The 144,179-nt window shown below is 39.4% G+C and overlaps 1 protein-coding gene across 1 annotated transcript; it reads right to left on the minus strand.

The window, feature by feature from the left end:
* Window positions 1-7,279: 7,279 nt before the first annotated feature.
* On the minus strand, window positions 7,280-94,728 carry PREP (prolyl endopeptidase). Its single transcript, XM_062488704.1, has 15 exons — window positions 94,595-94,728; window positions 93,242-93,316; window positions 86,907-87,040; window positions 84,207-84,337; window positions 80,504-80,713; window positions 79,134-79,255; window positions 70,382-70,487; window positions 54,390-54,581; window positions 45,656-45,853; window positions 41,946-42,049; window positions 22,267-22,403; window positions 16,485-16,579; window positions 13,375-13,506; window positions 8,948-9,104; window positions 7,280-8,157 (listed from the first exon to the last, which is right to left on the minus strand). The coding sequence occupies exons 1-15, from the start codon at window positions 94,637-94,639 to the stop codon at window positions 7,863-7,865; spliced, it is 2,133 nt and encodes a 710-aa protein (XP_062344688.1). The 5' UTR covers window positions 94,640-94,728; the 3' UTR covers window positions 7,280-7,862.
* Window positions 94,729-144,179: the final 49,451 nt, after the last annotated feature.

Below are 144,179 nucleotides of genomic sequence, written 5' to 3' on the forward strand. Positions count from 1 at the left end.
AACCCCAAGGAAAGGTCTCTCTGCATATGCATGTGTGTGTAAGCCTGCAGCTTGTTCACTTTGCCATAAGCTTTGTAGACATTCTCACACAGTGAAGCTCCAGGTAATTCAGAGTAGACAGTTAAAAAGCAAGAAGGTTGAAGAGTGAAAAATGATCAGGCATAATGTGATTAGGAAAGATGAGAAAACCTTTTGGAGCTCGAAGGTAAAGAAAACTAGGTATTCCTCTAATGTGCAAAATAATGTAGAGAGAATTGGATAGGTGAGAATGACAAAGCTGTTGCTGTAAGATATGGGCTCAGAGTCAATAGGAGGACCTATGTCAGATAGGCTTTAGGTTTTTAAGTCTAAAGCTGTCATTCAGAAAACCCTATCAATTCACTGCTTCCCTCCACAAATAATCTCTCATGCAGGTCAGATACCTCTCTTGGTAGCTGGAAGTCTCTGCTGTGCCTGACCTGAGCAGGACTTCTCCTCTACACTGAATGACAGGGCAGGCTTAATTTCCTGCCAGCTTCATGCTTTAAAGGACAGGACAGTTGAAACAAATGAGCCAGTGGTAGAATTTTGGTAAGCCCTGTGGAAACTGGGGCTCCCCAGCTTTCCTTGCTTTGGCTGCTCTTGCTGGTCTAAGGGGTCTCCTTGCTTGTGGCATCTCCCTTATCTAACAGGTCTGCGTGTGTCCTGGGTTGACAAGCCAGGGAGATTCTGTTGCAGGGAGGAAGACCCCTGGGAAGCTGGCTTCTAAGCTAAACTGGTATTTTCATCAAAATCTGCGCTGGAGATAAAAATTACATGTTCTCCCAAAAGGTTTGCACAGCCTTCGAGGGCTTGACAAAAGAGTAATTAGCTTCCTTACATGTCTGCTGTCATCCTCAGTGGTGGAGAAGACCCACAAATGAGATGAGCAGGCTAATAAACTTGGGAAAAAATAGCTTTGAGTGCAGATGTTTAAAGGAAGAGAAAGGTAGCCTCTGTAATTTGGCAGCATTCAGGCCCTCTGCTGAGGCTGGGCAGGTGGTCCTAGAGACCTCAAATTTTAAATTTATTTCCCAAATTCCTATCTAAGCGCATTTTTCTCCAAGAAAAGCCAAGACCCAGGTCACAGAATCAAGCACCCATAATTACTTACTGGAAAAGACCTCTAACCTTTGACCAATCACCACCTTGTCAACTACACCATAGCATTGAGTCCAGCTGTTTCTTGAATACCTCCAGGGATGGTGACTCCAACACTCCCCTGGGCAGTCCGTTCCAATTCTTAACAACCATTTCTGTGAAGAAACTCTTTCTGATGTCCAGTTTGAACCTCCCCCAGCACAGCTTGAGCAACAACCTCTGAATTTTACCATTCAGGAAAGGCATCTCCCACTAATTGGATCCTAACAGGGAGTAAGTATCAAAAAGAATGAAAGCAATCCAAAATTTGTAATGAAATGTTCTCAGTAACTGTCTAACTCATTAGCTGGAAGCTAATTTTGTAAATTTGGTACCCCTCCTCCTCATTTGACTTCCTCTGGCAATTGCAATGGCCCTGGAAGGCTCTACCAGGCAGGAATAATGGGCAGCAGGCCCATGGCAGCAAATTATTTAATGACTGGGTTGTTGTGCGAGTGACTGTCATCTGTGAGAGGAGGATGTTTTCCAGTTTGTCCTTGGCAGCTGAAGCTTTGCTGAAGGATAGCCACATTGCAAAGACAGGGAATTTCAAGAACTGCTTTTGCTTTTAGGCATTTTGAGTGATGTGTGTTATTACAAAGTTCAGATTTGGCTCTGTGCTTCCTTGAAGTTCAAGGAGGACTGAGCATCTCTAATTAGAAAAGTAATCCCTTTAATTTCAAAATACAGCTGGAGGCTTGTTTACATATAGTCAGTCATAGAGGTTTCTCAAGATCTTCTATTTATAGGCAGTGATCATCTGGAGTTATTTCACTTTTTTACTGTAATGTGAAGTTTTTCTAGTTCAGTTTGGAAAAAAACCAGCTTTGGGCTGATCTAACTGTGGCCTTTCAGTATCCTACAGGTAGGAAGCCTACAAGAAAGATGGAGAGAGACTTTTTACAAGGGCATGTAGTGACAGGACAAGGGGGAATGGCTTCAAACTGAAAGAGGGCAGGTTTAGATTAGATATTAGGAATAAACTTCACTATGAGGATGGTGAGGCACTGGAAGAGGTTGCCCAGAGAAACTGTGGATGCCCCATTCTTTAAGTGTTCAAGACCATGTTGGATGAGGCCCTGAGCACCCAGGTCTAGTGAAAGGTGTCCCTGTTCAGAGCAGGGTAGTTGGAACTAGATGATCTTTAAGGTCCCTTCCATCAAAACCATTCTATGATTCTACCTGTGTCTACCCAGTAAAACACAGAATGAAAGGTAAGCTATTCAGGAACTGAAGCTTGGGTCTCCTATCAAGGGTCTTGCGTCTACAGCTTTATACCACTTATGATGAAAACATGATTTTAATGCTGAGAAGCTTTAAACTAAACCAAAAAGCAGTTTCAGCAGCAGAATGTTAATTATGAACACTAAATATATGAAGTAGGAAGTATTTAACAGCTTGGCCCAGCTACTAAAAGAAGTATCTGCACATATCTACATCACAAAGCTTGTTCTACTACAGCAGAGCTTCCTCTAAAACAGCAGTACTACCAGAAAACCACAAAACCAACAACAAAAAAATCAACAAAAAAATTTTGTTGAGAAATGATAGTTACATTTGAAACAATCAGGACACAGTAAGTATTGTTTATCTGCAACTGTTATTCTTCCAAAGGATTCTGAAGACTGAAATGCCCAAGCTCTTTATTGAGTTTCTTCCTCACGAAGGAAACAACAGTCCAAGTCACAGCATTTTGTCACTTGCTGTCACAGTGACATGCTCTCGTTGAACACCAGAAATGGCCTAAAAGAATAAATCAGCATGGATAATAATTTTTCACCAGCTAAGTACTCCCCCAACTTCAAAAAAATTGCATTAACTGGTGTAAAACTAACTAATTAATAATCTCCTCTGTTACTTAGTATGTTCATGGTTGTTCAGTAACTGCTAGGTGGCAATGCAAACTTTTTTTTCTGCTGCTCTTGTCTTCTGACACTTTCCATGTCCCACAGCAGAATGTATTTGATGGCATCACTGAAATGCAATGTACCTTCACGTTAATCAGTTCTTCTGCTGAGGACATGTCAGAGGTTAAATACAGCTCTTCACAGGGAAAGAAAAGCAGCATAAAAATCATGGTGTTAAGAACTAAATGAAATGACCACCTCCTACTAGTTCAGGTGCTACTACTGAACTTCTGCTTTTCTGATTATTTCCCCAGTACTTTTAAGAGTGAGGCTAAGATAAAAATTACAGACATTTCGGGCCTAGTAATGCCCTGTATAGGTTATAGAGAAGTATCAAAATTAATGCTTAGTTAGCACTACCAGACACCTACCTAGTATACATCTTGCTTAAAACACCATGTGTCCCCCCACCTTAGGGGCTTCTAGAATAGCAGTTCCTTTCTTTTTGCACACAGAAGGCCCGAGAGTCACTGAAAGCAGGGCACAAGCACAAATTACAGTTTTCTGAGCAGCATGTGGCCAGCTGGTAATGTCACATTTGCAGGGATGTCATTCATGCACTGACTCCAGCTGTCATATGCTGCATCTGCTGTGGGAGCTGGAAATGTTTAGTGAAGTCACCACACACTGACTCTTGCTACTCAAGACTTTCAGCATTAAACTTCCACTGCAATGGGTAAGGGTATGAGCATCAAGTTTGTTCCTTTGCCTCTCTTCCTCCTGGTAACAAGGCAGAGGGATGTCTACAGAAAAGAGATTCTCACTAATAGGTTATTGCTTAGCTTTGGTTTTAAATGTTGAATTTTCAGTTATTTTTATGGCAAATTAGGAGAAACAGTCAAATCACAGTCCTCCTAGTCCAGAATTTAATTTAATTTCGGTGCCAGTAGCTAGTTCAGCGTCCACTGAGGGACTCCGTCACTAGCATTGCTCTGCCGTGGATAAACTGAAGACATGAGCTTATTCAGAATTTTCTATTCATGGATAACGTTATCTTGAGGACACACTACAGTTGTCTTCAGGGACATGAGACCTGGAAGGCTACCCCACATCATTCGTCTGGAAGAGAAGGCTAAAAAAGCCTGAGAAATACTATTTTTTTTTCCCCTCCTGGCATGCCACATCTGAAGACAGAAGTAATTAGAACAAGGAAAAATGGACAAAATTGCCAAACCTGGCTGTTACAACCAGTAGGACCTATCCATATTCTGAGAGGTCGGGATAAAGAGACAATCACACAAAAGTGGTCTACTAAAGATTTTTGAAGTAGAAGAGCTTGGCAGAAAATTTTGTGGTTGTTTATTAGCCAGGCTTCCAAATCCCTCTCTTGGCCTCCCCTTAAATCCTGCTCAGCTTGGAATACCCCTTTCACAGGAGGGACTGTCAGGAAGTCTATAAACAGATCTTTAGGCAATTGTGAGGGGCAACCTCAGGCTAAAAATAAATAAATGACCTGGTAACATTGATCTTTGAAAGCTGCTGCTTGCTGTATTGAATCCAAAAGTACTGCTGCTCATGTTTCTGCCTTTCTACAGACAGATGGCAAAGTAGAGCTCTAGGTGCCAGGGACAGGTATCTATCTCCAAACTCTGTCTTGAGCACCCTTTATTCTTACACACCCACAGGCAGGCTGCTCTCTTCCATCCCTAGACCATGGAGTGCAGCTTCCAGCTGAAATCAGTACATACATACTCTATCTATCTATCTATCTATCGATCTATCATCTTTCTATCTATCTCTATATCTCTATCTTTTTTGCAGCTACCAAAATGTAAATTAACTCCAAGGTAAAGGAATTAAAATCTCTCTCTGTAAAGAATATGAAGACTCTCAGCTTTTAAAAATACTTCTGACCTTTTTCACATAAATCAACTCTAATGCAAATGTACACTCATGGGAGGAAAGACAACTATGATATCTTACATCAGTTGTGAAGACTATTAGGAGAAATATGTGAAAAGTTCATTTACTTCCACATAAAACCAGATTTTTCTTCACGTAACATAAGCCTTTTACAGGGCTTTGTTTTGGGGGTTGGATCTTGGCACAAAACATCCGTATCTGTTTTTCTAAGGTGGTTTTGAAAAAGCAGATAGGTGGGAGGTTACCTTGCCCAGCTTGTGAATTTTGCTTCACATACTGGAAACAGGCACCACAGAACACAAGAGTATCTTCATAAAATAGCATTTCCACTATAGAGAAAATAACCTTGAAACTAGACTAACAGAAATTTCATTATTTTTTATACAGCAGGAATAGTTTGGCTCCAGGTCTATTAAATCAAAACCCCACAGGTTTAAATCCCTGTAAGTCACTATATGAGAAGAGCGTTACTCACTCAGACTTAATTACAGATTCCAGTTGAAGTATGACTCTGTCTGCCTCAAAAGCCACAACTCAGGTAAGAGGACAGCTTTGCAACATCATTTTTTGGCACCTGAATTCTGAACGTGGCACATCTGACTAAGATCAAACAAACGTTGACGTGATGACCCTGTTACAGAAACGCAACACCTTCCCGATACTGACACCAGCATTCCACAAGGGATACTTTGGAACACTCACTTTGTGAGTGGTGTCTCCAGCAAGCAGCTCCACCTTCAGTATTCCTGATTGCCATTCAGAGAAATGCTTGTTTCCGAACTCCCCAGATTATGGGTCATCTGTCAAGACACTGACTCCCTCAGGGAACTCAGCTTCAACAGAAGGGATCAGAAGGAAAATGAGTTACTTTTAACCTGTGCCAGAAGTTTTGTGCTTGAGCAATTGGAGAGCAAGGAAAAGCATTTTTAGGAACAGACCTCGTGATGACTAAGGTGGCTGTACCCAAGCATTGGCAATTCAATGCTCCAACACAGTTCAGCTCTATTTCTCAAATGTCTGAGGACCATGTTTCCATACACCCTATCCTGCAATGCTCTGTATCAGAGGTGAAGCTCTGCCCTCCTGGTAGTAACTATAAATTCAGTACAAGGTTACATGCCACAACTATGAATATTTCAAATGGAGATGGTACAGCCTTATGTGCTTTGTTTCTGCCATGCAGGGAAGCTTTTGAAAATTTCTAGACGATCAAAGAAAGCAGTTCATACACCTCTGGGAAAAGGGCAGTGCTGAACCTGCACCCTGTTCTCACAGTCTGGAAGGATAAAACATCAACCCTCCTTCAACTCCCTAATCTGATTGTTTAATTCAATGCTGTGATCAGAGTGCAAAAGTCTACAGAGTATCTTGTAAACAACTATAATGCTCCTGGATCCCAAATAAACCCCAGATAACATACAGGTTTTAGGTGTGGTATTTCATATGAAAGCAGAAATAATTTTTTATTTTCTCCTAAAATCAAATTAGCTATACATAATAAGGGTCTGGAGAGGATGATCTTTCCTGGACTCTAGAGAGAACCAAAAGAAGTCCAGATCATAAGGGAAACAGAGTGGTACAAATTTATTTTTATTTTTGCTGCTCTTTAGAGCAATGTCCTCTCTTTTAAATAGAATTCCTTCCTCTTGCTGCACCAAGACATTGTTTGTTTAGAGATAAAACTCCTGAGCCCAGAGTTAAAATACAGTCCTTAGGGTCTAAGTATGAATGTAATGACAAGCACAATTCTAGAAGATTATATCAGTTCATCCAAAAAGGAGAAACAGTGATGTTTTCTGGAGGGGCAACAAGACCAGTAATGGTTGATAGAATACTTTTTTTCTCTGCAAAATCAAACTCTAATTGCTGCAGTGCACCAGAGATTAAACATAGGCAAATACTCACATCTACTTCATAGCTCTACAGCCTAGATGGGAAAAATGGCAGTTCAAACACTGTGCCTCTGTTAAATCACAGGGGAGTCTGTCTATGAACTCTTGCTCTTTTGCAGCCAAAACTAGGTTATATATGCACGTTCAGATTTTGCCTTGTTAGAGAACATCCCATCAGAAGCATCAGAAAAATCTGAACCTGAATAATCTGGACAAAACTGTAGCTTTGTCTTGCAGTGGGTTTTTTGTTTTGCTTTAGCTTATATTTTGTTCATTTATTTTAATTAGTGCCTGGTTTACTCTTTTGAAACAGTAAAATAAATAAATTCACATGGGTGGAGAGTATCTGTAAAGCTTGACTGAGATTACAGTAAGAATCTAAGATTTCTTCAAGTTTTTCAACCTTAAGCATTCTCTTACTGTACAGAAATAAAAGGCAGAGGAGAAAACTGGTGACATTTTGAAGTCTCTTTGGAAGGAAAGAACAATTTAGCAACATCATTATTATAGACTGGAATACGTTTATGAACAGAATGTAATATAAGCTTTTTAATAATATTTGACATAACTGGATTACTGTCTCTTCAGTTTTTTAATGGTTATCACTCAACACCTTCAATTTACATTCTTAAATAAATTACTGTGTAAATAAAATATGCTTGGAGTTCTTGTATGTGAACAGTACTTACATTTAATTACAAATGATCTGGATATGTTTATAGGTGAAATACATTAAAATTGTTTACAGGAAATAAGCTCAACTAGCACTAATTTTAAAATCTAAATTTTCACAACAGTACTGAGAGTAGCTCAGCTATTTTTCTGAACATGCTTTTCAAAATGGAATTTGGAATGCAGTAGAAAAAAAATCAAAGAAATGCCAAAAAGAGGGAAGCACAGAAGATAAAACTCCATAGCAGGTTGGATCAATAAAATATTAAACTGCAGTTCTTAAATGTAAGTACTACACCAAGTAGTAGTGTGGCTGTTCTTAAATGTTAAAGCCCTTGTTTTCTAAAGGAGACAGTAATAAGCACTTTGCCTATTCAATCCATTCAAGATTTAGACATCGTGCTATAAAAGCAAACATATCTGACACTTCTTCTATAACTTTAGCAGTTGGTTTTCCTGCTCCATGCCCAGCCTTGGTGTCAACATGGATGAGAAGTGGATTGGTTTGTTTACTGCTTCGGCCCACGATGTACTGCAGGGTAGCAATGAACTTCAGTGAATGCAGAGGGACCACACGGTCATCGTGGTCTGCTGTGAGCAGCAGTGTGGAGGGATACTGGATGCCATCTTCTTCTGGTAGTTTGACATTGTGAAGTGGAGAGTACCTGAGAAAAACACACAAATGTTTCCGTATCTTTTTCCTCAAGACACAACAAGAAGGTCCTTTCCTACTGGAACCATCACAGTGGCATTTGTCAGCACTCAGAATAGAACAGTTCTCAGTTAACATTAATCAGAATTGCACTAATGGCAACTGACACGCAGTAGTGGCCACAGATCTCTAGCTCTGAAATGTAAAGCAAGGATATTTCTTTATTTTCAAGAGAGATGTGTATGTACATCTCAAAGCAATGTCCAAAATGTCAGGAGTAGCCAGCAGGGAAACTGCAGCTAAACCTGTCAAATCCATAGCAGGATCCATCTTGCTGGAAACAGGGAAATTGAGAATCTCAACAGAAGCTAAGAAATTAATTAAGATCACATTATGGTCTAGTGCAATTCAATTCCTACAAATAAATCCCATCCACACTGTATAATACAATTCACAATGGTAACTATCTCTCCCTCATGATAAAAAATACAACTTATTGAGTGGTCCACTTGAGAAGATTCTGTTGTAATAGCCTAAAAGAGTCATTATTCAGAAAGAAAAACTTACAAACTATTAAAAACTGCTAGGAGAACCAATTCTTTGAAAATAGGACCACCTGATTCAACAGAGCTTTGAAGACAGTCTTTGATTCAAAACTGACTTGTCAGGAGATGCTGAACCCCCCAAATTCAGTGTGGGAAAGGATGAAGTAATCATTAGAATAGATACTGATCATGACAACCAGAAACTGTTGAGCAGACTACACGCTTTAACGACCAGAGAAAGTATTGAAAGGCACTTACTTGCACAGCCATTCAAACTGCTCTTTACAGTCAGAGCAGCCATAGTCAGTGGTCCAAGCATGGCCGATGGTGTACTTGTGGAATTTGAGCATGTCCATCACTCCCACTTGGGCAATAGCACAACCAAACAGGTCAGGGCGCTGATTAGCACAGGCAGCTTCAGCAGGAAAACAATTCTGTTAGTATTCAGATCTCAAAGAATTAAGAGTTCAACAGTAAAAGTTTCACTACCAAGTTGTACTGGGAATAGGCTCTCAGTGAATATCAAGTCAAACAGACTTTCAAGAAAAACTCTAACTCTGAAAGATGGTAAGTTCAAAAGAACTTAAGAGCCATTTCTGTGCTGTTCAGACACCAAACATGTCGTTCTATGAAAACTGCCTTTCAAACCACCAAATTGGGTCCGAAGAAGAAATAAACTTTTATAGCATGTGAGATTTTGAGCTACTGAACTGAAGAGATCTTAACCATTTGCTGTATAAACTTTTAATATTAGTCTCAAAAAAGAAAAGGGCATTAAGGATCAAAAGGCCTCCATTCACTGATGAAAGTTGTCTTCCATAATTACTATGTAAACCCATAAGAAAAGAATTTTGATAAAAGCAGACTTACTAAATCAGTGGAACAACCTCAAATTAACAAAGTGAATTGCTGCTGTATTTTCTTTTCTTACGATTTTTATCTCCCTACAACTGCAAGGGACAATTTCTTTAAGAATAATGCTTGCCTTGTGTATTTTAAAAACTGCAATAGGCCCATCAAACTCAGTGTTCAATGTATTAGAGTGGCAACTGGGAGATCTCGCCTGTAAATTATTAACTGATGAACTGTTATTTCAGTTTTCTCGGAGTTGGAGTTATCTCCAGCCATCCTATAAAAAAGCCATCAAAACACATATCCTCTGTAAATACAACTGTTTTCTCTCTTAATATTTATTCATCCAGTGTTCATCATATCCTGTAGCAGTAAGTTCTTCAATTCCAATTCCTGTTTCTTGATTTAAACCTTTTCCCTTGTGTTTTTACAAATTCCTCTGCCATTTTTTTAATTTTAAGAAATAAGAGCACTGAAATTTTCACATAACTACTACAATGTATCCCAGAATTCCTTAATTAATTCAGAACTATTCACTGTGCATCCACATGTAGGTATAATCTTTCCCAAATTCTTATCTCCTTATATTTGTTCATTATGAAAATGGATGGATCATCGCCACTCTTTGCCTCCTGCTAACCATGATGTTGCTATGACTTTGCTTCCAGCTGAGCAAGGACTTTCTTTCACAGGCTTATGTGAGGAAGCTTTTGAAAATCCAAGAATAGCTCCTCACCTAGATCACTGTTACAAGCCCCATATGTAGCACAACTCCTTCAGATACCTCTAATACATTTGAAAGCTGCAACTTCAGCCTGCAGAATTCTTTTTTTTATGTCAGTTATTATTTATATTGGGTTCAACTAGCTTGCCCATTAGAGAAGTCAGATTTACTCATCTGCAGCTTGTGGATCACCATGAACCATTTAAAACTTGGCATTATATTTGCCCCCTTCTGTTCCTCAGATATTCAGGCTTAGTAGCCTGCAATTTCATATCAGAGTTCACTTAGGATCCTACATATGCACCATCTGGTCCTGGCAACACACAACTTTTCATTGGACTGATTCATTCCAAAACCTCTCCTGCTGATACTTCTACTGGAGCCAGCTCCCCAGAATATTCCCCATGAAGACAGACTGGTGCAGGGAACCCTTCCTCCCCACCCACTCCTCAGGAGGGAACACAATACAAACAGACCATTTAGTTGTTCTCCTTTGCCATTATTTTTATTTAATGCTCCTTTTACATCTCACTAACCTGCAAGTCCCACAGATCGTCTGGCCAGCTTCCTGCCTCTGATGTGCATAGAAAAATGTCATTGCTAATCTTAATATTGGAAGCAATTTGCTCATCAGTGTCCTGTGGTCTGTCTGTCCCTGCCAAGAGTTTACACTATACCCTATTTTCTTCATTTAAACATGATTTTTACTTTCTGAAAAATACAATTTTACTTCTGGTCATCTCTGATATGTAACTATGTTAACTCTTCCTTATTTATGAGTCATTTCCATAAGGTATATATAGAGCCTCAAAGAGATGCTATGTAAAAGAGCTTTAGGTTTAAACGGAAGCTTTTGATCAAGTCCCTCCCCTTCAGTTATTTTCTTTTATGAACATAACTTGTATTGTGGTAGGAACAAAAACCAAAACAACTACCATAACATTTTATTTTACTACTCTTTATTTCAGAGTGTCTCTTGAAGGACTGTCTATTGCTCAGGATTTTGGAAGAAATTGCTCCTTGCTAGTTCTTTAAGTAGTCACTTCAGTAAGAAATCACCTATGGAGACACTCATCCATGCACACTGCACCTTTTTAATTAGCTGCAATACTTAATTATATGCATTAATAAAGTGTAATCTGGAACAACAATTTATTTATGAATTTTATTCCTCTATACGTAACTTTGAGCTTTAAAACTCAGTACGAAAATAAGCCTTCAAAATGTCGGAACTGGTTTTGTCAAGGCAAACATCAGAGGTCAAACACTGCATTTGCAGGAAGGTTTTCAGCTCACAGCTGTGCTGTTCTGCTCAGCTTGGGGATCACACTGCAGGACAAGGAAGTCTTGTTTTGTGGTTGAATGAGGCAAGACGAGCTCAGGGCTCTGAACTCCTCAGAGTCACCTCCTGTTAGTCTGACTGAAAGGAAACAATAATTTGGAAGACTGACAATACTCTTCCTTGTCAGCTTTTTCTTCAATAAATAAGAATGAAGAAAATCTGGCAATGGGTCCTTGAACCTACAGGATTACTTATGATCTCTAATGTTGCATCAACAACTACTGCAAGATTTATTCTTGCTTTGATAAAAAAGACCTTACAAGAATTTCCTGAATTCACCTAATTCTACTCAGTCAAGGAAAATCCCTATCTGGTTCATCAAGAAAGCATGGAAATCCTGCTTGACTGTAATCTACCAGTAAATTCAAAGGAAGGATTCTAGCAAGATTTTTTTAGAGCACAGAAGTCTAGATTCCTAACACCTGTCTCCTACCAGAATTATTTCCTGCAGTTGTCACTTGCTTCCCCTTATTGACACAAGGAGCCTAGCTGAATAGCTCAGCCAGTAAACCAGGGGTTTTTATTTATTACTGAAGCTAGGTAGGATGAACCTCATCCTGACTAAAGGTGAAGTCCACAGAACAATAAAACAGTATTTTGAGAAGCTATGTAATATATTCAAAGTTTAACTGCATTTCCAACTATATATTTAGGCTCACACAGAATTCACTTGTGCAATGCTTGCATTCCCAAATGGAGTACAAAACCTTTAATCCATTATCATATTCATCCATTTCTATTTTCAATGCACAAACACCCTCTGCCACGTGTTACTGAGAAGCATATAAGCAAAAAACAAAATACGACTTTATAAGTACTTATTACTTGATCTTTAAAACAATTGCTTTTTAAAAATAACAATGCAGGTCTAGCCAATATGGCTTAGACCAAAGATCTGTATAATTCCAAATCCTGCTTCTTATGCTGAATGCTAGTTCACTGAAAAACAGAATAAAATCAATAGTCAGTATACAACAGCAGATAAATACAGGAAGAAGAGCAAGCAGAATGGGCCTAGTAAAACTACTTGTTTTTTATAACTCCACGGTTTATGAACTTGAGGTGCCTTTTTTACCCCCTTCTCACATAAGTAGCTCAAATCTATCACACTGTCACCTTTCATGCTGCTTAAAAAAAGGCAAACAGACCCTGATACAATTACTTTGTGTCTCCTTTTCCTTTCAAAATTGCACCAAAAAAATCACCTTCTTTTTTCTTCCGTTACTTTCAGACACTTTCAGATAGAGATCTTATCAGAAATCTGTTTTGTAGCTCTTAAGACTGCTCAGAATACCAGATCTTTCTGTGACGAGACTTCTGTTTAAGTAAAGGCTATTAATTTCCTTGAATTTAAAGCAGTGAATTTTGAGTGAACAAGATGAATTTTAACAGGCCACACAGTTTCCCAATGCTGTATAAATAGTTCAGTAGTTATTTTGTAATGGTTAACCTTGAGAAAGGGAAAAAAAAACAAACCAACAAACCACATTTTCTAAGCCATTCTTACTTTCTGTGTGATTCTACCACAGGGTTAGCTCCTACCACACAAGGCTGTGTGGCTTTTAACAGTCAGTCTTTGCCAGAGACTGCAGAATTCCAATGTCCCATGCAAACAGCAAATAAAATACTACTGTACATATTTAACACCTGGTACACATGAATGCATTGACATTCTGGCAACTTTTGACATGCAGATCTCATCAGTTTTTGTCTGGGTACTTTAATAAGCCCAGCACCAAATCTGGGAAATAAACAAGCAGTTCTTACCAACTAAGAGGCCCCCATTTGAGCCTCCATTAATAGTCAACTTCTTGGGGGATGTGTAGCCTTCCTTGATGAGGTACTTGGCAGCATACTGAAAGTCATCAAAACAATTTTGTTTGTTGGCCAAGATACCACCTAGCATGGAAACAAAACAAATCAGTTGATACCATAAAATCCTTTTGATACCATCTCTTCAGAAAAATATGTGTGCAAAAATACCCGGGAACAATTCCAATTTCATGAACATTTTAATAATTGATGCAGCTCAGAAAAACAGCAAAAATGAAAGATTCTGTCAACACAGAGAGGCTATATATAAGATGGTTCTGTCAATAACTGATGCTTTCAGAAACTCTGAATAATACATACCTGTACTGCGGAGTGAGTGCCAGGCAATGTTCCCAAGCATTGAAAGGGAAGCTAAAAGCTTTGCACAGCAAAATATATACAAAATGACCACATACAATGCACTTGAGGTTTGAGCTAATGGGATTTTAACATCATTAAACTCAGTGACAGTTTCCTAAGGTAATAAAGATTCAGCTTATAAAGTAAGCTGTATAAAATAAGCACTTCTAATTTCCTGGATATATAATATGTAGCTGGAAATTTACTTTTTTTTTTCTATTAGTTGTTTTCAAACCAGATGATATAAAGCTATGGTGAAAAAGGGACTTCAGAGTTGCATCTTACTTTGAAATTTTATTAATTAACTTTCAATATGGAAATGCTAGATATAGTGCTATCATGTTGAATGAAATTCCAGATGTCATCACATGTATAAGGGAATAAATAATGACAGAAAATGCTGGTTTGGATGACATCATTAATAAGACTTCCAAGTCTCAAAAAAACCCATTTTCGAAAGGTGGGATAGGGAAGGAAAAGGATGATTTTCCCTACAGTCTTATAATTATTTCAGAAGAAGAGTTTAAGCTTAGAGAACTCATAGTCGTCTAAATCAAAGTTGGCAAGAGACTAAAGCTAGATCCTCCTCAAAGGTTATCCTACCTAAAGACCATGGCAATCTTAGCCAATTAATTAAATGCTAGTAAGAAATGGGAACTAAGAAGAAAATCCTTGCATTCCTGTAGCAAAGGCAGTGGCCCAGCAGGCAAACAGGGCTTAAAGGATGCAGAAATGGCAGTCCAGTTTCTTCTCTTTTAAAAGCTGGATGTTTATTCCAAGCTGATTGCCTCATGTTCTGCCTATGGTCCAGGAACCTCCAGGACAATTAATTTTACCATAAATTGAGATGAGCTACAATCTGGAGATGTCTCTTTGTCTCCATTCTCCATCAAGTGATCCTAGACAACCAGTTTACAATGGTTGCTTTGTTTCTATGCCACAGAAGTTCAGCAAGATAAATCTGACATTTAGTCATAAACATTTTGTAGAATTGAAACCAGTACACTTTTAAGTTTTTGTCTTTTTTAAAAAAAACAAACACACACCGTTCTTGTATTAACAGGATCATTGAAGAGAGACATACTGTGACAACAAAAAAAGTCTTCCAAGTACGTGGCAAAAAAGGAGAAATAAATCTTAACACTTGCTCAAAACACCAGGCTGGTGTAAGGTCAGAATCCTATTTATAAAATTAAACCTAAGTGAAAAAACCTTCTGTAATTGCTTCTGGAATTAAAAAAGAACAGATATTTTATTTCAAACTGCAATAAAAGGCTTGGGTCAAAATCAAGCAGGAAATAGGTGGATCATAGAAGCATTATCATGTTAAGATTAAAAAAAATATTAAAATATACTACAAATCAATCTGCAAATTAAAATTAATGAATGACACTTCATCTTTAGCAATAATATCCTGTATCTGCAAGTACATTTCTATTCTTCTATTTATGAAACTATTACATAATTAACTCAATTGTGAGGAAATGACCCAGACAAATAGTTACTGCAGATGAAATAGTAAAATCAAGAAGCAATGATCTGGAAGTACCGTTTTGTCTGATAAAAAGATATTATGGATTACTGCCATGGCAAATTCCTAGAACATAAGCACCACTGTTTTGGAATATTTGCCTTGCTGACAACATTCCCATCCAACTATGCACTAGATTCTTGGAATATGAGTAAAGCATCACCATTACATAAGGGCAGGTATGCTCCTGAGATAAGAATGGCTTTTTCAAGCTTTTTCCCCTGGTGGAGGTATGCAGACAGTTGTCAACATCAAGGCAAGTAGACAAAGACAATTAAATGATTCAGACAAGAACTTAATGGAAAAAACATGGACAGAAATACATCAAAAGTGTTAAAAAAAGGAGAAAGGAGATTGACAGAGCTTTTCAGTGTTTGACTGAGTTTGTGCCAGCTTAAAAAAAACTAGAAGGTCAAATGGTTACCTACAAGGTGGATCCCCCAAGAGTGTGGAGGGGATGATAGGAATGCACTTCTGGAGCTGATGATTTCCATATGAACATTTAGGGTGGAAAAGACCTTTAAGATCATCAAGTTCAACTGTTAACTCAGCACTGCTATGTCCCTAAGACAGACTTATGTGTCTTTTAAATACCTCCAGGGATGGCGACTCAACCACTTCCCTGGGCAGCCTACTCCAGTGCTTGACAACCCTTCTGGTGAAGACATTTTTCCAGTCACATTCATCAAATATTAAAAAAAAAAAGTCTATTCATAAATGATGCAAAAATAATATAGAAAAGTTACACTCTGAACTCAAGAGTTCAGATTTCACACCTTCTGTAAAGTTCTGCTTTTTGCAAGCCAGGTCTCTTGCAAAAGACAGACATCTTTTGTAAGATCAATTCAAGATAAATAAGCTTCATTTTCTAGTGTTTAAATCCAGGGAATTTGATCTTGCTTAAAAAACCACAATGATTTTCTTGGAAAATACTGTCTTCGTACAAAACTGTTTTTAAGTAGGCTGCAAAAATGGAAACAATCTAATGAAAACAATCAGATTAACAATGGGCAACATACAGATCTAATACCTAAGTAAGTAAAAAGATCTACTTTTTTTGCAGAATAAGTAAAATGCAAAAGGAGATGTGAGCATGGAAGAGGGAGTGAAAAGAAAATATTGCAATTTTCATTGGTAAGCCTGCAGTTTTTTTCCTGTGCTCTGACTGACTTACCTTTGTGCCAGGTCTCTCCATATTCACCCCCACCCCTGATGTTGGCCACTGCTAGAACACCTCCCAGGTGTCGCACAAAAATAAGTCTTGACACACTGAAAAAGCACACAGATAAGAGGATTATTTTTATTTTCCAATTTTTATACACCTACCACTTCTGAAAAAATACTTTGAGGGAAAGATCTCTCCAAAAATCAATGATGAAATTGTGAATTAACTCCCTCTTGATGGCAAATCTGAGTAGTTAGGATTTTTTCAATGGTTATCCATGGAAATGAAACTCCCAGCAGCTTTAGGAAAGGAAGGAACCAGTGCTGGTCCTCCCTTAGTTCTGCTCTTTGGAGGAGAGAGGCCAGTGGTTTCACCTAACAGATGACCACTCAGAATGTGTCACCATCTACAAAAATTATCTTCAAAGCCATTAGTCTGCAGACTTGAGTTATGCAGTACCACTGGACCTGCATAGCTTTCTGAATTGCTCCTTCATCTGTTTCCTCCTCTACTTCTTCAGAGAGGAAAGGATGATTTAGCCCAAAGGAAGAAATCGAAGAATTAACACTTAAGATCAGCACTTGATCTTTATTTATGAGCTGGTATTTTCAACTTAACTTCCACTTAATATACCTCTTTTGGACCTTTGCAATACTGTGTTTGCAAAAGAAAAAAAAATTTAAAAAAAAATCTGTATCTACCATTCTTTTTGTGCCATGGTCAGCAGTCAAGTCAGCAGCTGGCCAATCTCAATCTTATTCATTTTCCTATCACACTGCTAAATACAAAACAAATAGTATAACATAAAAGTACAAGTTCTGCCTCCCCTACTATCTCCTGAACCTGTCTGCTAGCATATTTTTAAATGCCAAATTGCAATAGTGTCAAAGATATTGCTATCTTATTTTTTCAAATGGACTGAAGTAATTAAAATTATATTTAACAATTAAAAAATGTTAATTGTTGATCTGTTGAGGCACTAGCTTAACACAGCAGAAGCTGCAGAAGGCAAACCACACATATGCTAAGGAAATAAGTAAAATATTAAAATTTAATCTCAACAAGTATTTTTTCCCCCTCTGGATGGTTTAAAATTCCTATTTACTTGAATTCTTTGCTTACCCAGAAACCATGGTCTGCAGAAAAGAAATTTGTTCAACAAGGGCAAGCATTTGGTCTTTTTACCTTTAAGTCCCTCTACTGCTTATCAGAAATGGCTTGAAAAAATGGTAGTCCTATCCTGTGTCTCGTGTAGTATTTAGTGTGACATACTACAGTATGTAGGATGTAGTATGACAACAGGGGAAGTTTTCATTCCTCCCAAAGCAATTACCTAAATACTGGAACATGTTCTTAAGAGTATATATCAAAAAGTAAGGAAATGAAAAGCACAAGCATTACTGGTAAGAGATTTCTGCATTTTTATAACCATCAAAGGAAAACCTTCCACCTAGGCTGGTTATCCAGCCCATCAGATTGCTCAAGAGGCATGATTATCTCAGCTTCTGTAGAATTGGTTCTTAAGACCATCACTGTGAAATGCATTTTCCTTAGACTGCTGTGACATGCTGATGAAATGCAGGATTGATATTCTATAAGAACACTGTGCAAAGGTCAGAGGGCATTACTCTGTCAAACTCCAGGACTCCTAATTTCAACAGGTTGCTACACAGCTAATGTGGAGTAACCTGACAGTAGGTTGCCTCATGAGTCTGTAGCCTCTTAATTTTTGGTATGCAGAATCACAAAACCTCCCAAAATATTCTGCACTTCTTTTCCCTGCCTGCCTCAACTTTGGACCTCTTGGTTCGAAGTTACTTGATTTCCTAATAATCAGAAGTAGCAAGTAAGAATTACAGGTAAGGTAAGAGCCTGCTTCCCAAACATACTGCCTGAGAACACTTAAAAAAATAAAATATTCCACAACAGAGTCCATCCTCTTCCATCTGCTGAAAGAGACTGTGCCCATCTGAAGGATCATGGGGAGTCAGGATCCTAACTTGACCAATACTTTCTCTAAGCTTTTCTGTTGAACTTTACTTTTAAGTTCAATGAACCAGGTTTTTTAAGTATACAATCCAAACTTATTACTTTTTTAAAAAATGAAAATTTCAAGTAATCAGACAACACAAAGCTCAAGTTTCACACACAACCCTACTACTGCCTCCTGTGTTTTTCCAAGTGGATTCTTGCTTTCAGATTTGATTTCATGCCAGCTTGGTGTATGAGTCACAGCAAACTGCCCAGTCAACCTGCACAGCTATGAAATGTCTCATTCTGCCAAAAAAAATCTGGCTCCTTGCTCTTCCTAACAGTCTCTGTAGCCTTTTGCTCATTATCCCTGTTCTTCCTTCTCTCCTGGAAGCAAGATAAAGGAAAGGGCAACAGGGTCAGGACGGAATCAGCGGAGGGATCAGAAGATGCCTCCCGCCCTCTAGAGCTCCTTCCATACCCTCTCATCACTCTTAAGGAGCGTAACACAAAAAATTAATAAATCAGATACTGTTCTTTGCAGTAGAGAACAATGTGAACAGCTGTGCTTCACAGAGCAAGAACACTTCCCCAGAATTACTCATCTGCTGCAGTTATTGGAGTTAACAGAAAAATGCAGGCTAGTGCACAGGTGATGGGGAAGAAGTCCTGAGCCACTGGACTTGGTTTCCTTTTCAGCTTTTGTGGGGCTGAAGAGAGTGGTAAGAGAATAAGCAAAAGGAGTAATCCTCTCTGCACTGAGGGCTGCACTGTTGCCTGACCTTTTTCCAGGCTCACAATCTCTCTTCCCTGCACCACCTCTTTTGCTTAAACTCTGGGAACAACCTGTCAGTGAAATGCAATTTCACAGTCTGCTGCACAAGCAGCTGTATTCCAGGATGAGTTAGAAATTGCTTCCCCTGTACCCACGCAGTCAAACACAAAACAGTGAAGGGAAACATGTTGGTTCCTACAGTGTAGTTAGACAAATCTGAGGCATTAGTGGTGGGTTTGTGATGGCATTTCCCCAGCAGCTCTGCCAAGCCACTGGTATCAGTTCCATCAGCCTTCACTTGCACTTGCTAAGTGGGCTGTATAATTAATGACAGTGCTCTAGCAAGCACCATCTCAAAATGCCACCAAATGCAGCTCTCCAGTCCAGAGAAGCATATGAAAGATGCATGCTTGCATTAAAAAATAAACCACTACTGTAACTGACTTAATGACTTTGGCCTATCATTCTTGCAGTTATTCCTGGATCCTGTAACCTCTTGGTTTGTTTCTACTGCTTTTAGTGAAAAAGATTTTTTTCATTTGTGATGTGAAGAGGAACACTGGTTTGTGAATTAAGCAGAAATAAGCTCCCCAAACCAGACAGCTGGCTCACACTAATGGCTGTGAAATACCAGTAAGAAAATACTGTACTGGCTGGAAGACATACAGAAGAGTACTGAACCACTAGAAAGGAGAAGATGGAGTGCTTTGTGGAAAGTTGTAAGAGCCTTAAATTTAAATTAAAAAGCCCAGGAATATTTAGCCAGGATTTTTTTGTTTGTTTCTTTAAAGGTAAGCTGGCTACTACTTGGTTACATTTCCATGGCTACATCTCAGCTTAGGATCAGGTGAGTGATGTGGCAAGCCTCAGCCTTGGCCATCCTGCGGCTGCTTTCTAGCACTCATGCCTGTGGTCATTAAAATAACCAAAGCAAAGCAAATCAAAGCAAACAAACAAAAAAAACCCCAACGACCAAATCCTGGTGTTGGGCTGTGGATGGAACAGAACTTGGACTTGGGAACTCTTTGTGGAGTATTGCAGTATATTGTAACAGGAATTAAATAAAACATTAGAGGAATCTGTCAGGTAACGGGTGAACTGCATATCCTGCTTCTCTGGCATAAATTCCCTCTTACAATTTCCTTCCCCTGATTCTGCCTGCCTACTTTTAGAACACATTCCCCCACCAAGTACTCAACTCTCAAGTTATTAGTCATAAATATGTATTTGAAGGCTTTGGCTTTTCATTTTCTTCTTTTTTTCTTTTAGAAGGACTAAGCTGAGAAATCATATCTTGATATTACTGGGTGAGAGTAAGGAGGGAGGTGTGGCCAATCATGTTTTATTTACACTGTCAGTGGGATAATATATTTTGATCTGGAGGTCACTGATAGTTCTCTGTGCATTTACTTTTAAGGGACTGTTACAGATCCATATTCTTAATTTATGAACTGTATAATGAAGGTTTCATAGGGCCCAGGAAAATACAGGTCACTGCTCCTACCTCCCATCTTCCTCTCTTCTAAATGTCAGCTGCACCCTCTTGCTGCTGTTTGCTGGACTCCTACGAGAATTAATTTTTAGCTTGCCAAAATGGCAGAAAACCACCCACTCCATTTTGCTGGGACAGTTTTCTGTCATTCTTGTGAGGTAAATCAGCTTAGCAAAGGCTCCAGCAAGCACCAGGGCCAATGGATGGGAGGTGGAAGTAGGCACTGTGAAATACCTTCTCCTTTTGCCAGCAACCGGCTCTTGTCAGCTCTGCAGTATGTGAAATTTTACCTTAAAACAACAGATATGTAATATTTATTTTATATTCTTTAAAAATGAAAACATGGTAAGTTTTATCACAGTTTTCAGCATCTACAATAAACTGCAATAAATCAGTGGTTGAACATAAGTAAAAAGGATTTTTAAAACTATGCTAGTTATATAATAGTGTCTATCAAGAACCACAGGAAATTAAAAGTGCAGCTTTCTGAGACATTAAAAGCTTAAAAATAATCACAGAGCACAAGATGGGAGGTCCATTGTTAGACAAGGTACTGGCTAAAAAGCATAAGAAACTGTAAATGCTATTTAGAAATACAGTCAAAGCAAACAAGAAAGGCAAGCACTACAAAGGATTTCTTGAAATGTGCTAACTCTAAACCAAGACTGGTAGCACCTAACTTAATATGATTGTTTCATAATAGATTATTTTTCTATGGTGAGCTGCTCTTTTGATTGCTGAAAAACTGTTCTCTATTCAGCCCTTTCCATTTCTGTTTTCCTCTGCCTCACCTAGATGCATTTCTTAGGTATTCAAGCACTGCCTCTTGGCAAGTCTATTCAAATTGCCTTGCTTGAGAAGTAAGCCTTTTTTTTTAAAGAGAACATCTATGCAATAGAGCTTATGCCTTTTGAGAGATAAAACTCCTGTTCTGAACACGGCATTTTTAGTTTATAATGTGTTGCTTTGCATTTGTGAAGACAGTATCATTTGCATCTCAAGACACAATCCTCTTTCCTGATCATATGGGACACAAAAGGATTTTGTTTCTGATATAATCTCAAAAGTATAATATGAAAATGCAGACACATTTTAATTATTTACATTAATTTAGCCAAACACTTGATTTTCTATAATATTTTGACATAGGTAATTTTTTTTAACTTGGAAAAGAAGAAAGATTCCTATGTTATTAGTTCAGCAAAGGGCTCAAATATTTTCTTAATATATATGTCCATGTTTTTCTTTAGAACTCAGTGACAGAGCAAGAAGAGGTTAAGGTGCAGTCCTAATGGCAGGGTGACTGTTGTAAACCTCAGGAAAGCACAGTACTTCTCTACTCTGACATAATTTCTTCTGTGAGCCTGGATAAAACCCTGGAATTCAGAACTAACAAAGCAGAAAACTGATGCCTGGGCAGCCCTTATGGCCCCCATTTCACTTCTTAGGAGCCTGAAATGCATCCTGTCAGATTCATGGTCCACCCTGCCCTCAGTCTGTGACTGCTGTTAATACCAGATACTTCAGAAGAAGGTGTGAATCGCCCTGCTTACCTGTAGCTCGGTGTAATTGATATGTTGAAGCCTCCATATCCATACAAAAAGGCAGGATGAGAACCATCTAATTTAATTCCTTTCTTGTGAATAATAAACATTGGGATCTTAGTGCCATCTTTGCTAGGGTAGAAAACCTAAGACAAGAGAAAAAGAAATGTGAAACCCTCTTAGTGTTGTAACTCTTCACAAGTGCTGTTAACAAGAATCAGAGGCAACCATTTCTACGGTATCTGATGGGTAAAACTTTCCCAGCAACTTGCAGCAATTGCCCAGGTCAGGTTCAGTAAGGAGCACGACCCACTCGGCTGCTTGGAAAATGTATCAAAATGAGACAATCCAAAGGGTATGATGGTATCATCTTTAGGTATCTTAGCCATCAATTCTATACACAAGAGGGTTTAAGAAAATGTTACAAAAAGAATACAGTTTCTGTAAGGGAATACTGTGAAAACACAAGGGCTGCATGGTCTATGACATGTGAAAGGAGCAAAGACAGAGCTGGCACAGAGAAGAGAGAGAACTAAAAGCAGATTTCCTGTACAGATGAATTCACCAAGGCAAGTTTGTATCCAGCAAAAGTGGATTAAGCATTGCCCAGTCTTTCAGGTTGTCTCAGGGACACTTCAACCTTGTCAGGGTGGTAACACAAGCCATGACAGAAACTTTTGTTGTGCTTTGGTGCACTTTCAGACATTACCAAGCAACTAGAACCAGGAGACCCAAACTTGCAGAACCCCCAGTCCATCAAGATGACTGAGCTGCCCACTGGCTTTCTTCCAGAAAGGAAACCAGCTCCCAAAACACCAAGTATCCACATAGCACATGCCTTCAGAGGTCTATTGCTGCCACAGCACTGTGTGAAGTTAAAAGCTGAACTCCAGGTACACAAACATACACTATAATTGCTTAACACAGTTCCCACATCTTCTTGTTTTGATGTATGTCTCTGCCTGCATACTCTAATTTGGGATCCGCTGTGTCATATTCTGCCAGTCAAGCAAAACACATGGCTGTGAATACAGTTTACTGCTTGTCCTAAAATTTTGGCTGATTCCTTTTCATTGCCTTGCTTTAACATCGTTGCAGCTTCTACTGTAATTAGAACAAAAATACAGTAAATGAAGAATGATGCATTCTTACCATTTAGTCCCACATTCACAATCTCTGCTTTTAAAGGAAATAGTCCTACCGTGCTTTGTAAAGCACATGATCAACAGGTTCTATTTTTACAACACACAAACTTCATCAGTAATATGAACCTATGCATTTATTCTGAGCATTGCCTGTAATGTGAAACATGTAAATCTACGTGGCATGCTGAAAACAAAGTAATCACATTTTAGTTTAATCATTGCTAAGGAAATGTGAGAAATTTCAAATGAAATCACATCTACCTCCCAATGCTTTACCAAAACCTCTAGACAAATTACAGATAAAAATTCAGTATTTCATAGTGCCCAGCAGATGGAAAAAAATGCACAAAACCAAAAGGTTTTTACACAGATGAAATCACTGTTTCCAACTGCTGCCATAACTGCATCTTAACTGACAAAGTGCTTGTCAGAACGGTAGAGTATAAAGGATTTTAAACAGTTACTTGAACACTATAAACAAATAAAATAACTGATGAAAAGGAGAATTGCTGAAGCTGATGATGAGGAGTTCGAGAGACTCTTCCCTATAACACCATCCATTAATTCCAGCTGTTGCTGGTAATTCTCAGGAAGCAAGCACCTGGCCTTTCTGCATTTCCAAAAACTTACTGCCATTGGCCAGTCCCTTCCTGATGATTAAAGTATGCCACTAATTTTACTGCTGGTTCCTGAATGAGGACTTTATCTTTTACATAACAACTCCCTGAAAACCGCCTTCTGTAGGGCTTTTATTGTCATCAGTTAAGATAAAATAACATACCATTAAATGAAGTCTCAACAGAAAAAAAGGATGTATGTCAAGCTGACATTTGTAATTTAAGGGTTTTCACTCTTATCCTTGCTAAAATAATTATTACCTCTTCCTCCAAGATGAACACACGAGGAGGGGGGGTGGAAATCAATTCAGTGAGACACTAAGATATGTGACACTGTTTAAGCTTCTCCAAATAGACTATTTTCAACAACTGATTCAATCTCACCTTTAAATTAGCTGTTATCTCTGAAGCAAGTCCAAGGTTTATGCATGTAACCAATAAAGGGACATGCTTCTATCTCAAAGATTAAGGTAAACTACTAAGGGCAAGCCATAAAAAGGATTTCCTAAGATGGTGTTTCATGCCTAACTTTAGATGCTGTCAGCTTTTGCACTCATAAAAGGGTACTACCTTTTCCTGCTTTATCACACATAGGAGATCCACTTGTGCCAGTCATATTATATTACTCATCTGTTCATATATTTTCCAATAAGGTCTTAAGTCACTAAAGTCAGCATATATAGGAGGACAACTTAGGAAAATTAATTTGAAGTGAAAAGGATGGAGCAAAACACTTCAGAAATATTATTATAAATGCTGAAACTCACCATTCAAGGAGAGAATTGCTAAAAATAAGTATCTCCAGCCTTTAGGAATGCAACAGCAATGTTGTGTGGCTGACAGGGCACTCCTGCTGTGTGCAACCCTTGGTGCTATTCTAGGACCACAGTGCTGGAGCAGTAAGAGCAGCCCTGGAATAGTTGTAGCTATTAGTCTCACACTAATGTCCCTGTGTCACATGGCAGTGGGGTCTCAGGGCCAGAATCACTTTCAGTTCAGATGGCAGAGCCTGAAGCATACATTTATAGCCTCTAGTCCACTTATTGTAATGGAAGGAGAAAGCAACACTGTTTGCACAGTTACTCATTGCTACATATTACATGAAAATTAAGCTACATAAGCCAAACAGCCAAATCATTCTTCTTTAGCACATACATACAGATTTACAGAGTAGTGTGTTACTTTCTTTGGCTTTTTAAACATAGCATTTCAAAGCAATTTACATTCCCTTTTCACCAGAAAAAGTTAATGGATGCTTACATCAAAGACAGTTTACAGAGTAAATTTTACAAGCAAATGAAATTAATAGTTCTGTGATCTGGCTTGTAAATTTACTTAGTGTTTAAGCAAGATAAAAAAGTTCGATACGTTCATTCCTGGGGAGGTCTTTGTCCTCCTAATTACCATCTGCTTTAAATGTGAAGTATTTATGTTAGATGAATCTTCACTTAGGGAAAAGGGGAACTATCAGCTGGCATTGTAGACACAGACCTAAATTCAGAAAGGCCCTATATTTATCCAACTCTCCCTCTCCAATGACAAGAAGCATCCTCTCCATCTCAAGTCACAAGGATGCAAAACTAAGCATTTTAGAAAACCAAAAAGTTTGAAAAACAGAGGCTGTAGATGAGGTTTTTCTTCCATATATCTGCAGAGATAACATAGCCACACGATTGATGCTTACACAAAGAACTAAAAGCTTTGGCAATCATTCAATATGCACTTCCCTTGTGAGTAAATATGAAATAAGTATTTTTGAATATTAAATAAAGTGACACCATCATCCTAATAACTAATTAAATAAATAAAAGTAATCTATCTGCATACTCACATTGTGCCACATAACTAAAAATACCTAAAATTACTGACATTGAATAGAGACTTCAATTTTTAAAAATTAAAAACCTCAGCAACTTCTGACTATTTAGTTTCACTTTTTCTCCCTTCCAGAACTATTTTATCTGTTTATATAATGGAGAGATTAAAACATGTATGTAATTATAATTGTTCGGGTAAGAAAAGTGCACCTGAAATCACCTTACTTTTACAAAACCTAAAATCCTTCTAAACAAAACCCAATCCCAAACATTTACACATTTAAAATTAACCTTCCAAGGTAACATTCAACACAGATTTTGAAATACTGCTGTAAAACACAAATCCAAAATAATCTTGTCCATATGGGTCTAATGTATATATTTTCTGAACTGTGAATGTTCAGAAATCTTTTATCATTTGCCTGAATTGCTCATTAATGGCAAAGCATTAAAATCCAGTTAAAAAGTGATTAGTCTGTCATGTCAGAAAGAGTTATTTCCTGTAGATAAAACATGAATTTTATACATGAGAAGAAACTTTGATTTCTGAGACTTAAAAACACCCCCTAAGTTACAGCAGGCTAATTATTCCTAGGAAGCCAGTGGTTATTCTAATAATATCTCTCCCCAACTCTCTTTCAAGATTAGGTACTACATACCAGAAATAGCAATTGTTTTCATGTCTATGTGTGCTTGATCAAAACCAGGTAAGAACTACACTTGTCATTAGAGTGACATCCACTGTAGGAAATGCCAAAAAATTTTACAAAGAGCTACTAAAATGGCATATAAATCAAGCTGGAATGCTCCTTATTAAAAATTATTGTTCGATAATTTAGGTTTATTAGCACCACAACAATGCCTTTAAAATAATTTATTCCAATGTCTCCTATATAGTTTTTCTGAGATAATTCCTTTTTATTTGAAACAAACACAGGATTTAGCAGTTTTGTGAAATTTAGCAATTTTTTTTTGCTTCTAGGGAAGAGCATCTTACACATTGCTGCAGTCACCACAAAGTTACACACAGCATTGCTCAGTCCCAGCAACCCCCAGCTCAGAGGCTACAGGGAATGACTACTTCAGGTTTTACTTTTTGGAACTGAGTTTCAAACATCCAGCTGCACATAAAGTATTTTCCTTGTTACATGAAGACTTCTTATCACATTTACACCAACATTTGCGTTTCAATATTTGGGGAGGAAAAGTACAGGGAATTCATAGTCAATCACAGAACATTGCACACATTTTGCCAAATGTCACAAATGCTTTGTTAATGTTCACTGTTTTAAAAATCCCACACCAATATCTTTGAAAGGTGACTGGAACAATAAACTTAAAGGAATAGCCCCTAGAGCAAGTCTTCTTTCACAGATGGTGGCATCCAGGTTTTCAAACCTATGTTTAGGTATAGAGATAGCAGTGCCTGAGGCTGAACAATGCCACACAGCAGCATCTCCCACTGACAAGTCCTAACACTCTTCAGGTGCTTCAGGAAGGCAAGCCACAAAGACCTTGCCCTCACACCAGCAAGCCTTTAATTCTGCAGCACTGGCAGGAAGGGAGAAATCCTCCCTTAAGATGCCAGGGCAGAAAACTCACGGATTCAAACAGTGAATCACGTGCTGCCTTCCATACCATCTGTCCATAACCCATTTCATCCCATCTTTCATCACCTCTGACCCTACAAAACAGACACTAGTCTGGGGTTAAAAGACTATAGCACATCACAAGCAAAACTCCCTATTTATTTGCAGCAGTGACATGAACCCAAGAATAGATCTGCAGTGGCCCCATAGGCAGCTCTGGTAGCCAGCCAATGGCCACACATAAGAGCAGCTCTTACTAAACACCAGTTTTTGTATTCTTATATAGAGCATGAATCAGAAGTCAGGGAGAAGAAAAACAAAACAGAGTACTGTTTTCACTACAGAGCAAATCCACAGGATCTGAGGTTTCCTTTCTTCAGAGGGGAATCCTTATCAATCTTCTTTAAGTCTCTTAAATTAGCTTCAAAGCAATTCTGTGTGGGTTGCAAAGCTTGCTTAACACAGAGCTGGAGAGGGGCCAAAGTAACACAGTACTTTAAAAATTCATGCAGGTAAAACCCAGAAAGAAGGACACCCACCACAGACATTTGCAAAATCACTATGAAAATAATCAAGGAACCACTCAGAATAAATTGTTTCACCACCCACCCACCCACGGGCACAAAAAGCAGACTCATGCTGACAGAAGCAAAGTGCCAGGAGATGGTCTTTTAGAAGAAATGTCTCCTTGCTACTAGGTTCAGCTGCCTAACCGCAGGGAGGTATCTCACAGGGTGGTGGGAGGATCTAGAGGAAGACAAGAGAAAAATACAGGTGAAAGATGAAAAATCCTGCAAGACAGGCATGGCAGAAATGGCTTTTTAAATCGCTCTTCTCTAGATAAGTTAAAAGGTATCATCCCCCTTACATAAAGCCTTAGTGAGATCCACACACCCTCTACTTCTGCAACCAGAGGCTTCTTGCCTCTTCTGTTATCCTTTTCACCTTTCAATGTGATCTCAGAGCTGCCTGCAGCAGAATAATTAGAATCTGCCAAATACAGTTACTCCTTTTCTTTCATCAAATTGCCTCGAAGATGACTTAGTGTACAGTTTAGAGGCAGACAGATATGAGACAGATACATATACCTGTGCATTTAAATATACACTGTAGTCACGTTAAACAGAAAAATATCCCAGGGACCTTTGTAAATTAGTCTCTTTTCTGAATTACCTCTGTGTTTATGCATTCAGGAAATGTACTACTGTGAAGCAGTATAGCATGAGACAAGCAAAGGGATGTCTTGATGGAAGTAGCACATCATTATGAATAAATTCATAACAGCTGCTGGCTAGTCTAGTTTCTTCCATTAAATCAAGCTTTTCTTCACTGAGTAAACTGCTCTGACAAGAGACAACTCACTGCAGTAGTGTGTAGGCATTAGAAAATAAACACTACTCATTTTTACCATGCTGGAAATCAGTTCAAATTGTAATGAGAAACGCTCTTAAGAACAAAAATGTAGAGGCAACTTACCACGGGGTAAGCAAGAGGGAGAACTTACTTTTTCCAAGCTACTTCACAATAACCATTCTTATTTATGGTTTTATGATGTGGTAGATGCACACACCTAATCTGACATACTGAGAGAGATACATTCACTCAAACTAGCTAGTAATTAGCTAACTAACATTCACTAGTAACTAGCTAATTTACCTTTCCTGTTTTTAACTCTGTCTTGCTTCAAAATTGCTTGATCATCTCAACATAGCCTTACTGTTGAGTGTTTACAAGATTCAGGAAAATAACACAATTACTGTTGGATTTTCTTGCTAATGCAGGGGCATCTACACAGTTCAGAGTGCTCAAATTTCACCTGTAAACTCATACCCAAAAATTCTTGCAGAGAAAATTCAATCTTGACAATGGGGATGTCAAGTGTCAGCTTGTGTCAAAGCCTCAAGAGGATGCATGCATTTGCTTACATGGCCAAGAAACTTTGTTCATAAGTTTCAAAGCCAGGCAATTTCAGAGAACTCTGCTCTCTCTTCCTTAAAGAATCATACAATATTTATAGATGTCAAGTTGGCTACTCAAAATCAGAAGCACTATAAATCACTAAACACCTACAAAAATTCTGCCTGTGGCTAGTAAAATATTAAAAATTCATCCATGCTTTTTGGTTTGAGAGATTTTTCTATACCAGACAGTGCAGGTTTCAAAATCAGTTCCAAATCACTTTCCTGTGAATATTATTTTCCTAAAATAAACAGGTCATTAAAAATATTGTTAAGAAGTTCCATATGCATTCTTTCACTCAAATTATTGCTACACATAATTTACTTTCTATGATGAATTTGAATTTAAAGTTACTCATTTGTGCCCCTACATGATTAAAAAAACCCACCAAAATGGTAGCAGAAGGGGAAAAAAATCCCTTGACAATGGTCAAGGAAAAACTAAATTCCTGTAAAATATCTTGGGTGCTATCTTAGAAAAAATAATTCTAAGGTTCAGATGCTATTGATTTCAGCAGTTTACTGTGGAGACAGTACTATTGTTTTCAGATTTGTAGTAGTGATTTGTACAGTGGAGAAAAATCACTCAGAGAGTAGCAAGTAACAGAAGAGAAGTATGAATTTTCATTCATTCTTGTAACAATGCTTAGGGAAAAAAATATTCCAAATCCAATATAAACAACCAAGCAAAAATTTCAACTGATGGTGCAGTTTCCAGACAGATGTCCAAACCAAGACTTTGAAGGGACTTCACACCAGGAACATCAAGGAGTGTGCTGAGGCACCTTTGTAATACTCTTGGAACAGGGCAGAGAAAAATGAGTTACAAAAGAGGAACTTTGTGTTTTAAAGCCCTAAGAGTAAAGACAGTTTGCAGAAATCTTTCCTTAGGCAAAACATGAACAAGGCAGCAAAAGCCAATAAACTTGTATCAGACATTACGTAATCTACAACTAATAATCAACTCTCAATAAATGAACAGATCAAATTTCTAATGATGCCAGATCAACCAGAACAAGTGCTATTCATTCAAAAACCACCAGTAAGAAGAAAGAAAAAGTCAGGGATGTCCTTATGGTAAAGTAGGACTCCCTGATTTCAGGCATTATGCTTTGAAGCTTTTCTGCACTCAGACTAGTTTTAGCTGATAGCAGGGATCTCTGTACACTGGTACTTTCAAAAATAATTGACAAATTGGATGAGAAGCAAGCAGGTCAGGGAGCTGTCAGGGAGAATTTATGTAGCAATTTTTCCCTGTCTATGAGAATAGTAGCTGGAACTAAGGAAATAATCTCTTTATATCATTCATCTACACAGCTGAAACACTAGCTACTGTGAATAATAATAGCTCTTTGAGGCTTCCCTTGTCCCATAAATCTCCTGGGAGATGACTCAAGGACAGAGGAGAAATAATTAATCTAAGGAAAGATAATATTTTATCAGTACCTCTGAACAGTGTTGATAAAATCAACTGCTAAATGAAGATGCAAACTAGATTGCCATTAACAAAATTGCACACTGATGAATTTGTGCTGCATCATAAGCAGACAAAAGCCCAGAGAAAATTAGTGACTGAAATGTTTCTGGGTAGAAAGTGAACTGAAAAAGAACTATCTTCCTTTCTTTTCCTTAAAAAAAAAAGTTCTTTCAGAATGCCCCTAGATTTTGTGATTTTTAAGTTTTTACTACTTCAATTCTTATACTGAGGACAAATATGAGAAGTCTGCAAATGATTCCACTCATGTGTTCCACTTACACAAGTTCACAACTTTGCAGCTCTGGATACTTATCAAAGCACTTGATGTTTAACTCGTCTTTTCAGCAGTGAATCCAATTTAAGAACAAAACAACCCACGATGTCTGTTGACAAAGCTATTGACTAAGCTTTTTAAGATCTGCCTTACTGTTAATAGTACAATTTTTTTCCTGTGTTTGGTATAAATGGAGACTATGCCCTTCAAAGTGGCCACCAACACCAGCGTATTACTAAGAGGTGTGATAAGAGAGGTCCTCCCAAATATCCTCATTACTATTTAGCAAAAATTATTTTCTCAGTAAAACCTGGACTGGTCATAGCTACTATATGATCATCTGGGTCAATATACGTCCTTTTCTAAGGGAATCATGTTCACAGTGAATGCTAGAGTTGTAATTTTGGGTTACAAGATTTGCTGTAACTTGCTTCCTTTCCCTTTCAACAGCAGAATCTGCTCTAAGTAGTGGCCATACAGACTCAATAATTTTGCAGAGGTTTTCATCTTACATATGTCTGTACATGATCTCACCAACATCTGAAATTGTTGTTTTCCACTCTCAGCTCTATTAATCTGCTTTCCACCACGATGATGAATGGTAGTTAACATCAACAAAAAACCCTAAGCCACCAAGCAGTTTTGGCCCTCGATGAGAACAAGTATAATTTTACTGGGCTGCAGGGATTATGTGTGAATATATATAAAGAGTTTATCTGCATTTTTACCAGCTCTAATTTGGTTTCATCTCCTTCAGCTAATGGTTAGCTATGATCATTAATCTTCCAAATGTAATTTATTTCTCTGTTCTGCTTCAAGCTGCGGTTGGTAAGGGCCCTGTGATGGTCTGCATTTCCATGCTGTTCAGCACACTGTTGAATTTGGTCCATGATTATGACTCTCAAGTCCTGCAAAAACCAAGTAAATAAAGGAGCAACAACCTTCTAATTTGTTCTCTTAGCACTGCCCTACCTCCTTAAACCTCTTTGTAACAGTAGCATGCCAAGCCTAATAAATAACTGCTTAAACTAGTTATGAGCTTGTGTGTGCCTGGAGGCCTGCAACTGTGAAACACTAACATCCCAGCTTCTGCTAGAGCTAGGGCTATTCTGAAAAAACTCCAGTTTTCCAGTTGCCTACAGGGACACTATTCAGGTTGAGAGATGCACACACTGTAAAGTATTTAAATGGGAGTATGGAGCTGTGGTGAAGCTTAATTGCTAACAGGAAACACTGAGACACTGCATAAAAGAGAGGACAAGGGACTGCTTTTTGGAAGGGGTTACAAAGAGAAGGCAAAACTACCTGAAATAGTAAAATGCAATCCAACAAGGCCAGAAATACAATATACTATATAACCTGACAGATGCAATATCACATAGAGAATAGTGAACAACTCACTAGAATGTTACTTAAAGTAATATCCTGGAGTTGTACACATGCCAAACTGAACCTGGACAACGAATTGTTAGGGAAAAGGCAAAAAACCTACATGAGGACATATAAACCAAAGTCTCACCCACAAGGTGTTATGAAGTAACCCCTCCTGTTGCACTGACATTTGCAAAGCCTCAGCTGGAGCACTGTGTTCAGCTGAAACCATGGCACACCGTATGCTGAGCACCTAGAGAGAGTCCAGGAGGAAGACACAGAGTGATAGGAGGCCAGGAAAGATAATCCACTAGAGAAACTGAACAGAATTAAGACCTTTTTTGTTTGTTTTGATTTTTTTTAGTCTAAAGGAAAAATAAAATTGAGGGACACACAGTGTCAGTCTTTAAACATGCAGAAGTTGGCTGTAACTAGAAGAGAACCAATTGCCTTCCACGGCAGTGACAGATATAAAGCAAAGCATTTCAAACTCCGGAAGGGAATTCAGGTGAGACCTTTAGGTGGTTGCACCCCTATTCCCTGCAAGACCAGGAAGAGTAAATTCAGTGACAATCTGGGAAGATTGCCTAGGGACCAGGCAGGAATGGAAGAGGCAGAAGTGACCTGCCGTAGTGCCCACGACAGGCAAGTCATGCCCATGTCACCACCATGTTCAAACACACTCAGTCACAGCAGTTTCTTCCTTTTCCCAGTCTTTTTGGTCCTTGCTTATTACAGCAGCTCTACTACAGGTTTTTCTGTTCACAGCTCCAGCTGCCTGTTGGGCAGTAGAAGCAGGTTCCTCTCTTCTTGCAGGGAAAGCCAGTAGCCTACGTCCCGGGACTCCAATGGATTAGATGAACTTTTTTTTATATCGATTGTATATGATTTCAAGAAGAGAAGTTTCAAAAGCAGAACTGGAAAAGACAGGCTCTAAAACTGAACAAGTGACTCCATTCTCACTGCCTTTTGGCTTTCATAAAACCATGACTGAGAAATGTAAAGGCCATCCAGGGAGTTTACATATATAATAAAATCTACAGGAACAACTGGTGAGAACAGAGATCTGTTCAAAAATCTACCACTTGCATTATGGATCTGTACTAGTTAAACTTGAGAAAATGGTTTAAAAATTTAAGTATTAAACTTTTACATGTTAAAACCAAAGAAAACATTTTTTTAAACTTACCCATATCTAGCACAGAACTGAAAAATACAACCAGAAAGGTCCGGTTTTCTTGGTGGCCTAGTTATGGCAGTCAATGTATCTCTCCTTGCTAGGTCAGTGGCTCGAATGCTGGTCCATGCCACTGATAACTGACAACTGTAATCATTTAACAATCTTTTGCCAGCTGTGTGAACAAAACTCGTGACTGTGGTCCCAGAGCAATCTGTCCTCAGTCCAGCATTACCACCACAATTAAACTCCACCCCCAACCCCCCGGCCAGGCTCCATGAGGAAAAATGATGGGTGGGCAGAGGGATAGAAATATTCCTGTTCTGCAGAGGAGCACTCATTCTGAACAATGCTGGTATGCCAAAGTCTGACATTTATCCTCTTAGTGAGAAAAGGGGCAGCTATCACTTTTTTCTTTCAGTAGAGGACTATGCTGAAATTTCCCATTTTTATGACTACTTAGTTTAAGCAAGAATTAAACAGCTATAATGAAGCTTTAGAGCATTTTTTTTTTGTGGAACCATTCTGTGTTTGACCCTACACCATGGATGGTATTAGTCATTCAATCTGCACTATACAAGACACACAAACACCATAATGATCAAAAGACTGTGCACTGTCAACCTTTATTACTATCAGATGTATCAAGAGGGGGGCTTTTTATTGATGCTGAAGTTCTCTGAACTATTTGTGTTAAGATTTTAATAACAGTCTTGATTAGGTTTTCCATCCACATCCTCAACTCTGAGGATCAGCAAGCCACTGCCACTAGAACAGCAAACTATATCCCCAGAGCAACACCTCATCAATGTGAAGCCATGGACAAATTTCATTCTGAATGTTTCTGTTCCTGTACAATGAAGTTAATAATATTCATTACCTTTGAGAAATAACACTGATAAGCCTATATAAATGGGAGAAGAAAAGTTGGAAGTAGATTCCCAATGAGGAACATTAAATAGGATTCTTACCTTGTGAGTAAGAGAGTTAATTAAAATAGCAATGTGTTCATGCTTAATTACTGGAGGTGAGTTCAATCAGAGGAGTGAATATGAAAGTTGGAGGAAAAATAGAAGGGAAGAAATTCTTCAGTGACTTGTATAGAAAGAAGACAAATCCCAAGTATTTTTACTACAACATTATAATTTTAATATTTCTGTATCAGCAAAGAATCTACCTACTGAGGTTCCTGAAGATTTCAACGCACGTGCTCATTTAAGTGTCTGAGTGAATGACTTTTTAAATCTTTTTGATGGCAAAAGGTATTTTCCCATTTACTGTAAAAATCAAAATAATTTTTTATTTGCAATCAACGTGATTTAAGACACTTGAGGCAATTCTTTAAGCTCCACTACAATTGCTTAAGCTCTTGTTTAAAACTCCTGAGTGCAAAAAGGAATTCACTACACTACGTTTAATGGTTACAGGTCTGTTTCAGTCCATACTACTTTGCCTTGTGCTTTAAGGAATTCTGAGAAAGAAATAGAACGTGGAATGCAGTTTGGGATTAAGTAAGCCAACTAGCATCTCTGTTCACTAGAAAAGTGGAAAACTAACCACTGCAAGTTCAAACAAAATTTCTACTGAATAAGGTGTAAGAATAGTATTTCATAATAAACTTTAGTTAAGCTACTAAGCAATCACTTCTCTTGTAGGCTTGAAACAAATGAACTTTTTTATAAAGTCTAAGGTGTGACGGTTCTACAGATGCTTCCATTGTAAGAAGCTCTCTAACTCCCTGCAAACTCGGCAGAAAAATAAACAATTTACTATTAAAAGCTTGGAACTACTGAATCACAAAGCCTATATGACAATACAAATGAACACAGAGGGTATTTTTAAAATAGTCTAGTATTATTCCTTGCATTGTGTGGTCAGTAGTGTGCTAATTCTTCCTAAGAGCAATCTTGCACTACCCTCCATCCCAAACCACATTTCCATTGTTCTGCATTCTGCTGAACAAAAGCACCCAAGTTCCTAAACTATGCATCAATCCCCAGTGGTATGTAAGAAGGGGATAGAGCAAATCCTAGCATTTAGACATTAAAATAGGATTTGAATTGCACTGGTGAGGAAAGCAATGCAAAGTCAATCACTTCATCCTCTTATTTGGAATAGAGAGATGTGGTTCCTACTCCAGATACCTGCACTGGATGGGGCTACTTAAATTATAATGGCTGTAGAGCCAACTGCTATTCTGCTACTTCAGCATATGGATTTCAAAGTTCAAGAGCATCTAAGGACATCACAGGAAATCCATCTCTTGATACACCGTGTAGACATAAAGTCCTTGATTCTGACAATTTCCTCCCTTAAAAAGAAGTGTAATGTAGCTGCAAATATTTAATATATTTAATATACAATCTCTCGACTTTCAAGAACTACAAGGGCCTTTAAACTAGAGTGCTACATTTTCAGTTAGTATTTCTTCACTGACCGCCAATTAGAAGAGGTAATGGCAGACTAATGTGGTGTTTGTAACAACCACAAGCCAAGGGTCTAAGATACTACATGCACACAGGCAAACTGCCAGTACTGTCACAGTTGTCACTGTGATTTTGTTGATGCCCTCCAGAGCGAGACTGGAGCCTTGGTGCCAAAACACTAGATGAGATCAGAGCCAAAGAGAGATCTACTTACCTCCTTCCTGGGAACTCTGAAAAGAAGTGGCTCAAAGCTTATTTCCCCCCTGCAAGACAGCAGGTATCTGCCATACTGCAGCAAGCACTAGAACTGTGGTGTTTGTCACATTCCTTCTTCCCTCAGTATTTCACAGAACGTGCTTAGTTGGAAGGGACCCATAAGAATCATTGACTCCAACTCCTGGCCCTGCACAGGACCACCCCCAAGAGTCACACCATGTGCCTGAAAGTATTGTCCAAACGCTTCTTGAACTCATTTTCTTCCTTACTGCAATACAAAACCTCAAGGAAACAAAAATAATAAAATAGAAACAAACAACAATAAGCAACTTGCTTTCCCAAAGCATTAATTCTATCCTCCCATCCCATGAGATCAAGGCAGAATTCAAACCCCAAATACTGTAAGAAGAAAGAAAGTCCAACTCTTCAAAAATCACAACTCTTTTTGGTTGTGATGAATTTTAAGGAGAGGTATGAAAATGATGCCAAAATTACTTACTTCTCTGTCGAAAAGGGGAAAATGATTTATCTTTGCTCAGAATCAGTTGAAAGCACATGCCTTTAGTTCTCTGGTATGCAAGTGCAGCAGATAGATTCAAAGTTACTGAACTTTTCTCCAAATTACAATGATCTAGTCATCTAGAAAATCACACTCAAGAATTTTGGTCAATGGGGCTGGCATTTGGGCTGGCACTGTGTAACACCTTCATCAGTAAAACAGACAGTGGGATTAAGAGTGTCCTCAGCAAGTTTGCTGACACCAGGCTGTGCAGTGCCGTGGACATGCTGGAGGGAAAGAATGCCAACTAGAGGGACCTTGGCAGGCTTGAGAGGGGGAACTGTGAAATTCATGAAGTTCAACAAGGCCAAGCGCAAACTCCTGCACTTGGATTGAGACAATCCGAAGCACAAATACAGGCTAGGAAATGGACTAAGAGCAGCTCTGAGGAGAAATACTTGGGGGTGTTTCTTGACCAGACACTCAATGTGTCCCAGCAATGTGCACTCACAGCTCAGAAAGCCAACTGTGTCCAGGGCTGCATCCAAAGAAGCACGGTCAGCAGTTCACCATTCTGGTGAGGCCCCACCTGGAGCACTCTATCCAGATCTGGGGTGCCCAACCTATGCGGGACACTGACCTGTCAGAATAGGCCCAGAGAGGACACACAAAGATGATTAGAGGGCTGGAACACCCCCTCCTATGAAGACAGGCTGAGAAAGTTGGGGTTGTTCAGCCTGGAGAAGGCTCTTTGGTAGCTCAGTTGTGGCCTTTCAGTACCTAAGAGGGGCCTATAAAAGAGCAGGAGAGGAACTTTTCGTAAGGGCATATTACAAAAGAACAAAAGGAAATATGTTTAAACTGCAGGAGGGAAGGTCTAGATGAGAGATTATGCACAAACTGTTTGCTGTGACAGTGGTGAGGCACTGGAACATGTTACCCAGAGAAGATGTGGATGCACGATCGTTAGAAGTGTTCAAGACCAGGATGGGTGGAAGTGAGCAACCTGGTCTAGTGCCAGATGTCTCTGCCCATGGCAGCAGGGCTGGAGCTAGACGATCTTTGAAATCCCTTCTAACTCAAACCATTCTTTGATTCTATGACATATCTGTGGGTACAGGGAGAAGAACAACGTTAAGACCATCTCTATAACCACACTGAAAAAAACAGCGATAATTATAGTATCAGCACTTGCATTCCTTAGTGGGTTGAGCTTACTACAGTTTTCAGAATGACACCGCTTTCCTCTGTTATTTTTATATTAATGAGGGAACCTAATGCTCATGGAATGATACCACTGGCAACAGCAAGATCCAGGAATAGCATGGGCAGGTGCTGTGCACAAGTTTCTCTGCCAATCAATCTCAAGACTGACTCATCTTCTCTCAGTGTTGTATTTTCCTGAAGCAGAGATTAATCACTGTGCCAAACTGTATGGTGTAAAGTTCTGCTTGGAATGAGAATGACTGTAGACAAATTTTCCCTATCAATACCTCCTAACTTGAAATCAGTACTGTAAGGGCTTGGTGATGGGAATGAAAGACTGAGCAAGAAAATAATAAAATTCTCATGAAAATTACTTCACCTGCAAAAGTAGTGTCTGTAAAAGAAAGGTGGAAATTCATTCCAGCCCAAAGTGAAATATCTTTTTCAAGACCTGTGCTTCTTCCATCTGTGCTGCAATATCTAAACAGCAGCTGTTTTTTTAATCAAACTAAGTTGTAAAACCAAGTTGTGTTATGAATTTCACCTTCTGCAAGAGCTAATCCAAAGTGCATCTGTCAATAGCAACATCTATTTTTGGTTCATCTCAAAGTATTTTAAGTACCGGATAGTATTCAAAGAATGGTAAAAGGAGCCAATCAGCATTTTTATTGCTGCAATTTTAACACTTAAAAGCCTACATATCAGCCTAAAAGTAGGTGAGCTGTGAGCCACACCAGAAGACTGTTTATCCATGATTAAGTGTCACTGTGAGGTGCCAACATGGAGAGGCATATAAGAACACAGTTGGCAACTTTACAGAGATAAAATAAAGGCTTCTTATTTAAAGCAACAGTTGAGTTATTAACACAGTAAATATCTTAGGACAAGTGCTGTTTTTAAGTTCCTGTAAAAGTGTTTTTTCCTTCTGTAAAGCCCACCCCAGGCTATTTCCTGAAAAAGTCTGTCATTGTGATATATGGAAGTATGCAGGGAAGCAAAACCAAATTTCAAGAAGTGCTTGGCAGAGGAAGAGTAATTAATGCAACTTAATATATCATTTAACAAAAGAAGCCAGGATAAATTTATGATGTGTGGCAAGCATTTTAAACAGTCTGACTTTTTCTTGAAGGTCACAGAACCTTTCATGGTAAGAGCATAAGCACAAGCCACAGCCCAATAAATTAGACTATGTACTTGCAGGGTGTCACATGGAGCCAATAACTTACAAACATGCTCTCACCCTGGTGCAAGTCAGGTATGCTGAAGCAGTCGTCCCTTTAGTGAAAATTTGCTAATTTGTTCCTAGTTTGGGCTGTCAAAGTGTAGTATCTTAACCTTAGATAAAAAAAGCAGTGGCTCTACCAAAAATTTTCTTAATGTAGTAAACTTTATCACTAGTCAACCCTTGCACTTTACAACATATACCAAATACTGTAGATTGGATTTGAAAGACCAAAACACAGGCACTGTGGCAATTTTCCAATTGCCATTAATTCAGGTTTCTTATACACATGACACCTTACATTTCAGTTCAAATCTTGACCCAGTTATATTCAAAGACTGTTAAAGAACAACTCATTACAGTTTCATATAGGCTACACATCAAAGCTGGGAACATTGCCAGTATTAGTAGGTATTTCTTCAGGTATATGAGAATAAATAAAGAACCTTGGCAGGAGACCTGCCTTTCATTAAGGACATGGATTAGGACAGTCAGCAACATTATCCTTTACTACTTAGTAATTCTGATGGAAATTAAAATCATTAAACAGATTCTGTAACATTGTTCGTTCTCCTATAATAATCGGGGTTTGCCTACTTCCAGCATATTTCTTGCATTCTTAATTTTGATTTTTTTCACAATTCCCTGCAATGTTGCCTGTGTTTTGAAATGGTTATGTATTCATCTAGGTTGACAGCCTTTTATATGCTGCTTTGATACCCTTCCTTCCCCTTTCCATCCTCGGAGAAGAAGCACCATCAAGGCTCTAAGTGGAACCACACAAATGGAAACAAAGACTGGAGCCCATCTGACCTATGCAGCATTGACAGGCTCAGGTACTACAAACTTGAGCAGGCATTCCCCACCTTGGCCTTGACAAACACCCTTTTTCACAGCTCAGCTGAGGTTTCTCCATGGATCTGAATGTTAAGATATCAAAAACTAATTTCCAACAGGTTGTCATACTAAGATCATTTGTTGGTATAAGGCAAAACTGGATGACCGGTGAAACAAGAGTGCTCTTCATAAGCACTGATCCCAGTGTAACTACACAGGTCACATTTCCTCGGAGCTGGAACTGAGCAGGAGCCAAGTAAGGAGAAAACCAGAAACAGTGATACTGACTTCCGACACATTACAGCCTAGCAGTGAATCTGTGCCACTGCTCTACAAAGTGAAGGCTTCCAAAGGCATAGCAACAGCATGCTTCCTCCTTGAAATTATTTGTATTACTGTTCTAATTTACCTTAATTTAGCATGTAATTGATGTAAGTGTAAAACGAGATTTTATTTTCCAGACACATATTTTATAAAATTTGATTTACTAGAAAAATACATTATTTCTAATTTACAGCAATCTCTTCTATACCCTTTTTAATTACATGGCTATTTGCGTTTCATTATTATCCTTCTGGTGTTGATGGCACCATTACAATTGTACCAAGTTCTTTCCTAAAGCGAATGCAGTTTTCTTTTTCTTATCCAGCTCACTCTGCCCTAAAGTTACCCTGATGAAGTCCCTTAATGAATTTGAGTGAAGCAGCAAAAATGCATTCTCTGTGAGAACATTTTCAGCAAATTGTTCTCTACCACACTCCTTTTTCTGTCTGAAGATGCAGAGACAAACAGATGGGGCTGTTTACAACCACCTCATGTACACATACTACTGTCTTTACACTTTTAGAGAATGTGCCTTGTGCATGTGTCAGAGACAAAATTAAAAATAAGATATTAAGAGAAGTATCTAAGCTCTTTTTGAAGACTCCATGCTGTCATATGGCTTCATGTTGCTTACCTTCTCCACAATTTTACTTTTTTGTAGGCTAAGCTTATTTAATTTCTACTTTTGACACTAGATTTTGTTATGCCTTTGTCTACAGAAAGAAAAAGCCTCTCTTCCATTCTTACTCTTAGTCAGAAGATGAAGAAATCCTACATATAAAAAAAATTAATCCACCCTCCAATATTTATTCTAGAAATTGCAGTCTTAAATATGCTAAGCATCCCAATATAATGACTGTTTTTCTAGACCCCTAATGATTTTGGTTGCGTCACCATCCCTGGATGTTTTTAAAAGACAAGTAGATGGGCACTTAGTGACATGCTTAGTGATGGACTTGGCAACATTAGGTTTATGGTGGGATTTGCTCTTAAAAGGTCTTTTTCAACCTAAATGATTCTACGATTTCAACAGATTTCTGTGAACTCTCTCTAGAAGTTGCATACCTGTCTTACAAGTCCTGACCAGGGTGCAGCATTTTATCAGGGTTGTACCAAAGCTGTGTTTAGTGGAAAGATCACTTACTGCTTAACATATCTTTTATATAATCTTTTTAGTTGCAATACTTGTTATGAGATCAAAACAGTTATCTATGAAGAATCCTGCATTTTCCTGAACCTGTTCCATATAATCTGTAGCTTACACTGTTTTCCACTGCAGCAATTTCTCTTAACTTTATAAACCTTAAGTTTAGCAAATTCTTATGCACCTTCACTATGTGTAATAGACACCTTCAAAGGATTCTCCAGGCTACTGCATTGAGATACTTGTCTGAGCCTTTAGAGCACCTACAATACTATTTCAGTTCAAAACCAAAGCATGGTTCTAAAGTTTCCTCACCAATAGCTAAGTCCAATTGTCTTGAGCTCTTGCACAGGTGATTAGAGCAAGACAGCAGGGTTCATGTTTATTACCTGAATTGTTTGGTAAACCGAAGGATCAAATCCTTTAACAGTCACTTCTCGGAAAACTCTTGGCTCCAGTTCCTCTTTGGTCAGATCACAGTGATATATAATACCTAAAATATAGAATGCAGTGCAAGCTTGTCAGCTTAGTATATATCTATCATTAAAAAGATGCCAGTTTAAGCACTGTGATGGAGTCATTAATGGTAAAGGTAACTCAGCAGGGTGAACAATAGTAGTTCTGGACATATTTTTTAACTTATTACACAATTTAACACTTACATACATGCATTTCATCTAGGGAGGGTGCAAAGGCTTTCTGTGCAGAAAGAGTAATTCTCACCATTCACACAAAGCCACGGGGCTTAAGCAAAATAGGGGGGAAAAACTGTTTACATAAAGGACTTTAGAAAAGACTTACTGAGAACAATAATTTTGAAAGAAAGAAATGTAAAGTCAAATTTAAAACACCCCCTTTTAGATCCACCAGACTGAGAATAAATATATCAAGAATTTCACTCAGGTCAACAATTTTCTCCTTATGACAAAATATATGAAATTAAAATTCAAATGGTCCAGATAACAGAAAGAGCTAAAAATCCACTTGAAATTGTGGCAGACTAGCACAGGTTACCTATGGAACGGAACAACATCTGGTCTTGAGTAATTTCTTTTACATCCTGATCCTGCATCTTTGAAGACAACCTCACTTGAGCTGTACATATGATTTCCAAAGGATTGTGCACACGAGAAAATTTATGTCTATAAATAGCTTATAACTTCTAGGTTGCAATAGAGGCCAAATCACAGGGAATGCAGCTATCTAGACACTACACAGATGTGTAATTAGCCAAGAATAATTTTCTATTTAAACTATAAAATGTATTTCCTGTCATTCAACCCTAATAACATTTGAGTATGTGTCATACAATGTGAGTATCGTGTTTGCACAGTGGTTAACATACCAAAAAAACCCTAATATTCATGCCTGCACTACACGTGATAAATAAACTAATTTGAGTGTGAATTATTCTTTGTTGTTCTCCTTTACAACAAGCTGATCTCTGCAAAATTTGGAAAATATATTAGGTAAAAGAACACTAAAATGTATGGCAGCATGTATCCCAGCATTTTATGGGGATCCTCAGTGTAATGAAAGTTAACAGAAGTGGACAGGACTTGACTGAAATGCTGCTCTGTTGTGTATATTATAGATACATTCAGAAAATACAAGTGATTACTACAGAGGTTATAACTATAAAAATTTATACTGACTAAAACATGAAATAATGTTTTAGGAAACTTATCTGATACGTGGGGAACTGCCTCTTTAAGGTAGTTTTACAGACTTGAAAATCAGGAAGATAAGAGATTGGTAAAGAATGCAGTTGTAAACTAACATTTCTAGCAATTGATAAAGCCTTTTTCCACAACAGTGAATTAACAGGGGACTAAAAGTAGGACTACCCTAGTCTGCTGGGATTTATTTTTGTTTACCACAAAATGACTAGCAAGCCTAATCAGTCTGATAGGTGCAAACTAGCATTAAGGCAACTTTTCCCATAAAGATCAGGATCCAGAAAATGATGTGGAAGCACAGTGTAAAGCCCTCCAGGAAGCAAGAGCAGAGCAGCTGTTTGACACACAGGCAGCTGCCCGAGCCAGGTAACATACTGGCAAACACTGCACACAGAGCAGGCAGAATTGCCACATCTTAGCAAACCACATGATGAAGAATAAGCACAGTCACAGACTGTATTTCCAGAGCAAATCAACCTAATGTTACAGTAACATGCAATTCAACCCTTGCTACTGCATCTCTTGTTCTGTTGCATTTTTAGTGTCATAGCAGTTAGTATAAAAAACCTTTGTAATATTTTTAACTGTTTTTCTGGGTCCTAAATAAATGCAAAATGCCAGAATGGTCACCTAAGCATCTGACTAGAGTGGACAGCAGTGATAACCATATTTTTCAGGGAATAACAAAAAATATTTTATGGTGTCAACACATACGGGTTTAGAACTGCTTTATTCATTATTTCATATATATATTTATTATTACTTTTGTTGTAGGTATTAAATATGAGTATATTAATTTATTTCTCATTAGAAAAAAATAGTCCAACTTAATACAGGTGCAAATTCTATTGATTTCCAGTAGTAAAGTAGGAATATCTAGGTTAACCAAGGATCAGCCCTATACTTTTTGTATGATTATTCCACTGATGAGGTGAATGCAGGCTGCACACAAACTAAAAAGGATCCATAAACCTACCTAAAAATTACCCCTTTGGTCTGCTTTCCCCATTCTTTCCTTATCCTCATACAGTCTACCTACATTTACTACCTTCCCTTTTTCTTCTGGATTCCAGGTCACTCTGCCCCAGTTAACAGAGCTGTGCTACAGTAAATTGTTTGTAGATGCTAAGCAAATGAATGAAAAGGAGAAAAATAATCTGCCTAAGCAACCAGCAGGCAGTGAGAGCAGCTATTGCTGGCCAGCTGGAAAGCCACAGGCTAAAACAGATCCGGGCTCTTCCCCTACATGTTTTTGTCAGCTGCACAGATTCTACTGGCTCAGCTGAGACACATGGTGCAGGCCAGTAAAACTGGCAACTTCTGGCCCACTGTGTGGGCAAGTGAACCATGAACCATCAAGTTGCACAAAGTTAGAGATAAATGCAAGGGTGTCCTCAAGCTACGCTCCAGCTGCAATGGCTGCAACGATCTCAATGTTTTTTAAGAGAGGAACTGAAAATATATCATATTTCTGTTTATGTAAACAGCAAAATAATAGGCAATCCCTCACACTTATCTGCTACCACTGAAAGCTAATTCTGATAATTTGACATAATCCTTTCTAGCAAAACCAGCAAACTTAGCTAAAGCATTTTAAAGTCATTTTGCAATGTAACATTGCTGTGCTCTAACTGAAACAAACAAAATCATAGGTCAGATGTTATAGGAACATTTTTAATGCCCTTATGATACAAAATCTTGGAAGATGATAAAGATCCTAAAGCCTATCTGCCTCTTCATATTTGAATCCTGTCTTGTATAAGTAGTGATGGACTGGGTCGTAAAGAAGTAGCAAATAAAAGAATGAAGAGTAAATATATTTTCTTGTCATACAGTAGATTGACAGTAGAAACTCCCTTCCTATACAAAATCCTAGAATATGTACTGTTTTGCCACACCTGTATTATGTAATGATTTGGTCAGCTCCAGCTTTGTAGGACTGTACAAAGAAAATTCCTACAGTGATCCAGCAACACCAATTAAGGAGAGATAGTAAGGATGCTCAAATATGGTTATGCATAAATTAATCATAAAATTGTCAGAGAACAATTTCTGTGACTTTTATTAATGTTATTTAAAATTGTGATTTAAAAAATCATATAAAACACATTAACAATGATCTTTTACTGAGTTTTTCACCTTCTATCTTGCTGAATGAAGCAAGAACTGTGAGAATGCTGTAATTTTATCTCCAGTACAACTCAGTCTTGGAGTCTTAATGCAGGTGTCTCAAATACTAGTAGGCACATTATTTAGGCTTGATGGATCAAAGACTCATACATTTTTATGTGCACAATCACTGCTAACATGGGTGGAAGCAGTTTTATACCAATATACCAAATAACTACTAAACTACAGAAAATGAGAAAGACAATGTTCTCAGGAAAAGGAACAATAACATGAGACAAAAAAAATCTTACCTGGAGATAAAAAGGAAGTAAACTGGTAGAATATTTCAGTGTCCTTCTTTTGGCCACTATATCCCACAATACTACCAACTTCTAGAGGAAAAGTCTTGAGATGTGCACCCGTGGCTAGGTCATGAAGCTGCAGGATATTCTTCACATCATGCAGGTAGCACAAAACCAGGAAATTGGACCTCACACAAGCAACCCATTCTGCACAGCATGGAAAAGAAAAGCAGAGCTACGGTAAATACAATTAAAAACGCAAGAAAGAAAACAATCAGACATACTCTGATCCTAAAATTCTTTAGCATACCTAAATGCATGCAGCAAAATTTCTGACATGCACTGCCTTTAACTCCTAAATCTTTGTAAATGAACCCAAAATAAAATCTGACATTCTCTGGAAATGCATTAACCATGCTGCTTAAAGTTAATGTATGCAGACAGAGGAATAAAGTATTGCTTAATCAATATATTTATGCATTTGGGATATTTATAGATCAATACTGCTCTTAAATATCACATATTTCAATGCATAAACCAAGCAAAACATTTATCTTTTGCCAGCAATAGTTATGGAAGTCATGAAAATCAAAATCATCATTATGATTGATATTCAAACTAAACTCATAAGGAAAAAAGATGTGATCCCATATTGCACACTGAGGTAGAGAACCTAGACATTACTATTTGTCTTGGTTCTATTGCTGAAGTAATCAGGAGACTATTCTTGTAAGCACACAAGGGTGTAAGAAAAGGGCTATTCTGGGGTCATATTCTTATCATGCCATTTAAAAAAGCCCCACATGCTTATTCAAGATGCTGGTGTTGCTAAACAGCATTCTTGAGACTGTAAAGTAATAGGAGCAGGATGCAACACAGTGAACTCAATCCAGCAAAAGGATCCAAGAACAAATCCCTCTGCAGAGGTTCAATTGCCTTTATGTCTCTCCTGGCAGCCCTAGTTCTAGGCCCACCCTGCCTGTGTAGCTGTGCAGGAATGAGGGCTTCTGCTCCACAGAACTTTTCCCATCCTGAGTTTGTTCCTTGGAATAATTACTAGATATATGTGAACTTTTACTTCATGGCATGCTAATTTTTCAACTGGACTTTAGAAAATTAAAACCAATTAAAATAAAATATCTGGGCTGCAATTTCTAAAAATCTCACATCAATCTCCATCTCTAAAGCCTGTAAAGTGCACAAACCCTTTGGAGCTCCAGTTCACCCATGATATATCATGTAATGTATTTTCTCTTGTGCCATTGGCTTTAGATCTCTAGTGACAAGTCTATTTATTTATTCTTACAGAGAGGAGACAGATTAAAACATCTTAATCTTTCTCAGTATTTCTGTCATTTAAGAAATTACTTTGCAACAGAAGTATTTTAACTTCTCATTAATTCACAAATTGAATAGAAGCAAGACAAAATACAAGCAAAGTTAAAAATTAAAGAGAGTATATTGAAGGAAGAGGTAATGTGGGACATTTTCATTTGTTTGTAAGACTAGGTGAGGTGGTGATTCTTATTCTTATTCCTATGTATTCCAACTACATATCCACAACTGCTTCTTTGACAACTCAGACTGGAAATCTAAATCACAGGAAAAATACCAATGTTGGACAATGTCTTTTTATTATCTGCTGGAAGCAAAGAATGAGGAGATGGAACCAAATGAGCAAGAAATCTGAGGTAGGACTGACAGGGGTACACTGTAATGCCAAGGTAGCACTGTGAGATGGAGAGTTTAATGTGACAACACTGGAGGAAAAAATATCAGAACGTAAGCATATAAAATTGATGGAATTTGTTTTACGCCATTTTATGTTAGTCACATCTTAACAGCCCTTTCCAGCTTCCTCAAAGTCCTAGAAAACCAAATAATTTGAATTCAGAGTTATAAAGAAAACAATCTTATAAAAGCGTCTTTGCATATTTGGGTTCCAGTTCTGAGGTGTATGATGTGCCCTTTCCATTAAGGGTAACAAGTCTTTTTGAGTTGAAGGTCAAAATTTGTTATTCTGGAAGCATCCCATATGCTTTCATATTGAGTTCAGGTCTGTCATGATCCCCTAGAGCTCAAAGATGTTCAAATCCTTTTAGCTTGTTTCTGAAGGACCAGTGAAATGCAATACTTGTCTTTCTAGACATACGAAGTCACGTTTCATAAATACCTAAATAAAGCTTTACTACTCCCCTCTTCCCAAACACACCCATCCATCTTTTTTTTTTACCCTCAAACTTTCCAATTCCCTCATGAGCTTCTAGTCTAAATGTGGCAATTTTCTAACCAAAGCCCTAGAGAACACTGACTGAAATTTCAGCCATGACCTGAAATAATAAGGTACAGCATAACATAACACTATTTATAAATTAGTAGTTCATGTGTAATTTTAGCTCTAGGGTGACAAAATTTCTTAAAGGAGGTTGGAGGACATAATAAACTTTGTGAGTTAATAGTTCTATTCAACTATGCATTTTGAAATACAGAATCACTTTTGGCTGTATACACAAGAAGAATATGTAATAATTTAAACTATTTTTAACATTGTCACTCCACAGATTTTCCAACATTTTTACGTTAATAAACATGAGATATGAATTGGAAAGTTAGCATCCCAACAATAACACACCTTTTTTGCATGCAGAATTATTGCCTCTGCAATGAGTATGAGATCCCATTAACTCCACTGGTATTCTCAGCAACATCTATAATTAAAATGTCCAGTTTTACTCTCAAAATTTCTTGAAAAAAGTTTCACAAAATGGATTATAAACACTCTCAGAGCAGCCTCAGATGTGTATTATATATAGCTTTTTCTCAACAAAAAAAATTAAGGGATTTTTATTTTAAAATTACATTGTGGTGATGCTTTAATTCCTTACTAATTATTTGATTAAACACTTCAGTTTAATAATTTTTTTCATTAAGAGCTGATGTACATTATTACTTTGACTTATATATTTATAAAGAGGTATTACACTTTTTATTAAAAAGATTCAACTGCTCAGGAGTAAGGCTGCTGGCTTAGGTGGGGATTTCTCCTACTAAGGAACTTGCCTAGGAAGCAGCAATATCAACTCTCCATCACCTCTTTGGTTTACAAATTAGATGCTCTCAGGTGAAGATAACAGATGAGAAGCCAATGCAAAATGTTTTTAAAACATTCCACGAGATTTAGGAACACAGCTTCTGTGTACAGTACCTGTAATATAATTGGTTTTGGTGCATTGCTAACTGCCTCCAAAACTTACAGTGATGGTAGCTACAAAGAAATGCAAAAATCAAAATAGAGCAAAACATTGAAGCAGACTTGAAAGACCAGAAAAAAAAGAAGACACCAAGAACCATCACTTACATATATACACAGCAAGGTAAAACAATGCTGAATTATTAACAAGAACTATTTTTTGACTGCAAGCTTTAAGATGAGTTTCTGTTATTCCCATGCTCAGCACTGAGAACCACAGATACTGTTAGGTGTGTTGCATTAGCAGCCAACCTTTTGGTTTTGCTCATGCATTGCAGGATGCATCCTGCATGCCTCTGTATTTCCTAGAAATTTTTTAGACTGCATGATTTCAAATCTCCTGTCTAAGCCTGACACCATTGCAGTAGGCACCCTTTAGAGACAGATGGGGAGAAGAAATAAGCACCTTTAGAGTGAACCAGTGAACCAGCTGAACCATTTATTTTGGATACCCTGTTCTGAGATACTGTGAATTGCTTGCTGAGCAGTTTCACTCACACAAGTAGTGCTTTTAAAAAAGCTGACTATCCAAAACCTCTTCAGTGTATAGGTCAATTATTTTCAGTTAATACCAATGAACAGAGCAGTTACTCTCCTGGTTACAGCTAAATTTACCAACCTACCTACTTTCAACATCCATCAGGCACAGGATTTGTATTACTACACAGTAAACACTAAGAGGTTGCCTTCTCCAACCTGAGCATCTTGCTTCAGGCATCAGAGAGATGAACACACTTGGGAGGCAGTCCTAACAACTGAAAGCAGGTGTGAAGAACTATGCTTGGTACTGGTCAGTTTTCTCTGAAGAGTACAGTGACCACTTTGGTGACTACAATAGGTTACACACAATTCTTCGATAGCTAAAAATTTGGGCTAGAGAAGATACATTTCTTAACAAGGTCTAGAAAACTGAGCTCAACCATGTCCAGAACTTCTAGTTCAACCCTGCAGAAATTCATACTCTGCTACTTTCCAAAAACTCTTCTTATTTTGACAGCTGTCATTAGTCACAAAGTCACTAACTTGGCACCTTCAATGTTGCTATGAGCAACTTTTTGAAATAGTTTCAGGAGGAAAAAAGGGTTGAATCCTCACACTAGAGATCTGTGCCACTAACCTTAATGATGTAAAACAGTTTTGACCTTTCCTTTCTGCAGTAGTAACTACAGCATGTTGAGTGTCTGAATGTACAAACATGCTTTGACAGATGCAGGCTGAAATGATGATGGAGAACACACCATGCTAGAAGAGCCAAGAAATCACAGAGCTTCAGCAGGAATTGCTGAGTTACTTGATGTACGCTGTGCTTATGCGTCCACTCAACGCATGTATTGTTGAGTGAGAATAATTAATGTATTTCAATGTACAGACAAAGCTGCAGCTGCAAGACAGACCTGGAAGGTCATGGTGGCTTTTTGGTCATCACAGACAGTGACCATAAACTTCAGTGTCTCTGCAGATGAACAGGTACCAATGCTGATCTCAATTAGAATGACCTGTAACCACCACTCAAGGCTACTTACAAGTAGACCTGCAGGTAAAGCATGAGCAATTTACAGAATAAAACATGAATAATTCTGAAACGTGTCAGTAAATGTGGACAAGCCCTCACAATATACAGCATATATCTGCTCACTGAGACCCTCTCCTCAGTGGCAGCCTGCCATGTTAAAGTTAATGGGAAAGCTTTATCCAGTTTCAACAAGTTAAGGATTTGGTGTTCCTTCCAGACTTTTCCTTCTGGCTTCACTGCAGCGCCAAAACACCAATTTCAACTGCTGTAACTCCCTCCCCATCTCCTAAGCATTTATGAATTAATTAGTAGGTTAAAGGTACAAAGAAAAACAGTACAAAGTAGTACTGTTTTCCACTTGGGAACTGAAGCTGAGGGAAGGGAAGCATTTTACATGCACTGAATTTAGGCGTGCAGACATGTACAAGGTACAGGGAGCATTGCCAGCTTTGCCTCTGCTTGTTAAATGGCCAACTGAGATTCAAGGCACTGTTTAAGATCCTCTCATCATCTACAACATATTCAGGAATATGTCTTATTTCTCAGCCCTCCTTACTCAGGAGACCTATTCTGCTTTTCATTGCCGCAAGAGAAGGGCGAGATACTAACTGCTGCTCTCCAGCTGCCCTGCCCTACCAGTACTGAGCACTTTGGGAGTAGTGGGAGATGTCACAGCTCTCCAAAAGAAACATTTAACCTTCTAAACCCAGTAGGTTTATCCTGTGCCTTAGAACTCAGGGCTGCAGGTCTGCTGTGGTCAGTCTGCATTTATGGTTTCATAGCTGCCTTTCAATTCAGCACGCTTCTTGCAGCTATGTGGTCATTTAAAGCACAAGCTCCATGTCAGATGTTAAACTCTCTTGTGGTTTTATTTCAGACTCCCTGAAAATTAAATCTAACACTTTATAAACAAACACCAAAGGGAAGGAAATGAGATCACACTACAAAATGCCCTGAGGCACCCTCTTCAATTTCATTTTAAAATAGCTGTCATTTATTCCTTCCCCTCAGCACACAGAGTAGAGATCTACATTTACCTCATCTCTGTGTAAAATCCCTGCTGACAGCTGTAAAATGAAGTGTACCACCTCACTGAGGGAAATGCTTGATTTTTCCCTTTATTTCCCAAATTATCTCATTTATAAATAGTTCTTGAAAAAGAAAGGGTCAAAGCCAATAGAAAAGTCTATCTTAAACAATATGTTGAGGAAACCCAATGACATTCATACCACCCCATAGGCACGTGTGTTTATTTCTTGGTTAGATTGTATTAGCTCTAGCACCTTTGTAAGAATACAATGATACTTTGTGGAACACCGCTTCATTCCAGTGATGGACAGTGGAAGAGATTCTTAATTCTCTATTCTGAATTTATTATTTGCAAATAAATCTATTTCTGTAACTGCAGCTTTTATGAAATTCAATCTAAGTTAAGACACAGAAACAAGCAGGCTATGGCTTTCAGGCAGGTCACACCAGAGCAGGATCCATATATCCCAATAAAATACGTTTGTGACCTAGGGTATCACTAACTGTAATGCTTATAAAGAAATATTAATGCAGCTAAATCACATCATTTTAAAGTCACTCCCACACATAAGTAAAATTGGACAAGTAGCAATACCCATTTACCCTCTGAATCACTGCTGTCTTAGCTTTGGCAGAGGAAGCCTCATTACAGTCATCTTTTTATCACACAAATCAAATTCACTTGACTAAAAAGTTTTAAAGAATGAATTATTAACTGTCATTGCCATAATTTCATCTTCCTTAACAAAACTGGAACTACTAAAAAAGCCTAACATGGAGACTGGCTTGCTTGCTGATTATGTGAAGCAAAGGAGTGAGTTTTTTTATTTATTCAGGGCTACAACTTCCTGAACATGATAAAACTCCAGTATCTTGGTGCTAAGGATACAACACTAATCTGCAAGTGTCTGCAACAAATAAGCAACTGAACAGTTTAAATTTACTTCACTGTAAGATCTACTATAGATTAAGAGCTACTTAAAACTTATCTTCTTATGGAGACTCTTTCATTTCTTAGTTTAATCCAATTTCTTTACATACTGCTCTAAAAAGCTAAACAGAGAAGTAGAAATATGATTGCCTGTTCTGTCTGCACGTTCAACTACAGTGAAATATTAATGACACACAACATATTCCTGAAAGTCACCCTGATGGTTTTATATGACAGATTATGTTTGCTTTCAAATGTTTGTAAGAGCTGAATGCCTGTTGGGTTTACATTCTAAAGGCCAGTGTCCTCAGCAAACCCATTCATCTGAGCTTTCACCTTTTTTAGTGCAGTTCTTGTTAAGTCTGTACTGTCAAGGCTGTCACGTATAAGCCATTAAATGAATGTTGCATGCATTATTTTTTTTTTTTTTTGCTTGTGCATGAACATGAACTCATTATGAGTTTTCTTTTAGAATGAAATCAAAATGGAGTTGACCTAAATACCACAGTGTAGGGAAGAGCAGATCTGGCACTTATCTTACTGGAAAGGAATAGATAATCAGTGCTTACAGAGCCACTGGTCAAAGCTCCTCTGGCCGCCTAGAACACCTTCCAGGTAAATTCACACATTTCACATCAGTTACACGCTTCTGTCCCATTCTGTTTATACATTCACCATGTCCAAGTCAATTCTTCAATTTGGTCCTACTTTATAAACTGCTGTTCCGTGTGACCTAAGCATAGCTTAACACACTGTGAATTTGCACACAACCACAATTAGGACTTGGAAGCAATTTTTCACTTACATCTATTATCAATTCTCTGCTTCAGACTTGAAACATACTTCATTTAAGATGCAGGTTGCTCCTGATTCAGTTCCCAATCTTAAGAAAAGATTTATGCCTCACCAAGCTCTAATTTGCTACATTTCTATTCACTAAAATTCTCTCAAAATTCTAGACCCCAGTTATTTGCAGCATCACTACAATTCTGAGTATGTTCAGAACCAACATTTATGTCACACTGGGGACATCTAGGCTGTGGCAGGAATCACACAAGACATATTGTGAACTGCAGACAGAAACAAAGAATTTTTAAGTGACAAAAAAAGCTTTAACATGACATTGAAATGGTAGTAAAATAGGTTTGTCTCAGTGAGGAAAGATAGAAGTTACTGTATATGCACATACCAAATCATATATACAAAGAGAATTCTACTCGTTCTATAAGGCAGCTCTCCACTGGAAAAGTAGCAAGCGTGAAGGAATTTGTATAAAAATTGATTAATAAAAAATTCAGGGTATTTTTTGAAAAACTAATTATGCTAGTCAGATAAACCGTAATTGTACCTTGTAGTGTATGGAGAGCAAACTACATAAATGTACACCAGCTCAGAGGAGGTTCTTCTGTATTATCTGAAACTAATTCTAAGCTTTCATATAACTTTCTGCAAAATGATGGGATAAAAAAAACACCTTTATTTTAATTATACCAAAACCAAAGATTTATGTTTTGAACTTGCTTCTGTACCTTAATAATTCCATGACCTTACACTTTCCTGAGGCTTTCTTTTCAAGTATTGTTTACTCCTCTTATTCCAGAAGAAATCCTGTCTCAAATTCTGACCAATTCTGTTCAAAGCATGCTGTAGTACTGCCAGATTTGCTCTTTCCCTTCCTTCTGCTTATGAAGTCCCTCTTGTTGTAATCCCTGAACTGTCAAGTAAACATTTATTTCACTGACATGAAGCAGGAAAATACCTTCCCCTCATTTCCTACAAACAGAATTAAAACAAGGACAGATGAAGCAACTTCACTAGGGCCACACAGGACGTTGGAGAGAGAGAAAAAGATATTCTGAATCGCATGTATCTCAGCAAGTCTTCTAATTGCAAATCATAAACAAAGTTTATACATAGAAAAAAGCAATGAAGTCTGTAAAAGACCATTCAACAGACTAATTATTGAATTAATTTGGAAAAAGCAGAACCTAAAGTCTTTAACTTGACATGACACTCTTACCTAGAACATCTTTTTCATGTTCAGGGATGAGAACTTTCCATTTGGATTCGTCTGGATCACTGAAGTCAATGTTGATTAACCGATAATTAGGAGAATGGCCATTTGTCTTGAAAGTGAACACTGTTCCTTCATTGGTGACATACTCGTACTCGGCCTCAAAGTTATCTATCAGCTTCACCCATTGAAGAATTCCTGCAAGATCAAACATAGAATGTCAATTCCTCAAACAAAACCTTTCAATACCTGAGGGCAAGGCCTTCCTGACAATTGCTGTAGGCTCTTTCTTGAACATTGGTGGTGACCAGAGGTAGTACAGCTGTGGAAAGGGCAAAATGTCTACCAGGTATTAAGAGCTTCCAAAGAAAGCTCCAGATCAATAGGCTGCAGTGGAAAAATGCCAGTTCACAGACATGTTAACAGGACTGGTTTGGAGGAATTTCCAGCAAAATAGTGACTGACTTAAGGCTGGTGTTTCACCAGCTTTCCTAAGGGGCTTCTGGAGAGCTCAGATGTTTGCCACAGCAATGCTTCTACCACAGTGGCTACTGTGAAGCCAGAGCTGCCGAACACATCAGGTTCTCATCAAGGCAGTTCACAAGTGCCCCCTTCTACACACTTAGAATGAAGGGCTGCAGCTGACTTGAAAGACTGCACTAAGCTTTCAAGTGCAATTTTAACAGCTTTTCTAAAATTACTATTTAATTATAGAGAAATGTTTGGGGATTTTAGTTCCTGTAAAAAATTTTACTTGGAATGGAAAGTTTTCCATTCTCCTTAAAAGTCCAGAACCTCCTGCAGAATAGAAATGATGCTATTGGAACGAGTACAATAAACTTCAACATGAGGAATTTCCCTTTCACCTCAGAAACAACATTCTTGAACTGCTGTTCTGCAGAAATTTGTCACTACCAAAGGACAACTACAGTTAGCAAAAACATCCGGGTTTCTGAAGAATGAAATTGCATTTTGCCTATCAAACTCCTAGAATACTACACTTAGTATAAGAAGTTGACTTCTCTCAAAAATTAATTGCCCCAGTTTCAGATGGTGGTACAGAGTGAGTAGTATTGACTCAACCTGAAGGTGGGATTTTAAGAGTCCACTGCTTTTCATTCACAAGTTCCTGTTTTGAAATAGGTCGAGAGGCTAGTAGAAAGAAAAAGCAGCAAGACTAGATAAGATATGTGATATACTAGTTATATCTACAACCCAACCGGTCATCCAAACTTACCATTGCAAGCATCATACATTAGCTATGCGGAAAAATCAAAATACTTACTGATATGGGAAACTAAAGCTGTTACATCTTAAAGTAACACTTAGTGCACTGCCTACCCCTTTCCTAAAACTACAGGTTGGGTCCTTGCTTTTAAGTATAAACAACTAAACTGTTCATAAATCTATTTGTGAAACTCTATAATGCTATGTTTGTATCAATAATAAAAAAAAGTCAGATTATTTTATAATGTTAAAAGCTGAGCAGAATAATACAAGTAGATCATAGCCAAACTCTAATTACTGTAAATTTTTTAAAAAAAAGAATAATTGAGGAAGCAGTGAGATGACTAAGGTGATTTTAAACCCATTAGATGTAATAACAGAACATAGTCAGGCCTGGTACATTCAAAAAGTTTGTATCTCAATTGCCATTCTGGTTTAAAGAAAATTTTCCTGTCTCTTCATGCAAAGTGATTAAATTCTACTTTCTACTATTTCTACTTTCTAAATTCTACTAAATACAAACTTTCCAGACAATCTAGTCAACTTAGTATCCTGAGTGAATACACCACTCCTTAAATTTTGATTTTTCCTGAGATTCAAAGTTTTGCCCTTCTCAAGAGAGTGCATGTTGAAGAAAAATCCTGCAAAATCACTCCAGCTGCTGTGAGTTCCACAGAAAAAACATGCTTTGATGCCCAGTAAAAGCAAAGCAAATCCAGCCTACAGTGAACCCTGATAAACACCAGTGAAAACCATTTCAAGATCCCAAGTCACATGCACAGGCACTTTAAAAAATAAAAACCTTAACTGCAGAGTAACACCATAACAATACTGGTATCTGACAGAATGAAACCATCATACTGAGGTGCAAGACTTCATAAAAAAGAAATTGCCAGACTGTTGAAAAGCCCCACTTTTTAAATGGTAAATGTGCATAATAGTTGTAGTCTCCATGAGTGCAACAGAACTTGGATTCCATGAAGAAAAAGGACAATAATGTGACACTAGGGATTTACATTGCTTCCTTGAAACTCATTCATCCACTCCTAAATGAGAATATCACAACAAAAGAGAGAGGGTTGATGCTCTGCAGGGGCACACTTAATTGTTTACAAAAACAAGAGCATCCATCGTATTAAAGTGGCTTTTATGTAGTCCTCAGAAGACAAATATTGTGGATGAATTACCTCTAAATCAATGTCTTACTGAAGTGGTTAAATACACCAACATCTAATCCAGGATCAGAGGCAGTAATGAGGGAACTACAGGTAGCCCTTACATCAGACACATCCTTGCTGCAGTTCTCCAGTGAGAGGAACAAATTCTTTGCAATGACACAGACATCAGCCATAAGAGGATACTTCTTTATGGCTGGTTGCAGGTGACCTAGCTGTGGCTGTGACTGACAGGTGTATTCCAGCATTATTTCAGATCCTCCCACTTAGCCTTCCCCTTTGGGCTAGAAATAACAACCTGATAACAAACACAGGCAGTTCACTGGGCACTAATATGGAAGTGATGGGGACAGACACCATTTCTCCCCAGGTCATGCCAGTGAGGAAGGGACAGGCCCATACAGCTCACTAGCATGGAACTGCCCCTATGTCAAGTACTCCAGCCTTGCCTCTCAGTAACGAAAAGAACAGTATGTCTGTAAGTTATGACTTCAAAATGTACTTGAAAATCAAGGTGAAGGATGGACATTCAGTTCTTCATAAAAAGGAATAAAAAGAGTTGGAGAACTGGATCTTGATAAGACATTTACAGGTTTAACCAGCAGCCATCTGAGAACATGTGTCTTTGAAAAGAATCACTGAAAAGTGGCATTTGTAGTCTAAGGCTACTCTTAACACCTGAAAAGCTGAAGACTTCAGTTTAGTCCACATAAGCATACAATGAGACAGATTTATCACATACAGGAAAAGCGTGACAGCCTCCTATATACTGCTGCTATACTCTAATCCTTTCCCCTGCCAGTCTTTCTATTAAAATACATTGCTGAAGAGATACAGATGGTTTTGCCTATATGTTTTATACCAACCAATTATTCATTACATAACAGCATTACAATAGAAACTGCAGGTAGAATTCAGTGGACAATAAAGTCATGCCACACACCAGAAAATCACAATCCTACAGAACTAGGCTTCTGCAAAAGACAAAAGCAACATTCAGTGTACAGACAGAATTTTTAGACAAAGTTTTTGGATCCACAGAAGATCAAAAGAGAAATTGTTTCAGTAAGCATCACAGAACAAGCCCTCAATCTTGTACTGGCCTCTGAACACAGTAAAATATTCCAGGGTGTGCTGAGAGCTCTGGGTGATGAAACAGGTCTGTAACTGAGTGATGACAACTACAAGAGAAGGAAAAACTAATCTGAACAAATTGATAAGAGCATGAATTATCACAGCATCTTGTTACCAATCCTCTTTAGACAGAAAGGACAGAATGGCTGAAAGTCACTGTTAATCACTTCACAAAATGTTCTTAATACTTCCATATTTCATGTTTCATGGAGAGGCCAAACAATCAATTAATGGCAAATAACCTCATGTCTGTGCCAACTGGAGAGACAAGGTTTAATGGTAGGGTTATCTGACTCTGGGAAAAAAAAGTTCTCAGAAGGCAAATACTTGCATTTGGCTTTTTTTCATGTGCTCTAACAGTCAGAATTATCAAGTGAAGATATAAATGTCCATCTCCATAAATTCAATTCTGTCTTGTCATTTTTTGTAAGACAGCTTTTCTAGAAATGGGGCAATGCTGAGAAAGTTCAGAAAATGAACCAGGAGGCTTGGTTCATAACAATAGAACAGGTTTTCTAACCCACAGAATGATGCCACATTTTATTACAGTACACACATTAAGTAAATAAAGTTCTACCCAAGGAAAGATCATGATTTTTTAACTCTGATTTTTATAGAATCACAGAATGATTCAGCTTGGAAGGGATCTTATAAGGCATCTAGCTCCAACTACCCTGTCATGGATAGGGTCATGTTCCACTAGACCAGGTGCTCAAAGCCCTGTCCAGACCAGATTTGAATACCTGCAGGAATGGGGCATCCACAGCCTCTCTCTAGGCAATCTCTTATGGTGTTTCACAGTACTAATCCACACTAGGTTTTACATTCAATTGAAGGCAGATAATCTCATGGTACACAGCATACATCAGATTGGAAGAGAATGTTTCAGGACCCCTATGGCAAGTTCATAACATATTCTGGGAACTGAATGGCAGAGTTCTTCACTCAGACATCTACTTCCACATCAGAATTTAATTTCTTTTTGAATCATGCAATACTCAGCTTGCTCTCAAGCCCCTGGTCTGAGCAAGGTAGATAGCGAAAATAACTCAGGGGGTCTTCCCTCTTGTTTCTTCAAAGACACAAATATTTAACTGTCTCACTCTGGTCTCCAAAATCAAGACAGATTTTCAAACAATTTGGACTCTCTTTAAAAGCAAGATCTTTCTACGACCTGGGACCTGACTTCAATTATAAACATCTGAGTGAGGAAATACTGTAAAGAAGATGTTAAGATGTTCCTGAAAGGAATACAACTTTTGTATTTGTATTGAGAGGGTACCACTCATTTGGCAGATGATAGATGACAGCTACTCAATGATCATGGAAAGCTAATGTATTTGCCAGCTAAAATATAAATAAATGGAAGGAAGCAATATTCATTCCTTTGAGTTAAAAAGTTCAGACGTGTCAAGATATATTCAAAGATTAATCCAGAAGAAAGAAATCAAGCACTTTTATGAACAGACATTTCTCAATCAGTTCCAAGGCTCCAATTTTACTTCCACTGGGATAATCACTCAAAAGATAGGAGAATATATATGATTCATTCTGAGAGTTATAGCTCATGCCCTTGGACAGCATAAAAAAAGCAGGCATCAAAGGTAATCTCTCTCCCTCACATTACACTTTCTCAAATATAAACAGATAAAAGCACATATACCTCATCTAAAAAATAACTTAATTATGAATACTATTTACCCTGATGGTGTCCAAAGTCAGCCTGAATAAGGCTTTGAGTAACCTGGTCTAATGGGAGGTGCCCCTGCCAATGGCAGGTAGGGTTGGGACTGGATGGTCTTTAAAATCCATTCCAACCCCTCAACATTCTATGATTCTGTGATTTATAAATGTAATGTCCAGTCAGACAGTAGCAGCCTGACGTCCTTGCTCAAATTAACAGCAAGCTATTTAATTTCATAGAATTTCTTGCATTTGAAAGGATCTTTAAAGGTCATCTTTACCAATCCCCTTGTAATGAGCAGAGACATCTTCAACTAGATCCAACTTGCTCAAAGCCCCATTCCACCTGAATTTAAATGTTTTCAGGAATGGGACATCCATCACCTCCCTGGGCAACCTGTTCAAATGTTTATACACATTTATTGTAAAAATCTTCTTTCTTCTATCTAAACCAAACCTACTCTTTTTTTAGTTTAAAACCATTACTGTTTTTTGTATGGCAACAGGCCCTGCTAAAAAGTTTGTCCTCCCCACCCTTCTTACAGACTCCCTTGAAGTTGCAAGGCAGCAGCAAGGTCTCCCTAAAGCCTTCTCTTCTCCAGGTTGAACAAGCACAGCTCTTTCAGCCTTTCCTCATAGGAGAGGTCCTCCATTCTTCTGAGCTTCATCATGGTCCTCCTCTGGACCTACTCCAACAGGTCAGTGTGCTCTCTGTGCTGGGGTCCCCAGAGCTGGATGCAATGTTCCAGATGGGTTTTCATGAGAGCATGGCAGAGGCACAGAATCCCCTCCCTCATCCTGCTGGCCATGCTGCTTTGGATGCAGTCCAGGATACAATTGGCTATATGGGCTGCGAGTGCTCATTGCTAGGTCATGTCCAGCCTCTCATCCACCAATACCAAATCCTGCTCAGACCCAGCAGGGCTGCTCTCAATCCCTTCATCCTGCAGCTTGCATTAATAAAGGGAGTTACCCCAACACAGGTGCAGCACCTTGCATTTGACCCTATGGAACTTCATGAGGTTCCCATGGGTCCATTCCTTGGGCTTGTCTAGGTCTATCTATATGGTATCCTGTCCTTCAAGTGTGAAGCACCACTCAGCTTGGTGATGTCTGCAGACTTGCTGAAGGTGCACTCCATCCCCTTGTCTATACAGCACCACTCCCAGTACGGGACCCCAGAGTACATATGGTCCCACTGGACCATAGACATTTGTCACCCATGTCCATTGGGACACTGAGCCATTGACCACTACCCTCTGGATGTGATCATCCACCAATACCTCATTCCCCAGCAATCTGCCCATCAAATTCATCTGTCTCCAATTTAGAGAGAGGGATACTGTGGGGGATCACGTCAAAGGCCTTACAGAAAATCAAACAGATGACACACTTTAGTGCCTTATTTGTCACTAATTTTATTTATTTTTAGTGCTAATAATTTGCCTCCAAAAATAGTATGTATATATACTTATATTTATGTATAATAAATAAATTTTTAAAATACAGTGAAAGCAAAAATTTTTGAAATTGACATTTAAGGGATATGAAACATTATTCTTAAACACTGTTGTTTATCCTTCCACATATTTTTCAAGACAATATTTTTTTCTCCCTATTTGTTAGGATACAATGGCCTTGTTTTGACATTAATTTTTGAAAATTTTCTTTAAAAGTTACTTCAATCACAGAAATGTTTTACAAAACATGGAAGAGTATTCTTCCTCTCACCACATTCCACTATATAGTTGATGTCTACGCCTCACTGTCTCTTGTTCATCTGCATTACAAAGGCTTTGATACACTATTCCAGGCTACACAGTACATACTGACTCATCCTTTTAATGTTACTGTATATAGCACTGTTCATTGCTTATTTATTTATTTATTAAAAGAGCCTGATAAATTGAAAGCTAAACTAAAACACAAAAGGCCAAACAATCCTATTTTCAACACTGAAGTGGACAAACATTACCCTTTTCCACCTGCCCTCAAGTCACATACATGCCTTTTTAATGTGGGGGAAAAAACAACAGCACTCTAAACAAAGAAACAAAATTAAAAATAAAACAACAACAAAAACCTTCTGACTGATAGCCTTGCTCTTAAATTCTTTCTTGAAACCCTTCCCTGACAGTCCAGTAAAAAGCAGTTCCAGCTGACAATGACTAAGCAACCAGCAAGATGTGAACTTCTGTGTTTACTCCATTTTTATCACAACTTTTCAAGCCAGTGGTTCTCAAGTATTTTTCACTAGCTACTATTCCCCTCTATATGTCTTCCCACCACTTCACTGTTCCCACCAGACACAAACCACCAACCTCCAAGGCAGACCAGTACCCAAGCATAAGACCCCCTATCACTGCTCTCTCTCCATTAAGCTCCTGTACCTCCTATTTAAAACAAACATGCATTTAGCCTCTCTTCCAGTCCAGCAGCTCAGGGGTGTTTTCCAATTAGCCAACCCTCTCAGCTTTTTGCATTCCAGAAATCACTGCATCCTTTCATTGAGGCTATGTTTCTACACACGCAAAGGCTGTAAGAAGAGCCACCTCTTCTGCCCCCCATGCTGGTTTAGACCCCTTCTTTTTTTCTTCTGCTCTCATGCTTCAGGTCCCCCAGGAAGAACTGCAAAGTGGGGCTCTGTCAAGAGCTCTGAGTCAGTAACTCGTTAAACAGTTCTATAGTCTTCACAAGAGGATCCTGATTTTTTCATTAGGTCTCCTAGCTGCTATCACAATACAAAATAAAGAAAATGGGCAATATTAAGGACAACTTCAACAAGACCAATAGGCCATGTCATGCTGGTCTAAGTTCATAGCCAAGGGTGATCAAAAAGTTTTCATTTATTTCTTGCTGTGCACCAACAGATTGGTGCTAAATTCCTTCTTCACAGCACCAAATCACATTCAAAACAAGAAACAGTCAAGTCAAGGTCAAAAACAAGTCAAGGCTGAAAATCTAATCAAAAAAGAAACAATCTCATTTCTCAAGAAAAGGAAAAAAACCAAAATTATTACCAAGCACAGAAGCATGAAGCGGCATGCTACATAAAAAAAACCCCACTGTTTTTGTGGTTTGGTTGATTTTTTTTTTTTGGTGGTGTTTGGTTTTTTTTCATTGGCTGGGTTTTTTTGGTTTTGGGGTTGCTTTGGAAAGGTGTACAACAAGGTTTGTGAATAAATAATTGCTTAATTACTGTGTACCCAGCTGTTTGGCTACTATGAGGCATTTTCAGGTATACCAAGAACAGTTAAGCAAAGTAATTAATGAGAAAAATTTTCTTGTTTGAATGGTTCAACAAATAAGCAAACCTGAGTGCTGCCTGTCTTGTGGAAGACAAGCCTGATAAAACAGCTACCAAAAATTGTAACTTACAGAAGATACTGGGTAAATATGTGTTTTTAAAATAAATAGCATTAGATCACTTTTAAATGTTTGTAACAGGAGCCAAGAGTTGAAAAGCCTACTAGCATCTCAGCAAGCTAAGTAGGGAAATCTGGAGTATTAAATGAGGGAATAACCTTCTGGTCATGAACCCACAGTGCTGTCCTTCTTGACCCAACAGGCATTGCACTTCTGCTACTGATTCATAAAGCAAAGTTACATCTTTTCAGTTGCTGACAGAGTGATCAAATCTGGACAAGAATCCCATACTTTTGTCCTTGATCTTTCAAAACCTCACCCCACAAGGAACTAAAGAGGCAAGCACAAAGGGAAGAGCTCCCATATCCACAGTTACTTGAAACAGTACAGCAAGGGAGTTATCCCAAAATCTTAAAGAGCAATCAGCTGTCTTCTCCCAGTGGGGTCTTCTCACCACATTGTCTTGCCGAAATACTGTGAATTATGACCACAGGTCTGGAGAAATGGAGTATTTGTAGAACACTGTTATGAGATAAAAATCTTTTAAAACGTGTGTTTGGCTAAGCTGTAAGCATAAAATTCTAATTGGTAAACCTGGCCATTTCTAACACAGTTTTGTCACAAAAACTATACCATAAACTGGATTAATCTGGTGAGATTCACAAGAGGCCTATGGTAGTAGGGGAGGAAGGAAAACAGTATCTCCCCAAATCTCTTACTTTTTCAGACTAATTTAAAATCCCCATTAAAATGAAGCTACTGCATATTCGTCATAGGTTACTTACCACAGTGATTTTCTGTTCTTAAAAGGAGCATTCTTGGCACAAGTAGCTCACAATGGCCTGCTTAAAAACCTAGCAAACAACCTGAACATTTGAAAAGGAAAATAGTCTGTATACAGTAGAAACCCTGTGAAGGGGGAAAGGAAAGCATGAAGAACATTTTAGCTATTCTGGGAGGCAGAAAAGATGCTCAGATGCTCCCTATACTGTTCATGGAAAGAAACAGAAACACTGCTGTGTACATTATCTCCTGAGGAAAACAATCTGACAAGGAATATCACAGGAGACTGCACTGCAAATTTGATTAATCTACAGCTGTTGACAAAAATATCATGACATATAGTAAAGGGGGAAGATCTATCAACACACCTAAGTTTTCAGATATAGAAATCGACAAGTTAAATCCCCTTAAGTCTCCTGAACATTTAGAAGTTGTTTATTCTCGTTTATTAGATGAGATCTCCATTCAGAGACTAAGATGATTTTCCACTCAACACAGAGCAAGTTAACATCCACTGAATCACATCTTGAGAAATACACAAGGAATCAATGAATGCACAGAACACAACTTCCTTCAGTACAACAGAACTAATATAATATTCTCTCTTCCAGAGAGTCTTTGATGACACCATTATCACCTCACTTTATACAAAAAGAAGCAGCAACTCATGCTGTGCAGGAAGGTAATGAAATGCATCAACTCAAGATTATTAAAGCAATAACTACATGGCAAATATTGGACAAACCATGTTTCATAAAAAGATAACTTGTGAGAAAGTTAAACCAGAGGTTTTCTCTTCATCAAATTTACTTTAGACTGTTAGCAACATCATTCTGTTCCATTTCTTGATGATTCTTGTGGAACAATCTGGATCTTCCCTTTCAGTGTCTCAGGTTGAAAAGGTGCAAATTTACTTTTTTATTTGTATTGTCTAGACAGACAGCAAAAATGGGACAAGCATGTAATTGAGCATAAATATGGAAGAAGTTCACAATTTAATAAGGCAAAAAATGGTTTTATAGCTTTGTTTTTTCAACTGGATGAGCCTATCTGGTTGGATTAATCTTTTCAAAACAGCCACAAACTGTTAAATTTAATTTAAAAAGGAAATATTTTCTTGCTATAAAAACATGCCATATATAAGTAAGAGTTAAAATGGAAGATTACATGTTCCTTTCACCTACTGGGGAAAGAATTATCTGAGCTCCTGTAAGCTTGTTATGGGCTATATTGCGTTGCTTGATAATTCCCACAGTAGCTGACTCATCCCTGAATTCACAGCCATCTTCCAAGTTCTATCAGGCAGATATTTATTAAGCATTTTCTATTTCCACACATGAAACATACTGTTTAATTTTGCACTCCTGCTTTTTCTTTCTTTTCCCAAGATGGATACCCCCTTTTCACTCCGCTTCCCCACTCTACCTCGCAAATTTAAGCAAAATAATTCAACCAGCTACTGTGCTCTTTGAGGGAAAAGGCCTTTTTGTCTCTCAGATAAAATGAAATTGATTCTGAGCAAGAAGGTCTCCTAACATATAGGTAAAAATATTTTTTTTAAATTGTGCTACGTTTCTAACCGACAGTAAGTTAGAAACAAAATCCACAAATGAGCTAGCCAACCTTAATTCTAACAACACTTAAGTACAACATATTTACTATTTCTAAACTATGACTTTACAATACAAATAAATTCAGAAGTATGAGAAATTCGTTGACACCAGACTTGAAATATTTTATGAGTACATAATTTCATATGCCCAGCTGTGTGCTGAAGTAGACTAGTACAGCTACATCAAAGAAGTCCCCAGAAATAAAAATAATGAAAAACTTTATAGTTTTAGTCTAATAAAATCTATACATGAAAGAAAAGACTTAACTTTTATGCGATCATATGAAATCTGTCACATACCAACCTCTATATATCCAGTGGAATACTGCCAGATTGCATGAAGTTTTCAAAATCTTAAGTCCTCAGTGAAATGAGAAAAATTATAAAAACAATCACTATTTCTAAATAAGCTGTACATACTATCAAAGGGATACAAACTATGAATCGTTTAATGAAAACACAAATGGCTTTCACTGGATCCAAGGGCGTCAACCTGGAAACCACAATACTGCTATTCAGTACAAGAAGAGCTAGTAACAGGTAACTAGCCTATAAAATGCCTATGACAGGAATAGCTTATTACCATGATGCCTTCATAGCTGAGGGTAGTCCTAGCCTTTGTTCTGCTCCATCCACATAAGAGAAATCAGGTCTGCCTATTCATTCTTGCTGCTACAGCCAGGATACTGCTGCAGAATGACAGAGTCAGTACACTGAGCACAGGAACTTCTACAACCATAGTGTGACTTTAGTCCATAAATATACACACGTGTATCTTGACCTGATGCTCAAACAGGACTTAAATTCTGATGTATCTCAAAGAAATAAAACAGTATAAAGGACACTTCTGTAACTTCCTTCCTAAAGGACAGGTTCAAACACGGGAAATGATATAAGGAACATGAATGTAAGAGGCCTATTACAGAAGGAAGAAAAAAAAAGGGGGGACAGAACAACCCAAGTATAAAATTGCTACAAGATTGTTTGTAATACCAGTTGTGTCCCTTCAGTTCTGAGATACATTCCATATGTTAGGTCCTTTCCCTTGATTACTAGCTCTTTTACGTTTTTTTCTCTTCATTACAAAACCATAGTCCTGTCTCTTGACAGAAGCTTTCCTTGGACAATCAATTTCAACAATTCAGGAAGTAGTTTAGTCAATATCACTTTAATAAGGTGTTAAAACATAAGTAACTAAGAATTCAATGGTCATTTTCAGTTTTCCGTTGCAAATTTAGACTTATTTGCACTTCTGTCTTCAGCAAGCATCTCCAGGATGCAAAACCATTTTGACTGAATAATCAGTGCCTCTCCAATGTTATTTCATTTCTTTATGGTGACAACATTGAAGTTTCACTGTCAAATCACTCTGTCCTTTAAACAGCATCTATATCAGACGTGTTATCTGCTAGACCCTAGGCTACCTATACTATCATCCATTTTCTTTCATTTCTCAATTTCCTTCATTCCCTCTTTGCCAGTCAGTTCAATTTCTGAAATAACTAATATTCACTCAAATAGTCCTGCAACTAGTTCTCTTTTTTTGTTCTGACAGGTTCTTAACAAATATCTGTGTCTTAATCAGATCATTTTCTCTCTCCCCTCAACTTGGTACTTTTTTTCAGATTTCCTGCTTTAACTTTTTCAAGTTGCTTTCGGTTTTGTGTTATTTATCTTTTATTTTTCTCCCTTTAATCTTAGAAGCATGGGAGCTACAAGCCATGGACACCTTTTGCAATCAGGACAGGGGTCCAAATCTTTCCAGAGAGATACTTGTATTTCACATGGACTCAATCATCCTGAGGGAGCACAGGAGAGCAGGAGCCTCAGCTAATGGTCTAAACAGGTACACACAATCTCTCATCACACGTATAGTCTGGAGGGGATTCTCAGTTTTCCTCCAACACAGAATTTGGAAGCAAGCAGAGTCCTTCCTTACAGCATAAGGTAAGAAAATTCATTAATCATCTCATCCACTTTGGATTTCAAAGCAGACAATGATGTAACAGCTGTTTGATGAACATGTGGCTTAGAGTAATTTAGCCTTTTTATCACATACCCAACTGAGCCAATAGCCCGTTCAAAGAAAGGGGTTTACAAATTTAAAACCAAACAGAGTTACTCCACTTGGCCACAGTATCAGTCCTTTAAATCATATACTTCCCTATCAGCCAATATTACTTGCCTATGATATTCCAGGCCATTTTCCCAGTTATAGCTATTAGACTTTATTTCAACTCTGAGAACACACTTATCTAACACACTATGAATTGATCTATGACTCACAGTTGGCACTTCTGGGAAAAATCAGAATAGAAAACAGGTTGTTTAAGGAGCTCTACAGAAATGTAACTGTGCTTATAACTGTTCCTTCTAATCCACAGATGGGTTCTTAAAACTTTATCATCTCAGGTCACCACAACCTCCCCCTGATGACAAAGCCCTGCTGAACACAATAATGAACCAACTAAACAGATGTACAGAAGAGTGCTTCATAAAAATCCTCTTAAGTGAGTACAACACAGAGACAGAGTCTTGTATGCAACAAAGAGACACAAGCCTCTGAACACTGGAAATAGTGGAACCTAGGGGCATATGGGTTTGTATAGTCATTTGACATTCCAACTCAAATTAAGATGCAGCATAAACAGCATGTCATCCAAGAATTCACACAGGAGAGAGCTGTTATGAATACTGAAGTTGGAAGACAAATCTTCATTGACTTTCATATCTCTGAAAACCCACAGGGGAGAGAACTTTGACTGAAAGTGGCTCAAGTTCTAAGATGATAAAAATTTCTTCCAAAGCCTTCTCCACATCTCACGTATCCACAAGGGTCCCATCTGAGTGAGTCTTCAAGGTATAAGAAGATGAAGTTTATGCCATGAGCTTATGTTCTCACCTCTGCCTGGCCAACTGAGCTCCCACACATTCTTGTGAGAGTTTGGACCACTGGGACTCTTGCTTTTTCATTACCACTGATTTCATTTGGGAGCCAACGCTTCCAACAGCAAGTGGGATTAAGCATCTCTTATTTCCATAGAAAGCAGGCTGCAAATAAGGAACAGGAGACATTCATCCATACACATCCAAGAGAAAAACAATGATTCAGCAGCAATTCTAGGTTACCCCATTCTGTACTATTGTTGCGCTATTGTCCACTGGATTAAGAAAGGCAAAAGGATCACTGCAGGTTAGAGAACCCAGTAAGCAGAGCTTTAAACCAGAAAAAAATTCAGGAGAAAGCAATTCCTTAACAAGTAAGAAGATGTGGATGGGGTAGGCAAGCCAAGAGCCTGGGTGGTAAGAATGAAAGAGACACAGCAATCCACAAAACAGAGCTGAAGTGGAGTCTCTCAAAGCATGTAAGGAGGGAAGTGCCTGCAGTACAGCCTCATGGAGAAAGCTCTCAAACCTGTAGTGAGGAATCAGCACATTTGGGTGCCTGCCTCTACACTGATGTACACAACATGGAAAAAAAAGGAGGAAGAGGTAGAAGTCTGTGTACAGTTTCTGGAGTATGACCTCATTGGGATAATGGAGACTTGGTGGGAGGGTCACAGGACTGCCATGCTACCATGGATACATCAAGGTTGTTTAGTAAGAACAGGCTGGCAAGATGAGGGGGTGAGCTGTCTTTTATGCGAAAGATCATCTGGAATTTGTGAAGTTCTGCCTTGGAACAGTTCAGGAGATGGTCAATAGCTTGTAAATTAATATTAACAGGCAGACCAGCATGGGTCCTACTATAGTGGTATATACTACATGCTACAGAGCACATAGTAGTAGTCCACAGTATGTAGTAGTTAGCACATGCTGTGGACTGCCAAATTAGTAAGAAGTGGATGATGCCTTCTACAGACAACTGAAAGAAGACTTGTTCACAGGCCATACTCCTTACAGTAGGAATTCTAGCCACTGTGATGTCTTCTGTGTGGAAGGACAATGTAATCTAGGGCTCAAGCAATCTAGAACTCCACAATGCCTTGATCATAACTGCCCAAGGTGATCATGAAACCAAAGAAAGAAAGGTGCCCTGCCTGACTCGGTACGTAAAAATAATGGAAGAACTGGGTGTACATATGAAGTTGCTAGCAGCCTTGGCTGAAGTTTGGTTGTAGACAAGTCAGTAGTAGTGTCCCCTCTTTAGCCTGAAATATTCTGTTAATAAACAAGAGAACAAGTTTATTGAGATCCAATATTCAACAAAGAGCAACTGCAGTATTTATTCTGCTTCTGAAGTTTATGGAGAGAGTAGCTGCAAGAATCAAAAAAGCTAAGTTGTGTTCTACGCAAAACACGTATTGAGGAATACCTTTCAACAATCCAATACTCTGGAAACACAAAACTATCAATCAGTAAACCAGCTAACTATGCCAACCATTAACAACAGCGTAAAGTATGGTGTAAAGTGCCATACTTTCAGCTCATACCATCGAGGCTACAAAGCCTAATACACAAAAGCAAAAGGCTACTCCAACTAGAAAGCAAGGAAGGACCACTTCATGAAAGGGCATTTGAAATATGACCTGATACTGTAACAACTGTGGTGCTACCAAATAACACTGGAGGATTTTTATTTCCTAGTACTATACACAGAAAAAAATGTTATCCATAAGCCAGTCACTTTTTTGGAAAAAAGTGCTATCAATGCTTGAAGGAGACATGTGAAATAGTGAAAATACGAAAAAAAATGTTTAAACACAGAACAGTACTAGTTGTGTAGAATGAAATGGAGCATACACTGGTATGGCTGCTTATACTATACCAACTTTTCCTTGTGACCTTTTAAACAAATTACAGAATGAAGAATAGGGTTTTTCATCTGCTGATACATAACAAAAAATGGAATGCTAGCAGTGCTTATTTTATCTCATTTCTGCATTAAGGTGGTTAAGCAATACATGTATTTGGAAAAATATATATATATATTTAAACATTTTTTTAAAATTCAAACATACGGTATTACAAATCTCATACTGCCTTAAAAGGAAGCAAACCTACAAAGCAGCACATACCTGATATACCCTGAGACTCTTTCTGTAGATCACAGTACCACAGTCTGTTCACTGGATCACAGCCTTCTCTGATAGACAGCAAGACATATCGACCATCATCTGACACCTGTAAGAAGGTACAGAAAAACCAAAGACATTTCAACCTCTGCAAAAAAGAAGCCCAGCTTGAAAACCGAGTTCACACATGCAGAAAAATCTAGTGCTGCTGTTCAATGAACATTACAAGATACAAACACATTATAAATTATCTGATGATGCTTCTTGGTTTGTGTTGGCATGTGCATGTACACACACAACAGAATTTCTGAAATGGCATCTGCTAGTACAGAAAGTCATCAGTTAATCCTCCTTGCTACTCAGGCTTAGAAAACATACTACATTTCTTGACAATGCTTTTGAAAGTGAAAGTCCAACCAGGAAAAGCAGAAAGTAACAAGAAGTCATAAATTTTAAGTCTCCCTCTCCTGAATGAATTGTTTTGAGCATATTCCAAAATTACCAAATGTTGATGTTTTATTAACAGAGTTGATAGAGAAGGCTGTTTACTGTCCACATTCTTTTACAACCATATCTAATGGAAATTTAAACCCAAAGTCACAAAATACGAATCTGGGTTCTGGAAATTTTCCACTCGGCACTATACACAGCTTCAAAACAATTCTTATATTGTAATTACTTCTTAGATGTATTTCAGTTTATATTTCCAACATTCATTATGCAAAATATCTGTAGAATAAGTTGTGCAAAAAAAAAAATCAGAATAATAAGGTTCTAATTATACTGCTTTTCCAACAGATCCACAATTTTAAAGACACAAGAAAAGGACCTAGTAGAACAGAAACGAATTTCAGTGTATGAAAGTTAACAAAAACAACTCAACAACCAAACACTCCTTGAAGCAAAAACAATCCCCAACTGAGTGTTTCCAAATCACAGTTTTACAGGCATTTTGTTAAGAGCTAATTATATCACAAAAGAAGTCCATACAGCCAAAAGGTCACAAGACAAACAGAAAAGAATACCTAAGATTCCTACTGTAGCCAAAAACCACTCCATTATACGGAACAGCAAAGACATCTTTAACAGGGCAGCCTGCAAAACTGAGATATTCTGCCTTCTCCTTTCAAGAAACAAATATAACCAGAAATGAAAACCAAGATTAGGTGATCTTTCTTGAAAGGCATCTTCAGTGTTTTCGGTAAGAAATAATTTCAGGTGTAAATTTTAATTAAGAAAATGATTGCAATATGCTGCTTAAACATCCGTCCATACTTATTAAGGTACCAAGTTCCTTTCACCTCCTCACCAACTGAAAAAGCGTAACAAGTAATTTTAAGTTGTATATGAAAACAGATTTCAGTTAAGATTACTGCACACAAAACTTTTAGTCACAGTCAGAACCCACATAAATTTACTCTTTCATTCTGTGAGTAAAACAGTTAAGAGAAGTCTAATAACTTTACCCAAGAAAGAACAGAGATGTGCAAATTTCTGATGTTATTGCAAGGGTAATTCAGAATCTCTGATGACAGCAAATCTGAGTACATCTAATTTTTCCTTCCATATTCCCAGCTGGACTACTTAAGAGTTGACAGCAGTTTATGTTAAATTTGAAGTAAGAACTCCCAAAGCATCTTGCTGGTGGGATACCAATTATATGTGTCTCTATCACTAAAGCTATTCTTATACCAGTGAGTTCTACAACCCAAAGGAATTTGACAGAAACAGGACAAGACAGTTGACTACAGCATGCTAAAAGGTTCAGATATAAAGGTTCTGTTATACTGCAGATTTAGACGTCCACATTGCAAAGTTACAGTCTGATGAGCCATCTTAGCAGCAGCATCCACTTAGGCAGTCTCCACCTCTAGCTCTTCTTACTGCTATAAGAACTTGCTTGTGTTTGTGTAAGTACATTCCCCACATCATGCCAGTACAAGCATCCACCATTTATGAAGTAAACCAGTTTAGGGAACAGATCCAATTGAAAAAATGGCATGTTAAACAAAACAAAAAACCAAAACAACAACAACCAAAAAACCAACAAATAAAATAAAACAATAATAATAATAATAAAAACAAAACAAACAAACAAAAAAAACCCCAAAACAACAACAACAACAAATTTAAACCTTCAAGACACAGAAAATAAGGAAGAATCCAGAGGAAAAAAAATACCCAAATAATCCAGGAGGGGAAGGAGAAAGAAAAAGGAAAACTACTTAAACAATCCACAATTAAAAACAGAAGAATAAAAGAAGCCCCTCTGCCAGATTAGTATTTGAATCAGTTCGCTGTTTAGTTGCAGAAATGGCCAAGCTAACACACAGCACCAAACAGCTGCAAACATGAGTAACAGGGGCAGAGACTGCTCAAGGCAGCTCAGATTGCAGCACTGATGAATGTGTAATCACAGCCCAAAAGGCACTGACCCTACACTGCAAACAGACAAGAGTTTGGGTTTCAGGATGGCAAAAGGAAATAGGACTTACCAACTATTATTTGGATGATTATTATACCACTACATCATTTTCATGAGCTGAGCTGCAATCCCTGCTCTTGGCTCACAAATTTATGAATTGAAATTTCATACTAGTACCTCACCCAAATCTCAAAATGCATTCATGGCTCAGCATAAGGGGGACAGCTGCAATGTCAGACCTGGTTTCCCACATTTAAGATGAAAAGGAAACAAATCTCAAGAATTTCTGAGAGAGATCTGGAATGCCAGTCAGTGTACATTTCTATCATTAAAATAATTACTACCATTTCAAACAACACCCACTGGTAAAAGGTAAGCAGGCTATAAAGTAATTGCACCTCTTAAAACAATATTTAGTATCTGTCAAAACAGGACAAAAGAAATCCTGTAGCCTTTCAACTGGGGCTTTTAAAAACGTCCAGTATAACAATGATTTTACTCCCATAACAGAGCACTAATCCTTAACTCAGCACTAGTAAAGGAAGGATTATTTCAAAGAGCTGATATTGGTATATATCTTTTAGTTTCACTTCTACTGCCTTCAGTCAGTTGACAATTTTGAGTTTGTTAGATCTACTCTTTCTTAAATATTTGTTGTGACCATCATTACATCATACAAATGTACACAACAGTATCACTAAGTCAGCTGAAATCCTAAGTGCTATTTTCATTTAGTCTTTCAAGCATCAGAACCTTTTAATCCTCCTTTATAGTAGAGTTTTGGTTTACAGTGGAACGTTTTCTCTGGGTTGTTTTTTTGCCTAGTGATTTCGTTTCAATGTTACCTGTTCTCTCCATTTTGATGAACTGTAAACAATGCTAAGTCAGACATTAAGAGAAGCAGATGTTTACCTGTAAGTTCAATATATCAATGAACACCAAAATAAGAAAAATTATTTGAAGTCTAAGTAGTAAAAAGAATCTTCTAACCACTCAAATCTCATCTTTTGTTACCAAATACAACTAATTCATCATACAAGTCATATAAGGAACAGCAAAGGGTTATGAGGCTTTATAGCAAAAACTGTGAAATATTTTGACTAGCAGCAGCAGATTTCAGACCAAAAATTCATACAGAATTGAACAAACAACAACAAAAAAGAACAAACACAAGAAAGCTGTTGGGTTTTTAGACCTCCTGGCTTTATATATCACTCAACTAAAATGTCAACATGAGAGATATTAGAGTGCTCTACTTTCAAGTCATGTGCATACCTACAGTGAATATTAAGTTCTGTGAACTCTACCTGGACAGTTACCACTGCCAGATTCAGGCTAAGGAAGAGCTCTCTATATGTAGTTCACAAACTGGGGCCCTTGGAGTACGTCGTATTATGTTAAGGCAACCATATATACACATCATTGCTTTATGGATAATAAAATAGAATTTTTACTACCTTTATCCTTTTTTATCAAGGTAGAAAAAACTAATCACTGCTTAATTTGTTTCTGTGTAACAAGGTACTAAAAATAAAATAAACAAAATTCAGTTATTAGATCCTATGCCTGTGTTGAGAAAAAGATAACTCTCTTCTTAACTGCAGACATTAACACCACGGTAATCTACAACCTGATCTGCATCTGCAGTTATTCACAAACCACCGCTCTTCATGCACTAGTGCCCTTTGGATATGAAACTGAGCAATTGCCATTGCTATCTAATGCATTTCCAATGAAGCACAGCAAATGAATCATGCACAAAAAAAAAATTTAAAAATCAAAGTTCAGAAAAATCACAGACAGAATCAAAGCTTTCCAAAAGAGCTAAAAGGTCAAATTACCAACTGTAATATATCCAGCCATGAAAGATCAGATCATACAGAAAAAGAAAGATATGTGGCAATAAAGATGCAACCACACAACGCATGGCATTAATAACTAGGAACTAAAAACTCACTGCATCAATAAGCTGGATTTTAACACTGCTACAATTTTCACTATATGCTATGGATGTAACATCTTAAAACCACCTAGAGTGATTACTGAATAGATTTTTTCAAAAATACTTATTTAAGGATGTACCCAGTCACCACAATAAAAAGAGATTCATGACAGCAGCTACTTCCTTAACTTTAGATATATGCTGCACAAAGACTTTTAGATAACGCCACTGACCCCAAATATGACTCCACCAAGAAGAATTTACATGCAAGAAACCCTTCATTTCCTGCAGAAATTAGCTCTTTTGTTATTTATGAGTATTTTTGAGCTTTCAATCGGATGAACAAAGGAAAATATTAAGCACAAAAATCCACAAATCACGTGGGTTCTACAGAAATAAAATTATTGAAACAATTTTGCTGTAAAATTTGCTGAAATGTTTGGCAAGTAAAGAGCAATTACACTGTCAGAACAGCCTCAAGTGTTCTACTATCACAGATGTGCACACGTGCCTGTGATGCAAAGATCTGCCTGCATGATGACAAAGAATCCCCACAATAGTCTCCTAGCATTTCAAATTCCTCTTTTATTATCTCACTTCTTATTGGAAAAATCCAAGCTATGTTCTTTCCCTTTTGTAAAAGGTTGTGGGTTTTTTTATTGAGGGTTGTGGGGTGTGGTACTGGTTTGTTATTTTTTTAATGAAGGGAACATAAAGCTCTTCTGATACTATCGTTGCAGTGGTGCCAGAAAGTCACTGAAGCTTGCAAATAGCTCCTATCACATTTTATGTTCTCACAGTCTTTTGAGACACTGAGGACTGGGGCACGAACTCCCTCTCACAAAGCAACCTCTTGGGACTGTCTGCACAATCCAAGACACCTGAAGCTGGTACTCTCAGGCTGTAAAGGTGGTGTTTTGTTTTCTGTTTGCAGAGTACTGGTTTCAGAATCAACCAGATTTCAGAAGCCCCAATAATGGGCGATCACAGGAACGTATAATTTCAGGATGAGGTGCAACAGAACTCCCTTCCTACATTCTAAGGTGCAGGTCTGACACACTTTACGCAGGACATGGGCACGGTTATATGCAAACAACATTCTGATGTCTCCTATCCAACCTCTCCCCAGGTTAGAAAACTTGCTCTTCTGGGCATTAATTCAAATCCCTTATTCTAGCTGGGTTTTTATTCTTGGATTTTAGAAACAATGTGCTGGTATAAAGAGCACTTCTATTCTGACCATTATCATTTAGAGCCTCGGCTAACTTTGGGGTTGGAAGGAGCCCTACCAAAGCCAGAGAACGGGGATTTTGACCCTAGATCATCGTGCTTATGACTATTACAATTCCAACAGAACACCAGGCAGCCTTATTCCAAAGAGAAACACAGCAATATGTACACATATATTTACATGCATTCTCTTTTCTAAGTCTAGCACAGAATAAAATCAGTAGCCTTCTGGGATGACAAACATCACACACAATTTTTACTGTGGCTTTCAGCTTTCTGAGCAATGAAAGCACTAAAGCATCTGGAAGATGGCCATGTAAGAGATTATCAGCTCCCACAGTCCCATGTGCAGCCATGATTACCTGCCTCTTTCTTAACAGTAAAATTCTCTGGGCCTACTGCCAGGGCTGTAGGAAGATATTCATACCAGGCTTCTATTCAAGATTCATCCTTCACTAAGACAGTGTGAGGCTTTAGAAAAATTCCCACAGCCCTGTTTTACACAGCAGTGTCTCACTTGAGTGAACTGATAATGTTTTCAGCCCTTCCCCTCCATGCTGCTCACTCTTCCCCTGTGGATGCATCTACATTGCTGCTCTGAAAACATTACAGCCAGCACACATCTGGCACAGAGACTTACTCCTCTGTGCTCTGAATTGCATGTGAAAGATCACGTCCCTGGTACAGAACCACTGATGTTAACTGACAGCTCTTAATATAAAATCAAGAATTTAAAAAAAAAAAAATTGTCAATTCAGAGACAGTGTACAGTCTTTGTTAGAAAACATGAACAATTGTACTTATTTTACTCCTGGCAGAATTGGCATAGAAGGGTTCCCCTCACCCACTCCTTTCTGTTCTGTTTACTCTCCTGCTGATACCACAGGGACTTCTCGCACTACCAACTGGGAAAGACTGTTATATAACTTATTGTTTAACTTTGAGAAAAACAGTCTGTCTGTGAAAGATAGATATGCTCAGTCAGTCTGGAGAAGAAGCAAGAAAATGCCACTTAAACAGAGACACACGGGAAGCTCCTGCTTTCCCAGAGTACCTATGACATTGCCAAGGTTTTAAACAGCTTCATACCAGACTGCCCTCTACTGGGTTGTTATTCAATTAAATTCTATCCCTGCTCTCCCACCATTCTAGAATCTGTACCAGAAATGCATATGCTTTTTCTAGACTAATGAAAAGATTTAATAGCCTCTTTTTTCAAAACCTACATATGTGACTAACAATAAACAGATTTCTTCTTCACACACTATCCATTCAAGTGAAGAGCTGGAAACACATCTATATTTCTCTGCCAACACCATTTTCAGCACCACAGATTTTGTTTAGCATACTTGGGGCTGGTGTTGAATGTATAAATAAGGAAGAGGACCCTGAAGCTATTTGTTTGCATATTGTCTTGCAAATATATTAAGCTGACAAAATTTTATACAACCCTCTTTTGTCCTTACGAATGACCTAGTTTCCTATCTCCACTGAGAATACACACCACTCGGACTCCCTACAGTGCACCTGAGATTGTTTTTTTTCTGAAGAACCATAAAAACATTATTAATTTTGCAGTCTCTGAAGAATCTCCTTGTCAGGTGTTTTTCACTTGCAAGCCAAGTATTTCTCTTCCTTGACCTTGGTTGCAAGACCTGCAAATTCTGTCCAAAACTAGGTATGAAAGTTCAACCCTCCATCCACCACAGAGAAAGGTTTGGTACTTAAGACTAGATCACCCACACCACAATCCAACTGTTTTCACTGAAGCTTGTGCAAAACATAATGTCGCTAGCTAGTGGGACTAGCAAAGCTGGTAAAATAAAAATGTTTTTATATTTGTCTGACAGGAATGCATGAAAGCATGCATTTTATAACATGTTGACCTGTGCAAAGTTATATTTCAAAATCTTTAGCAGCATCTTAGCACCAAGGAAGTATATTCAGCACAGCACCAAACAGCCATATAATTTGATTTTGACTAATGATATTTAAAATTTTCCCCCATTACTTTGTTGTCTTCCACTTTCTCAAACGCTTAGAAAAACTGACCAGAAAACTTGCTGGAATGGCCTGAAAAGAAGATTTTTGACCTATTGCACAAGGATGAAACCACATTTTGCAACTGCACTGTTTTGATTTGGGTTTTACTGCTTGTTTTTTTTTTTAATTGCAGAATATTTTCTCCTGATGATTATAAGAACCTTTGTCTTCTGGCAGCCCACAGTCAAGGCACCCCTAACATTTTCATGGGTTAATGTGTAGAAAAGTGACACAAACTGATGACCACACTTTTCAAAAGAGGTTCTCACAGAGAAAAGTATTTGTAGGAACTGAGTACCCCAAACCAGGCTAAAAACACCTCATGTTCATCGAAAGTGTCAGACAAAAAAGAGACCAACATAGAAACAAAATGTACTGATCAAACATAGGTGGCAGGAGAGTACAGACTATTACAGGTTTTCATCCATAAGAAAATGTCACTTCCCTGATAAATGGTATGAGCATCACTACATCCCAGCAGCACTTCAAAACAGTGCCCTCAACTGCACATTGCTAAATTTAATATGGGGGAAAAGACATATTAATTACAGAAGACTTACTGGAGCTTTGCATGACATAGTAGCAGTTCAACAAAATTCAATGGAAATCAATTCCATTTCCAATAACACAGTCTGTACCACATGTGTGCAGATAAAACTTGTAGGGAACCTTAGAGTTCTCCAATTCTACACTGAATATTAACAGATTTTGACCTGTATATCTCCACTCCTCGATTAAGCAGAATGGATATATTTATTTTTCAGGGAAGACATTGCAAAATTAAATATAACCAAATAAATACATGGCAGGGAATATCCAGACATGCTGACTATTAGAATAAGCTTTATGCACAAGAAGTAAAGCTGGGGCTAAACACTGATCAAGAAGAAACAAGAACAGTGACACACTGTCTATCAAATGATCTTCTTGGTCTTGGAATGTCTATCAAGCAGAATGACCTCAGTGAAGAAAAAGGGCTTATGACTAAATTCTCAACTCTACAACACTAATAAAAATTGTCCTCTTAACAAAATGATTTCAAATTAATATCTGCTATCAGTTGTTAGAATCTGAAAAACAGAACATGATAATGAAAAGGTGCAGGTTTACCATACCTCAGCTCCACCCATCCATTTCGGTTCATCAGGAAATTCAGCACATAGGATATCTTCTGATTGGTTAGTTCCTAATACGTGATAATGCAGCTTTTGATGCAGATTAGTGGAGGTCTCAGTGCCTAATGAAATGCAGATATTTAAACCAGTAAGTTCTCAAAGAATGCAACAATCATATCCAATGTTTAGAAACTTCTGTATCCCCTGGTATATAAAAGAGAAATTCAGAAGAGAGAACTAGGAATGGTTCCAAGCTTCAATCATTCCCCTCCAAACAAACACCTCTTACAAAACAAGATAAAACTTCATGCTGGAAACCTGTTTAAACAGTAACCCTTTCCTTTCATTGTTGATAATACCTTCTTCAAATTTGAAGATTTATCATTTCAAGCTTTGTTTTCTAGAAATAAAAGAAAATTGAAGAAAAACCAGAATCCCTGCCAACCTCTAATGACATTTTCATTTCCATTTCACCCAGAGTAACTAAGGGGAGATTTACTGCTCATTAGCATTCCTAGAAACCTTCAAACCACCATTTGTTGAAAATATAAAAATGATGCATTTTAGAGCACTGCATGAGGTGCCACTTGAATTATATTTTTTTAAAATTTCATTCTTGCAACATTTTCCAACACTTTAGTTTTTGAAGTACAAACAGGAGGTAAAAGAAATCTCTACAAAACAAGACTGGTATCTAGGTTTTATCTATCTTGCAAGTCTGAAAAAAATTACAGACTTCAAAAGCAAATAGAGAGGCGAAATTCAGGCATTCTCCAATTTAATGAAGAGCACGTCTCCAGAAAAAACTTTTCAGTAGCTCTGTCTTATAATAAAAGCTGCTAAATTCCTTCCCCACTGGCGCTCCTCCGCAATTTATTCCACTTTGTGTGGTGTTCCTTGAATTTTGCATAAATATTTCATTTTGCTTTGCTGTGAGCCACACATGAACTAATCTGGTTGAACAACAGAAACCTTATTCCTCACACTGCTACTCATCAGGTCAATCTCCCAAAGCTGTTTATCTACGCCCACACAAATGCATAAGGGGAAGAATCTAAGTAAGTTGCCACAAGACATCAATTTCTAGCCACTAACATCAACTATATGAAATCTAAGTAAATCATCCCAGAGAAAAAGAAAAGGAGCAGCAAACTTTCATGAGAAAAGCAGGGGCAGGCAGACAAGAAGTGACTCACACTAACTGAACAAAGGCTTTGGCCATACAAGACGTAATTTGATCTCTAAAATGCACAACCAGTACAGCTACTTATTTCAACACAGATTTATAGAGCTAAATTATTTGTTGCACCAATTCACTGCAAAAGTGATTTTGCTTCCACACAGCAGACAATTAGAATAGTCATACCTACCATCACTTTTCCCATCTTGTTTCGGGTAGCAGTTATAGAACATGCCTTTTCCATCATGAGTCCATGCCATGCAACTGAATTTAACCCTCTCCAATGTATCTGGGAGATCCTCAGGACCTTCTACTTTCATGAACTTGATAGTAATCCAATCAGAGCCACTAGAACTCAAGCCATATGCAAAGTATTCACCATCTTCACTGAATGCATAACCTAGGAAATTGGAAACAAAATGAAGAGAGATTAAACTGGGATACTAGTTAAATGAACTGTTCACCAAACACTAAGAGAAGGTTTATTTTCTAAAAAACGGTGCAAGACACTACATCTGCTATCACTTGGGAATCACAGCACTTTTCCAGTCTCTGTAGACTTCTCAATTAATTCACAGATCCAAGTTCAGGCACAGATACACTGTAAGCGTATCCATGTTCAGTAACATAATTTACACCCAACATCTGAATTATGGTTTACATCATATTCTACTGCCCTGAGCTTGGCAGGAAGAGCTAGAAAATGAAAATGAACACAGGTAGAGAACCTAATTTCACCTGAGTGAAATTTTAAGCCAGAAACAGCAAGCAAAGAAGCTAACAGAGCAAGCTATGTATCCTGAAATAGTACAAATACCACTTAAAAATGGAGTCACTGAAAACTAGACCCTTTAAAACCCTGAAAACTGAAGTAACTGGGAAACTTTGCCACTAGCATGCAAATGGTTAATTACTAGTACTCTCAGCTAAGACCTATGATACACATTTCACTTTATCCAAACAATGAGGAATAAAGAGCATCCATTGTAGTTTATAAAGATCAAATTCATGCTTGCAAATCAAGTCAGGTGAAGAGACTGAATTACCATATGCCTGTACAGACTTGAAAAGTATCTACCAAAAAATTACCTAAGAAAAAGTTGCATTTCATAGACATGATAGTTTTAAGAGGCACCACTGTGCCACACCAATATATTCTCTCCCTCAACAATGTAAGAATGGCCATTCTGATTCAGAACACAATTCCATCTAGCCAGAGTTACTCAGGGTTAACCACAATGTGATGCCTACACAAGTTAAGAACAAGTTAAGCCATAAAATCATGGAATGGTTTGGGTTAGATGGTTTGGGTTGGAAGGGATTTTAAAGGTCATCTACTTCCTACCCTCCTGCTGTAGACAGGGACACCTTCCACTAGACAAAAGTTGCTAAAAGCTCTGTCCAACCTGGCCTTGAACACTTTCAGTGATGGGGCATTCACAACTTCTCTAGGCAACCTGTTTCAGTGCCTCACCACCTTCACAGTACAGAATTTTTTTATAATATCTAATCTAAACCTCTTCTCTTTCAGTTTGAAACCATTCCCCTTTGTCCTATCACACAATGCCCTTACAAAAAGTCCCTCTCCAGCTTTCTTGTAGGCCTCCTTTAGGTACAGGAAAGCTACTATAGGGTCATCCCACAGCTTTCTCTTTTCCAGGCTGAAAAACCTCTACTCTCTCAGCTCTTCGCCATAGGTGAGGTGCTCCAGCCCCTCTAATCTTTTCATATGGACTCCCTCCTCTGGACTCCCTCCAACAGGTCCATGTCCTTCCTACAATGGGGGCCCAGATTTGGATGCAGTACTCCAGCCAGAGTCTCACACGACTCCAGTGGAGGGACAGAATACCGTCCCTTGCCCTGCTTGGGATGCAGCCCAGGATTAAATTGGCTTTGTGGGCTGCAAGCTCACATTGCTGGCTCATGTCCAGTCTGTCATCGACCAGGACCCCAAGTCCTTGTCAGCAGGGATGCTCCCAATCTCTTCATTCCCCAACCTGTGTTAATACTGCACAATGCATGCAAAAGAACAAAATGCAGGAATAAATGCAGCAACAATGCAAGCAACATGTACTATTTGCCTCAAATATTCTTATCATCTCCAACCATTTTTAGTTTAGACTCCTTTTCCATGCAGTGGTTGGCTAATACTCCTGAATGCTTCCCTTCTCTTTGATTATGTTCACCTTGCCTTTTCTACTACCACCATTCATCGGTAACAGGTTCTACAGATCTACTTCTCACAGCATAAACCATCAATTCTGTTTCCTTGGGACCTGACTCCCACTGCTTTCATTTGATATTCTGTAATTCTTGTAATAAAAAATCACTAATCAACCCTTATTCCTTCTCTCCATCCTATTTCATGCCACAAATGATTCTGCAGACCTCTAATATCTTTGCTAAATTATCCCTTTTCCAAGCTGATTAATCTAGGCACACCCAGGTTTTCCTTTGATTGTTCCTACTGTCCTCCTCAAATCTGTATTTCAGAACCCCTTTTGAGAAGAGGAGACTGGGAGTTGATCTCGTGTTCAGTAGTATGGTATAAACTCTTGGGCTGCTAACAGAACAGGTGTCTCCTGTTTCGTTCTCTATTTCATAGAATCACAGAATCATTAAGATTGGAAAAGACCTCCAACATCATAAGAGTTCAACCTTTGACCTATCACCACCTTCTAAACTAAATCTCAGCACTGAGTGCCACAATGAGTTGTTTCTTGAACATCTCGCTGGAAAAATTTCTTCCTGATGAATAAACTGGTATCTGGTGTACTTGTTTGGCTTCTACCAAGAACTAAGCTGACATTTTCATGGAATTATGTATTACACTCCAAGCATTGCTCCCAAGAGGTCATCATAAGCTCAAGAGTTCACTCCATCTACTCCTCCATAAATGAGGTTAGGATTGTTTGTCCCCTGCACATCACTTAATTTAGATGCACAGAGACTTTTACCTGTTAATTTACTGTCCACTTATTATTGTTAAGGTCTTTCTGCAACTCTTCAGTCATTCTTCAGCCAGGAGTAACTTTGTACTGTCACCAAACTCTGCCACCTCACTGCTCACCACTCCTTCTTCTAGTATGTTCAGCATATGAATACTGCAAATCCTAGCACATTCCCTGACATGGCTTTACTGGTGATTTCCACTTGACAGCTCATCAGTTATTCCTTTCCCTGCCCTTAAATCAATTATTAATTATCACCAGGAGTTTTCCCTCTTGTTACACAGCTGTTGGCTTTCTAAGTGCATTTGGAAGAAGACTATGCCGTAAGACTTCTAGAAATACACAGAGATGATATGAATGCAATATACACAGATTAAGCAGGACTTCTCCATAAAAAAAACATATTGATTCTTTTCCACTAGGTCACTTTTAGAGAAACATTCACTAATTCTTCCCTCTTTTTTTATTAACTGTCCTTGAACAGACTCAGAGGACTTTTAGGTCCAAGAGTCTGCTTCTACAAATGAGCAACTAGGGAGTGCAAAAACGGACAGCTAAGATAAGTTAAAGCCCTAGTGAACACAAACAATTTTGTGATCACAGAAGTTCATGCCATGCTCCTTCAGTCTCCTACTTCAACTTGTTGGCTTGTGTTAAAGATGAAAAATACAATCTTAAGATAACTAATCAATATAAATACATAAACTTATTTCCTTGCTATGGAGAGCCTCAAGAGCTGCTCACATTTCATTGGAAACCTGTTACAGAGTTGTGAAAAAAATTGGGAAACTGAACCAAGTAATTGTGGATGCAATATAGATTTAGAAATGTTCTTCTGAAACACCACAGAAATCCACGTGGGGCTACTGTAATTACTTTTATTAAATTCTCAACCTTTGCTGAAGACTGAGGCTTATTAGCAGGAACTGCTGTCTCACTAACCTCGTAAGGCCACAGTGCCATCATCAGAAAGCTTATTTGGATCAAGAAAAACTTTGGCATCAGCATCCAAGGAGTCTTGTACATATAAAACTCGCTGATTCTGGAGCCCTGTATTGTAGAAGTGAAAATACCTAGAAGAACACAAGAGGGAAAAATTAAGTAGGAATAACTCTGATTTTCAGTTAGGCAAGCACAAAAAACTTGTATGAGGTTGTCATGAAGTAAATAAAAGATGAATAAGTTAGGGAAACACAAGTTTCACAGTAGAGTAGGAGTCAAGGGTAGGATGCATCCAAAATATCCTTTAAAAACAAAAGCTGCATTTGCCACAGTGCATTTCAAAGAATGCTAAGTGTACTATAAACTCCACATAACTGTCTATGTTAAACATCTCTGGCAGCTGCAGCACGTCTCTGTTACAAGTACTGGCACAGGTTCCCATCCCTTATGTTCTCAGCTTTGTCACTCATACAGCTGCTTTCAATTCATACTGGGTGACAGACTTATGTTCAAATCAAACGGAACCAAAACTGTTTCAATATCCCTAAAAATGCATGTTTGAAAAAGTTGTAGGAAGAAACAGTTACAGAGTTGTCTTTAGTGAGTTGATATCCATCACATTCTAAAACACTACAGAGCTCAAAGAAATTAACACCCATATTCATAGAACTTTACTACGCAAACAAATGACTTAAAAAATCCAGTCAGCAGCTTCACCTGGGGGAACAGGGGAATTTACAGAGCAACATTCAAATCTAAAAATAAGTTCACATAATCCCTAAGACTGAAAGTACTTGGGTACAAACATGGGAACTTGGTAAAGCCAGAAGGAGAAAACATACTCACAAAGGCCTGGTTAACAATATCAGCTAGTAATTTTTTCAAGCAATGACAAAACAGTAATGTTCAGCAAGTGCAAAACTGAAAGATTAAAAGAAATATAATAAAAAGAAAAGTAATTTTCTATTTGATCAGGCATTTTCTTGCCAATTTCATCTCTGCAGTGTTGGGCAACAAGCTGGGAAGCGAAGCTCATGCAGTGAGACAGACAGACCATAGCACCTCCCTGGACACCCTTCCTTTCTGCAGACTCTACAGAACAACTCTTCAGATGCTGTCCTTTAGCAGCTGTTCTTCATCAGAAAACCAAAGTGGTTAAATTTAAAAATTTCTAAGTGTCATGAGAAGTTCAGAAAATTCTTCAAATAGAATAGTTCCTTACTCCACACCTTACGTAGTGTTATTTAACTTGATAGAGACCTCTTGATCCCCTCAAACACCACAACGGAGGGCTTTTCTGTATTATATTTGAACTTCTCTGATTTAAATCTACCACATGCCAAGAAATAGACTATCACTCAAAGACTAAAAAGACATCTATTAAAGTCAAAGTAAAATGTCATAAATTACAAGCACATTAAGCTCCTGGCACAAATGTTCTTCCTGGAGGACAGTCAGCTGCATCAAATTAAGAATCTGCATCTCTTAGCAAAGACTGTATTTATCACTGCCATGAGCACTTCTGCAACATCAAGCCTTAACAGCACTGAAGGTTACAACACCCAGACATGTTTGCAGTGCACAGGGAAAACCGGTCAGAGAATCCAGAGAAGTCACTGACCAGACCGGGTCACTTGCTACATCTGCATGAGCACTGCATACAAACTAACAAGCTTTGCCTGACTCACTCAATAAGACACACTTTTCCAGATGTAGCACGGTCCTAAACAGCTCTACTGCTTCTGGGATTTAACCTCACCTCTATACACTGACATGTTGTGCCACATTCATGACACTTAAAATCCACATAAATCCACCAACAGCTCAGGTTCATTCCCTGCCACCCACTTTCACCAAGCACCTCATACAGTACAGAATTTCCCTCCCTTAGTAGCAAATATCAGTTCCTTCCTCACAGCACAGATCACTAAAACAAATCCCTCTCAGTATCTGTGTAGAAATCTTCAGGCAACAAGATATCCTCTCTTTCTCATCATCTATGGATGATGGTGAACACATACATGGCATATCTGGGTGCCCATTCAATAGGGATCAAACAAATTGAAAATACTGAAAAAGATTATCTATGTTTCCTAGATTAAGAGTGGCTGGTTGTTTGCACTACCTCTTTTTCAACTGCTAAAACAATCTTTATATGTAATTCAGTCCCTTTACTCCCTATCTCTAGAAGCTTGCTAGTGTTTCTAAAAGAGGTCACATTAAATTCAGTAGCAGCTGAAGTCTCCAGACCTTGGGTAAGACACAGAAACACCATCTCTTCACCTGGCCACAGAATTAAAACAGGGATACTAGTAGGTTAGGCACTGGAATATAGAAGGATTTCTTTGTTTCTAAAATCCCGACCTTTTTTCATCAGTTGCTTTAAGTCCTCCAAATTATTTTTCCCATATACCCTGCAGCTACAGGAACAGTTCTTCACAAGGGAATTCCTACAGCTTTTCACTGGCTATGACTAAACAAAAAAAATCCTACAAGAGAAGAAGGTAATATGATTGGGAACTGGACAGAGTGAAGCACCTTGTGCTCTGCATCACACAACCACACATGTTAACACTGGCTTAGTTTTCTTACTTCCCAACTATAAAGAAATAAATACAAATATAATTTATTTCCCTAATTAGTAGTTGCTTCTGACTTGCTTCACATTCAGCACCATCTCCAAAGACATTCCTCACATACCTTTTTCCTTTCTTGAAGTGGCAGCTGTACTTAGGATAATCATAGAGTTCAGTCATTCGTTCCTTGAACAGTCCTCTGACAGGACACTGCTCAAGAAAGGGTACTGTGAGCTTGTTCTGAGCCTCCACAAATGCCTAAAAGAAAACAACAAAAAATACAAACTTGAGCAGAAATGCCTCTTTTCTACAGAAAACATTTTCAAAAGCAATGCCTCACAGACATCTTTCCCTCATATAGATTATGCAGTGTCACACATGAAGAATCCTACATACTTGTTTGCATAATGCCACAATTCTTTAATAAGACTCAACTTATATCTTGAAAATGACTCTCCAGGGCGTATACTGGGGCAACAAGCCAGAACACAAGACAGTCCTGCCTTTCCCCTTAGAAAAACCCCAAAACCCGAAACAAAACCCCAACAACCAAATAAACCCTAAACAAACATAAAACCAAACACACAACCTCCCCCCAAAAACTAAAGTAATAACCTCCAAAAGCACACCATGCTTTTTAAAGCTTTCATATTTGCCTAAGGACAAATATTGCACACAGACTGTATCATTATTTCAGGAGCTGGGAAGAGCTTTAAGATGACACAAAATGTCATGTGCATCATATGTTCACATTACTAATATAACACACAGAATTAGTCCCAGCCAGTATTTCATGAGACGCTCAAAGTAATGCTCACAGATCAGTTCTTAGGAAAAAAATACTAATGTCTGAAAACTTTGGGAAGTCTGGTTTCTTTAAAACACTCCAGCTCCCTGTCACTAACACTTAAAGACAGTGATCAAAACCATTACCACTCCAGCTGTTTGTTGCATGCATGGAAAACCTGGTGCTCTGCTGATGTTTCATCATCCCTATTTACAGCATGGTGTATTAAAATAAAATTAACACCTAAGCATCTTAAGGTGAATCACAGCTGCTAACAAGCAGACATGCAGGCTTTTCTGTCTCTAACATAAAGGAGGTGGGACGGGACACCATGTGTGGCTGTAACTCACAGACAAATGTCACAGTGGCAACTGCAGTGTCACTCTCGGACTCCAGCCTCTTACCTCCAGCACTAAATTCTGTCCACTCATCTCTTGTTTACACAGGGCTCTTTCCCAGAAGAGGGTTTGAAAGAGCCAATTGTTCATACCTGTCCTGAATCTGTCACAGAGCAGTCACATCAGCATATTGTAACATCTGAGTTACACTGCACTACAGGGCATGACCCACAGGAATGGCAGGGCTACAATCCATCCACATTGCACAACTTGTGCTTCACACATCTTTAGAAAAGCCAGCGGCTGCACAGGCAAGAGTACCTGGCACACACTCCCCTGCTGCTATCAGTGTTCAGGCATGTATTAATTCTTCAGGTGAAGAACCAATACATGCACAGCACATCCCAGTGCTAAGTCATGCAGCCTCCACATTTTATTGCTATAACTGTCCAATCAGATGGTGAAAAAACTTAATCAAATCTCCCCAAGAATTACGTGTATCTGAACTGGTTTTCTCTAAACTGAAGCACATGAATTTCAAAGACCACATACACAAAAATATGGACCATGGATCCTACACAAATATACTAACTTCTTCCAGTCCTGTTACATGTCCTGAGAAATGCTGGCTTATAAAAACATGTTTAAGACCATCCAGTGTACTGGATGCCAAAAGCACTTTCCAGTAACATGTAGGGAACAGAAACTGGCACACATCTTTGTTTCATCCATTGATAATATGACCAAAATGACAACATTGCTGCAAGGGCATACTGGACCTGTGTGTCACCCACTTTTAACTGTAGACACATCTCACCACATCTGCTTTCATTAGTGACATTCAAAGACGAAACACGTATTTCCCTTACAAGCATTTGTTGCCCAAGAGCATGCTTACAGACTATTACACTCGCAACTGTATCACTCGTGATTTTGCTTTTACAGGAACTTAATATATTTTTCTCATTTCCAGTTAGTATGCACCAAAGATTCCAAGATTATCTGTAAAAGGAATGCCATGGCTGTATGAAAAAAGAGCAAGGAATTACAGATCTTTTGAAGAGTTTTATGGAAAAGAATATAGTCCAGTTGGGAAATTTGCTGTTTCCACACTTTTGAGCATAAGGTTGCACTCATGTTTAAAAAACAATACATAATGAAATACTGGTCTAGATAAAGTACAGAAATGTATGTCAGCAGAAACTCTTACAATAAACAACTCCATCCAACACACTGAGCTAAACAGATGCAACCCAGGCTACAGAGATAATAGTAACTGTATGTCTTCATGAACCTAAAGAGAAAGATTTTTATTGTACCTGTAGATTTCTGCATCTGACAATCATAGCCTTGAACCAGGACAGACTTTGCTAGCAGCAGAAAGGACAGAATAAGAGTCCAAGTAAGGCAACTTCTTACGGCTATTTTGGGAAATAAGGTAATTTGAAAAGCAAAACAATTTCTAAAGCATTGTACTAAGAGTAGATATGGTCTTCTTAAGGTGCCTGGCCAATTGTTATTCTAAAACAAGAGTCAAACTAAATTTCATCTAAGAAACACATGCCACAAATTCTTTTTAACCAAGCTTTTTTACAACCTATCACTTTTCTACATTCTAGTAAGCCACTCTATCAAGATAATTATTACACTGACAGTATACTTTCCAAGAAAAAAACCTCAGAATAGAAACTGTTTTAACATGACCAGCCTCTGTTATTACTCTGCAAAGTTCATAGATGTGTACATATGTATATTCAGTCAAAGGTAGTTCAGTGCAGCTCCTACCAGAGAGCACATACCTTTCCTAAGTACCACAAAAAAGAAAGCTATCAGAGTTCTTGTGACTCGTCCCTGAGCATTTACTTTCTTAGTACTTAACAAGTGAATATTCAAAGTGCAATTAGAAAATTAATCAAAACGTGAACAAAACACTGGTCTATTGTAACTACAAATCCATTTAACTGTAGATTTGAGAGTTTCAGTCCTAGTCCTAATTCAAATATACACATGTTCAGAATAGTACAACCGAACCCCACACGATCCCTGCTTTTTCATCACTTGTCCATCCCTCATGTCTGGAACAAGCTCAGCATTACTGCCTACACTGTCAGTGAGTTAAGGTACTGGATATGACTGACATAGCAGCGAAAGGCTTTGCTGCAGTCTAAAAATGAGCTTATTTCTCACAAAATGTTAAAACAAACCACGAAGCTGAAAGCCCAACCAAGCCAAAGCCAAGACAACAGTCAAAGTGTGGTGTTGCAGTTGTGGCCTATGTCATTACCAGAAGTGTTTCAACAGCGTAGCACATTTCAGCTATGCCACGGATATTTCCATGATCTGTCTCAGAAGACAACGGTCAAACAAGCAGCAGAGCACAAAATCACATTCTGCACTTCCTTTCCCTACAGTGAGACAGGAACTTCCCCACCTGACCAAGGGTTCATTTTTATTTACAAAGCTGGAGGTGGGAGTTTGCTTATAGCTGCCCCTGACTGCTCCAACCAAGCACATACAAGGCGAAAAAAAGAGATACAGCAAAGCACACAGACTGTGAACATGGAAGTTCATACTTCTTGAACAACAGCTTTTCCACAAGAGACTGAGGATGTGACTTAACAATTGGCTTTATCAGCTCTAAGAATATGCATTGAATCTGCTTAGCCACCTGCAGATTTCAAAAACCTTCTTTTTTTGTAGCAGATAAATGCACTGCATACATAGTAAGATTTTTGTGACCCAGATGAAAATTTTCTAGATCTATTTGACTTTCATCTAATTAAAAGTAGACTGTGGGTGGCCAGAAAAGGCAAGATCCCATTCTTGGAACCATCTTAGATTCAAATACCATGTGGCCTTGGGATGACCTAGATTAGGGATGTATGACAACAAAAACCAATCCACAACAGTGTTCCTTCCCAGAACATCACCTTGTGATGGTTCTACCCATGCAAAGGAGGGACAGAAGCATTCATGTTAGTGCAAGAAGGGGAGAGAAGACAGAGGGAAACCACACAACCACTTGACTTAATGGGAACCTGCAAACTATACTGGACCAGGTACAGCACCATCTGCACTCTACTCACACTGCAAAAATACCCAATTTAGCCAATTAAGAAAAAAAAAGTTTCACCCTTCTATGCTCACTTGTTTGTAAACTACTAGCTATCAAGAGTCCACATAACCATTTGGTCTAGTCACAGAAAATAAATATTTTTTTTAAACTCACTGTTGTGGGCAGTCTCATTCATCCCAGTCCCTTTAGCTCTACAGTGGACATCAGGAAAAATCACCATGGACATTTCAGAGTTAAAACAAACCTCATATACCTTTGCTTCTTTTTCCATGCTTCAGGGAACAGCAAACTTTATGTTCTACTGACTCAATATAGAAACTAAGTGAAGCCTACTCATTTATCTTCTGTAAGCACACCAATGTTTGACATGTCTATTCCTGCTACACCTAGACAAGCAGAATTCCAACACATTTGTGTATCTATTTGACAGCATTTTTTTCTCACTTCTATGAAATAGGTAAACCAGAAAAACACTTTAATTCCCTTTGTTCAATAACTCCTGAAACTTTGGAGTAAGATGATATACTTGCATGCTTACTTATACAGGAACTCTATCCACTCCTTTTGTCATACTGCTACTACTGCAATTTTGCCCTGCAAAATTCTGCCAAGGTGAGTAGTTTTTCCAGTGTAGGCAAGTAAGATGTAATGACCTTCATTCCACCAATATGAAAACTTGTGTCTGGGCTACTGCACTTTTGCAAGGCTGCTTTAATTCCCTATTCCTTATTCTGCTTCCTATATAAACTGCAAGCTCTAGAGAATGTGATTCACTCTCCTCTAACTGCTCTCACCCAACCTGTTCACAGTTTCTGGCTACAGTATTGAATATAGGGACACAAGAAATCAGGTCTTTGCATCTTCTCAATCCCTAATCTTTCACAAGATCCCAAGAAACACTTTAATAGGTGTCTGTAAGGCATCCCTAAAATAAAAACATAACCATACCTCCCACATATACATTCCTCTCAATTTGGCACAAAATTATCCTCTGTTTACTTCTCCCAGCTTTCTAAATAGCTCCTTTTCAATATTAATGTCCATGGCAGAGATTTTTACTAAAACCTGATCCCAAATCAACCTTTTTAATCCACCTGAGTATTTATATATGCTCACAGATTTGTAAGTAGGGAATCAGTTCCTAACTGCACACATTTTATCTGGCTCTTGACAGTTACTGTAAGTTCTATTTGACCAACTGTCAGGCTCATGAAAATGTATAAGGTAAGCACATACACAGAAGAACCTAGAAGGAATATCACTACTGGAAAGCCACACTATTAGATATTTTTGAACAGAGATCACACCCTTTATCAACTTTTTAACACAATCATGTATACTAGGTAGCCTGTATTTAGGATCTGGAACTACAATTATCACTAAGTTAGTAGCCAGTACAGAGGAAATCCCCTCCATGCTATCACCTATCACTTTCTGGCCATCATCCCTGCAACTCCCTATGCCATGAATATCAGAGGAACTGACTCACAGTCACTATTTTTCAAGATTCTCTCTCAGCGACCAGCTCCAGCAGCAAATTCTCACTATACCAGACTGCAGGCTGAAAACACTGCAACACCTGCAATCTGTAATAACAGACACTGACAAAGCCTAACTTCAGGAGGAAAATTGTTTTGGTTTTGCCTTTAAAAAGGAGTAAAAAAAAAAAAAAAACGTACTCAAAACACTTTGTCAGTTTTTGAAGAAAGCAAGCCCAAGTTTTCCTTCTATCCTTTCCTAACTATTATGGCAATTTTAGATTTTAGATCTACTTAGGACAATGGACAAAGCACCCTAAAATTTAAATGTTTCTCTTCAGTATGATACCACCACCTTAAGCATTCAAACAGGCCAAGAAAATTAGGTGCAAGATGCTTATCTTGCACCTAATTTAGTTATAAAAATTCTGTGATCTAAGTTATACCAAGTGTTCCAGACTTTCACGGAACCATAGAATGGTTTGGGTAGGAAAGGACCTTGAAGTTCATTTAGTTCAATGCCCCGGCCATGGGCTGGGACATCTGCCAGTAAACCAGGTTGCTTAAAGCCGCCATTCAACCTTTCTCCCACTAAAACACAGAAACAAAACAATGGCATTGCTGTTGGTGCCATGAGATATCACATGAACTACATATTTGTTCACTACATAAATTTTTAAAAAGTATTGGCAGGTTCTTCAAAAGCAGAGTACCAATGCACCTAGTCTATAAAAGAGAACCATGTGGAAACAGACATTGCTATGTAAAAAAAAAGGTTACCTTTGTCTGTTCACTGTCTGGATCTTCAAGCCAGCAGTATGGATCCCTGATTTTACATCCATGGTAATCCGACACCTGAATTTATAAAAGACAGTAATTTTAAAAAAGACACGCACACAAGCAAACTCTTATCCATGAAGGAATTATAGTCAGCATGATGAAGGGCATTTGGAGTTTCACAAAAGCATGCAGTGCTAAGGAGCAAAGAAAGACAACCAACACATTACTCCCAGGTGAATTACTACTACTACCGTTCTTTGGTGATGGCACCACAGCAGCAGAGTAGTTCTCATAAAAAAACAGAGAGCACCAGAAAAATTGTGAAATGTACACAAATTCCTTACACAAGATAGATTAGCAAGAAAAAAAGAACCACACCAACCAAACCAAGACCCTTAAGGTTTTCAAGCCAAATTTTAAAACCTGATTACCAGATATGGCTCCTGGTTACACAAATAGTCTCTGGTTCAGAGGTACAGGTATTACTGTTGCCCACAAACATGTGCATAATGTGTGTATATATATATATATATATATATATAAAAATAATATTTTTTTTTTAAAAATCAAAAGCCCAACCCCAAAACCACAAACAAAGAAAACAAATAAAACACTAAAGATTAATCCACGTGGTTGAATCTACCTGCTTCCTTCCTCCAATACACAAAAGACTACATACCTGCTACTAGGGCTTGCAGATTTCAGCCCTTCGGTCAACTAGGAAAGTAAATACTTTGGGATTTTTTCCAGCTTTGGCTCATGCAGGCAAACGGTTCGGTTTAAATGCAATGTAAATCCCTCCTGGCCAGTGCACAATGCACAGTGCTTTGAGGAAGGGAAAGAAAATCGCACCCATTTTAGCCAAATTTACACCGTAATCCCTTGTGTATCCAGATACGTTGGAAACACAGGCAGATGAGACTATGTTACAGATGTGCCATCCTATATAAATAGCCTATTTGTTCCTCTGCTGACGCTGCTGCAGCCCGGGCGGAGGCCTGGTTTCCCCGACACATGTACCGGTACTGAAGGTCGGGGATGCGCCCTGCGGCCGCTGTTCCGCGCCCCGGGTCCCGCCGGCCGCCCCGGCTCGGCTCCCGGCCCCGCCGGCCCCGCACACGCGGGACGTGCGCGGAGGCACCGGCGCAAGGGCCCGAATCCCGCCCTGAGAAGCCCCCGGCAGCCGCCGAAGCCCGCGGGCGCGACAAACCCGAGACCCGTGCCGGGCGTGCCGCAGCCGAACAAAGCCCCGAGGGCCGAGGCGGCACCCCCGCCCCGAGGCGACCCGCGTGCCCCGCGCCCCGGCCCGGCGGCCGCCGCACGCCGGGGCTGTCCCAGCAGCGCCGTACTCACGGCGGTCTCGTCGCGGTACACCTCGGGGTACTGGAAGGCCTGCATGGCGGGCTGCGGCGGAGAGGGCCGGGAAGCAGAGGAGGAGGAGGAGGAGGAGGAGAAAGAGGAGGAGGACGCGAGGCGCGGAGGCGGCCGCGGGGCTGGGGCCGTGTTTCGGGCCGTGGCGGGGGCAGCCGGCAGCAGGCGCGCAGCGCGGCACAGGCGGAGCGCCGCCGCCGCCATACGGCCGCCCCCTGGCAGCGCAGCGCCGGCGCCCCCGCGCAGCGCCCCCTGCGGGCTCCCGCCGCCATGGCGGCGGCTGAGGGACCGGCCCTGCAGCCCCCCCGCCCCTGCTCTCCGCTCCGCCCTCCCGGTCGCCGTGCTCCCGGTGTACCCGGAGCCGCCCGGGTTTCGTGCTCCTCAGAGTAAACGTTTGCAAAGAAATAAACTCGCAGGTTCTCATCCTTTTCCCGCTCGGCTCCCCAGCCTTGGCACACGGTGAGGGAAGAGGCTCGGGTCTGGCCAGAAAACAGAGCTGTTTCCTGGGTGGGGTTGATTCTTGGATTCTGATTGTTTAACTCGGGCAGCTCGAAGGAAGGTCACGGTATCACTGAATCGATTAGGTTGGAAAGGCCTTCTGAGATCATCAACCTGTGACAGAACACCACCTTGTCGAGTAAACCGTGGCAGTAAGTTCCTTATCTGGTCTTTCCTCAGACACTTCAGGAATGGTGACTCTACCACCACTTTGGGCAGCCCATTCCGATGTCTAATCACCTTCTCTGTGAAGAAATTCCTCCTGATGTCCAACCTAAACCTCCTCTAGTGCAGCTTAAGACTACGTCCTGTTGTTCTGTCACTGGCTGCCCGGGAGAAGAGACCACCCCTCACCTGGATAGAGGCACCTTTCAGGGAGTTGTGAAGAGCCATAAGGTCACCCTTGAGTCTTCTCCAGGCTAAATCTGGCTTGGTCCACTCAAACCTTTAGCACGTTTCCATCAAACATGCCCCTACGAGTTTCCAGCAACTTCCCTTCACCCTAAAAGCGAAGGACAAGTTGGCCACCTGGTCCCAGTGATGATGGCCTCTCCGGAACACCAGCCCGGCTGGCTGGTGCTGGTCACCCTCACTGACATGGTGTGTAGTCCCATTCCAGCCCATGCTCTGGCCTGTGCAGCCAGTCTGGATGAAAGGGCACCCTGTAAAGGTGTTTTGAGTGGATGGCTTCAGGCTCATGCATAGGCCGTTTTTGTTTCAATAGGATTTCCTGGATCAGAAAATGTGCAAATATTTTTCCTCCAGGGACAGACCAGGTGTACTCCTCCTGTGCAATGAAAACATGCAGGGAACAGGAGGCGATTTGGCAACATGGTTGAGCTGCTTTTCTTTTGAATGAAGCTGCTGCCCACAGCCTTTGCTAAGGTGTCCTGTCAGCCTGGGGAGGACTTCACTGCAGCTCTTCATCCAGGGTAAACTCGTGTGTATGTGTGGTTAATGGCACCAGCTGGAAACACAGAGGTTTGTGTGTGGTCTTTAAGGTCTGCTCAGCCCAAAGAGCGCTCATGGTCCTTAATAAAGCAACCACCTGGAATGACAATGACATAAAACATTTTGGAAATGGCATCTGACCTTTATAGTTACCAGCTAAGAACTGTGTCTTGATTGCCTTCTCTTAATGGAAAGAGTTATCATCCTGTGTAGAGGCTGACGATTGTGTATACATGAAATATGCCAGCCCCATAATGGTCAGTGTTATTAAGTGACATAACCGTGCTCATCATCTTTGCTTACATCCTTTTGCATACAAACAAAAGCTGTGTGGCTTCTTTTCTCTCATCCCTTCTCTTTTGGTCATTTTTCCTTCTTAGCTTGTTTCTTTGTTATTTTTCTCCCTTTGCAAAGCAGCAGGACAGCTGTTGACTACAACTCTTGCTCTGGAGCTCAAGAGCATGCCACCAGCAAGGAGGTTAATGTCAATGCCTTGACATGTCCGATGCTGATAAAAGCTTGCTAATTGTCTGAGCAACTTGCTTAGATAGATACTGGCAAGCAAAAGCTGTTTCTGTCTAAAGCTTCCCAGACAGAATTGTATATGCACACAAATTTGCATCATGGGGAGAATTATTAGCTCAATATCTCTGTCAAGCGTTCTGCTTGCCAGTGTGCAACACAAACAAGCTGTAGGTGCGGTTTGTCTGGGAGTTTTGGGCAACTTACTGCAAATTAATTTTGTAGACAGCAGAGGCCATGCATCTGATTCAGAGCTGCAGTTTGCCTCATGAAAATGTCTTTTTCAGCCTGAAGGTACTGTCTGGGATTAATGCATTTATGTTTGTCCAGAATGCCTGATTGTTTAGCATCTCGAGCAAGGTTATCTGTCACGTAGCTGACTGAACAGCCCTACATCTCAATACCCTGGGCATTTCCACAACGACTCCAAAGATCAGCTTCATGCTGTAAAAGCAGCCAGTCTGAGTTGTAGTGGAAGTTTTGGGCAGCTGTGCTTCTTCCACACAGCTGTAGCTCCCTGAGCTGGCAGGAGAGGGCAGCCTGGCCACACAGGTGCTCTGCGGCTCCTCACGGCAGTGGCAGCGCCCATAGTTCCTCAGGCTCCAGCAGCATTCTCGGAGCAGAGCAGGGTAATTCCTGAACAGGCTGGCAAGCATCCAGTCAGCACAGCAATTGTCCATCACAATACCTTACAATTCATCCTAGATGCAGGATGAAGGTGGGAATATACAAAAATACCCCAAGTACTTAGCTGTCTAAGGTGAGATCTTTGGATCTGTAATTTTACAAGCAGTAATTTTCTTTCAAAGGTGAGCACCAGGGACAGAAAGTGAATTTTCTCTGTCCTGTAAATTTCTCTCTTGTTTTTTTGGGGGATAGTGGGAGTAGAAGGAAGTGATCAACTGCAGAAGGAGTAAATCTACACTGTCAGATCTTTTCTTATCAGGAAAGTAGTTAATACAGATTTACATAGTGTCTAAGACACTGCCCAAAACATACCTTTTTCTGGACACCATGCACCCCCTATACAAATGAAAGAGAATGCAATGTGCTCTCTGATAACAGGAATCCTTACAAAGAAAGGTGTAGCGCTCTTCTGCCTTTTCCAATATTTTTGCTTAACACAAAATTAAAAGTGATTCACACCAGTCTGTGCCATGACTGAAAATTTGAAGCCTATCTTAATAGTTAGTGTTGTAGCAGAAAGTATATTTCTACTAAAATTTTTACCTTTTCTTGGGCCTAACCAACATCAACAGATTTCAGATTTGATATTTGCTATGTTTTGAGGATAAATTGCTGAGTAAGCAAAAAATTATCTTCCTATATATAAACCAAGAAGTTTGAAAATCTCTCAGTAGTGTTTGCCATCTTAACACACTCCCATGTTAGCATGATTCTGATCATTTGCAAAACAGATACTGGTCTCTGCTGATATTAATTATAATTCTGCTGATCATCCAGTCATTAGCAAATCTCTTTCAGCTTAGTCAGCATCTCCACAATGACTCACTGCAAGTAGTATATTGACTCAGTAGGAAGTGAACTCATCATCCTGGTCAGGGAAGATCTGACAAAAAAATCTAGCAGCAAATTTTGTTTTTACCTTTCCTTGTCGCCCTTTCCCCAACCTCATTCACATTATGACTTACCAATAACTGGAAACTTTTCTGTTATAGAATAAAGACGCGTCTGTACCTTTACTCCTGTTTTCTATATATGTTTTTTATTTCATTTACTTGCGTAACATCAGTTCTGCTGTTCAGACGTTTACCAACAGGTGTCAGCAGAACCTCAGTCTTGTGCTATGATGAGCGTATGCTGAGGTGTACAAATAACTCCAGTTTCGGAGGAATGTGACTCTCAAATTGTCTGCCCTGATGGGTTTCTGTTTTGGAAGCACTGACTCAAGAGCCTAAGCCCTGTTGATTTTCAGTGATCCTTTGATTCCTAGATTATGTTGATCTAGTCTACACATTAATTATGATAATTTTGTATTGTTTATGGGTACTTAAAGGAGTGCTCATTTTTGAGCTGAATTATGAAGTGACTTACGTAATAAAATATGATTTTATTATCTTAGTCACAGAAACTTCTACATGACATAGGTCTGGTCAATATTTGAATGTACAATCAAAACAATATTTCACTGTGGGAAACTTCTCTGTACGCCATGGGACAGGATGGGTTCCTTGAAGTTGGTGTCACACCACAGAATCATGCTCTAGCTTTCCCTGGGTATGTGCATTGGTGTGCTTACATGTGCTTACACTGCTGTGAAGTCAGTTCAGTGATGTAGTGATGTCCACGAAGCATTAGCATGGCATTGCTATTGCTAAATTATATTCAAGGGTGTTTCATCAAGTAGGCGATCTAAACCAACATAGCTGAAATGTTATAAGAGGATGAAGACCGAGATCATAGTATAAGTACACCCAATCCAAAATCACTTTTCTGTGAAGGAACTTTTTCAGACAGATGAAAGTTAAGGTGTTTTAGGTTCACCTTTTCCTTGTACAGTGACCTGAGGTGAAGAACAAACAAAATTCTAATGATAGATAAGACCGATGACCAAAATTTTTTTAATTCACTCTTTTTTGTCATTATTAAATTTTAACATATAATTTGCCATTAAAATAAGGATTATCCAAAAATCAGAGATCACATAGTAAAATCTGTGCACTTGTGTCCTTGTCTCCTTGGGTAGACAGTCAATACTCAGGTGGTGTGCTTGGGTCATTTAATAAGTTTTCACAGAGACCGTCAGTGTTTGCAAGGTTTGTAGGTCTGGTGCCTACTTATGCACCAAGTCACTGTGCTCCTGGTACCTAGATTATACTTGCTTCAGCATTTCTGGAAACTAATCCTAATCTTACACAATTAATCTGGGAGTCATGGCTCAAGTATTTTGCCAAATTCTTCTTAAGAAGGCTCTTGCAGAAGAAAAAATCGAAGGAATGGAACTTTTCTTGCTGCACAGTATTTAACAGGGGACAAGGGTGTGACATAAAGTCCAACAACATCAACAGAAGTTTTTGTGTCCACTTTTTCCCAGCACCTATTTCACTGAATCTTGAATCAGCCCTTCCTCCAACTCCTCCCACCAAATATCACTCTGAAAAAAGAACTGTTTTTACAAATATAATTTTCTGTCTAAAGAAATCATGTTCATTCTTTTGTGTGGAAAGGTAACAAATCCATATTAGTAAAATGGAAATATAAATGTTAATTTTCAGTGTTTGTTTTTGCCTTTCTGAAGTATCTTTTGTTGTTGTTATTATTGTATGCTGAAAAAACACCTTATATGCTAAGTCCTACCTTCAGTGTCAAAAGTAACTAAGATAATCTTTATATAGAAAAGGATGACAGTATAAATAATTATTGCATGGTAGTATCTGAAAATGGAGATTAGTATGAATTGGAAGAAGGCTTTTCATTCCTTTCCATTCTGAAAAAGTAAGGATAAAAATTTTCTTGCTTTGAATGAAATCTTCTGCCTATTGAAGTCAAAGAAAGTTTTGTCACTGATTTCAAGAGTGTATGAATGTCACCCCTAATCTTGGCAGTGAGCAAACCAGTAGGCAGCTTCCTACTAACATGTTGACAGCATTTGAAATACACTAAATATAGGGAATCTGATATATTTTTCCTGGAAGGGGGAACAGTTTTAGCTCTTTCTGAAAGGCTCTACATTTAGAAATATCTTCTTCTGAAGTCATTATCTACCCATGTTTAATATGTTTTGAATGTATTTGTTCAAAGATTTAGAAATAAAGCTTTCGGTTATGCCTCAGAAAACACTTGATTTGGGTTATGAGAATATAAAAACTGTAGATCCCTACAGAAAGAATGTGTTGGAGTCAGAGCACCAGAAATATGCTTCCAAGTGAGACTTGTACATTCCTTTGAGAAGAACCTCTCAATACTTGAGAAAGAGAAAGAAAACTATATGCAATTCAGTAATAACCAAATCTGAGATTCAAACTAAATTGAACACTGTGCAAGGTTATCCCACAAAGTAGTGCTTTATCTACCCTGTATAGCAATTCATTTAAAATAGAACCTCTATAATTCCACAACAAAGGCAAAAATAAGAAGAATGAAAAAAATTCAGTTCCAGAAGTACTTTTTAGGAAAGGCATCTGATTTCAGTAGATGCTAAATAATTATAGTAATTGCAATTCACTTTTTAAACATTTAGGGATAGCATTAGCCTCTTCTGTGAAAGGGTGTGAGTCAAACCTAGTCCTGAAAGTGAATAACACATTCCAAAGATGCTGAATATCAAATCTCTGTATTTCTAGTACTGTAGACTCTGTGCAATTCAGATGTGGACCAGGGCTTCACTGTGCCATTTTCCACACATGGCTAGATGGTAGACATGCTCCATGCATTTATGATCTGCTACTTTCAATCAAAGTGAAAAACATAAGACAACAGGTAGCTTGCATTCAGAGACATGGAGGAAAATAATGTGATGTTACTGGTCACTGTGCACGTAACACTTGCAGCACCCACAGTCTAGTCTTTTGCAAACTGTGAAAAAGGAAAGCTCCCGGGGAAAGGTTGAAGGTGCATAATGGCAAAGTTATGTATGTTTTTACAGAGAGCTTCACCTTGACTGACAGAGAAATATAGAAAGAAGGCATTACTGATGTGAAAGGTTCCTGAATGTGAGATGACAGATGGTGCCACAGGTTGTCCAAGATGGCAGCATGGCTGCAGTTTGTACACAGGAGAATTATGTTGAGCTTGATGTCAGGGGAGTGGATGGCAGGAGAGGGGAAACCTGCTTACAGCTGTGGGCATGGAAGAATGGGCAGGAAATGGGCTCTGCCAAAATCAGGGAAATCCTTTCATCTTGTGGTGAAAGGATGAAAGCTGGACTGGTAATTTTAGCTGTGTGGAAGTATGAGGAAGGTCAAAGCTTTGAAGTTTACAGAGAAATTTAAAAAGAGCCTCAAAATTTATGGAGAGCCTCCAGAGTCCTAGACTGAAGGTGCTCAAGGCACCAAGCAACAGAACAGCAGTGATGTTAACCACAGTGACTGGAAAAAGCAGTAGCAAGGATACCTTGTAAGACAGATTAAGAGCTCTGGTGAGCCATACTGAGTTTGAGCCCATGGTGAGACATTCAGACAGAAGCAGACTGAGCTTTGGACAGAGTGGAGCAGACGGATTTTTGAGTCATCAGTGTGAGCAGTCGGGATTGTGTTCACAGACGACCTTCCCCAGGATAGAAGGTGCCCTTTCCAGTGGGAGGAGGGAAGCCGACCAAGGAGCGTGCCCTCTGGAGCTCACAGAAAGCTGGAGAAAAGTGAGGGCATGTTGTTCTCCTGTTCCAGTATGCAATTTGTTGATGTGAAAAGCTTTTCATAACCAATTTCAAACGCTACAACCAAAACTTTTCAAGAGATACATTCTAATGAAGTGTGGGGCTGGTATAAAAGCCCTATGTGGTTTATGCAGTAAATAGTCACTTTTGTAGAGGAATTTGAAGTTTGTCAAATTATAGCAATATTACTGAAAATGAATGTTTTTCATAAATTCTGTTATTTCCTTCTCTTGGAGAATTGTGCAGGAATTTCAAAGATCCAGTGCATATTAGAGCAAGTTAAGCATTTTTCTTTACCAGGAAATTTTAATTAAATATTTGAAAAATTTTTAAAGTTTTTTTTATCCCTATGGTTTCAAATTCTTACAGAAAATGTGAAGAATGAGAAATTGAGACAAATTTCATGGAAATAAATTTCTCTTTTGAATATTTTTAGTAGATGTTCTCCCTTTGTATTCAGCCTAGACAGAGGAGGTATTTTTCAGTGCCTGGAATGGGTTCCTGAGTACAGCCAGAAAACTTGGAGCAAATCAGAGAAATAGCAGAAATACATATGACACATTTGAGTAGAGAAGAATTCTACAAAAAAATTACTCACAAACTTCCCTCTAATTCATTGCATCTAATTAATCTAATTTATTTTTGCCTCTTGGCAGGTCTCCTAAACTCCGCACATGCCTGAGAGTCATCAAAATGCACAGGATGAGGCCAAGGTAAAACAAGGCCTCTGCCCTATAATTTCACAGAGCAACTATTCCAAAGCACTGCTGAAATTACCCAGGTCAGAAGAAGCCTTTATGAATCTTAAGAAAAAAATTTAAACGAGCATTTGTACTAAATAACAGTGATGTTATTTAGCTCCCCTTTGCCCCTCTCCTGTCATATGTAGTGGGATTGTGATGTCAATATTCTTCACCAATTTCTGATGTTTAGTTTCTATAGTACCAACAGACAATTGCTACAGGTTATTTGACCCTTTACAAAAATGATTTAATTGTCTATAGTTAAATATCCTAGAGGAAATAAAAGTACTTGGGAAAGAAACCCAAATGAGAGAAAAGCAAGAATTAAAGACTAGGACACCACATTTTCTACAAGAAGGGTCTTGCTTGCCTGGTAGACTTCCTTTGATCTCTAATTATGTTAGATGTTATTTTGTGGATGTTAGTGCTGTAAATAATCCCTCTCTGAATTCACTAATTAAATCTTTTAATATTATTCATTCCCTCCTACCAAAACTTACTTTCGTAATTAAGAATGTCATGGTAATTTATTCTGACTGTATTACTATTTTGTCGGTTATTTATTTAAATAATTTTATTTTACTACAACCTCACAAAGATTCATCTTCATCATTTAATTAGAGATGTATGTAAAAGCCAAGAGGTATTTGGAGTTAGGCTCTGTTTGTTCACTTTATTTATGCCCTTACTCTTGCGAACTTCAGGGTATTTACAAAGGTATAAAGGGTAACAGTTGTTACCACACCAAGTAAAACTTGCAAAATATCTCCATTTGCTTCATGATAAGCATGTTATCTAAATCTTGTAAGCACTAAAGAGATCAGAGAAAGAAATTTACCTTTCTCTTGTGTAATGCTACCTGGATTTTCTTTTTGTCTTGTGGGAGACTGGCATGTTGCTGTAAAACAGCCTTCTTAATCACTTGTGCACTCACTGCCCTTTTACTGATACCACTCACATGGAGAAAGACACATTTCTAGGAAAGACAAAGCTCTTTGGATTTCTCTTTTACCAGAGCTAGCTGAAGGTCGCTGCCTATGTATGATCTTTGCTCACACTGGCAGCTTTGAGCTAGGCAGTTTCAGCCAAAGACACATTGGAGCATCAGACGGACTTGCTCCAAGACTCAAACCTTCTGTAAAAGCACAGTAAATTTAGTAACCATGCCCCTACACGTACTAAAGAAACTGAATTTTTCTTCTAGTTTCAGGGTAATAAACCTAACAGCCTCATTTCCTGGAGGGTGCTGAAAATAAATTCAGCCAGACCCCTTGTTCCAGGGAGTGGAAAAGTTGGCAAGAAGTGTTCTCCAAGGAAAATCAAACAGAACAAGTCCCTTGGTTGGAAACACAGGGCAGTCTTCCTTTTCCTCTTTACAGAGCACAGAGCTGAAATCATGGTTGTCTGAGTTAACCCTTTTGTATTCCCTGGAGGCAGCCTGATATGCAAAATAGATACTGTGCTAACCACCAGGCTGGAGTAGGTGGCTTTCCTACTGAGCCATCTACTTCCTACAGCCCACCATAGCCAGGGGAGGTCAATTCCCCCTGATTTACTCTTCTTAACTTCTCCTTTTCAGGATGATTTGGTCACCAGTGAGGAAAGGCACTCAGTGATCAGACAGAGCATTACATCTGAGCCTGACACTTCACAAATCACATTTCAAAAAGAGATTTATCTGTGTCTTCCCCACTGCCACTCAGCCCCTCTAATCCCCTTCATAATTTCTCCCTGAATGGGCAAAATCAGGTTTGGAATGAAAACAAGGAAATGAGGAGAGCCTTGTTTGCCCAGCTACCTGGGAGTCTGCCTTAGAAACGACTCAACCAGCCCATGGCTCATGGCTGCACTAGTCAAATTGTTGGGATCGTGATTATAGGCAGGTCTTCTGTGGAACCTCATGCTTCTGTCACTCCACCAGGTCCTCGCCTTTCCTCAAGTACATCGAAGGACATCTTCACCATATGTGAGCAGAAATGCTATGTTACCTTATGCTGTGTTCATTAAACTACTTGAAGATCCTTCTGGAGTGACTCAGGAAGGACCCTACCTGGTCTAGGAAAATGGAATTCTGGAATCGCACCACTGGAGGACCATCAGCAGGTCTGTTGTCCAGCTTGCACCTACAAAACAGGTGAGGAGTAACTAGCAGGACTGAACACATAGCCAAGTTTCCAGCCCATATACCTAAACCTTTCTGCTAACATCCAACTTAACTGTATAGTGGAGACATCTTGCATTGTCTTGCCATAAATCTTGCAGAATCCAATGCTGTCCAAAAAGTGTGCTCTGAAAGCTCATTTACCAGCACATACTATGCTGTCTGATATGGTAAAAAATGCCCAGTCCCATGAACTCAGGTCCACTCCTCCTTCCCCCTGCCCTTGCATACCTGCACACTCAGCACTTCCCTCAAATAAAGCCTGAGCTGCCTCTAGGTTTGCTTATCACAGTCTCAAGAGTAAGTACTATGCAAAGTTAAAATCTGTTGAGCACAAGGGCATTTGACCCTGACCACAACCTGCTGTTCCTTTAACAAACAATTAAGGCATTCCATGTGTGACTAAATTTGAAAGCAAACCCGAGAATTAACCAGCTTGTTTTAAATAGGGATATAAATAAGAACCAGCCCAGCCATTGCCTAAGAGATAAGCCAAAACTTTGGGGTTCAATGAAAGTTCAGTCATTTCCGAAGGCTGGATATTTATTTAGGGAACAGGGAAAAGGTCTTTATTTAGGGATTTTAGGGAACACAATGTCCCCCTGAATCTCATTTCTATTTGAGTAAGTTTCCTCTGAGTATGGATGATAGTAAAGGAAAATAGCAGGGCCAAATCCATTCTCACCTAGCACAAACAGTATTTTTGTGGGACTCCTAATTCTAGTGTGAAGTAGCAACAACCAAAATAGTTACAAAGCTATCTGCATAACTCTGCATTATGTGTCTGTCTTATGGCTTGTGAGAAGACAATGCAGTAAAAAAAATCTGCATTTAAATTAGGTTTGGCATAGAAGCTTGGCTGGAATAATACAGCTTAGCTTTTAAAAAGATGCGAACAAAAAAATCAGATTTTAAAATTAGTGGCACCTTGCTTGATCAGTTTCATAGAATGGCAGACACAATTTCTTATATGAATTGGTGTATTAAATCCTTGAGTAAGCTAATTGACATACGTCTTCTAATTGTTAATATAGTTATGCATTACAGTTCAGGATCATATAATTTAGGAAAACCTAAAATAGCTTTAATTCTCTATCTAGGTAAAAAATGCTATAATAAAACTGCATGTATCAGGAGAATTTGAAAGTAGCTTTTTAGAATTAATATTTTCTCTGTGGCAGAAAAAGAGATGTAAGGAGAACTTCGGTTCTGTTTAAGAGTGTGAAGTTAAGAAAATCAGTAATTAAGTTATGAGATCATGGAAAGTGACTATGCCCACACATTTTTCGAGGTGATATGGAGTGCAGAGAGTTCGTTTTTCAGGGTTTGTAGATTGAAGATTACACATTAACCACTAACCTAACTGATAACTCCATGGACAGAGTCCGTTCTTCTATGTAATATGGCCTCACTTGTCCCATGCATGATGTTTTATGAGAGCTCTAAAACTTATGCTTGCACTGTTTTCTTGCAAATTATTTTCCATGTAGGTCAAAAGAACCTCTCCTAAGGGGTTCAGCAATATATCTGAGGATTTTCATGTAGATAAAATGAAAACTTACATGAATACTGTTACGAGGAGGGGTTTTACGTCAGAACACAGAGGTGATCAATTATTCCTGGTACTTGGAAGTAATTTGGAAGAGCACTGCTGTTTGTCTATCACTTTGGTGTAAAGCTTAAATACTTGAAAATATTTAAGTACCTAACAAGTGTTGTGATTTCAAAGAGACTGGGTATGTGAGCATCTTTGAAATCTTAGTACCTTCTACATAAAATCAAGGGCAGTAGCAAGGTCAAGGGGTTTTCGTGATGTTTCTGACACTTCTTTTTGTGAGAGATTTTCTCTGAGTAGCAGAGAAATTGTTAATATGTCTGAAGTTACTGGTTTAATATTCTGTTTTAACAGCAGAGGAAGTTAAGCACATTGTTATAGCAAATAGTGTAATGGTAAGATTTGTTTTGAAAAGAAGAAAGTTCTCATGCAATATTTTGAAGAGATGCTTCATGGCAGTATCAGGGGTCAGATGAAAGTCAGAAGATCCATTTGTTCTGTTAAATACAGGAAAATATATAAGCATATAATGGTGTTACTATCTTCCTGCTTCAAATCTTCAATGTCTCATGCTATAAGTGAACTGAAATTGTGTGGCCATTATGGTAAGTTAATGCTCAGATACAGTGCAGGGGTACCAATATTGAATTTTATCACCCTGTAGATCCTTTGTGGTAGTTTTTTCTTGCAACCTCATGTAAATAAAGTGAACACATACTATTCATTAACTAGTACGTATTTTTCTGTATGCATTTATAGCATTAACAAAACATTCATTTTCAACCACATAATTTTTTTATGTCTCTTTTTTCACAGACATGCTACAAAAGTGTTTCAGTCACCAGATGTTGAGGTTTAATATTATTGGTAAAAAGAAATTACAGGTATTTTGTTGAAATCAAAGGGATTCAGACCATTTCAATGTCCATATTACCAAGATGGAAGTTAACTGAATCTTTTGACTCATCAATCATTTGCTCCCACTTCACCATCCTAATCCATTTTCATTACGAGGCACATTTTATTAATCATACATTTAATATGTGCCTACTGTTTCAAATCTACTAACTAATACTGTGATATTTCAGCAAGATTTTCAAAACAAATCAGCCCAAATAATTTGATTGCTTTCCCCCAAATTTTTGCTTTTCCAAAAAATTTCAAATTAACAGCTTTTCCACCATAAAAACTGAGTATCAGAATGTAAAGAAAGAATTATCCTAGAAAAGTTTTATTTTAAAACTAGAAATAGTAATTTTCACTTGGAGTAATTAGAAATGCATTTCTTCTCTGTAACATACAGCAAATAGATTAAGTTTTCACTCAGCTGTGGCGATAGTTGCCTTTTTGAAAGTCTTCAAACCCAAAAATATTTAGAATGTTTTAGTTAACTTCAGAGAATTAATATATTTTTGATTTCCTGAAAACTCACGTTGAAAGGCAAATAGTACCTTCTTGTTTTATTTTTGTCTCTTTTGAGGAGCTTCTTAAAGATCAGAAAGTTTAAAGGTTAATGAGATGATCTGACCCTTAGTAAGTGAACCCCTAATTATTCCAAAAGACTGAGGCACTGGGGATCTGGGATCTTCATTATTCTCCAAAATTCAGTGTTTCCACTGAGCTCTGTTGAGAGATCCCTTTCCTCAATCAGCTCTTTGCCTGCCCGGCAATTCTATACTTTACATTCTTGTTTTGCAGATAACACCAAATCTGTCAAATGAAATATATACTTGAACTTTCTTATCATATTGCTTTACCACAAATGATGCAGTGCATGGTATACAATTCTAAAATAGTGCTAGAAACTATTATGTTCTACTTCCAAAAGTGAGGCTGTCTGAAGTCCACAGATACTGACAGTGTCTTTTGAAAACCATCAGGAGCTTGATCCAAAGCCAGCTCAAGCTTATGAGACATTTTCCACTGATGTAAAAATGTTGCTCCTCAGAGTGCAATATACGTTATATGTTACAAAGAAATAGGTGTGTTTTATTTTCAGGCTTTTTAGGGTGTTGTGGTATGGAGTTTTTTTAAACAATCAGTTTAAAGGCTAGTTCCAAAGTCCACTGGACTCAGAGGGCTGAACCAAGCTGAAAATTCTGTTCTGTGAGTATTAATACTGCACTAAGGCAACATTCAGCTCATAAATGTACCCATCACTTACCCAGCTAACTAGACCCTTCCTCATCTTGCTTTGCCCTTTTATTGAACATAAGCTGACTGTTGCCCATGTTTGCAAAGAAAGAGCCTTGTACTGAGGCAATTTGTTTAAGTAAGATTTAGTGACCTGTGCTCCTAAGCCATAATGATTAATGATATAATAATGCAGAGGTTTCAGGCTCTAGACCCCATTTTCTTTGGGTCTTATATGAATAAAATGACAAAGTATTTTTAGCCCATACTCTGAGAGATGCCCATTATTTTAAGGTATTTTATTAATACAGATGAACCCAATTAAAATGAGTGAGAACTGGGGAATTCATTCAGTAAAACTAATGACTGGCCAGGAGAGAGCTCCAGTTAGGAGTTCTGCATGAGTTAAATAAGGTATTTTACTTCTTCACTGCTGTACACCTCAGTGAAACAGGTTAGTCTTATTATAATGAAACAACCAGATTTTTGTCTTTCACCTACTTTTTACTTCAGGTTCCTGTCTTTTAACTTTGATTTGTATAGCTGCACTGTCTGCTGCATGCTTGTGTCCCCACAGGACCCTTTGTTTCCTACCTTTGAAAACATTCAAAACAAACAAGACCCTTTCTCTTCCCATAGACAGTACACATAATATTAATGGTTATCTACCTGTGATAAGCAGAGCAGTATCATTTTACATGACTTGAAAGGGTAATCCATATTGTCAAGCACAATTAACTTGTCTTACTCTCACAAAATGGGCTGGGGGAAGTGACTGAGGGGCCATGCTTCTTCACATACCTGGAAAACAGTTCCAGGACAAGGAGACACCCAAAAGACACAAAAAGATTCCAAACAACAAGCACAACAGGCTTTCTATTGAGAAAAGAAGCTGTATTGCACATTTTTGATGTGTTACTTTCCATGGTGCCTGTGTATATTTACTGAGATATTAGTTGCATACAAGTTTGAACAAGTCGACCTGCAGCATTTAACCTCCTGCTTATCCCACTTTTAAAGAAAGCAAATTCTTTGAAATATTTCTGGAAAACAGAGGGAAAGTTGTTTTGAGGATATATCCAGACTTCAACAGAAAGTGTTCTGAAATGTCACAGAACTTGCACTGTTTCTCTATTCAGGTTTTGGTTTGCAGCCTACCTAGATCAGAAGAGCAAACTAAGAAAGAGTGGTAACTCCAGGTCTCCGAAGGAGGCTTTCACACCCTATGCTACCTTTCAGTTCTCAAAACTGATGTGAAACAAAGATTTTGCTTAGAGGAGAAAATGTCCAAGTAACCACTATTTGGAGAACAATGTTTATAATTCAGCATATCAGCGTATCCCCTCTGAGTCAGCACTGAATCAGTGTCCTAGCTGATGTTTAGGAGAGTGCCATACTGTTTCATTCAGATGTAATGATATTGACCACTTGGGCTGTGGAGAATGACATAGCAGTTCTTATAATAACACAGCTATTAACTATGTGACGTGACCAAATGCCATATCAAAGTACTGCTCTAGCCATATACATTATTCCTGCAATTAAATGAAATATATTTCACTTCCTGTCTGGGTAGTACTGCTGCCAAAAAGGTGCTGACTTTCAACAGAGGAATGATTGGCTGTGAATAGCACATCCTTTATCCTTCAGGTTTTTTTACAATGCTTTAGGATCCTTTAAGAAAGTGACCTGGATAATGCAATTTTTTTCTTTATTAATAAAATCACAAGTTCGAATCTGCTGTTTTCTTTTTACTACTAATGATAAAATCTTTACAATGCCAATAGTGTTGCATATTTCCCCTTTTAATATGCCTGTATCAGGAGAGATGGTCAGAGGAAAGATAGCCTTCCTTGCTCAGATTAAATTTAAAATAGAGAAATAATTGAACAGTGCCTATTTCCTGTGTTTTTATTAAAAATAAACACACAAAAAACCCCCAAAACTATAGATTTTTTTCAGCAGAAAATAAGTCTTGAAAGCAAAAGTATTTCCAAAGTATTCTTGTCCATTTTAAATTATTCTCTGATTCTGTGAATCATTTCGATGTGCGTTCTCACCTTGATAAGAAAAGGGAAGTTGGAAATGCTTCAGACATCCATTTTTTATTTCTTTGACAATGGTTAAAACTAAACCGGTACGTTCTGGTTTAAAAAAAAAAAAAATCACAGCGTCCTTTCCTCCTCTTATCCTGTAGAGTCAGATACTTTGCCAGCTCCGCGCTGAGCGAGCGCAGCCTGCATGCGAACCGGGAGGTCCCCAGGGGTCTGGAGCGGGCTGGAGAGGGCGAGATCTGTCCTGCAGGGAGAGCGGAGGCAGCGAGGGGCTGAGCACGGAGGGGCTCAGCTCCGTCGGGGCTCGCAGCCCAGGGCTGCTGTAACATGAAGCTCGGGAAAGGTCAGCGGCCGCTCTCTGTAGTCTGCTCTCTGCCTATCTGTGCCATCTCTTGAAATAACAGCGACTTCCAGGACTCCTTCACCTTCTTCCCTCTCCGGCCCCGGCATCCCTTCCCTCCGCAGTCCTTCTCTGGCACACATCCTTCAGCGCCACTCTCTTCTCTTCCTTGAGCTTTTCCTGTTGTCATCACAAAGACCTCTATGTCCTTTATTGTACTGTGTCCTCTCATTGCCTGGCTCAAAGGCTATCTCTGGCTCTGGAGATAAAGTCTCCACTAAGAAGGATGGAGATTTAATTTGGAAAAAAGAAATAATCAAGGGTTAAGAAAAAGAAACATGCTGTTTTGGGAACAAATCGAATCTCTCCGTTATTTAGTCATAGGTAAAAATCAAAAGTTGTCCTTAATTATCTACTCTCTCCTTATCATACCCCAACTCTGTGAATTTCCTGAAAAATCTATTTATGATCTGTACCCTTGAAAACTTGGAAGCAGTTCATTGGAGAGAAGCTTCCATATTACTCTGCCAAGAGGATTACCAAAATAGACCTGCATTGTTATTTTTGAGTATTCGTGACCGTTCATCGTTTGTTTGTTTTAAAGAGATTTTTTTGATTAAAGTTGTTTTGCCTCAGTGACAATGAAAGTTGAAAAGGGAGTTTTAAGCAATAAACAGTAATTGTTTAAGTTTGCAGTGCATATTATTTCTGAGTGATTGGTGCATTTGAAAGAAGGAGACTGCTCCTGTAACATGCTATATTATATGTTAGGTCAGGTACTAAGAAACCTCACTAACCTGTAACTAGAACTTTGGGTAGAAAAGTAATTTCTTATGTACTTTCAGGCATAAAACCTTGATTAAATTTTCTTGTGACATGCAGAAACCATCCTTACTACAAGAGCCGTGCTTGGGGCCACCTGTGGCTCCTTTTCCCACATGCTTCTCCCAGGTGTGCCAGAAGTGGGTCTTTTGCTGCTGGGAGTGTTTGTCACAAGCAGGGCATCCTAAACACCTGTGCAGGTGGGGCACCAGCCTGGTGACTGGCAGGGGATAGGGAGACAGGCTTTGCTGTTCACAGACACCAATCCTGTGCAAATTAAATGGCCGTCTGCAGAGAGATACATTAGTGAGTACCTGAGTCCCTTCTCTCAGAGAAAGCACCCTGTGCACTGTCACACCACAGCACTGATGGCATTAAGGAGTAATAGCAACCTCTTCTCTTCCTTGCATTGCTAAATTGTTTTGCTGCAATACAGCATAAACACAAGGAAAAATCTGTGGCATCCCAGTCATGTTCCTACCTGAAGAATGATTCACATTTGAAAAAAAAGCAAGCAAACTGAGTGAAGATTCTTAACATAATAAAAATATGATGAGCAGTGCACAGAATTTAACAGATTTTGTTATTAACTGTTCCTTAGTGCCTGCTGAAATATTTGACCAGACTCTCCAAGGAAATTCAGTTAAAGACAGTAGGGCCTATTTAAAAGGAAGGTATTTTTAGTAAAATAGCGTGAAAATGTTCCTAGGATAGACAGATAATTTCTAAAAACTTCTATGCGCTTTGCCACATTGTTGTTCCTGATTTCAAAAAGACATCTCAGCTTTTACAGACAGAGGAATCAAAATAAACTCTGATTGCTGAAGCTATGTTACAATTTAGGAGCATCCTTATATTCACTCTACTGAAGATAAATCTCTTCCTCAGCCCTGAGTAGCTGCAGCCTTTCAGGACTGGGCATTGAAGTAGTGCTCTGAACACATATATAAATGTATGCGTAAGTTCTGTATGCATACTTGTTGCCTTCTCAAGCGTCATGGTATTTATTAATCAGTGGTTCATCTGCACTGTTTGTTCTTTAATTTACTTTTGAAGCTCCTAACACTCAAGGCAGATCTGAGCTCAAGAATTACATACATGTGTCCTTCCTGAAAGTTTCACTGGGACACCTCTGAAAGGAAGTTGTAAATTTTCACACAGAGAACAAGTATTCCTTGCCCTTAACAAATGCATAGATGTCTGACTATACCATTGCAAATGCCATTAGATAAACACCCTTCTCATTGATCTGGTGGAGTAATATGCCATTTGTAAGAGCATCTACTGAAAAGTAATATTTTAGGTCCAGAAAAAAATACTTTTTCAAGTCGTAATTTCTTTAAATTATGGACTATTCCATAACTCCAGTGAATAGACATACTTATAGGAATATGCGTGCATTTCTGTCCCCCAGATCCTGTGTTTATCTTCTAAAAATGATGACCAAGACATTGTTGTCTCCATTAAGTGTAAGATTTCAGGTCAATAAATTAATATCTCACTGGAGGAAATCCTAATATTTACATCTCTTTCACCTTTCTTTTACACTATTTCTACCAGAAAAGCCCATTTATTTGACAGGTGAAATTACAGTAAAGAGTGATTGATTTGACATAAAGTCATGCCAAAAGTTGTGTGAGTGAATGGTAGAAAGTATTTAATGGCTTTGTGGCCATAATAATTCTCTTGGCTTTGAATAGCTTGATTTAGACTGTAACCTAGAAGTATTGTTATATGTCCAGCTCATCCTACACGGCATCACGGCTGCCACTTTTTCTGTCATCTCTTTCCAGTGAAGAGTTTCCATCTAATTTCAGTAGATGATGACCTAACTTTACTTATTTATGTCCTTTTGCTGTGTTACAGCAATGTGATGTGCACAGGTTTTTGAAGCTGAACATCAAATGGCATGGGACACTACAGCATATAAATTATCTAAAGCTATTGGAAAACATTTCTTTTTCAGCTCCTACAAACCACTGCATGCACAAAACAAGAGATTCCTATGCCACCAAGAGATTCCCATGCCACGTGAAGAGCATGGGCAGCAAAACCCTTCCCCTGCTCTAATTAAACTAAATGTAATAAGGATGATGGTCTTTGAGGAAGAGAAATTATCAGATTCATGAGTACTCCTGCCTAAAGAATTCCATCAACTTCCCTTCCAAGGGCCTAGCACCTTTGGGGCCCATTTTTTTGGACTTGCTTGCCTTACATAATCATATTTGGAACAGAAATTATAACATATTTTTCAACCATTGAAACAATGGGTTCTGACATAGCTGCCAAAGTTGATGGAGAAAGAATACAAAATTACTTCTAAGATAAATTTATGAATGGGATTAAATAGCAAGATATGATAATGTCCAAGCATGGACGTTAATATTTAAGCCATGAGGCTTTGTTAGTTTCATGTCTAGCCTGTCTGATCAGCACTAAAATTAATGTGATCTGAGTTCATGAGATGAATTGTGTCACATTAAGGAAAGGCTTTACTTTTCTGCTGGCCACTAGCAGACACCAAAGCTTTTGTTTTTTTTTTTCTCTTGACATTAAACTTGACTCCAAATTTGTTTTGTGTTTGAAGATAATTTCTGCCTGCTTCCTTCTGCAGCAATAAACTACCTATAGTAAGAAAAAGGATATCATACAGGATGTCCTGGGACTCCTATCTGCTCTCTTGGGTGCATAAAGTAATCACCAGATTTAGGATCAGGAACACATTTTCCCTCATGCTCAATTGGTGCGGCCCATAGGTGTCTGGAAGGAGTAAGGGCTTCTCTACATAGGCACAAACAAATCAATTCCTGCAGCCCTGTGAGCAAGCCAAACAGCAAACATAAACAGAACATTACCAGTGATCTTGATTTCCCTTGCTCCCTTCTTGTGACGCTGCACGGTCCTGCAAGACTCTTCACAAATCTTTTTTCTGTGGTATGCTGAGAATTATATGCCTTCTGGTAGGTATGGAGACATGTGGAATACATGCGCTCAGCATCCTTTTAAGGCCTTTTGTCTGGGCTCCCGTCTGTGTGATAGTCTTAGATTCCACAGTATATTAAAAAGAAAAAACGTTCCAGATTCTGTACCTAATAAAAAAAATGCATGCAGGCCTCTCCTCTTGGGAAGAGGGCAAGAAAACAAACATATTATGCATATATGATGAATACTACCTGTGCTACTTAATGCATTAATGACGATTACTTGCAAATTTGTGCCAATTGAGCTGTAAGACTTGAAAGCACAGACTAGAATAAAGTACAGGAAAGTAACACACACAAGCAGAGATGTCACTGTATAACACCATAGTAGATAGGGGAACTCAAAGGTAAATGCAACTGTTAATATTCCCAGCATGTGTATCTGAAATATGTTATTTGTTTGCACTATGAATAAGTGTACTTAAAGACACTTCAGTGTAGTGTTACTGTCTGCTAAAAATCTCTTCACTAAATGTTTGTAGAGTCCTGAGTGGTTTGCAAGTCAATTAAACCACTGATGGAACAGAGATAAACACTTCCTATTGAGAAATGTCACATCAGTCTTTCTGCTTCATTTAATTGTGCCATCTAATGCCCTGAATGTCATTCAAGTGACACAGCACCAGCTATGATATCATGGCACGGGCTATATAATGTGCTGAGCCACGTGCAGATGGATAAACAGTATTGTAGTTGTACCAACTGGCACAGAGCAGAGACAAGCTATCATGTATTTATTCTTAGGGCACACTAACCGGCAAATGGAGTCTTGATAAATGGATTTTCTCCCATGCATTACTCTCTAAGGAGAAGCGCACAGGCATGTGCCATTTAACACCTGCTAGTTCTCCCTCCCTTGAAAATTAAGAAGTGTGGCAACCAGTGTTGTCAGGATCATTTTAGGATTAGGTTTCCTCTTGCTTTCTACAAATGGGAATGTCAGCAAACACTGGCACTCTGTTCTACTTGATACATCACTCACATTGTTCAGGTTAATAGATAAGGCACTGGAGTTTCAGGAGTGCTAACAAGTCGCAGTTCAGTTAGTGCTTGCAATTTTTCAAACAGATGCAGTATCTACCTATTATAAACTATCTTTATGAAGAGCTCAAGAGGTCCTGATTTCTTAAGGGCTATGTAGTTACGAGGAAGGTAAAAGCATTCTTGGTGAGCAGAGAAACCATATGTCCCTATTTTACTGTGAGGCCTCATGAATTTGGTTTTAAAATACCTGAAGGCTTCCATTTTTATTTCATTGTTTAGATGCTCTGATATGGTTTATAGTATGTTGTTGAATAACAGCAAAATATATGTCAGAATTGACTTAGAATTAATGTTATATTAAGTACTATGTTTCATTTGAGTCTAAATTGTGGACAAAGTTTACAATACAATTTAGAAATATTTGGTGATATAAACACAAAAAAGAGAAGACAGCTCAATGCACTTGGGAGCTATTAGATTTGTTCTTGTACTTCAGATAAATGTTGGTTTCATATGATTATTTTATGATAAATTAATGCAGCACCCTGAAATAGAAATAAACAAGGCTCCATTTCTCAGAAATGTGCTTGCATTAGTGTTGAATCAGAGTTTGGCATCAATACCAATGGAACACATGAAATAAGTGTCCTTTTCTTCATCTACAGGAATATTTTTGGAACTGTGTTTTGAAAATACTTGAGAGCTTGTAATTGCACCAAACAAAAGTGCGCTAGGTAGCCAATATAGCCATGAATGAAACTTGATGCATTTCCTAATCAAAGCAGTAACACAATATTTTCTCTGTTCCTTTTGCCAGCTAAATGGTTCTAAGCCTCCTTCCCACTGCCCCTGAACCACCTTCCAGCACTGGGTGTGTCAGACGGAAGAGAGAGACGTGTCCCTCTTTTCCATCTGTGCCTTTGCTCACAGAGTGCACCTCAATTTGACCTTGATTATTTTTATACATTCATGGCCCTTTTTCTGCGATGTATTCTAAAAACAAAATTAGAAATTAAATTGGAATTGGGAAAATGGGATTGAAAAGACTTGGAGACTTCATTTTTTGTTTTTGGGAAAGCAAAAAACATGAAATTACGAAAAGAGAAATATGCATAGAAAACCAAAGTCAGGGGTTTGTGTATATTTTTGTCACCCTACTTTATACAAAAGGAAAATCATTAAGGTTACAAGTCCTGAGAGTTCTTCTTGATGGTAAAATTGCTTTGTCAACAAGAGGGATAAGTATATTAATGTATCATATTTCATCTCCTGCTCTTTCTGTCTATATATTATATGCTTGCTCATTTGAGTACAGTAAAACCCTAAAATTTACAGCTTCTTCTAGGAATTTTATGTGAAGTTAACTGAAAACAGATTTTACTTGGGGAAAGAAAACAAAACCCACTACTTGCAACTGAAACTGTGTTTGCAACTGAAATGCTTCTGCTTTGGAAACAGTTCTCTGAACAGAAAAGGTTCCCAGTGAACCACTGCTTCTAGGTCTCTCTGCTGTGGAACCCCGCACACAAAGCTCTTTGGCAGATGGGAACACCCCCTCTCACCTGTGAATGTCCTCCTCAGGGGAGCACAGCATCAGGTGTTTGCTTATTTACTCTCCTTTTGGATCTTTGGCTTGAAGTGTCATTGCTCAGTCTGACTCATCTCCAGCGGGAAGAGTGGAGGTTTATCTGTCCCAGAAGAACCAATCTGGTGGTTACAGGATTCTACTGGGATGTGGGAATTTTGGAGTGAAACTCTCTGAGGCTGAAGACACTAGCCAGATTTCCTGTTCCCTGGATGGACTATGGCATCATGCACAAATGTAAGCACAGTTACTTTCTTCTCCATCCAAGTTTAAGAAAATACATTTCTTCCCTGAGTACAGAAAATCATGTGAAGCTCTGAAGCTGTTTCACAAGGGTGCTAAATACAAGCGAGAGAAAAATATTCCTGACACTTTTTTTTCCCAGTGCTCATTGTAGTTAGTTTAGGTCATGCTGAGTAGAACACTCAGACAGAAATTATCGGGTGTTTACCTCTCTCTATTCAGCCTGCTAGATACCTGGAAATCCTGCTCCACAGCCAGGTATTCTGGCCTGTAGTGTGGATTATTAAAAGGCTAAAATTTCTTCTGGTGCCTTGGCCCTAACAGGGTTCTTAAGTAATAGAAACTCAGCATTGTTGTGAGCCAGATGCTTCAGTACATTCTCATTCTGTCATGGACAACATGTGTCATCAAGGGCTGAAGGCCACCACGAGGTCACCTAGAAGGGCATTTGGATATGGATGAGTCCAGGTATGGATGCAGCCAGACGCAGAGCTCTTGCAAAAGAAAATCTCAGATATGCAGTAACCAGAATCCAACCCAAAGCCTGTAGGAGTCAAAACACATATTGATGTCTTCAGCTCTCCATTAGCTACAAGAAAAAAAATGAGCTCTTCAGCACAGGCCAGCTATGCAAAAGCAACATTAAGCCATTTCACTGTTAAAATTTTAGAACAGACTAACATGAAGATTATTGTGAAATAAAAAGAAAATCTTTAAAATTGACTATGCCACATGAGAGATTAGAATACATATTAAAGGAAATTTTCAGAGAGCTTGGATAAAATATTAAATATCGTAACATTTTGAAATAAGCAGCATCTTCCAAGAATTTTACCAGGTGCCTGGATTTTTTTGTCCTGAGGGAAAAAGGGAATGTGAAATTAAACCAGAGCAGATTGATACATGAGTAGTATAATGCTGCAGCAAGCCAGTCTTTGGGCAGCATCTCAATCTGCAGCTACTGAGACCAGATGTATTGCCCCACAGAATGTGTGACAAAAGTCAACAATACATGTGAGGAGCCGCCCTTTCATACTTTAAATCCTCCCCATCTTAACCTTCCAGATTGCCCCAGTGGTCATGTCACACCTTAAAATGTATTTTTCCTGGTTCTTTATGTTTGCTACTCTGAGAGCTACTCTTGAGGCTAGTGGAAGACAGGAAGTTAGGTGCTGTTATTTTTTCCATGTGTATGTAAAACTTGATAGACTAAACTAGGAGGGTCAACAATAGGCAAAATTAAAGCAGTTCTAAAAATGAACTAGACAAGAGGAAACAATTATAGGGCTGCTGTTTGGAGGAAACAAGCACTGGGCGGTTCAGTTGCAAACACAATGAAGGAGACAGCCCAATGTGGTGTTTCTAAACCCTTCCCGGTCTGATATTCCCAAACTGTCCAGTGTTGTTTAGTTGCCTGGAACATTGCCACAGGCATATCCTGGTAGGACAGGAGCAATCCTCCACAATTGCTGTGAGAAATAGGAAGCAGGCAAAGAGGACAGCAGTAAGTGACATCTGCTCCTTTGAGGAGCAGTGAGCACTTTCCACTGTCTGGGTTGTCTGAGGCAACGCCTTTGGTCAAAAAATAACTCCAAGAGGTATGATGGATTTCAGAAAACATCGTCAGATAACATTTACAGTTGCCCAGGTGTGCTTTTAGGATGTCAAAGTGCTTGGTAGTATTCTTGCTGCCATAACCTGAAATCATTAAAGCAATATTAATCTGTGGGGATCAAAAGAGACATGACCTTAAGACAAATGCACTGACTGGGAACTTAGAAGACTTACCCTGGTTTTTATGTTGATACAGAATTACACTGACTGCATCCTTGGAATGCTCAGCTTTCCACCTGTGACTAGAATTCTTGCTTTCTCCTTGTCCTTTAAGTGATACAATCAGCTGTAAGTAGTTTGTGGCAGGCACTGTCTCACATTGGGTATTAATACTCCGCATGGCACAGCAATGCTAGGTTTCACACTGCCATAACAATAACAGAGACTCCTGCATCCATCTGCCTTACTGCTAATTAATGGACTTACCTATCAAGCTCTGGATCTGTAAAATAATCAGTTTCATTTTTAGTGGCAGACTTTTGCCAGGCTCTCTGATATCTAGTTCAAAGTTAATGATTAAAAAACAAAGGTCTTTGTTGAAGGCACAGGAATGTCAGAAATGGAAAGTGCTGAGACCCCAACACATATATTACCCAAGTATCCATTGATAAGCAGGACAAAGATAAGAGAGAGTTTCTCCAGTATCATTTTTTGTGCCCCCTAGAATGGTTTTAGTAGGTGAAGGTAATCTAAAAACTTTCATTCAAAAGGCTAAATAAAATAAACAATGAAGTGTTTTCAAACCTCTGCTCTGGAGAATTTATGAAAGACATCGTGCATAAATGTTCTTGTCTGTCAGGTTTTGTGACGTGAGGTGAGAGTGGTGTTTTTTTAAATCCAGAAAACAATGCAGACCACAACTATATAATCAGAAACTTGCCACATGGTTATTCTTTTTTTTTTTCTGAAAACATTTTAATTGCAGCTGCAAAAGACTGAAAAATCCTGCCTGATAAGCTTGGTTTTCTGCTTTAAAAATACAATGGAAAGCTACCATGCGTACACAAAAGCTCATTAAATTAAATGCTAGGGATTATCTCTGAAGGTAAGTGAATATAGAAGGCAGGTGGAGATAATGAAAGCAGGACATTATCCCATTAACATTTGTTCTGTTACTGCACCCACTTTGCTGTCAGTTCTCATTAGCATCCTACCAGAAAGCTGCAGAGTAGCTGGTAGCTCCAGCACTTCTGCACACCGACCACTCCTGCAGAGTGAGGAAAGGCGCTGATGGTTGCATGTCAGTCAGGGCAGTCACATGCCAGGGAGAAGTGCAGGCTGCAGGTGAGGCTGCAGAAAGGTGCCTGATATGCCCTTCTCAGCACAGCCAAGTGGTGATGCAAGGGCTCTGCTCAGGTCCTGCCGAAGAAGTCTATGCTCTTTCAATGTTTCATTGTCTCATGCCACCCATGCAGCTGCTAATGGTACTCCTTCTACTGAAAAGTGATTTAGCATGATGCACGTGTCCCAGAGCACACACAGCACCCACAGACCCCTCTCTAATACCTAGGAACTCAATGTTCTCCTTAAACACAGGCTGGCAACAAGGGTGGTGCAGAGCTATGCTGGCCCTGGGGCAGACAGGGGAGTGAGGATCCATCCTCCTGTGACTCCCGGAATGCAGGAGGGGCCAAGGGTGGCCTGGCAGGGTGTGCAGCCCTGCCACCCACTCAGGCTGTGTGGGTGTTCCAGAGCAGGAAAGTCAAAGGGGAAGACACAATAGGACAGCTCTACTGTGTCCCTGGCTCTGCTCTCTGGAGTTCCCTGGCGGTGGGAAGGCAAGAGCCACTGGGAGCTAGTTCTTTGGGCTTGTTCAGGAGACTGATTTAGAGCTCTTCTAACCCAGAATTTGAAACCATTTCCACAAGCACAGATTGACCTTGTTTGTTCATCTGGTTAAGGACACACTTTCATTCCACCTGCAGAACATGAGAAAGAAGATACAGAGGAAAAAAGCATCCATGGAAGAGTCCTTGTGATGTCCCCAAACTGGTAGCAATTACATCACAGCAGAATTTGTAGGAGAAATGGGGACACTGTAGTTAGCTGGCAGTCAATTCATTGCTAGTCCAGCTCATTGCCAATTCATTGCCAGTCCAGGTAATCCACTTTCAGCTGGTGCCCTCACTATTTTTACCTTCTTGTTCCCTCCCATTCCTTCCCTTGCCTTTGGAGTTTCTCCTGTGATTCTGCTCCCTTCCTTGTCTTTCTGTGTAACTAATCTCTTCCTAATTAAACTCCATCCCACAAACCAAACTCCCAAATCCATTAATCACTGCTCTCCCTGGTTTTATGTTTTAGTTTTCCCTTACCCCATCTCTAGTTTGTTTACTATACTAAAAAAACCCTAATCTCTTGAGGTGGGAAAAGCACATTATTCTCTGTTTCTATTCTAAATCTCTATTACCTCTTTTCTTTCTCCATCTCACCCCATAACTTCCCCTAAGGCCTCAAGTCTTATAAACATAAATAGAATTGCATTTGTCTTTGAAGCACATATCACCCCCATACAATAAGATGCTATACAAAGGAGACCTATGGGCTATGCTTCATTTTTTAAACTGCTTTTCTTCCTCTTCTCTGCTCCTGTTCTCATTATCTCTCTGTTTTTGTTTGTCTTCTCTGCCCCATTTTTCATCCAGGACCTCTCTGCTTCACCCCACCCTTGCAGCCTCACCTCAGAGGAATGCAAACCAAATAACCATTCAAGACTGGTGAACTTTAAAACCCGTGACATTCAAGTGGGTTGGAAATTAGACAAAACAATTTCACCCATCCCTTGTTTAGGACCCTGATGAACAGCTTGCTGTAGCTCCTGGGTTAGTGTGCAGAAGGATGTGCTGCTGCATGTCTCCCTTTCATAAGGGAAACACTGGAATGTGGCTGGGTACCAAAAAGCCTGTTGCAACATGGTTTGTTAGAAGGACACCCTGGATTCCCCACACACATCTTGTATACAGGGTTTTCAGCTCACCTTCTTTGATAGCACATGGAAATGGCAGGATGAGTCTTGTTGATTGCTTAAGTGGAGTAATTTTTTAGGGTAATGAATAGACTAGTTGGCAAATCTGCTTGGGCTGAGTTGAAAATCTGTCCCAAACAACCAAACAGAGCTTTGTTTTCTTGAGCGAGAAAACAAAATTAAAAGGACTCCCCAGTTTTCATTTTTTTTGCTTTTTATAAACAATTTCTTAAGGCTTCCTAAGAAAGTCACATGCTATCCCTTCATTGTCTTCAAAAAGCACATCCAAGCTGTATTCAAAGTGTATTTTATTTACTTAGAAAGTAGTTTAAACAGTGTCAGTATGAGCAAAGCCAGGGTGCTGGAGTCTGAGCCATCAGGAGGAGACATTTTCCCCTGTGTCCCCAGCACATCAGGGCTGCAGGCAGCAGCGAGAGGCCCTCGATGTGGGGGCTCCCAGGCAGTGGGGAGCAGCAGTGGGTGCCCAGACCAGAGGAGTCCCTGCCCCTGGCACAGAAAGGGGGGACAGGGGCTCAGACACAGGCACCTGAAGGGCCAGTGCTGTGCCACTGCACGCAAGAGCAGCAAAAGCCCACACCCACCCATTGTTTACTCAGCTCTCTCCCTTTTTTCTCTTCACACACAAAACCAGGCTTGCAATTATCACAATAACGAAGCTGGAATTGAATTTCTTTTCTGGAAAATCTTTAATATCAATTCTAGTTTTGGCTCTTATAGGACAAAGTTGTTCTTTTTATAGGAAGGGGTGGAGATAATTTCTTGAAAATGAGCAAACAAAGTGAAAATGCAATATTTTAAACTGCAGGGAAATGCTTGAATCCAGATTCAAGCAATAACAGATCTCTAAGGGGCATAAATCTAATTTTCCATGCAATTAGTTTCAAATCATGATAAGTGACAGATGCTTTCATTTATTTGTCTGAATTGTGACAACATTCTTTTTTCTTTGTATAGCACTCCAAGCCTGATCCAGAATCTGCTAATGCCAGTGGAAAGACTCCCACTGTCCTCAAATGGGCTTTGGATCAGGCCCTAATTAGTCTAAGGCAAATCAATAAACTCAAACACTTGAATTGTTTTATGCTGAGTCTCCAACCATATTTGTTTTCATTCTACGTTTACTAGAAAAGCTACTAATAACTTAGATCCCTTCATTTAGGAAAATTTAACTGAATTAGTTTATATGAAAAGTCCCCAACAGGTTAAAAACCTGCCATGGAAACATTACACCTACATAATATTAAGAAAAAAAATAGGAAAAACATATGGTCTTTCCATAGACACAATGCACACATTTCAAACATTGCAAAAAGCATACCCAGGAATCTTCCTTCAGCAGAACCTTAGTGTTCACTAATGATAGTCTGCTGTATGCCTACCTATACCACACAGCTGATATATGTATGATATATTAAAGAGTGTGTACACAAGGATGCGTATTAAATATACCTATAAGCAACTATAATTTTTATTGACGTAAATAAACTACACTCGCTGAAGGATATTTTTTTGGTTGATATAATTATATCTACATAGAGTCCTTTTGGCATGACTATGTGCTTCAGGTGAATTTTTCACACATCATAACAAAGCTGGCAAGACTTTTAAGGGTTATTAAGTCGTAGGCTGGATAACATTTTAGTTGGCAAGGCGTAAGCTTCTTGACTTGCTTTGCACTAAGATGATACAGTAGAATTTACCTAATGAGCACACTGGAGAAGGCCCTTGATTCAGATGCTTAAATCAAAATCTTGCATCCATAACAGATCCAGTGCCAATCACAAGTTTTTATAAAGACTAAAAAATGCAGAAGTGGTACACAAACAAGTGCAGACAGCTGCCTTTCCCCTCCGTTTATAATTAGAGCAGACAGCACCCTACCTAGCTCACTCTGTTCCAGAAGTCAGGTAGCCACTTTATTATTGCCACATACCCTTCCAGCAATGTGGTTTATTAGGCTGGGCTTGATGCCATGGTAGCACAGTCTCATGACTTTCAAAGTAGACCTGGTGTATGTCTGGCTAGCTCAGAACAGAGCCACATAGGAATCAGCTGTACTGCTATACTGGTGGGACTTCTGATCAGAAGTTAGAGGTCCACCATGTAAGCATCTATGTCTGAGTTATCTCTCAAGGCTCTTTTTAGAAGCAGTGAAGAGAAATAAACGGGCACTTCTGGGGTTCAGCTGTTTTCATTTGCAGGTGTGTGTCTAAAGTCAGAGGAATTATGTGTGCAAGAGTGTAAACTTAGATGGGGTGATCTTCAACCACCTTCATAAATGGCTGCAGCTTGGGCTTGATAACATGGAAGCTTCACTGGTTTAAATAAAAGAGAGATGCTATATCCATATGGAGCCATGGCCATTGTACAAAGTGAAGATGTGTGCCTATGGATAATATAGCCTAGTATTTTCAAGGACACTTCAGCAAAATTCTTTTTTTGAGGCACATCAAATCAGTTTGTGCTGTGACTACTTCCTGGGGAGGCTGTTCCAGTGTTCAGCCACGGTCTGGGTGAAATACTTACACTGATATCCAATCTAAACCTCCCCTGACCCGACCTCATGATGTTTCCTCAGGTCCTGTCACTGGTCATGAGAGAAAGGAGTGAGAGTAATGGCAAAAGCAAATTATATTCTTAGTGATGAAGAGGTCCCAGATACTGAGGTCTTCTCCCTGCATGGTGTTCCAGTGAAATGGAGGATGGCTGTGTCAGCAGGCAATATGTCTTACTTAATCAGACTATTTGCAGGAAATAGTCATCACAACCTTAGGTTAAAAAACGTTTGCAGCCTTTCAGCAGCTATAGGGTATGAGATGTAAACCTTCCAAATGAATAAGCTGATTGTGGTGTGTCAGACACTCCTCACCAAGTTTGAAAGAAAAACATTTTAAAAGCCTGTTCACACTGCATAGTTCCATATGTCCTTTCTGGTAATTAGCACATCACTTCTGTGAAACACCGTTAAATAAATTCATTTGATCTGCAGCAGTTCTTGTCAATGGTTCAGACAAGTTAACCTAGTGCATCTTTAAGGACTAAATCTGCTGAAAGAGGGGTTTATTTTATTCTGAGGCAATAATTTTAACAGATCTCAGCTGCATGGAAATGGATGGCTTTAGAAGATGGATGGATTTAGAATGGATGGCTTTGCTGTTGTGCCAGCAACAACATTTGATGTGTATTTGATTTTTAGATATACCTTCATTTTGTAAAGGCACCTCCTATTTCCCTCTACATGGAAAACAGAGTATTTAGGTGGAATCCTTCATGCTCACTGGTGACCAGATTATCCTAATACCCAGCACATTTCAAAGTTGCCGTTCTTTTAATCTGCCAGTATTAAAGTCTGCTTAGCAAATTTATCTCATTACAATATATAGAGCTGAAAGATCATTATTCATATAAATTTGAATGAAGTGTGTTATTCAACAGTCTTTCCTGTCTTGTTTTACTTCCTGGATAACCACCACCAGAGTATGTGCACATAAAAATAATCGAATCCAAATCAGCAGCCTGCCTACCTATGTGATTTGTTTCATTCACCCGTGGAAAGATTTTTCAGAACTCTCAGAATTCAGTCTTTTAATAGCAACAGCAGATTATTTTCCTGATGAAGATGGATAGCCTTTTTATAAACACCCCAGGCTTTTCAGACTGACAGTGCATAGTAAGAAGGACTCTAAGCACAAGATGCAACATCTACACTTTAACCAAAGGCTACCTAACAGAAACTACTCTGTACATTTTTTCCCTTCATTGATTCTTCCTTCTAATGTCACTTTACATACCCTGGATACACCCAAAATTTTTTTATTGGTCTTACAGTTTTTGAGCAACTCTCCATCAGTATAGCAAGTAAATGTCATAGGGATCACTAAGGCAGGGTTACATAAGTCAAAGAGTACAATTTCACATAATTTAAAATGGTGTAACTCTCCACACTGTTCTTCTTGCCTTCAGACATTTGTTCACCCAGCTTTGAAAGAACAGTTAGGAACATAGCCTTGGGGGCTAAACTAACAAATCTTTGATCCAGCTATGTACAAATAAGCTAGTGTTTACTCTGCCTTTGACAGCTTGGCAACAAATTTCACCCCTGATTTCACCAAATCCTTCAGAAGGAGTTGCATTTATTTTGACAGCCGTTGTTTAGCCAGGTATAGTACGTCCTACCAGATCAACCCAAAGTTTCTTCAGGTAAATGCATGCCGCAAGGTGAGACGCGGGTCAGGGGATGATTAAAGGCTGTATGTCTGGCCCTGGGATGCCAAGGTGTGGGTGTCACGCACCCGCGTTGTTCTCAGGGCAGCCTAGCATGCAGATGCCCTTCCCTCCCCAGAGGAGCTGCCTGCCTGTTCCCCAACATGGGCCTGTTCCCCAAGGAGCCTGCGCTGGCTGGCTCGCCAAGCTGCGCTGTCTGGCAGTGCTCCAAGGCACTCTGGGGCTGGCACTAGAAACCCACGCTGAGCCAGCCTGGCCTCTCTTGTGCTGCCACTGCAGTGGCTGTGAGGGGGCACGTGGGGCCAGCCTCCCCTGCCTCCCAGCGTGGGTTTGCTCAGGGCTCTTGCAGGAACCCCCTGCTGCCATCAAAATGCTTGGACCGCTGTTCAAAAGGCTCAAAGGGCTCAAATCAGAGTAAGGTCAACACAAAACATTACTGGTCAATTATTTTGTGGCATTAGCCCTATTTTTTTTTTAATCCAGAATGTTGGAAACCATTTGTTTGATCTCTGGTCAAAGGCCAGGCTGGATTCAGCAGTCACTAGAGGGGTAGTGGGACTCTGGAGGATGCACAGCAATTTTCCTGACTTCAGTACATCCACTTGAAAAGGAAACATCATGTTTAAGGTTGTATCTACTATTTCCAGAACTTAATGTCAGTGGGCAGTTAGTCACTGGAGAATGAGATAAATATTTGGTTGTTAAAGGGACCTCATGAGATGAGTCAGCAGATCAGCCTCTGCTCTCTCCCCTAACAGGCAAAACCTTACTCAAATGCTAGCCATCAGAGAAATTAGAATATTCTATAAACTGGTGATCCAGACAGAAGTTCTGTAATGGTGTGAAGTAAGAAGAAGGGATATTCCTAAATGTTTTACCCATGCACTCAGCCACAGCATGTTTCAGTTCTCCAACAGATGTGTGCCAAAGTTCACATAATGTTGTATTGGTGTTCATCAGTTGTATTCATAAATTAAACTTATGGTACATTTCTTATTAGAATTTAAAATAATGAATGAAGCAACATTTTCCCCATGGAGATTTCTTGGTACAAGGTCTTGGGTACTTTCAAACATGATTTTTGAAACACCTTTTTAAAAAACAGAAAACTGGTGCATATTTACTTGGCCTTAGCAATAGATAGATTTTCATCCTCTGGCCTAAAACAAAAGAGCTTCTCCCCTGAGTGTAAGGAGATTTAATTCGTGGCCAAGATGCTACTGAGCTCATGTCCACCATTGGCTATTTTCTTCCATACAGACTTTGTCCCTGTTGTTCTATACCAGGGTCACTGTCAGCACCCCAGAAACCACAGTCACCCTGACAGACCACTTTACTTCTTGCACCCCTAGTCTCATTGCAAGAGCAATCCATGCATAGGAGCAGGGCTCTCCTCAGCCCCACTACCACTCAGTGTGACCCCACAGCCAGAAAGCCCACTCCCCTCCTGGGCCCTGGTTTTCAAAAACACCCTGACACGCTTCTGCATCTGTCCCAGGCTTTCCATGTTTGATGAGCCACTGGCCACAAGAGGATGGAGACGAGGATGATTCTTGCGGGGTGCCTGTGTATTGGTACAGCTCTACTGGCATGGGCTGGTCAAGCACACTCCTCTATCCTCTGCTCATGACCAGCAGAAGTTGGTCCCATCAGCCTGGTGTTGTGAATGTGCAAAAGCACTGCCTGCAGCCACCATGTGCAAACAAAAAACATAAAAGGGTGTGCTTTTTCATTGGATGCAAAATACTCCCTGTGAAGTATGGATTTTGGGACATGATCTTCTGATGTGCTGGTTGTCTTCTCTTCAGCTCACTCCCAGACCAGCAGCAAGAATGGTGTTGAGAGGGGTTAGACAACTTTTGCCCACACTTGTGTGCTTCAGCCTGATTGTCCAGCTCCTGGGGACATTTGTCACAAACACATGCCAGAGCACCCTAAGCTGACACCATTACTCCTTGCCAGACAGCACATGACCTTTGACTTCTCCTTAATCAGACCTTTGGACTCATCCTTCTCCCCCAGGTCCTGCCAAACACTCCCAGGCAGAGGTTCCACTTTCTGCCTCCTGTGTCTTCCACCAGCCAGCCAAGCCCAGTGGTCTTGGTTCAGACAGATTCCACTGCTTTGGGAAAAGCAGGCTCTGAACCTTCCTGTGCTGTAGAGAGACAGAGAGCTGGCCAGGAGGACTGAGAGCTGGCCAGAAGATCCTCCAGGGAGTGGGGCAGGGTGCTGCATTGCTTTCACCTGGGTAGTCATAGTGTTGGCATCAGCCTTTCCAAGGCTGGAAGGTATTGAAGAGGCAGAAATGATGCTGATGCTTCTAAAAAGACCTTGGTGGGGCTTAATTAGGTGTGAGTCTCATTTCAGAGAGGTAAAACACAAGCCAGTTAGCCTCCTGCTGCCAGCATGGTGGTGCTGGGCTCAGTTCCTCCTAAAACCCCCAGGACCAGCATGTTAGGGCACACATCTGGTGATCAGAGGGTGGAAAGAGCCTAAAAAGACAGAAATACCCTCCAGAAGTGCTGTGGCCTTTGTAGACAGTTGGTCTGGGCCTATTTTGTTCTCTCTTCCTAGACTCACCTTTCTCCCCACTTCTTCCATATTTTAAAATTGCATCCAAAACACTCCTCAGATGCCTCTTACTAACACCTTCATCTGGACTGTCCTTTCCCAGGATGTCTAACTTACTCAGGCTGATGTGTTGTCAAGAGAAGGAGCCACACTTCTATGCTTTTTTGGTTTCTAAGAAATGCCTCTGAGGAGACATCCTGAGAGATGTCTTGGGGGAAGTTGTCTTAGAGAGGGATAGCCTCAGCCCAGAGGGAACACCCTGGAAGTTGCAACCCTTTTGTCACTGCTTGTTTTTTTGTTTGTTTTTTTCTTTCTTTTTTTTTTTTTTTTTTTTTTTCTTTCAAAAAGTGGTGCTCAGGGTTTCCTGGTAATAATTTAAATTATGACTGACTTTGTTCTTCAACATGTCTGAGATGTTCCCAGAGCTGCCTCAGGCAGCCTGCAAAGCGAATTTCTTTGCACACAGTTCTTTGATGGGCTAGGAGCTTGAGCTAGTCAGGGCAGCAGGTCCAACACCATGGGCTATAGGGAGGGCTTGGGGATAATATTTTTTGAAAAGGGTTTTTCTAATCAAAAATGCATCGCCTAATGCCTTTTTTCCAGGTCTGTTGGCTAAGGAACCAGTCCTGATTTGAAGGCTGACTTGAGCCAGTGCTGGGCTAAATGCTGTTGATGAAGTTGGCACATTGCAGTGTGGAAGAACAGTTTCTCTTGCAAATGTCTGTCCTCCATGGATCCTGTGAGGATCCTGGAACCTGAAGGCAATTTCCCCCTTTCAGAGTATTTTTGTGGTTCTTGGAGGACTGCAAAGCATCACTTACAAATGTCCTGACCCATGGGGACAGGCTATAAAGCTGCCAGTTCCTTGCTCCCAGTCTTCATAATTTGGGAGAACACTTGTGTTTTATCCCAGGCAGTATTAACAGGCTTTGCTTTTGGTCTGGGAAGCCATGTCAGATCACTGACCTGCATCCCGTCTCCCAGCTTGGTGAGGTGGGAAAGGATGAGTCACAATTCCTCTCACTCCAAGATGTGTGCAGCACCAGCGAGGGCCACCACCACTGCTCGGAGATGACCAAAGAGAGCCCGTGCCAATGCACTGCCTGTGCCCAGCCTCCTGGCCCTGAAGTCTGGGGAGAAGAAAGAGGAGAAGCTTTCTCAGTGCGTGTAGGCAACCAGTCAGGCCAGTTGTGTGTAGGTGGAGCCTGGCTGCTGCATCCTTGTGGGCGGCTGGGCAGAGGAACAGACAGCCCTGGGGAAAGGGCGCAGAAGGCAACTGGACCAGAGCTCTCTTGTCTGGCCCGTGCTTTTCCCTATCTCTGCTTTTGCTGGAAGGTACTGGTGGATAATGTAGTGATTCAGGCAGTGCTTATGCGGTCTGTTGCATTTCTCCTGGGAGCAATAGGTGTTTGGATTTTGTGGTTTGGGTTTTTCTTTTTCTTCCCCCCACCTTCTGTCAATAATTGAATTGAAAGGTCGGGAGGAATAACCAGAAAGAAGGGGAATAGAAATACTTACAAAGTGAATAAGCCTCTGGCTGGGAATCTTGGCTGATACCTGTTTTGCACAAAATTCTGGTATCTTTTACTGTCAGAGACGACCAGGGCTGACAACTCAAGTACCAAAACCGAGGCAGAACTAAGTCCATTCCATGGATGGAGAGCCAGATTCTGGAAAACACAATGGGAATTGGCAATCTCCACAGGTGTTTTAGCAGACACCTAACCCAAATCCATGTATTTAACTCAGCATACCCAGGGAATAGCTTATTTGTATTTCAACTGCACAGTCAAAGCTTAATTGAACTGGTACAAATCTCCCACTGAAGGTCTCAAGGCAGCATCAGTTTGAGCCTGCTTCATGAGGCAGGCCAGAAGTTCTCCATCTGTCTACTTCTTCATCTACTTTCTAGCAACCCGACAACATATCTGTCACCTCTCTTGCCAATTTGAACAGGAACCAGTCATTTCCAGGTACCATTAAGAAAGTCTTTCAGGTACAAATTTACTTGGAAATTAGCTTTTCATTTACCCATTTATTTTTGGGTGTATCCTGTCACTGTATTTTGGGTAATTTGAAACAGGCAAAGATGAATGTCCAGAAGATCCTGGAAGAGAGGATTCTAGTAATTAGGGTGGAAAATAGTCTGGGCTTGTGAAAGGTTTTCTCCATGAGCACAGGGAATAATAATTTAGTTTTAAAGAGACTGTAGAGCTAAAATTTATTTAAGTTAGTAACTACATCTGGGGAAAAAGAAGACTCTAGTCTCTGAATGGAGTAGAAAGGGACAAGTAATTCAACAGGTCTGCTGCCCTTTCTAGTTTTTCTTCTTTTTCAGTTCTCTGTAAAATTACATGAGATGGAAAGGAGTAGAGATGACAGGATGAAAACCTTAAAACTACTATTTTCTAAAATTTAATCTTGGGTGATCGAAACTTCAGAAATTAGTCACTATATCTTCCCAAAAACTACCATGGATCCTTAATGTTAAACATGATTTTTCAAGTATAGAATCACAAGAAAAGACCAAATCAAACTTTGGCTATAGGGCATAGACATGTCATTGAAATAATTCCCCTCTCTGCTCACTGAAATCACATTCTGTAATTGGATTAAGTACAAGAAAAAGGATGTGTGACTTGAAGGGATTAATTTATAAGAGAAGATTTAGATAGGAGGTGTTAAGTGTATTTTTAAAAAGACCATTTCTACTAACTGAGACCTTTATGTAGTACAGATATATATCAAAAAGAAAGGGAAGACATTTGCAGGAAAATCTCTTTACAGTAGGATGTACAGTTCCTCATGGAATTGTCTCCCACAATAACTGGTGAAAAATAGTCAATTTCATTAGATCTGACTAAATACTAGGCCCCAGGACAACCCTGCATAATATTGGTCATTTCCTTCTTGAATGATTTTCCTTTCATAAAGATCTCATTTTGTTTTCAAAATGAAGCAGGGGAACTAGCAGGGCATGTCTGATACAGACAGTTTAGAAATAGGTGAAAACAAAGTCTATCAGGACCTTTCCTAAGCTGCAGCGGTGGCAGCCTGATCAGTAGGCTTACCAGTCCTGACACCTCTGCAGGAATTACCATGCTTCATTACGCAAGGGCAGAAAATACTCTGGTCACCTGGTTCTTTTTCACTCATCTACTGCATAGAGGTTAGACAGCAGTGAACCATCAGATCTTATCAAAGACTAAAAAGAAATGAGTAGGTTTGTCAACAGCAGGGCAAATGCAGCTGCTCTGTGAGGAATTGTGTCTTGTGGTTGTGTTCTGATGTCTACTAAGGTGTGAGCTTTACTTGAAGTTTTAAGAGAAGCACTTGTTCACTATTGCTGTCTCCCACGTGAATTCTCTAACATTTCATGAAGGATGAAGCCATGACACACTTACTTCTTAGAACTGGATTTCTTGAAAATAGTCTTTCTTTTCTTTAATCTCTTCTCCCCATCCTTTGAGACCTCTCTGCAGCTAACAAATTTAGTTAACATTTGTTGTGTGCATGCACAAGTCATTCCTTCCCACTCAGTAGTCTCTGCTCCCTGGGGGCTTTAATGGCACCAGAGCAGAGAGCTGACTTGTCCAGAAAAACTGAATTTAAAAAGCTAATGGGTCAGTTCAACAGAGTGGGCCAGATCAACTGCAGTATGTTCTGGCTCCCTGAACTAGGTTCCTCCCAAATGCTCGAGCTGACAGAAGGCAGGGGACAGCCCAGGACATAAATGGTGGTTTGGGGCAGGATGGCAGCTCAGCAGCTTTCTCCAGCAGCTCTCTCTGGCAGCTGGTGATGAGCCTGTGGTATAAAATACATACCTGAAGTGTTAAACAGTAGCCCCTGAACAAAGTTCACTGGCTGAATCCAGACAGTGTGTGTTCACTCCTACTCATGGGCAAGCCTGTATCAGAACAAGGACTGGCCTGCCCGGGTGGTGTTTCCCTGAGAGAAAGGAAGTCCTTGTCAAACCTGGATTATAACAAGCTCAGAGGACACACATAGAGGCATTGCTTTATTCTCAGATAAAGACAATTTTAAGCAAATGGAAATCTGGATATGAAGAGTTGCAAAAAGGAGTGTAAGTGTTAAAAGGGAGCTGTCAGCTTTTTCACCAGCTGCTGGTCCAACTCCCCTCTCAGTTCCCTGCACTTCATTCCTGGGACAGGATGCAAGGTCTGGCAGCTGCAGTGAAATGGTGGGAACAGATTTTCAGGCCACAATCCCTGAAATATAGAGTTGCCTAGCTTGTCAATCCTCTATGTGCCCAAAACTGTGGGCAAGACATTAAGGTGAAAAAGAAACTGAGCTGACTGCATGTGATGCTCTGGTCAGAAACTATATGGCCACCACAGAGGAACTATCAACACAGCAAAATTCTGGCAAGCTAAGGAAATCCATGGCAAACCATCTATTTAGATGAGTATCATTGATACATAGCATCTGTATCAGTCCACACAGTTCCTGGTAAACGCAAATGCTATTTCTTAATAAATCCCGTTGCTTCTAAATGTCTTAGTTTCAGTGCTGCTACCTATAGCTATCAGGCATCATTTTAATTGATTCTATGATACTGCCCTGGTAGTGTGAGTGCATTCATTTTAGCTACTTTGTGTATTGGTGCTCAGTTTTAAAACTCCTCCACTTTTCTTCCTTTGCTGTAGTAGATGTGGCAAGCATGCCCTGACCGATTAAGCTTTGTCTGCCTGTCTAGTCAGTGAGGTCTGGAAAAATTACATTCACACAGAAATGCTGAGTTAATAATGATGAGGTGCTGAAAATGTTTTGGGCCACTTCCAAGTCTATGTTTCAAAAAATGAGACCCAATGCAAGCACTACAGACTCAAAAAAGTATGAAAATCAGATTCACTTTTTAATCTTTTCATTGCAAAGGAAATTCTGTTCAGTTACGCACATGAAACTTCAACAATTTGAGGATGTAACCCTGTAATTCTTTGTCAGACAAGTCTCCCATTGACTCAGTGATTTCAAAGGCCTTGGTGCCTGTGTATGAATGGCAGGATATGGTGCAAATTTATGATCATGAAGAGCTTTACTCTGTACTTTCACATTATTTGTTTTTTTAATTCACTTTATGGGAACACGAAGGGAAGGGATCCTGGCCTTAATTCATACAACTGGAGCTCTGCCATCCACTTCCGCGGAGCCGGGCTTCCACCCGTTCTGCTTTTTGCTAGAAAAACAACTTGTGGACAGCATCCCTAGAGTGAACCTTGAAACAGCATCCAAAATCATCAGAGAGCAGGTGATTGATTTTAAGCAAATACACAAATTGGTTTCCCGGGAGAAGGAGAATCAAGGGTATGTGACATAATGGCACTGTGACAATAAAATTCTCTCTGCAGAAAAGATCTCACAGTGCAGTGACTGTACCTGACAGAGACAGCTTATGGCAAACATCCTAACTTCCTTATCCTCCCAACCTCCTTTCTTAATATGAACTGCCTTGATAGGAGGTGAAGGATAAGATGGATTAATAAAATAGCTTTTCCCCACACCTAAATCATGTACAAAGTAAGATTTATGGCACGGTTGGTGTCATAAAATAGAAATGTGATATCATTGCTGTGACATTATCTCCCTTGCTACCCTTGAACTCAAGAGATTTAATGGCCTTCAAATAAATGATATTTAAACAAACTGCTTCTCAAATGATCTTGTGGAACCTATTTAATCATTACCAGGAATAAGTGGTCATTGCTAAGAACTGGATTTTCCTGGATGAAAAAATGATAGTCAGTGTGCTCAGTCCCTAGGGATCAGAAGTTTGTTTAGCTACTTTTTTGAGTGCATCTGCATCCTTTAACCAATTTGAAAAACGATGCCACAGATTTAGAAGCCTCCAATCACAGTTTTAATATTATGAGCGGTCTTCAAACTGCCAATATTAAAATATGAGCTCCTATCTGTTAAATAGGCATCTTTTTATATCTTCCTCTCAATGTACAATATATGGAAAAATGTATTCTTACATATTTCATATTTTTTTGCTAATTGGCGAACAAGAGCATAGCTTATTCAGGCTTGGAACTGAATTCAGTGATGGCTAATCACCATGCTTCATGCACTGGAAATAAGATTCCCCATTCTTTATCCAAATATGCAATTAGTCATAGTGGTTGCTGTAAAAACAGAGTAAATCTGAGAAGATGCATCTGCTTAGACAGAAAAAAAAAGGATCTGCAAGTACTTTCTTTCTCATGTAATTTCACTAGTGTAGCAACAACGAAGTTCTCTGAGCACGCATTTCTCTCTTTAACCATATCCATGGAGCACAGCAGTGGGTGAGTGCACGTGCTGTATATATCAACCCTTGGACTAGTAAATGATACTTCCTGTCTATTCTCATTTTCCCACTCTATGCTTCAGTCTGTTTCAACTTTATGTCCCACACCATGATTCTACCATAGATGTGGATCTTAAACACTGGCATTTATGTGTGAGATGTAGTAAATTGGGCAGTTAGATGGAACGCTGCAGAGAAAAAGAGCTGTTATCTAACAAAATCCAGTGCTCCATATGTTGTCCTGCAGGTGTCCCTTTATGTTCTTGAGCTGAGTACTTAAGCGCTCTACTTTTTGCATAAGCACTGTCAGATTTTCTTTACCTGTTTATATCGTCATGTCCAAAACTCCACAAAAGAATTTCCTGTCATAAAGTACTCCTAATGCCAGTCAGGGAAGATGTTTTTCTCAGCAAAGCCATACTTCTCAAGTGTCAACTTCTCTCTCATCTTGAAAATCTTTTCAGAAAGATGAGCGAAAGGAATTAATAGAATCATAGAACAGTTTGGGCTGGGAGGATTATTTTAAGGTGATCTAATCAAAGTGAGCAGGGTCATCTTCAACTTGAGTGTTCCCATGGGTAGTACATCCACCACCTCTCTGGGCAACCTGTTCCTGTGTTTAACCATCCTCACTGAAAAAATACTCTTCCTAATGTCTAGTATAAATCTATTCCCATTCAGTTTAACCATTATACCTTGTCCTACCCCTCCACAAACTGCTAAAAAGTCTGTCCCTAACTTTCTCATAAGCTTCCTTTAAGTACTGGAAGGCACTCTAAGGTCTTCCCAGAGCCTTCTCTTCTCCCGACTGAACAACCCCAGCTCTCTCAGCCCATCTTTGGAGGAGAGGCGCTCCAGCCCTGTGATCATCGTGTCTCTCCTCTCGACTTGCTCCTGCAGGTCACGTTGGGTTCCCGCGGCTGGATGCCGCACTCTGCTTCCCGGCAGAGAAGAGCAGAGCAGAGGGGCAGAATTCCCTCCCTCGCCCAGCTCTGGATGCAGCGCAGGACGCGGCTTTCAGTGCGGCGAGCGCACCCTGGCACGTAAATCCAACTGCGCAGACCTTTCCAGGGCGGTGTCCAAGGGGCCAAGGCGAGGTTTCGAAGGTTTTTTTCCCCGGCCCGGCGGAGCGGGCGCTGCCGTTCCCGCGGCCGTCGCTAGCCGGGGCTCACGGCCAAGGCACCGGCCCGCCGCTCCCGCCCCTCCCGGGCGGCTGTGCCTGCCTCTCCCGGGACAACTTCGCCCCGAGCAGCTGAGAGGGCCCCCAAGCCTCCCACTAACAGCCCACATAGGAGGCAGCTACACGCTGCCATCCCGGAGGGAAAAGGAGAACAACCCCAAAACAAGCACCTTTCTCAGGAAATAGGACTATTACAGGTATCTAGATGGACCATCAGCAGCAGTTATTTTCTTTGGAAACAAGTGATTTGTCATCTTAAAAATGTCCTAAAATCTGTGCGTGGTTTTAAGGACGTAAGTGATACCAGTGACTTCACTGGACAGCTCACGGCGCAGCATCCTCTGAAATGTGCTGCCCTGACTTGGTTTTCTGAATGTCTTGGTTGTTTCACATCCAGGGAGATGGTTTTGCCAGCCCTGAAGAAGAAACCTAAAATAGAAAAAACTTCAGTGTCTAAGGTTCTGGGCAAAGTTTCAGTTTAAATCCAAAATAGCCTTAAATCCTTTCTTAGTAAGATGTGAATCATCATGTTTATAGTCAGAGCTAGAGAGATAAAACCCAGCACAGTCTGTAAAAACAATTCTGTATTAAAATGTGAAACTGCAGTTCCTCTTCAAGCTCTAAAACCTGATACCTGATACTAAAATGGTATCACCCTCTTAACACAAGTGCCAACTATCTGTTCAGACAGGAAAACCTGCCAAAAAGCTGGTGTCCCTTTTTCAGTCTCTTCCAAAAAAACCCACAACCAATTCCTTCCAACCTTTAATGGTCAAAAGCATTCAAGCTACAGAACAGATTTTCTTTCCTATTAGTTTTCCCCCCCAGCAGGTTTGTTTGTTCTGTCCCCTCCTCACAACCTGTGTTCCTCTGGTACAACTGATAAACAATGTTTTTTATTGCTATAGGCAGACAGTCCTGCTTAATACAATAGCAGGCAAGGCTTGGCAGGACTGCAGAGTGCAGGTGTTTGGAGTATTGTGGTCATCCAAACCAGATGCTGAGGAGATGGAGCACCTGTTTCCCTTCTTTTCTGCGCTGGAGAATACAGCACTATGCAGGCTACAGAAACAGCCTGACATTAACAGCACTGCTGCTGCAGTTTTCCCTTGACAGGGTAACAGAGATGTACCATCTACAGCTTTTGCAAGCTCTCCTCTGAGTGCTCAGACACATGTGCTGGAGTTTTAAATTTTTTTTCCCAGACTGACAGAAAGCATTCAGAGATGGGTCTGTGAGGTAATTTCTTTCCAGATTATTTTACTTGTTACTGATTGTGCCCTGGAATGGAGAAAAAGTTAGTCTTTACACCCCTGACAGCAGTAAAGATAAACAAACAAACAAAAAAAATAATGTGCATTTTATATTCATTTTTACAGGTTCAACTAATGTCTGTGTTGGATATAGAGATTCATTTACAGTGTCATGCTCAGGACAGGTGACTCACAGCTACTGCCTCTGCAGGTGATGGAAAGCCTTCTGATAATGTGAAAGAAGTTGGACATCAGCCTCTATTGAAATGCAGTAGTAATCCTACAAGAGGTGGTCCCCAAAATGATAACCTGAAATAAGATCTCCTTTAATCCAATTGGCAATTTTCATGGCTTGCACGGCGAGGAGTCAGGAGGTCAGCTGGGAGCTCCAGGCACCAGCATGATAGCATGAAATGAGCCCTCCCTGGTCTCAACCCACCTTCATCTGCCCCTTCCCACTTCCCACTTGCCATGAGTGACACACTTCAGAGAGGGAGGAAGAGCACACCTTCGCCTGCAGCCTTTGTGGGACCAGGTTTTTGTCAAACCATACGGAAAGGACCAGCTTCTCACAGCCCGGAAGACTGTGTCTGATGCAGCAGCTGTAACCCCAGTTTGTGCTGAGCTCTGAACAGTACTCAGTCTTTAAATGAAGAAATGAAACAGGTTTAAACCAAGGGAGAACATAAAACACCAACCACTTTATAGCTGTTTGTTTGTTTGTTTTTAATTTAGGGAAATTTGAATGGGAAGCAATATTTTCCATGTTTTTGGCAACAGAAACTAACAAATTTGTGCTAAGAAAATGTAAGTATTTGAAAAAAACTGTCAGAAAAGTAAAATTCGAGAAATTTTGAAGAATTTTATTTTAGGCCCATGTCACTTTTATATGGAGCTCTAGTTCTTACCTCTAAAAAAAATACATCTACCTGAAAAACCAAGAAAACAAAACCAAACACTGTCACTTTAGTTTTACCGCCGTGTAAATCCCCATAAAGTCCAGTTTCCACAAGGAAAAGGCAGTCAAGACACTATGGTAATATCACAGAAAAATGAAGACACCATGTTTTCACTGTGATTTTAGCTCAGCATGGCTCACACCCATTGATTATCTGTTGGAAGATGCAATCATTATTGTGGAGAAAAGTTGACTGTGCAAACACTGCATTTCTCGCATTCATGAGAGAATTAAATATGCAAGCAAGGCTCTTGCTGGACACAAGAACTGCTCCAGGTCCTCAGCCATTCAAGCAGCTCTTCTGTCATTTGGATTTCACAAGGATTTCACAATTGACTGAGAGCGCACAAGCCACAGAAGCAACATCCCAATTGCATTTTTCCATGCAAGCCCACCTCAAAGAAGGGTTGAAATTTCTCCTGGCTTCCTCAGTCCCCAGCCAAAGCCACCCATACGTCCCAAATCAGTTGGGGTGGAGGTGATTTTTCCCCAACTCTTTGCTCTTCATTGTGCTGCCAAATGAGAGCTCATTATTGCTACCACTTGGCATTCATGAAGCTATTTCTCTTGTGTCTCCATGGGCAAGGTACACTGGTTTTGCCATTAAAGCCCTTTATTTTTATGGCTTCTGATGTATACTTCAGTTTAACCCCCAAAAGCCCCCCACTGCAGCACAGACAAACCCTGCCTCCCATAAGAACAACCACACTGAATCCCCTTTCTTCTCCCTGCTCGCCCTCCCTGCCCTAAGCAGACAGCGTTAATGAGCCAGAAACTGTTCTGAATCAGGAAAAAGGGAATTTTGGCAACCAGAGACCTGTTTCTGTAAGGAATCAAAAACGAAATCAAGAGGAGGAAAAAAATGTTACAAAGAAGCCGTTTAAGCTGGAATCACAAGAGAGAGCGAAATTACCCGCGCTAGGAGACAGGCAAAAGAAGGGCAAGTTGGGAGACAGATAGGCTGGGCAGACTTCAAGGTCTAAAAAAGATTGGTTGTCTCTTTTGGGGTTTACACTCTCTTTGTCTAATTAGACTAATAGAGGTAGAATAGAACTGGGAGAGATTAAAAACCATGATAAACAAGGCATCTTTTATTTGATATTATTGGAACTGGTTTCACTTATCTTTAGAAATCTTTCTTTTTGTGCTCCTTAATTTGTCCTTGAAGTCCTGTATCTAATCACTAGTTGAGCAACCAATAATCCTTCTCCAGCCCCTCCACCCCTTTTTATGGCCAACTTTAATCTTTCAACTCAGTGAAAAACATGTTTCCCCTATCATAACTAGTTTAACAAAAAATTCCCTTTCAAGTTTAGATTGTGCAGATACAATGGCTTTCCTGCAGCTTCATGCCGAAGAGAGGAATTTACATTAGAAAAAAATAGAGATTTATGATAGCATTGTATTTCCATTTGAATATGGAGAGTTAATAACATGCATATGTTTTTTTATTATTATTATTTTAAGGTTTAAGCTATGCCATAAGTAAAAGGAAACCTGGAAACTGTGAGACTGGCAGGGCTCAATGAATAACCTAATCTGGATTTCATTCACAAACAGCAGCTCATACACAGGGAAAGGGCTGGTGTGTTTCGCCAAATCGGAACTGGAGTAAGTGCCAGGATTTCCTGATTTGTTTACATTTCTCAAAAAAACTTTTTTTCCCCCTGGATGAGGCTAGAATTAGACTTCCTTTTCCACTTTTGGTCCTTTCCAAACTATTCTTGCTTGACATATTCTCTCCTTTTCCCTGTATTCTCCTTTGTTCCAGTCTCAGCTGGCTCTTTTGTCTTGGAAAACAGAAAAGGCAATGAAAGATGTCAGTCTATGATAATAATGATAATGCAGCCAGGTTTGCATGACAGCAAAACAATGCCGCAGGCTTTTCCAACACCCTTGGATCCACCGCTCTCCTTGCAATGGCTGGGGGCGGTGGGGGTGTGGAGTGAGTGGTATCTCTCCGGGACTGCAGACTGGAACAATAGTGTCACAAGGTAAAAGCGATAAAAAGATCAAAATGAAACAGGCTAGCTCGAACTCTCTTGCTGAGGCGTGTCACTGAGTTAATCCGAAATTAGAGGGGGCTAGTTCCACTAACTAAATCACCTTTGCGTTAGCTCACTTGCCTCTCAGTCAGCTGAAATGTCGTGTTCCCTGCCAGTCCTTTCTCACTTTCACTGACTTTACCGTACTTCGCCCATTGTCTGCAACCTCAGTGCAACCACTGCAGAAACTTGTTTGGGAGACCTGCTCCGTGCCTTTGTTTAGAGCCCTTTGATCATCCCACAGAAAGAAAAACACTGTAGCTTGGACCTGAGCCATGGCTTTCTTAACACGACAAGACTGCCAGCCTGCAATCGGTGTTTGATGCTGCTGGGGACTCGGAAAACCGTGGCACGGCTGTATCAGCAGTCCGGAGAGCTCGGCCGCCGTGCTGGGCCGAGGTGAGAGGTCCGAGCTCCCGATGTGCTCCAGAGCAGCAGCCCGAGCCATCGCCGCTCTCAGCAGCGCCTTACAGCAGCGCACAGCTCCTCTTTCTTGTGGGGATGTCAGGTCCCTCTGCCGCAGCGCCTTACCTGCCATCAGAGACCGCCCTGGGAATGGCTCGTGCTTTAACAGGATGAGCTGGCAAGGAGGGGCTGTGCCAAACACAGACTTCCAGCAGACGGGCAAAGTACTCTCAGCGGGAGGCAGGGGTGCAAGACGGAATTTCTGCATTTCAAACAAGTGCTGTCAGCCAGATTTTTAGCTGACATGGCTCCCATTGACATCGATGTACCAATGCTGATTTACACACGCCGATGAATATGCGTCTGGGAGAAGAGTGGGATAGGGTGATGGTGCAGAAGAGTTAGATGGGAAAAGGAAGTGAGGGGGAGCAAGATGAAGATAAAAGGGGAAGGGAAGGAGAGACGTGGTCATGGGACTCAGGAAACACGAACTGCAATGTATGGCTGTGGGAAAATTATTAGAAGAGATTGCATCAGACTGGACACCAATTTTGCAATTTCTGCAGCACCTTTTTAAGATTCCATACTGAGATACTGAGCGGAATGTGTGTAGCTGTATGTCTGGAACAAGTCCAAGCAAAAGGCCAAATGCAATCAGTCATCTATGTTTGCTGGATCTGTGTACTAATGTTTCCTGTGCAGTCATTGCAATATATGTCTACTCTCGCTGATCTGAATCCTGTTTTTCACCTCTAAGTATTTGTATCATATTTAGCTGCTTACACCATGTACAAGCACCTGCTTTCACACATTGCTTAGTTTGAGGCCAGAAGCTGCTGTTCCACTTGTAGTCAGCAGACACAGGGGTAGAAGAGAGAGTGAGATGGAGAAAGCTACATGAAAGGGAAGGAACAGACTTCTGAAAACAGGAGTAAGATGCTGTAAGGTGTGGTAGAAAGCACCTTTGCACAAAAAAAGTCATCAGCCGGCTTCTTTCAGTTTAGGACATCTCTGCAGAGAAGCAGGAGGTCCGAAAGCTGTTTTGCTTGCACAATTGATTTAGCTGTTCTCAGTAGTTCTTCTCATGTGAGTGAGGTGAGCAGGAAATGGATTGATGTCAGCAGGCAGCCCGCACTAGAAACTCACACCCACCCTTTCTGCTTCATCTGTTGTCTGAGCCCACAGTTTCACTATTAGCTTTTGGTGGTGTGTTTTTAGATTTCCAGTTACAGCTTGCATGACAACCGCTGGCTGTCTGCACCTGACCAGTTACTGCCATTTGACTTGGTAAGAACCATAAAACCAAAAAAGAAGCATTCTTTCAGGAGAAAGAATAGAGGAATAGAGGAAGATACAAGTGCATGCATTTCTAGTGCTTTCCAATAACTGTGAATCATGACTTTTGCCAGCCAGAGTACAGTTCTCACGGGCAAGTGTCAGTGAGAAAGTCTTACTTTAGGAAAACACTTTAAACACTTTAACACTTCTGCTTTTTTTTTTTTTTGCATTACTGATAGCTAATACAGATGAAACCACAAACCTGAAGATTTCAGACTTCACCAAATGTAAGTCATGCATAATTTGGAGTAAATGAGCATGTGACAGTAATTGGCATTTAATTTGGATGTTCCTTTTTCTCACAAGCCCAAATAAATTTTCATTTTCATTTTTCATAGTACTCCTTGTATGATAAAGATCACCTGATTGTTTGAGCCTAAAGTTTAGGCAATATTTTCTTATGTGTTAAATCATGAAGGAAGTCATACTAAGGAGCCTGAATAGCTGACCTAACAGACCCCTTAGGCCCACAGAAAATTCTGGTAACACTCTATAAGGAAAGTAACATCTGAGTTCATTTTTTATGAAATGAGTATTCATTTTTATTAAAAAAATTACTTTCCATTTTTATACACCTTATCTCCAGGAAAAGAGAAGCTGAAAACTACACATGCATGGTGTCACCATTTGTTTTCTTGGTCCAAGGATGTGATCTGATGATCTCCATGCTGTTCTGCTGTGGCTCTGTCACTCCTGACCTGACCTTCAGGATACACTGAGAATACTGTGAATCCTTCCAGCAGTGCCAAACATTAGCACTGCAGGGCTTTACCTGCTTCAGGCAAAGTGGGATGCCTCTGGAAGCTCATGAATTCCAGCTGGTGGAGAAATTGCAGTAGCCAAATGGTGTGGGATGCTTTCGGTGATCCCTTTCCACTGTGGGAAGGAGCTGTTGGCAAAGAGCAAGACTGAGTTAATAGTCAGCAGGATACAGCTGCTAAACTCAAGATGCTATTTGTTATTAGCTACCCATGGGTGCAGTGCAGCCTGCAGGTTCATGGGATGGAAACACAACAGGTGAGTAGAGATGGACATTCATGGGCAGGAATGGGAGGGAAGGTGATCCTGAGGATTGGCTTAAAATTTTTGATCGAGATCAAGATTTTTATTTTGATCAAGAACTCAGACTCTAAATCCAGAACACCCACTTCAAATGGAAAATAAAACCATACTTGAAAGCTCAAGTTAAATTTTATTTTCCTGAGACTGTGGAGTAAGAAACATGCTTGACTTAAAAGAAATCTCAGTGTTCCTCACAGAAACAGGGAACTCCCTTTCTGATACAGCTACAAGAAACAACATCATATTTTTATTTTTTCAGTTACAATTAATGTTTCCTTTATTAAGGAAGAATGTAACATTTTCCAAAGTATGTGTAATAATTCCTGATCAGTGTCCAAGGCATAGTTCTTCTGGTTCTCCTGATGGAATTAATATTTATTTGTGGTGAACATGTAAAGTTTGTGTAAAATGAAAGAATGACAGTCTTTTTCCCAGCAAGACTCCCCTCCCCACTCTAGACCCCTATTTTTCTTTGTCCCTTTGTGATTATAGTAGGACACAACTGACAGAGGTGAGATATATAGAATTTTTGCAAAAATTTGCTTTTTTATTATTTCCTCCTTGAAGTGGGAAGACCATGATGGGGCCAAATCCATCTAGCTCAATAGCCTTACCTTGACACTAACCAGCTGAGGTTGGCTAAGCAAAGGAGAGTGACCCTTCTTCGCATAAGGCCAACAGTCAAGAGTTCAGAGAATTTTTGAGTCAGAGGCTGCA

This window comes from Cinclus cinclus, chromosome 3, assembly GCF_963662255.1.
Source record: "Cinclus cinclus chromosome 3, bCinCin1.1, whole genome shotgun sequence".
NCBI lineage: Eukaryota > Metazoa > Chordata > Aves > Passeriformes > Cinclidae > Cinclus > Cinclus cinclus.

What these genes read in the sequence shown, in the direction of transcription:
- PREP (XM_062488704.1), bottom strand. Translation starts at nt 94,639, where the DNA reads ATGCAGGCCTTCCAGTACCCCGAGGTGTACCGCGACGAGACCGCC. An exon ending in CACTTCAAGAAAGGAAAAAG is followed by an intron (nt 84,338 to 86,906) that starts GTATGTGAGGAA and finishes GTGTTCTTCTAG; the next exon opens with GTATTTTCACTTCTACAATA. An exon ending in AGAGTCTCAGGGTATATCAG is followed by an intron (nt 54,582 to 70,381) that starts GTATGTGCTGCT and finishes TTGATCTTGCAG; the next exon opens with GAATTCTTCAATGGGTGAAG.